Source organism: Cavia porcellus, unplaced genomic scaffold (assembly GCF_034190915.1).
Source record: "Cavia porcellus strain 051 isolate PalLab524CR breed Dunkin Hartley unplaced genomic scaffold, mCavPor4.1 scaffold_30, whole genome shotgun sequence".
Taxonomy (NCBI): Eukaryota; Metazoa; Chordata; class Mammalia; order Rodentia; family Caviidae; genus Cavia; species Cavia porcellus.
This window is the reverse complement of record NW_026947513.1, coordinates 16866974-16990326: the sequence shown is the minus strand read 5'-3', so window position 1 is coordinate 16990326 and position 123353 is coordinate 16866974. Positions and strand designations below refer to the sequence as shown.

Below are 123353 nucleotides of genomic sequence, written 5' to 3'. Positions count from 1 at the left end.
AAAGGAAATAAACTTAGGGCTAATAAACTTCATGCTAGTTTATAGAGAGCCGCTTCCTGAGTGATTTCCATGTGCTACACACACAACTGAGCTGGGATGGGAACCAAAATTTTAAAGTAGTAAGAAAGACTAATGTAAATGCAGAGATGCCACATTTTCCTGTACTAATTACTCACTGGGCATGTGCAAGCTGGGTCTCTAAGTCCTTCCTCTATCTCCAGGAGAAACAAGCTATTTTATGGCATTTTCTATTAATTGTGCGTAAGTGCTTTGCTCCTAGTTATCTATTCCTACTGTAGAAATTGGTTTCTCAGGCTGCATATCTCTGATCTTGTTTCTGCTTTCAGAATGTTTTCTCTAACCACTGGTAGGCAACCTTTACTTCTAAGGATTCCTGTGATTAGATTATGTCCCAAATAGACCGTGAAACCTACCCCATCTAAAAGTCTTTAATTAATTACATATGAAAAGGAGTTTCAAAAATGGCGGCTTGCTAGGGGATTGGGCGGAGAGTCTCTCTGGAAAAATCATATTAGATGCTAGAATATGACAACATGGAGAGGGCCAGATGAATGGATAACAATTCTTATTAAACAAGACAATGCAGCTAGAGGATTTAAGGTCGTGCTGAGACTGCAAAGGCTGATAACGGGAGTCTGCAAATCCCGCACCTTTAATGCGGCACACTGACCAGTGGATCCAAGAGGAAAAGCTGTATTGGCTTTTGGCGACTGCTGGAAATTGGGACCCGGGACCCCGCGAAGCAACCATGGCTGCCTGGTTGCACAAGAGGAGATTGTGAGAAGCTCTGGAGCTCCGAAGCCGAACACCATGCAGTTTTCTGACTGTTCCGTGCTGTGCTGGGAACCCAGGGAAGGCAAGTGGCATAGTGTGCAATAGACTCAAGAGGAAGACCTGCACTGAGTCCTGGTGAGTACTAGGGACTGGGTCCCATGGCTGCTGTGGCTGCTGAGGAGAACTTGGAATTGGGCAGAGCCCGCCAACACAGTGACATCAGTAACACGGAGAGTCTGGTGGAGGACATCTTGAAATTGGGCAGAGCCTGGTGCTGTGATGGCGTCAGCGACATAGAAAGAACTAGTAGAGAACATCTTGGAATGGGCAGACCCACTGCCGTGGTGACACTAGATAGTCGCTCCTGGCACAGAGAGGTCTGGAAGAGGACAGCTGGGATTTGGGCAGAGCCCTGTGCCATGGTGATATTAGTCAGCTGCTTCTGGCACAGAGAGAACTGGCAGGATCTGCTGGGGCTGAACCAAGCTTTTGGTTGGGACCCAATAAGCAGATACAAAATAGTTGCGACTCTGTGACATCCACAAAGTACAGCCTAATATGCGGATTGACTGGCACAGAGGCTGGAGGCTAGCCTGCACTGTCCCTGCATCCCTGCCTACCTGATAACAGCAAATTGGCAAGGACAGCAAAAACTCAAGTCAGCACACTTCTGAAAGGCCCTAAGCAATCAGAGAGAGCCAGAGACCCCCACGACACTCCAGTCTGAAAGAAACCAGAAACATAACAAGAGATAGAAATTTTTAAAAAAAATCTCCAGCTGCCCAACATGAGAAAATAAGCCCAGGAGAAGTAAACACTGAAGAGAACAAGCACAGTAACCATCCAATACTGGACACAGCATCAGCCAAAATAAAAAAATACCTCCATGACCTCATAGATGACTTTAAAGCTGTATTCCTGATCCAAGTGAGGCAAGATATAAAGAGATTAATTAAAGAAATGACAAGCCCGCCCAAGAAAACACAGATGGAAGACCTGAGGAAATCAGAAAAGAAAGAGAAACTTCTGAAGAAGAATTTAAACATAACTTAGAATACATGAAACAGATCCAAAGAGATTACCAGGAAACTAAAAACTCCATTGAACACTGGCAAAATGCCTTGACAGAAACTAAAGTTAGCCTTTTGAAACTTGAAGAGAGATTTATGATATATGATTGTGAAAGAAAAGACCTCTTAAAAATAACAAGGAACCAGAAAGAAACAATTCAAAGGCTAGAAGATGACAAAAAGATACATAACTTAAGAATAAAGAATGTGAGTGAGGAAGCAGGAGCAACCAAAAATGAAATACAAAGAATATTCACAGGTATATTAAAGCAAAATTTCACATGTATAGCAAAAAGAAATGATATCCAGATAAAAAAGACATACAGAACACCAGCTACCTACAATCAAAACAGTTCTACACCCAGACATATAATAATCAAGATTCCAGAAATCCACCAAAAGGACAGAATATTAAAAACAGCCGGAGAAAAGAAGCAGATTACCTACAATGGGAAAATTAACAAAATAACAACAGACTTATCAACACAAACCCTTAAATCAAGAAGGGAATAGGGATAAATATTCCAAGTCCTGAAAGAAAATAATATGCAACCAAGAATCATATACCCATCAAAACTCTCTCTCAAAATTAATGGAGAAATAGATGCTTCCAAGACAAGGAACTGTGGGAGTCCGTGGCCACCAACCCAACCCTACAGAGAGTGCTGACGGACATTCCAGAGAAAGAGAGGAAGGGATACCAAGATTCCAGCAACAGTGGCAGAGAGGCCTCAATGAACAGGGCAGACAGTGGAATGAGGGAGTAAGGTGGACAAATTATAGCAGTAAAATGGAGTAGCAGACATAAGGCAGAGACGGTAAGCTATAGTCTTTAGTATAGATAGCTTTGATATACTATAAAAAAAGGCAGAGGTCATTGCTAATAGTGTATCAGGATTTAAAAGACACAGTAGTCTTACCGCCTTGTTTAGTTTGAATTAAATCTGTTCTGGTCTGTCCACTCATATCAGATTTGAGGGCAAAAATATAGCAGATTATACCCAAATATAGCAGGTTATACCCTGACCCAAAAATAGCAGGTTATACCATGGTAACTATCCTTAATTTCCTATTAACTTAAACTGAAATCCTGTATTACTTACATTGTCTTACTAAGACTGATGTTATTTGAATCTGATTCATAATACCGCGGGTTTGCCTTGGCTGATTTTATTTGAATTTGGTATGCTTGATAGTATCAACCCTAAAAGTAGAGGCAACTACTCTGAAGATGACAAGATGTAAAAGACATCCATACTGGTATTAATTATTAACAGCTCTTAAGTCCTACAATGTTTTCAAAGTGGTGTTTTTATAAAAATAGCTAGATAATACTATGTTTAACTATATTACGCCCGATGATATGGACAAATCTATTGAAAATAACAAGAGAAAGCATAGTAACTATGGTAGATCACCTAAAATTGTGGTCTTATGTGTCTTATTCATTGCATGTTTTTCTAGGAATTTGTTTTGCTGTCTTGTTATGATTTGTTTTTCCCTATAATACAGAGGGGATAGATATACATATAGAAATTCACACATGAGAAGATTTTTTTTAAAAAACTATTTACAGGAACAGATTATATAATGCAAGATGTAATGAACAGATACTCTGAAGAAGAGACACTAAGAAACCCAATGCTAATTTTGTAGCATTATGATATAAAATCTAGCAATACTATTATTCACTGATCAGAGTGATATTAGTCTAGTCTCCTAAGTTCAATTTCAGCATATGTAAAGATAAGGACAGCTACTATGAAGAGAATGAGAGATGCAATGTGATGGTAGTTATTATTGTCTTCCCCAATGTCAGATCTTGAAGACCTAAAAAGCCTATCACCCTGTAATAATTTGATTAGTTCTATAATATGCAGTATGTATTTAATGTGCATGAAGATGGGGATAACTATTTGAAAGAAACTAGAGACAATTAGATAAACAGTGAAGACCTCCAGTGGACTTGCTTTGAAATCTGTATTTCTTTAAATTGTTTTTTTAACTGTTTTGTTCTGTTTTGATATGTTTAATCTTACCCTCTTTAAGACATAGAACAAGTATGTAGGACTGATAACCATATTACTAAGTTTTTGTTAGATCATTGAGCAGAACTGTTGGCAGTGTCACTATTTGAATGTCATTTTACACACTTTAATTTTGTAACCTGAACAGCTATTTCTAAGATGACAATATGTAACTTATCAACTGGCGATTTCTCACCATTTATTTTTCTGTAATTCTGTATTATTTCTACCCTTTTTTATCTCCACGTATTTTTTTTTGTTTCTTTCTCTTTAAATAAAAAAAAGAAAAAAATTACATATGAAAAGTCATTTTTACTGAAAAAAGTGACATATTCAAAAATTTGGGGCTGTCCAGCATGGAAAGCATTGTTCTGCAGACTGTTATTCTGGCTCCCCACACATACCATGAGCAATTTCAAGCCCCTTACAGGGCGTCAACTAGCTTGCAAGTTTCTGAAAATTTTACAGTTCCTATGAGAAAGAACAAGCTGCCCAAACACAGAACTGTTCCAGAATCAAAACCTGAACTTGGTTTTGGCTTTGCATTATGCTACATAACTTTATTTAACTTCCAGGGAGCTCAGTTCTTCCCTAAATAATGGCAATAAAAATAGTATTTTCTAAGTTGCTATAAGGATTGGCAACAGAGAAATACATGTATAGCTACTAGAAAATACAAGTACTCAATATGTGTTAACTAATATTTTTATGTTTGTATCATCTTTTTAAGCATTTCTATATTTAATCTTAGGAGAATAAATATTCCCTACATAGTATAATAAATAATAAATCCTCATACAAATATGGTTCAAGCAACTAGAAAGCTCAAAGCACTTATTTTCTTCCCCAAGCATATGTAATTTATGTTCATAATGATTACTATAAAATGTATCAAGAGCATTATGAACTCTCAGAAACTTCAAAGAAAGATGCAATCAATTTTGCTCTGTTTTTGTTAATAGCCAAATTGTTAGAATCTTCTAGGAACTCTCCTTATCAAGGAGTAAGAAGGAAAGAGCACTGTAAATTGGACAGAGAAGCTGGGTTAGTGTTCATGCAATGCAGCCTTGTAAGCAAGACAAAAATGCTACTGTGAGGAAGTGCACAGCTCCTCTTAGTAAGATCCTGGGTAAGCTGTAAGGACTGCTGAAGCCCAAAGGAGAATACTGTTTCAGTTCAAGACACTTCGGACAACAGAATGTTCTGAACAAAGCCCAAGTTATAACATCTTGTTTTAACACAGGGAGTTGGAGAGATTAGTCTATATATTTCAGAAGTCTTCTGACCAAACAAAACTTCTAAAGTATCTTTCTAAAGCATCTAAATAGTCCTCATCTTTGTAGCTACAACACTAATGCCAGACAATACACAATGTAGTTGTTCATTTATTTAATGGTTAAAAAAATAACTATTATGAGGATCCAAAACTTACTCATAAAAGAACTCAGAATTGGACAAAGGATCTTGAAGACCAGGTAGGATCTACAAGTGGGCAGGTGGCTCCTAGATCTACTTGCTGCAATGTAGAGAATAATTTCTGAGTTACCTAGTGTGGTGAAGTGCTTCAGGGTGATTATCTGTTTAGGTCATGTAAAGGACACAGAAATATGTGCAAGAGGCATCACTGATCCCTGTTCATTACTGAAGTGCAAGGAAGGAGACATGTATCTGGTAATAAACAGATACAGTGATCTCCAGGTGCTAGGAATCTAACAAAGTACCACTTGCATGCCTGGAAAAGGCTCTGTGCCTCTGTAGTAGGAGACTGAGGCCCAGCAATGTGGCTGGTGCAGCTGGGCAAGCCTGACAGCTGAGGAGACTTAGGAACTGCAGGCACAGACTGGCAGCACGGGAGCCTGACACGGACGAGCTAGCCCCACACCCACAGCCAGTCTCCCCACCTAAGGATGCTTGAGCCTGCACACAATGCCAGTCTGCCACAAGGCTCAGGTTGCACTGCCTCAGTCAAGCATCAGAGAAAACACAAGTGTGGCAGAGACGATCTGCTGCCCTCTGGGTCTCTCTGGGTCCCTTCTGCTCACAGGACAAAGCTTCCCCTTTTTCTCCAAAACACTCTTTTCTCCCTGAGCATTTCTCTTTTCCTTTTCCTTTCCTTTGACTTACTTCTGCTGTCGAATAACTGATAACATTTCACATCCACCAATTGTCCTGACCAGTTCATTGACCCAGAAAAATATGAACGTGGAAAGCAGAGCTTCCTCCTGTTCCCTCCATTAACACTGCCCCTATGTGAGTATTTTTTTAAAGAAAGAAGCATAAACAGAAAAGGTTGATACAGGCAAAAAGTGCATGGACTCCAGAGATTACTAGGAGTTATAAAATCCATAAAGGAGGGAAGACTTCGAAATATATCAGCTGTCTGGAATCCTGAAGGGAATGGGGTCCTGTGTCTCAGGTGCAGCCAGATAGTACGTACAACATGCCAGGGCTGTGTGCAATGTTTCGGTGATGGGGAGTCACCACTCTGACCTTTCCTCTTTTTAGAATTTTCATCTTTCAACCCCAAATACCACATTTTATTCCAAATATTCTACACCAAACTTCCCAGCTTTCTACTGAAAAGTCAAAAATCCATGAAGACCACAATTACTTTTGTCATTTTCACCTTGCCATTTTCTAGCTGTGGCATCTAATTGAAACCTTTTTACTTAAGAAAAAATTAACATCTGCCCACAGGTGCAAAGTTTAAAACACGAAAAGGAAAACTTAAATTTTAACCTTCTGCCAAATACTTAACAGAGGCTCAATGTCAGAGGACAAGTCTCTTGGAGAAAGAGCTCCACAGACACCACAGGTATGCTATCATTTCAGTTTCTTGTGCTATTCAATGTGAAAACCAAGGTGTCCTGAAAACTTAGTACTGGTAGGATACTGAATAAAATCATAGTTTATTACAGTGTATATCTATCGATTCTCTAGACTTTTCATCCATCTTATATCCATCATTGCATTTCTTTTTTGCATGGACCTGAGTATATATTTTGTCATAATATACTGACATGGTAAATATATATCAGATCAGGCAGCTTAGTTAAACCTAGCTTGATACAAAGATTAGCCTGTATCTCCCTCACCTGGTTGAAGAGGGTTCCTTCTATATTTTCAACTTGATTTTATAGTTAGAAAAAAACAAGGTGCCCCACTGGAGGTGGGTATCCTACTCCACCAACCACGAACCACAGAGAATCCAATAGAATTTACTAGGAAAATGAAAAGTTCAAAGGAAAAAGAGACGAGACCTGCCAATGTCTGGCTTTACCACTGTATCCTCAGAACCTAGTGTGGAATCTACCATACAAAATGCAATCAAATAATGAATGCTGAGTGGATGGATGCATGGATGGATACTTTCAAGCAAAGGAGCTTTTTCAAATTATTGAAGTTACATATCTGGAACTGATAATATTTAATAATTGGCTTAATGCAAAAATCACTGTGAAAAACTGAAATAATGAAGGATCTCCACTAAAAAAAAAATGCTCAAAAGTAAAGGACAGTGTAGTTCTTATTCCTTATCCAGTTTCACTCTCCATGAACTCAGTTACTCAAGTTAAACTGCAGACTGACTGCAACTATTAAATGAAAAACAACCAAAATTAACAATATGTTTTAAATGACTTATTATTGTATATATTATAAGTAATCTGTTTTGTTGCATTATTGTTGTTAATCTCATGCTTGGTTTCATTTATAATTTAAATTACCATGGGTATGTATGTATAGGAAAAATATTTTTAGTGTTTGGCACTACTCACAGAGTTGGAACTCCTAGAAACAGAACTCCCACAGATAGGAGAGGAATACTAAACCCTATATATTTTATACTTGCTTTGTCTAATTGATGGTCAAAATTTCAACCTACTTAATCACCCTAATATATCCAAATGAATGAATTCTCTTCTAGACTGGTAAAGAGAACACTATGAAACCCAAGTTTTAAATTAATAAATGGGGTGGTGCTTTTCCATGGATGTTTGTAATGGGGACAGAGCGGGCATGAATCTTCATTTGAAGAATCTTCATTCTTCTAGCCTGGTAAAGAGAACACTATGAAGCCCAGGTTTTAAATTAATAAATGGGTTGTGCTTTTCCATGGATGTTTGTAATAGGGACACAGTGGGCATGAATCTTCATTTGTCACTGTTGTTCAGCATGCAAATGTCATCACAGGTGCACCCCTGACTTTGCAGAATCTGTAGAGAAGCAGATATATTTTCAGCCAAGTTTCTGATGTTCATTTGTCAGACTAATAAAACACATATTTCAACTACAGACGAAATGATAGGTCGGGTGCCCTTCTTCCATGCAGGAGCACAATCCACCAGTCTCACGCTTCTGCCTGTCTTCAGGAGATCACTCCTGTTCTTACCTTCGTAGCCTAAGCATCGATTCAGGAGCTTCTCACTGAAAGCATTTCTTACAGAAACCATTACTCAGCTGCAGTGCCCTTTCTAGTTGCTTGTCAGTTCCTCATACTTTAACTCCCAATTTACAGGAAAGCCTGCCTAGAAACAGCACTTCCCATGAAAGCATTGACATTTAGGGTTTTTTGAAATGCCTCCAGAAATTTTTTTCTTTGAAATTTGGGTGGACCTTAATTGTGCTTTTGATCTGTCCACAGTAACCTAAGGTAGAAGAGGTTTGCTCTTCTTATACACTTGAGCACTTCAGATGTTACAACACCCTCGTATAATGCCTTGTTTTCCCGTAACTCCACACCGTGACATAGGATAATCAGTCGAGCAGGGAAGCTCTTCCTTTCTTTGTCTGCATCATAGACTACATATGTTTGACTCATTTCACTCTATGTGAAATCTTCTTGATCTGAAAAGTATTAGTTCCTTCATTTTGACACACAGTGTGTTATACCTGTATCTATATTGGCACTTAAGCTTAAATGTTATTTACAACTTTCTCTTACTAGAACATGACATTCTTGAGACAAAAATATTCATTTATCTCTTGGAACCTGATGATTTTAGGGCTCAATAACATGTTTATTGACTAGTGGGCTGGATGGCAGATAGATAGATAGATAGATAGATAGATAGATAGATAGATATGATGAACAGATGGGAAGGACCTGTTTATACTGGAGATAATTATTCTTCAACATGGAACAGTAACGAGAAGAGGAACAATCCTCCTCTCTTAAGCCAAAAGGTGGAGAGATAGATAACACTTCTCTCTAATCCATACAAGATTACAACTAGCTAATAAGTGATACCGTGAAAAGCTTGCCACTCAGCTTTCTAGAGATGCTTCCTACACATAAAAATACTGAAAACCTTTCCTTATATCTGGTTGAAAAACACAGCAAGTTTTTTAGCAATATGAAAGAGGGGAGGGGAAAGTGAGTTGGAGAAGCAGTTGGCTACCTTTTCTCCTATCTGTCTCATTTGGGATGACTTAAATCTGCAGCTATCTTAAGTCAAAGTGAATTTGGGACTTTCCCAGAAATCAGGCCTGGGTCTTTGCCTGACAGACTGGGGAGTAATGTTTAAACGTGCAGAATGGCCATTTGTTCACATTTTCCAACTCAAAAACAGATTCCTAAACTATAAAATGAAACTTTATGTGATTTTTAGATTGTGCTGTACTTCTAAAAATTAGAAGAAAAGTGACTTGTTGCTTTTCTCTAGCTTTTTAAAATCCTGTCCTTCTGTTGGACTATTGAAAGTTCTCACTATGCTGTGTCAAGGAGAGGTTATTGTCTAACTATGGCTATTTGGGTTCTACATGTCTCATGTATCTGTGCGTTAAATTCTTTCCCCATATGTGGAAAGTTTCCTGATATTATTTCTTGCTACAACCCACTGTGCCTCCTGAGGTTCTTGGGATTAAGGACCCCAAGAGGATGAGAAAAAAAAAGAAAAGATAAATCTGGGGTCAGGTGGAGCCCTTCTCTTCCTGATGGGAGGAAAGGAACTGCTCAACCACTGTAGCCCTTTATTTATACACTGGGAAAGGCGATGTCAATTTCAGCCCCTCTGCCTAGCAACCCATTGCTTGGCAGCCCTGGGCCCTTGCCTTCTTGGTGCTGGAACAACTTGTTTGTATACCTTGTTTTGGTCTTTGTGTTTTTTCTGTTTGCTTTAGCCCCACACATGTGATCATCTCCAGCTTCTAGGGCTCCCAACAATTCCTGTGTACAAGTATTTATGGTTTTTATTCTGTTTTCTGATTCTTCACTAATTCCATTTAATCTTGGATTAGTGTGTTTGTATCATCTACGAGTGGTTGGATCATTTTCATGTTTTCTTGTTGTTTTTAAGATATCTCTGACCATAGGTCCCCTGCATTGACTCTGTTCTATATTTTTGACACTCTGTTGTTGAATTTATCGTTGTGTTGCTCTTACCTTCCCTTTTCTGTCTTTCCTTCTTTCTTTTAATTGGAAATCAAACTGTGATGCTGAGCTATATTCTAGGCCCCTTGTTGCCATTAATTTCAATCGAATTTTTAATTGCTTGGATTTCTGTTGAGTATCTTTCCATAGAGTCTAATTTTTGGCTCAACTGTTCATTCACGTTTTGTATTATTTTGTTCAGTGTTTTGTTTTGCTTTTTATTAATGTCTTCTTCATGCTCACTGATCATCTTGTTTTTTTAAGTCCATTGTCTGTCTAGTTACATGTTCTCTGACCTATTTTTCTGTTTCCTCTCTCACCATTTCAAACAATTCAGTCATGTGACTTTTGACTTCCCCCTTCATATCTCTAGATATCAGCTTTGAGGGAGATGGGAGTTTGGAGAGGCATTTTGTTGCTATATCAACACATTTCTCGTGTGTGTGTGTGTGTGTGTGTGTGTGTGTGTGTGTGTGTACACGGAAAACATGTTGTGTTTTGCTTACTTCTTTGTGTGTCTCATAATTTTGCTGAAAGTTTAACACTGTGAACAGGACATTAGAACTTATGACAAATAGTATGACTGCCTGGAAAAGAGTGCACCGTTCTTCAGCGGGACTTGCAGGGTGAAAGGGAGAGTTACATCAGCACTGTGACTCGTCGAGCCAGATCTGAGCTTTCTGGCTCTCAGACCTTATGCTCCTCAACAGAGCTCACCCTGTGTTTGGGAGAATGGCTGGTTTGCAGGAGAGCTTTGAGAGAAAGCCCTGCTCTGTCCTCCATAAGTCTTTTCCTGTGCCCCTGAGGTTCATAGACGCTTTCTTTGCAATCTTTAAGCAGGTGACGGCAGCACTATTTTTAGGTGCTAGTGATGGTCTGATGATGGAGGGCAAAGTCAGGGTTTTCTGTTGCCTTGGTACTGCTTCATGTGTCTTCACCTCGGGGTTTTCTCAGGGACCTTTTATCTCTGGGGTGATCATCTCCTGTCATCTGTCTCAGGAGGCTTCCTGTGCCTGCCATGATGCACAGTGTTTCCCTTTTCCCAGCCACGGTGGCTGTTAAGCTATGCACACTGTTTTCTCTCCCTGATTATCTAGGCTTTTTTTCCATGGGCACAGCATTCAGGAGGACTTTCTGAGTATTCCTGGAAAGTGACCTCTCTCCTCCTCCTGAACCTGGTCCCACTCCCCCTCATCTTGCTCAAAGCCTGCCCACTGAAGAGCTGCAGGGAGCAGTCTGCACGGGTGAATATCACCTTGTATTTTTAGTTGTCAGAAGTTCTACATTCTCCAAATTGCCTACATCCCACATTTAGAAATGTTTCTTTAGAAATTTTAGCTGAACTCTTCCTACACATGTCCATAAAGCCCAGCTCCCATCTGTGATCATTCAGGTGTGTGACTTAAATCTCCTTCCTTAAAATTACCCTGTTCTGTCATCAACTTCAGGTCAGCTGGTAGACCTCTGGCCACTGTTGGACTCAACACAAATATAATTTTTCAGATCATCTTGATTTTCTGACTATTAGACTTCAAGCAATGCTTTGTCTGTTTTTTAATTTTCTTTTTTCCCCCATTTTTTTAAATTTCCTAAGCAGAAACCAGAAATCCCCAGTCCATTTTTCAATGAATCTGTAGCAGCTGTTTAATGCTCATTCCTGACCACCTGGGATTACTGAGTTTACTATAAGCACACTGTGCATCAGACTGTCCAGGAATAGAGCTGGCAGCAATAAAATATGAAAACCTGAATTGTACCTCTGCTCTGCCACTAACTCTGTGTCTCCCACAGAAAGTGACTTAACCTGTTCTCTGCAAATTAAAAGACATCACCACACGCTGATCACTAAGCTCCTTTCTCTGGCTTTGGCTGTTTCATTTTTTGTGTGTCAAATCATGTTTTCATAGCATAGAAGGTGTGTGTCTGTCCTTTATTGAACGGACAGTTGAAATTAAAACCCAGAAAGAAAAAAATTTCCTTATAAGAGAACTACTTTCTGGTAGCAAGTTAGATTTCAATCAGTTGTTAAAATGATAAATATGTCTTTAGGAAATGTGTGTAGTGCCCCCAAAGAGAACCTGTGCTTTACTACATTAATTTCAACAATTTATCAAATTATGAGAAAGCATCATTCTAGAGGCTGAGACTGAACAAATTGGAAAGTGAATTTTTTCTTAAATAATAGCCACAGATTTGTTCTTCAGATTTTTAAGTGAAAGTAAAGTTTATATTTCATGTGAAAGATCAAATTGAAAGGATATTTCATTAAATATACACTATATGTGTTCACATTATTATTCATTTTATACCAAAAGGAGTATCCAAATACTACATTTAGACATGTTGTTTATTTTTAAAATATTTTATTTTAAGCCTTGATTTAAAGCATGAGAAATCAATTTCATAGTAGAAAAGCAATGCATTTTTTCATAGTGAAAGATTTATACTTCAGTTTTTCTTCCCACTGGTTGTCTCTAGAAGAAGTATTGATTTTTTAAAAATCTACTTATTCCTTCTAATTCTTTAAACTTAATTGATAAATGTTCACATAGAATCTGTATAAATGTCAACTGTTACCTGGTGGCAATATTTTCTTTATGTGGGTAAAATAAAGGTTTTATACTGACCGTACCACGGGCCTATCATATTGAAACTTTCCTGATTCTTATGAAAAGGCAGGACTTCTGATCACCCTGTATGGAGGTTCTGAGCAAAATGTGAGGGTGAATTCTGAAGCTTTGAAAGCAGCCTTGGATTCCAGCTGAACTTTCAATAGGTTACACCAAAATCCTGCTTCTCTCCTGCACAACAATAGATCAAACCCAAGGAGTCTCTGATATTATTTGGTCCTTTGGATTAATTCATGGCAATCAAATTTGTTGAGTACGCACTGCACAAGATACAATGTAGGGTGCTATCATGATGCAATTACAAAAACAAATAATGTAGTAGCTTTTTTGTTTTCATGTGCTTTCAACTTGAAAGAAAACAGAAGCAGGTGAATAGCCAACATACATAGATGAGAGTCAAGCCTTAAAATCCAAAAAAGTTCTATAGTTTTAAATACGTACCATACGTATTTACAGTGTTTCACAGCAATGATTCTGAAAACTTAGTTATTGTGAGAATGACCTGAGAATATTTTCTTTGACCTACTTTTCCTAATAAGATGACCATAATTACATGGAGAGAAATGTCTTAATACTTGCGAATAATAGGAAGGTGAATCGCTGAGTACTGAGAGCTAACACACTTATTTCATTTCCACTATTTTGGTATGTAGCAGAGTTCTCCAGATGTTGCATGTGTGAAAATTGAATGGCAAAGCAGATGTGAGACTCCAGCTGTTTTTTAATGAAAGCAGATACTAAAGAGATTAGAAAATTTTAAACAATTACCATTCTTCTCATCATTTTTGTCACTGTGTGGAAAATAATTATTTTAATGAAAATTGTCGTTTGTGTTTATATATGATAGATTTATAATTTTAAAATGACTCAATGAAAATTACAAATATTTCTGTTTTAGTTTATAACATGGTAGTAAAGGAAGCTAGAGCAAACATAAAAGCAATTTAAGGTACTTAATTTTTTTCAGCGTTAAAGTCTTTATATAACTACAGCAGTGATTGTCTAAGTATGGGCCCCAGAAGAGCTGCATCTCTATCTCCAGGAACTAGAATGCCAGATGTTTAGGTCACTGGGTCTCCAAACCATAGTGTAGCAACTGGAGATGAACCCTTTACTGTAGTCTGTGTTTCAAAAGATGCTGGTTCACACTGTGGGTCAACCACTGCCTGCCCACTTCTTTCTGCACAATTGCAGGCAAGCTGTACCCTGCATGAATAAAAAGACAGCAAGGAAGACACTGTGCAGAACGTGAGCCCAGTGGAGTAATTCCAGAGTGTGCACGGGATTCCTCCACAGGAGATGGATGTTCATAATGGAAGTCTAGAAAAATAAATGAGACCCTGGGAGGAGCATGTTCTTTTTGGTTGTTAAATTACCATTCAGTCAGGCTGGTAACTTTGTTGAAATATGCTGAGTGGAAGAATGAAGGTGTGGGTTGAATTGATAATATAATCTACATGGATTCAGATGGAAAGAGAGAAACTCTTGAGCAGTACATTTTCTATCCCAGATACACCATTTTTAAATGAAACAAAATTAGGCAGATGTTACAGAATTTTCCCAAAGTCAAACAAATTTCAGAGCCTGAACTAGAGAGTCACAAGCCCTGACCCAGAATCTCCTATGTCCTCACATAGGTCACAGGCCAGAAAATTCACAGCCTGTGCTACGATCTTCTATGCCGTGACCTCAGAGTCTTCTCCTAAAGGCAAGGTATGCTTCCTCAGTGTTGTATAAACAGGATAAATAATTCCTTTAGTGCTGATGTAGCCTTTTATTCAATGACTGCTGGGGTGGGAATTGCAATCCTTTATATTCTGTTCAAAACAGTGCAAGCGCTAAATGGAAAAGGCAAGTACTATTCTTATTCCAGAAAGACAGCAGGAGACAATGACTGAAACAAATATACAGTAACCGAAAGTAATTACATTCCCAAAAAGGATATAGAGGCAGGAAGATTATTGGGGGGAATGGACACGGATAAATCAATGGAAACAAAAGGCCCTTGAACCGAGGGCTTTCTGATGGTGAATACTAATGAAGAATGAAAGAATTTTTTTAAAAGAAAGAAAATAAAGGCACATACTTCAGAGAAGATGCCAGAGAACATTTGATGTTTAAGAACTTCTGAACAAATTCTCATTCAATTGTGTAGACATGCAGGTTGGATGACCTGTTTACAGATCATTTGCCTTATTTTTGTATTTATGCTCCTAATAAACATTCAAGTCTACATTATGTAAACTTACTTCTTGTGGCATATTGTCCAAATTTCTCTAACACTATAAACTGATTCTTACCATAAGATTGGAAAAAAGGAAAGGCATTCCCTAAGAATAATGATCATTTGTTCTAGTAAAGTGGATGTTATTATATACTTATGTAAAAAAATTAAACTGTTCATGAAGACTTTTTTTACTTTTTTTTTTATTTAAGGAGAAAAGAAAAAAAAGTGAAAGGGTACAAGTTATACAGATTTACAGAAGAAAAAAATGAACAGTAGGAAATCACTAGTTAGTGGATTACATATTGCCATCTTAGAAATAATTGTTCAAGTCACAAAATTAAAGCTTGTAGAGTGGACATTCCAACAATGATACTGCAAACAGTTCTGTTCAATGACCCAATAAAACTCCGTGATATCATTTTCTATCTTATACACTTACATATACATGCAGTTATATAGTTTAGAGCACTTTCTTTTCCTCTCTTTTGTACAATGACTATTACACATTTTGGGTTTCATTGCTCCCACGGTTCTTATTGCTTTTTTTAGAAGAGAGTAAAACCAAAAGAGACATAACAGAACAGAATCAGTCAAGTCAAAAGGGTGGACATAATAGATAATATAAAAACATAATACAAGGTGATCAACAATGGTTACCATAATGCCTCCCGCTATATCTAATAGAATTACCTATACCATTAGTTATAATACAATTGAACAAAACAGTAAAGAACAAAACCGACAAAACCAAAACATTGGAGACATTGTAGGTCTTCAAAAGTAGATAAAATAAGATTAAATTAAAAAGAATATTGTACAGAAGTAAAGAGATTTGCCAAAAACTAAAATTCTCAAATATTTAACCAATGTTTAACATGCAGTACAAAAATAAAAACAGAGAAAAACCATAAATGAAGAGAGGTGAAGAATAATATGCAGGAAATAAGTAGAGAGAAAAAAGACATGAATAATAAACGTGCCTTTTCATGTGGCCCTATTATTTTACTCATGGGAAAACTTTTTGAAGAGACTTCTGAGTTTTACATAAAGGAAAGAACTAAATAGCTTGGCCTGATTGCCAGAGAGAGTTGTGTAGTCATGACCAATTTTCAAAACTGGGAATGTCTAAATTAGTGACTCAGGTTCTGGAAAATATAGCCTGCTCAAAGTCATCAATTATGGGTGGATTAAAACTGCCACAAACCCTCATGAGTCAACAAATAAGTAATGTATATGGCAAAATTAAGATAATTCATGAATTATCTTGAAGAGAATAGAAAGTATAAATCATAAGCTCCAGAGTATAGAAGAAAGGTTAGATTAGCAATACAGTAGTATAATTATTCTTTTTTTCACTTTGTTCTTTAATGACAACATATCCCTAAACTCTATTATTATATTTTCCTTTATTTATAAAAGCAAATTATTCTTGAAATTAATGACTCAAAGTTACCAGCCCACAGTTTGTTAGTTTTCCATGGGATTTTTCTTTGTTCTGTTTTGTTTTGTTCTGTTCTGTTCTGTTCCAGTCTGTTTGTTTTGTTGAGATGGGCTCTCCCAATTGCTCAAGCTGCCCCAAGCTCCTGTGCTCAATTATCCTTTACTTACTTACCTGAAGTAGCACATATTATGGGGTGTACCTACTGGGCATATTTAATTAGTCCTCTGCTCAGGATTAGTATCAGAAGGTGACACCTTGCGCTGAAGGTGTCTACAGATGAGTCCTCAGCTGAATCTGTCACTAGGGTAAGGTATCGAGCTCCACCAGCGTGTTACCAAAATCCATCTTTTCATTAATTAGTTTTCTTGTTGTTTTGCTTTTTTTTTTTTAACCTAACATCGAACTCATGACCTCACACTTGCCTAGCAAGCACTTCAACCACTGAGCTAAATCCCCAGCCCATAGAAGATATTTTCATTTTTTTTTCTGGTAGTGAGCTTTTTGTTTGTTTTGTTTTGTTTTTTGTTTTTGATATCAGAAATCAAACTCAGGGCTTTGTGCCGTGCCGCTAAGCTACATCCCTGGTCATCTTTTCAAAGTTGTGGCACTGATGCCCCAGTTGCTTTGGGAGGTATCATCTTCTAGAAGTTATACTTAGAACCAGCAGGAGCCCCACGGAAACCCTGAGGGTCATTTTAGAATTCTGCCCACCACAGAGCCTTGTGGATTGTCTCTGAAGTCAGAAAAACAAGAGTCTGACCACAAAACTATACCGCCTGACTTATAATAGGCATTTAATTAATATTAGTTGACTTAGTTGTGAACAAGCAAGTGAACAAATAAGGGATGAACTTAACTTTTCAAAACCTGTTGTTTCCTGAAGAGGAAAGGAAAAATAACCTCAAATGTAGAATTCTATGAAATTTTACATTAAAAAGTCCTTGGCATGTAGGTGACCCTCAATAAATTAGGTTCCATTAGTAACATTTCATAGAGTGATAACATGTGGCTTTGTTACCCCAGTCGCAACTTTTAATGCTCTCATTTGCTGAAGTCATCCACACTGTATGCTGTGGATTTCTCCCACGTTCCCAAACCTAGACAAAGGCCAATATTTTAAAAATAATCCTAATTCAGAAACACATTTTCAATAAGTTAGACACTTTTATTTATTGACAAGCCAGAGCAACACTCCTATTCGAGACATTTCAGAAATTAGAAGGTAATTGTTTAAAAATAAAGCCAGTTGCTATTATTTATTGGGAAGTGAATCAAGTTAAAAGGTTATTTATTTCATATAGTTACCAGAAATTCATATTTGGACTTGTTATTCCAGACAATTTTTAAAATTACACAGAGTTCCAGTAATCAATAACGCATGCATTGCCATTTAAACTGTTTTGATGAAAGAGAAGATCCAACAACATAAAGACCTCTATAAATGGAACAGTCAGTATATACCTTGCTTTTTGTATTAAATGGGAATTAGCTTTTTCACACTATCAGGACATAAATTAGCCAGAAAACAATACAAGTTTACATCAACAGTATATTGATTCCCTCTACCCAATAGTAACTTTAATCTTTTTTTACAATATGGAGCAAATAAATCTTTTACTACATAAAGAAACTCCTTTGTAGCCTTAAATGTGTTCTTAATTTTAACCTAAGTCTCAGACTCCCTCTTGTGGTGGAATCTGAGCATTTGCAGCGACTGTTTGTAAAAACCTACTGGGACTCCTCAGCAGGCTCAGCCTGAGGCAGGGCTCGGGTCATTCCAGTTTTGATACTCTCAATATATGTAAAGTGCTCTCAAGTGAGTCTAAAAAAATAATACTGCAGTGCATTTAAATTTTTTACCGCATGCATACTATGGAGTATTTTATTCATTAAAATGAAATGATAAAAATATTATTGGTGGTATCTGGTCAGGTATACACTAAGATGGTTCCTGAGACGTCAGTCTATCTTTAATTATGGCAGGCTCTTCCCATTTCCTAAAACTAAATTCGAGTTGCTTTTTCAGTGAGAGGCTGGAGCGAGTTTCTCCTTCTCAACAGCTCCAACCCCTGCCCACTGTGTTCGCATTACGAACAGATAAATTCTCATAGGCTTTCCAAGGCAGAAACCTTTGTATCAAGCAGAGCACAGAACTTTCCCTGTTACATTTGCTTCTGTAACTCTCAGTCCAGTGCTGACCATAAAAAGTAAAAACAGAGTGCTCTGGACCGGAAGTAGAACATGGCAGGCCTTCTACAGGGAGAGATGCACATGTCTTCATTTCCACGTAAGCCCAACTTGAGGCCTTCACTGACCTTGCTGACCCCTCACATCCACAGCCAGAGAACTTAGAGCGCTCTGTTTTGGTCCTGATTCGTTGAACCATAGCACCCATTTCATACTTCTTTGGGTTCCTTTGACTAGAAAAAATTTAATCATAAACCTAGATTCATTTGAAGAGCTTTATAATTCTTCTTCCCACAACCTACTCTAGATTAATTCAATCAGAAATTCTCAGAAAGTATCCAGGAACCTCTTGGTGATTCTAACATGCAGCTAATTTGAGAAGTGTTGGATTAAATGCAGGAGGATCATCTAGGAATCTCAATCATGGAGAGAGCACCAGGCACCCCTTGGAAATTCAGCAGAGCTGAGTCTATTGATTCACTGCAAAGGGAGAAAATAAGCACTTGAGAAATAGTGGTTGTCTCACTGAGCAAAGAAGATAGTGATTTTAATACACGGACTAAGATAGAGCTGAATGTTTCAACAGGATCAAAGCAAATCCTGGGGCAAAGACCCACATCAAGTCTGCACTGCAAAGTAGATCTAGAGTAAGTTTTTCCCAGGAGACATTAATGCTGAAGTTGATGTGCAACAGTGTATCCTGAAACCCTGTATGGGAAGCCATGCACGTGGTGTGTACATTGCGAATACTTTCTAGAGTCAAAGTGATTTCTATCCTGCAGGCCAGAAAGGGATATTTCTTTCTTATGGATATGGTTTTAAACAGCAAAGTTTCCGATTGTCTGTGCTTTTGGTGAAGACAGTTTACCAAATTGTGGAAAAGCAACTGCCACTCGAAGAAGAGAGCACCCCAGCAGTATTCTTGGGGGAAGCATTCATACCTGTTAACTTTGCAGGGGGCTTTATCTGTGCTGTGATTGAGGCCTAATTAATAGCAAGGCAGATTTTTATAATCTGAACTCATTTTTTGCCTTTTCAAACATAGGCTAACGAAAAAGCAGAAGCAAGGCCCCAGCAGCTTCTAGAAGAAAGATGAAACCAGACATGAGGGTCCAGATATCCTGTTAATAGATATTTCTTAAATGTTAATTTAACAAAGAATTGCTGACAGTCTGCTATGCAGAACCCTATGCAACATACTTAAAATTCACTGATGAGCAAAATCAACGTGTTATCCTTTAAAAACTTACAAATTGACAGGAGAAAGCATTTAAGGAGGCGATTTAAACAGAGCATAGAAATGCTATTAGTGGGTTTTAAAAAACAATGCCAAAGACAATTAATTCAGTCCTGGGTATTAAGAAACCAGAAACAAATTCCCAATGTTTTGGAAGAGAAATAGCAAGTAAGGGTTGGGGAGGCAGCCGATGGGTAAAAAGATGGAAATAAGAGAAAAAAGGACTTTACAAGTAGAACCATTTGGGTTCTGATCCAGGCTCCACCAGTGGTTTGAGGTGTTCTCACTCGTACTATAAGGAACAGCAATGAGAGTTCTAAATTAACAAGAATACCTCAAAGAGCACATGAGTAGCATGCTGGTCTTTGTGCACACGCACTAAAGAGATTACTTATTTCTAGAAAATACATCATAACCGTAATAGATAGGCAAATCATTTTAGATGCTAGAAAGTAAGTGTGGGGGTGCCTGGCGGTAGAAAAGACAGAAGTTAGGGGTTAAAGGATGCAGCATCTGTCCAAATGTGCAGAGAACACAGGGGAATTCTGAAAAGTGCGACTGCAAAAGTGATGCTTGTCTAAGCTGCAGGGAAACTCCCAGTCTGCATCAGCACGATTTGACCCCACTCACTATTTCCCTCTGCATCTGCATGATTGCCCTACTAATTTCAAAATTCTGGCTTTGTACCTAAGACAAACTTTTCCCTCTCTACCTCAGCTCTGCACTCCTCTCTGAGAACCTTTCTGCTCAAGTGATCAGACATGTAGCTTTGTCTGCAAACAGGTATCAGCAGGACAATTTAACCTGGGTTCTCAGATTTGCAATGTTAATTTCCCTTAGCTTCTCCTGCCTGCTGTCTCTCATGCCCTACTTCAAGGCAACAGCTGATTAAAATAGTGGTTCTTGACACCCACACTTTACCCCGCCCTCTTCTCACAAGCAGGACTATGTGGAAGGAATTTTACTTGTCACATAGCTGAAGAGAATTTGATAAGCAAAGTTCAGGAACATAAAATAGCCTGAAATTCAGGAGGTGGTCAATAATGTCCCATTGAGAATTTTGGAATTATACTAAATTTTGCCCCCAAAATTTAGCTGTCTTGAAAACTGGACTATAAGTGGCGTGAGCTGAAGCCCTGCACAGTGAGCACTACCTAGGAGAGCAGCCTCAGCACCCCACTCACAACATTGTGGGACCCTACCCAGTGACTCCTTTTGGGATGTCATTTGGGCCCCACCCAGTGACTCCAAATACAGGGGAACTTCTGGCACTGTGTGGTGCCAGTTGAAGTCCTGCACAGTAAATTTTACCCAGCAGTAAAGTCTTGGCACCTTACTCAGAACCTGGTAGGAAGTGCTCAACATCCCCAAACAGCAGGGGACCTTTGGTGCACTACATGGCATCTGCTGAAGGCCAGCACACAGTGCTCCATCTTGCTGTAAACTTTGGTAAGCCACTCAGGACCTGGTAGGGTCTTGTTCAGCAACCTCCAGCAAACAGGGAGCTTTGGAGTGCCACATGGGATACGCTGAAGGTCTGTCCAGCATGCTCTCTCCATTTGGGGAGCCTTTGAGTACCATTAGGGACCCAGTAAGGTCTGCCTAGTGAACCCAATCAACTGGGGAAACTCCCTGCAGAGTGGACAGACATGTTTAACCCAGGAAACAACTGAGACTGTGCATTCAGCTGCCCCAGGGGAACACAGGGAAATGACAAAATGAAAGAACAAAATACAATCCCAAAACTTCAGTCCAGCCCAAACAAGCCTAGGCAACATGAACATAGAAGAAAATATAAACCTTTCACCTGAAACTTCTGAAATGATAGCAACTGAAGTAAAGAAAGAACTTCACAAAGCTATAAAGAAACTCAAATCATAAATAAACTCCCTGGTAAAACAAGAAATGATAAAAGTAAAGAAATGCTGAACCTATCTAAAGAAATTAAAGAAACAGAGGAACACTGCCAAAAGATGGAAACCTTGAGTGAACAATATAAGAAAGAAAGAGAATGCATGAGACAGATTCAGAGAGGTGTCCAGGAAATCAAATATTCCATCCAAAGCTGGCAAAACTACCTCGATGAATGTGAAGATAAGCTTCAGACCTTGAAGACAAGATTGCAGCTAGTGAACAGGAAAGGAAAGATCTTTTAAAAATAACAAGGAATCAGTAAATAACAATTCATCAATTTCAAGATGATACAAAGAAAAACAATGTGAGATTGATAAGTGTCAAAGAAAAAGGTGACAACACAAATTATATTCAAAGACTATTTACAGAAGTAATACCTGAAAACTTCCCAAACATGGCAAAGGAAACTGACATACAGATAAGTGAAGCGTATAGAACTCCAATTAGCCATAACCAAAGTAAATCTATACCTAAATATATAATAATCTACATCCCAGAAATTCAGTATATGAACAGAATATTAAAAGCTGTTAGAGAAAAAAAAACCAAATCATCAAGAAAGAAAATCCCATCAGAATTACAGCAGTTTTCTTCTACAAACAATGAAGTCTAGAAGAGCATGGAGTGAAGTATTTCAATTCCTAAAGGAAAATGACTTCCATCCTTGATTGATCTACACTACAAAATTATCCTTCAAAATTCATAGAGAAATAAGATACTTCCACAACAAAGAACAGCTGAAGAACTTCAGGACCACCATATCAACCCTGCAAAAAATACTTGAAAGATATTCTAGAGAGACATAAAAATAGCTATGACTTTAAGGACACCAGCACAAAAAAAACCACTGAGTAAGACAAACAATTAGAGAAAAAAAAGATGTTGGATAGATAACAACAGCTACAGTGGCTCTCTCAGATAGCCAACTTAGAGTCCAAAAATAATACAGTGTGGGGAGTCACAAACAGAAGGAGATAAGGAAGTTCCTGCTGACCCAGGAACGAACTAAGTTGAGAGAAACCAATTAAAAATACAGTCCTGGTGCTACGACTGGAACAGCTAAAGTCTCGGAGCCACTGCTTGAACTCACGGCTTGAATACCCTGCCACTGCTGTGCCTGAATTGACACAGCCAGGATAGCCCACTAGCTTCAACTCCAAAGAGATGCAAACACTCTGAGAGTGGGACTCAGCAAACCAAATTAAGAGGAGAGCTGGCGGGGAACCCTGCATCGACCTGCGGTGAGTGAGGGGAATAAAAACCCTTCCATAGACAAAGAGGCTCCAATAGATGTAGACAAAGAGGCTCCAATAGACAACATTCTGAGACCAGGCAGACTAGCCAGAACAAGATACTGCGGTGACTACAGTCAGATATTCCCTTCTCAAGTGGGATTGGTGGGGAGCACTTGAACTGGATGACATCATGAACTGAGGCCCAATAGACTAGCCCAAATCAAGTCCCTGTGACTGACAGTGCACCCTAAGGCAGAAGCCTTCAGTAGGTTGACCTGGAGGGACAGGCCCAACATAAGCTGCCCGGGTCTGTACCTCCTGGTACACTGCAGTGGGCGGGACCACCTAGTCAGCATGTTTCAGACAAACTGAAACCAACAAAGAAAGAAACTGGGCCTCCTCTATACACCTGTATGGAAGGAACAAAAGAATAAGAGAAGAGGAGGCAACAAGAAGGGGTCCTCAGTCCCCAATCCTGAGAACACTGATCCAGGAAAGGTAAATGCAAAAGAGAATGAGGACAAAAAACATGCAGTATCAGGCATGGCACCAATAGACATAAAACGCTATCTTCGGGACCTCATAGACAAGTTCAAAAGTGAAGTACTTAACCAAGAAAAGCAAGATATAAATAGAATAATTAAAGATATGCTAAGCACCTCCCAAGAAAAAACAGATGGTAGAATGGAATAATTAAAAAAGGGAAGAATTGTTTGATGGAGAAAATAGAGAAAACATAGAATACATGAAGCAGGTTCAAAGAGATTACCAGGAAATTAAAAACTGTATTGAAAGCTGGCATACAGCTTGAAAGAAATTAAGGATAGATTATCTGAACTGGAGGACAGGTTTGTAATGTGGGAACATGAAAGAAAAACTTGTTAAAAATAACAAGGAAACAAGCAGTAGCAATACAAAGGCTAGAAGATGACAAGAGGATCTATAACTTAAGAATAAAGAATGTGAATGAAGAAGCAGGGGTAGGAACTTTAAAGGCTATTCACAGAAATAATTAAGGAAAACTTCCCAAACATAGGAAAAGGAAATGATACTCAGATGTATGAGGCATACAGAACTCCAGCCACCTACAATCAAAACAGAACTACACCCAGGCATATAATAAATAATCAAGATTCTAGAAATCCAATATAAGAACAGAATATTAAAAGCTGTCAGAGACAAGAAACAGATCACTTACAAGGGAAAACCCATCAGAATTATAGCAGACTTCTCGGCACATACCATCAAATCAAGAAGAGAGTGGGGAGAAATAATTCAAGCTTTGAAAGACAATAACCTCCAACTCAGATTGATGCATCCTGCACAATTGTCCCTAGAAATTAATGGAGAAACAAGGTGCTTCCAAGATAAAGAGGAACTGGGGGAATTCACAACCACCAATCCAACTCTACAGTGAATACTACAGGACATTCTAAAGAGAGAGAAAAGCACAAGGATTTCAGGAACAGTGGCAGAGAGGCCCCAATGAATGGAACAAAAAGTGAAATGAAGAAGACAAACAGACAACTAATTACAGAAAAAGAGCACAACAGAAATGAGGCAGAGAAGGTTGGATACAATTTCTAATATAGATGGCCTAGATACCCTCACTTAAGGGAAAAAAGAGAGAATCACAGGCAGAGTGGATCAAGAGGTAGGGTCCACCAAGAGACTCTTTATAGGAAATATAATTAGCCTGAAGAAGGGTATTGGAACAAAATCAAATATGAGAAAATGGAACTTGATGTATAGGGAACTAGAGAGTAATAGGGGTAACTGGACCAGTATTTATGGATAGGTTGAACAGACAGGATTTAATAAGTGAAAAAAATATAACTAGAAATCCAGTCCAGGAGTGAGAAAGTTTGGAAACACTTAGGTAAATAGCTGGTTGCCCCCCCAATATAAAATCGTGAGTGTTGGAGAGACCCAAAAATACACAGTTCATCCTGAGGAAGTGAGAGGGGAGGAATAGTCTGAAAAAAGACAGCATAAGATATAGCTAATAGTGTATCAGGAATTAAAACCCTTATGGCTCATACTGCTTGGATGGAACTTGTTCCGTCCTAGTTTGTATACAAGCACTGGATCTGAGGAAACAGACAGCTGTCCCGAAGATACCAGGACATAGCACAGTGGTCATCTTTAATTTCCTATTAATTCAATCAGGATCCCTGGATGACATATACTGTTGTATCATGACTGATCTTAGTTAAATCTGACTTGTTTGATTGCTGCTTATTATTGACAGATTTTATTCAAAACTGCTAGGTTGCAGGTATCAAGTTGAGGAGTATAAACAACTATATTGAAAATGACAATAATTCACTATGATATCCATTCTGATTTGATTAGTACCTATTTTCGTAGCTCTACACTATCTATAAAGTTGTATTTCTATTAATTCTGTTATGTACTGATATATTCAATTACACTATATCTGATGATATAGCCAATTCTGTTGATGATAACAAGAAACAGCACAGTGACCATGGTAGAACTCCTTATATGCAGTTTTATATGTCTTTTTAGTTTTATGTGTCTATAGGAATACATTTAGTTCTGCTTTGTTCTGTTTCTCCAATATAGAAAGGATAGAAATACATGTTAAGACTCATGCTTGTGTAAAACCCATAAACAGTTTATGAGAACTGATCTTATGACACATGATGAAATGAACAAATACTTTGAAGGAAAGAAAGGGGCACTGCAGTACCCAGAGCTGATTCCGGAGTATTATGATGTGAAATCCAGCAATATTATTAATCTTTGTTCAGACTGATTTTAATCTAATAAATTTTGTTAGATCTCAACATAAATGAAGAAAATGTGTACATGTCTAAGTGTATAGGATTGATAGCCATATTACTTAGTTTTTGTTGGATAGTTAAACAGAACTGTTTGCAGTCTCCCTGGTTGAATTCCCATTTATATGTTCCACTTTTGTATCTTGAACAACTATTTGTGGGGGGACAATATGTATGCATCAACCAGTGATTTATTACTGTTATTTCTTTTCTTTGAAAGTATGTACTATTTCTGCCCATTTTATGTTTTGTTTTGGTTTGTCTTTATTTAAATAAAAAAAAGACAAACAGTTAAGCAGAAGGTAAAGGTAAAGAGCCAACAGCAGAAAGATAACATGACAAAAATAAGCCAATATATATCAGTTATAACCATTACTGTAAATGGCTCAATTCATCAATTACAAGAAATGGATTAGCAGAATGGATCAAGAAATAACATTCAACCATATATTGCATGCAAGAAACCCATCTAACCCAAAAGGAAACTCATAGACGCTAATTCAAAGGATGGAAAACAACACTTCATGCAACAGGAACTTCTCCCCTAAAAAAAGAGCAGAGGTAGCTATGCTGTTTGCAGACAATGTGAACTTCCAACCAACAATGATCAAGAGATAAAGAAAGTCTCTACATAGTTGTTAGGGGAAAACTTTAAGAGGAAGAACTAACACTGTTAAATATATATGCATCAAATATAGGAGCACTCAACTATATAAATAAAATTAATAGAAATGAGAAACCAAATAAACAATAACACAATTATAATGGAAAATCTTAACATCCCATAGTATAAGGAGACAGGTCAACTAGACAGAAAATCAGCAAAGAAATAACTGAATTGAATCAAATTTTTTTAAAAATTTTATTTAAGGAGAAAAAAAAGCATAGAAAGGGTACAAGTTATACAGATTTACAGAAAAAAAATAAACAGTAGGAAATCACTAGTTAATGGATTACATATTGTCATCTTAGAAATAATTGTTCAAGTCACAAAATTAAAGCTTGTAAAGTGGACATTCCAACAGTGAGACTGCAAACAGTTCTGTTCGATGATCCAATAAAACTCAGTGATATCATTATCTATCTTATACACTTGAATATACATGCAGTTATATCATTTAGAGCACTTTCTTTTCCTCTCTTTTGTACAATGACAACTACACATTTTGGGTTTTGTTGCTCCCACAGTTCTTATTACTTTTTTGGAAGGGAGTAGAACCAAATGTGACCTAACAGAACAGAGTCAATCAAATCAAAAGGGTGGACATGATAGATAATGTAAAAGCATAATACAAGGTGATCAATAATGGTTACCATAATGCCTCCCGCTATCTCTAATAGAATTGCCTATATCATTAGTTATAATGAAATTGAACAAAACAGTAAAGAACAAAACTGACAAAACCAAAACATTGGAGACATTATAGGTTTTCAAAAGTAGATAAAAGTCAACGAGAAAGGGCGTCATAATGAATCTCACTATCTTCACAGCTGTTGCCTAAACTTTCAAACCTGGTACTATCAAGCAAAACAGAATAGGGGGACATCAGTCAAAAACAAGATGGTGAGAGTAATACAGGGCTTTAAATCAAGATAATGGAAAGTCAAAGTGGGTTACTATAATATATCCTGCTATTTTTAAATTTATTTTTCCCTTAATTAAAAGGATAAAAATAAAAAAGTAAATAATGAAGTGGAGATTAAGATAAAAGAGGGCATAACAGCAAAACAGCGCAGATCAAAACATAACCATTTAAGCAGAATAGTGTTTCACCACAAGATAATCCTGACATAAAAGTAGTTACCATATTGTCTCTTTCCTTGAAATCTTTGAGTATAACTTCGTATACTGTAGCATCAAATATATCAAAACAATGTAAAACCATTTAAGAGAATGACAGCATTACAGGGTATTTAGAATCAACTAACAGAAAATGAACAATGGTTTCTGTATAATCTCCTTGTCTTTAAAAGTTTTTGCTTATACTATCGTACATAATAAAATCCAATAAGATACAACCTGTTTAGACCAGTGGAGACAGAAGAACAAAAGCTTGATGAGACTTCAAAACAAGATGATACTAAATCAGTATTACCTATTAAGACGTCATTTTCTCCAAAATAGCTGTTCCTATCATCCAATCTTCTCTGCCTCATTTCTGTTGAGCTCTTTTTCTGTCATTAGTTGTCAGTTTGTCTTCTTCATTTTGTTTTCTGCTCCATTCATTGTGGCCTCTCTGCCACTATTTCTGGATTCTTTGTATTTTTCTTTTTTAGAATATCTGCAGTATTCTCTGTAGAGTTGAATTGGTGGTTGCAAATTCCCCTAGTTCCTCTTTATCCTGGAAGCACCTTGTTTTTCCATCAATTTCCAGGGATAGTTTTGCAGGATATATCAATCTTGGCTGGAGATTATTATCTTTCAAAGCTTGAATTATTTCCCCCCACACTCTTCGTGATTTGATGGTTTGTGCAGAGAAATCTGCTGTAATTCTGATGGGTGTTCCCTTGTAAGTGGTCTGTTTCTTGTCTCTTACATCTTTTAATATTCTGTTCTTGTATTGAATTTCTGGAATTTTTATTATTATATGCCTGGGTGTTGCTCTGTTTGGGTTGTAGGTGGCTGGGGTCCTGTATGCCTCATATCTCTGAGTATCTTTACCTTTTGCTAAATTAGGAAAACACTCCTAGATTATTTCTGTGAGTAGCTTTTGTAGCTCATTTGTTTGTGTCCCTACTTCTTCTTTTATGTTCTTAATTCTTAAGTTATGGATCCTCTTATCATCTTCTAGTCTTTGTATTATTGCTGTTTGTTTCTTTGTTACTTTTAAGAAGTTTTTCATTTCATTCTCCCATATTACAAATCTGCCCTCCAGTTCAGATAGTCTGTCCTTAGTTTCTTTCAAGCTGTTATGCCAGTTTTCGATAGAGTTTTTAGTTTCCTGGTAGTCTCTTTGAACCTGCTTCACGTATTCTATGCTTTCTCTATTTTCTCCATCAAACAATTCTCCCTTCTTTTTCTGTTATTCCATTCCACCATCTGTTTTTTCTTGGGTGGTGCTTAGCATTTCTCTAACTATTCTGCTTATTTCTAGCTTCAGGTCATTAATAACTTCATTCCTGAACTGATCTATGAGGCTCTCTAGATGGCGCTTTATGTCTATTGGTGCGGTGTCCGCTATTGCCTGTTTCTCAGGATTGGGGGACCAAGGAGCCTTTCTTGTTGCGGCCTCTTCCCATATTCTTTGTTCCTTATATATGCAAGCTTATATAGGAGGCCCAGCTTCCCTCCCTGTCAGCCACAGTCTGATTGAATTGCGCCGGCTAGGTGTTCCCGCCCACCGTAGCACACCAGGAAATTGTAGACCAGGCAGCCTACGCGGGGGCTGCCCCTCCAGGCCACCCTCAGGCTCTGGGATCTGGGTTGTGCTAGCCCACTGGGTCTCAGCCAGCAGCGTCACATAGGCTAGGCACTTCTCACCAATCCCGCTTGAGAGGGGGATACGTGGCTGAAGTCACTGCAGCGCCCCACTCCCACAAGTCTGCCCGGTCCCAGAATGTCTTCCATTGGAGACTCACTAAACTGTGGGAGAGTGTCAGTTTCTCTCACTCACCTCACCACAAGTCAATGCACAGCTCCCCACCCGTCCTGTTTTCAACTCCATTTGCCGATTTCTGTCCTCAGAGCTTCCGCGCGTCTCTCTCCCTGCCGAGCCAATGTAGATGCAGCCGCCGCGCAGCGGAAAACCCAAATCACGGCTTCCAATGGCGCGGGCTCCAGCCTCCACACTGAGGCCCCTCTGTTCCTGTTCTAGCACCAGGACTGCATTCCAAGTTGGTTTCTCTCAGCCCAGTTTGTTCCTGGGTCAGCAGAGCATATCTCCACCTGCTTATGTCTCCTTACTCCACACCATTCCTGAATTCTAAGCCGAGTCTTTCAGAGAGCCTCCGTAGCTGCTGCTGTCTGTCCGCCATGTTCTCCCAGAATGCTCGAATCAAACTTTTGAACAAATAGACTAGTAGATGTGTACAAAGTATTCCACCCAACAACATCAGAATACATATTCTTCTCAGCTTCCCATGGCATGTTCTTTAAAATCGACCATAGACTAGCCCATAGTACATGATTAAGGAAATGCAAAAGAATCCAAATTATTCCATGCATATTATCTGATCATAGTGCCATGAAACTAGAGATTAGTGACAAAGAAATGCAAAAACTATATAAACAGGTGGAAATTAAGTAATTCACTCCTGAGCAATCAATGGATCACAGGAGAAATTACAGAAGAAATTAAACAATATCTATAAGCAAACAATAATACAAATACAACTTACCAGAATCTGAGGGATGCAATCAAAGTAGTACTCAGAGGGAAATTTATTGTGGGGAATTCCCACATCAGGAAAACAGCATGAACACAACAATCTGATACTACATCTCAAACATCTGGAAAACGAAGAGCAAGTCAAGCCCAAAGCCCAAAAAGGGAGAAATACATAAAGATTATAGCAGAAATTAATACAATAGACACTAAGGAAATGAAAAATTAGTGAGTCAAATAGTTGGTTCTTTAAAAGAATAAATAAAATTAATATGCCCCTAGCCAGCCTTATTACAAAATAAAAGAAAGAAAAATCTCAACTTCATACAATAAGGAATACAAAGGATGAAATCATACAGACCCTGTGGAAATACAGAAGATCATCAATACCTGCTTCAAAAACCTTCACTCTCTTAGGTCAATAACACATAAGAAATGGACAGATTCCTAGGAACATAGGAATTACCAAAGCTGGATCAAGAAGATGCAAAACTGCTGAAAATGTAATTAGAAACTTACCAACAAAGAAAAGCCCAGGTTCTGACGGACTCATGACTGAATTCTATAAGAAATTTAAAGAAGACTTATTGCCAACAGTCCTCAAACCCTTCAGTGAAATTAAAAGGGAAGCAACTGTCCCTAACTCATTCCTGGAACCAAGTACTACCCTAATACCAAAACCAGAGAAAGGGCCAACCAAAAAAAGAGAACTGTAGGTCAATCTCCCTAATGAATATGGATACAAAAATCCTCAATAAAATACTGGCAAACAGAGTGCAGCAAGACATCAAGAAGACTATACACCTCAACCAAGTGTGATTCATCCAAGGAATGCAGAGATGGTTCAACATACGTAAGTCAATAGACATAAAACACCATATTAATAGAGCAAAAGATAAGAATCACATGATCATTTCAATAGATGCAGAAAAAGCTTTTGGCAAAGTCCAACACTCATTCATGATAGAACCCTGTGGAAAATCAGATTAGATGGTTTCTACCTCAATTTGATAAAAGCCATCTATGATGAACCAAAAGCAAGCATCATATTAAATGGTCAAAAACTGAAAATTTTCACTATAAAATGAGGAACAAAACAAGGCTGTCCAATATCACCACTCCTATTCAACATAGTGCTGGAAATATTAGCTAGAGCAATTAGATAAGAGACAAAAATAAAAAGAAGGATAGGAAAGGAAGAAGCTAAATTGTCATTATTTGCAAATGACATGATACTTTACACAAAAGCCCTACAAAACTCCACTGAATGACTACTAGATGTAATAACAAAATTCAGTAATGTAGCCAGATACAATACCAACACTCAAAAATCAATGGCATTCCTCTACACCAACAAACTCACTGAGAAAGAAATAAGAAAAACACATCCTTCACTATAGCATCCAAAAAAATTAAATACTTAGGAATCAATCTGACAAAAGAAGTAAAAGATCTATTCAGTGAAAATTACAATACTTTGAAAAAAGAAATTGAAGAGGATCTCAGAAAATGGAATGACATTCCTTGTTCAAAGATAAGAAAAGCAAACATGGTGAAAATGGCCATTCCTCCAAAATTGTTATACATATTTAATGCTATCCCAAGCAAAACACCTTTAGCATACCTCATAGACTTAGTGAAACCATTCCTAAAATTCAACTGGAACCAGAAAAGACGTAGAATAGCAAACGCAATTCTGGGCAACAGAGACAAGACAGGAGGCATCACAATCCGTGACGTGCAGTTATACTAGAAATCTACTGTGATAAAATCAGCATGGCACTGGAATAAAAACAGACCTGAAGATCAATGGACTAGATTAGAAGATACAACCACAACTACAAACACACTCAGCCGCTTTATCTTTGACAAAGGGGTCAAACATGTTCACTGGAAGAACACCAATTTGTTTAATAAATAGTGTTGGAAAAATTGGCTCTCCATATGACAAAAACTAAAACTAGACCCATGCCTATCACCATGCACTAACTTAAAGTCAAAATGGTTCAAAGATCTAAATATTAAAATGGAAATTCTAAGTCTGCTGGAAGACAAAGAAGGTAGAAATCTCGAATACATAAGCGTAGGCACTCATGAAGAAAAATCAATCTGCACAGGAAATACTTTCCAAAATCAACAACCGGGATCTCGTCTTATTAAAAATTTTGCATGTCAAAAAAAAATCTCCAACAGAGTGAAAAGAAAACCCTCAAATTGGGAAAAATCTTAGTCAATGGTCCCTCAGACGGAGGACTTCTATCTAGAACACATAAAAATTTTTTAAATGGGCCTCTGAAATTCAAAAACCCAACCCAAAAAGAGGCATCTGAGATGAATATACACTTCTCAATTGAATAAATATAAATGATAAATAAACACATGAAAAAATGTTCAACATCACTGATCTTTAGAGAAATAAATGGAAACTAAAACAACACTGAGATTCCATCTCACTCCCAAAAAAGTAGCCAAGATTGAGAAAACCACCAATAACAAATTCTGGAGGGGCCGGAGGGGAAAAAGGAACTCTTCTGCACAGTTGGTGGGAGTGTAGACTAGTGTAACCTCTGTGAAAATCAATCAGGAGGTTCCTCAAAAATCTGGGATTGAAAATCTCATTTGACTCAGCTATTCCACTTGTGGGCGTATTTCCAGAATTGAAAACATCATGTCACAGTGATATATGTGCACCCATGTTTACAGCAGCACAATTAATTTTAGCTAAATTTTGGAGACAACCCAAATGTCCATCAACTGAGGAATAGATAAATTTGTGGTATGTTTATATAATGGAATACTACTCAGCTATAAAGAAGGAACACATTGAGGCTTTTATATGAAAATGGATGTAAATTGAGACTATATTCATAAGTGAAATAAATCACTCACATGTGTAAATTCCATATTGTCTCCCTAGAGTAAGAAACCAAAAAAATAAATAAGATACAAAATATTCAATAAACATTGTGAATGGGTAAGTAATTGTTCAAGGGGGAAAACATAATAGGGAAAAGGAAAAAGAAGGAGGGGAAAAGAGAAAAGATAAAGATATAGTGTATATATACAGATATACATTTAAAATAGCTAAAATGATTATACTACTGATTCTATTAGTTATTTGAATAAAACAGTTAACATTCATAGGATTAGATCAATTTTTCATGTCTATATCTGGTACTCTGAGGAACTCTTTTGAAGACAACTATGCAGAATACCAGCTTTAGTTATGTTGTTATTTTATTTGAAGAAAAAAAGAAAGACAAGATGAAACAGAAAAAAAGGGAGGAGTAATACAGAATTTCAAAGAAAAATATTAACATTAAGAAATTACTAATTGATAAGTTACATATTGTCCTCTTAGAAATAGCTGTTCAAGTTATGAAATCAAAGCATAAAAAGTGGACACTCAAATATTAACAGTGCAAACCATTCTGTTCAATGATCTAATGGAAACATGGTAATATGGTCATCTGTCTTGCACACTTAAATGTCCGCATAGTTATATCCTTCAGAGCACTTTCTTATCTTTGTTTTGAAAGCCTATATTATTATTGATTTGGGCTCTTTATTATTGTTATTTATTTTTCTCTTTTGTTTCTTGTTTTTCTTTTTGTTTTGTCTTGTTTTTCCCTCTAATACACAAAGGACTGATATACATGTATAGGTGTATATATGCCTAGAACTCCTCCTAAAGAATGTTTAAAAATTGATTTTATTAAGTGTGGTAGATGCCAACAGCTAACTTAAAGAAAACAAGACATTATGATAGCCATTGCTGACTTCCTGTCATCTTGTTTTGAAGTCTAATAATGCATTTATTCCTGTTTTGATTGGGTTTAGTCTGTTTTTTATTATTAGGTTTCAATATGTGTAAAACTATTCTGAAGAAAACAAGAGCCATTTTGGATTTTCCTCTTGTCTGGCTTTGAAGGCCTGTAATGCTTGCATTGTATTGTTCTCATTGGTTTTATACTATTGTGTTGTGTTGGACTTTACTGTGTGAAGCTATGGACAGCTATTTTGAAGAAAATGAGAGGCATTCTGGTAGCCATTGTTGATCTCCTATTGTCTTGTTTTGAAGTCCTGTGTTGCTTGCATTGTTTTGTTCTGATCTGCTTTGTTCCGTTTTGATTTATTTTGTTTTATTCTCTTTAAAATAAATAAATAATTAAAGAACAAAAGTAGATTATGATGTTCTATAAAGCTTACATTACTTCTTATATTGTTACTTGTCAAAAAATTTCTATTTTAAAGTATGTCAGAAAATTCAATGTGATACTATTCATGTGTTCATTTAAGCTACATTTTATAGGTTAACTGCTCTAATAAAGAATTTACACTCCAAATATAGTATAATTTTAATTAAGATGACTATGTTTTATCACTGTAGCTTTGTTATTTAAGGTAATGATTGTTGTGATCATTTTACTTATGAAACTGAATGCTTAATAGTTTTTTTTTTATTTAAGGAGAAAAAGAAAAAAATACAGAAAAAGGGTACAAGTTATACAGAATTTCAGAAAAAATAAACAGTAGGAAATCACTAGTTAATAGATTACATATTGTTACCTTTGAAATAGTTGTTCAAGTTACAAAATTAAAGCATATAAAGTGGACTTTCAAATAGTCAGACTGGAAACAGTTTTGTTCAATGATCCAACCAAACTCAGTAATATGGTTATCTATCTTATACACTTAAATATACATGCAGTTATATTGAATGCTTAATAGTTAACAAAGTGATAATGGCAATGAGTTTTACCAAAATTGTGATTTGCGATACAAAGATGGGCTCTTAATGCTGGATCTCTTTTACTTCTCACTGGCATACAAAAGGCACTCAGCAATCATGTCCAAGACTTGACTACTAAATGGTCCTGAATATGCTGTAAGGTGTAATTAATTATGGCAACCTACTATCCCACTTAGGGAAAGTACCTGGAAGAAATGAATATGTTACTCACTAAAAGACGTAGAAAGAATGTTCATTATGGTCCCTTATGATACTATTTATTATACCCTCAAAATGGAATCTACTCAAATCAAACGCTCACCTACAGGGCAATGCATACCTAATTTTCAATATATGCAGATAATGAAATATTATACAATAATGAGAATGAGCACCATGATCTCACATGACAATAGAGGCGAACTTCAACAGAACAAAGCTAAACAAAAAGTCAAACTAGCCAGGTGTGATGGTGCACACCTGTAATCCCAGCACCAAAAGAAGCTGTGGCAAAAACACCACAAGTGCAAGTCAAGTCAGGAAAACTTTGCAACTTTCCAAGCCCCTGTATCAAAATAAAACATAAAGAAAATAATGAAGACATAGCTCAGTGAAAAGGCCCTGCGTTCAATTATCAGTATGGCCAAGAAAAGAAAAAGTGCTCATGTCTTCAAGGATTTTGCCTATTCTGTCCTTCAAAAGATTTGATGTTTCTGCTTTAATGTTTAGATCTTTGATCCATTTCAATTTTGTTGACTACATGCTGATATATATGAAAATTAGTTTTAGTCTGTGGCATATGGAAAGCCAGTTTTTCCAGCACCATTTGTTAAGAAGGCTATCTTTCTTCCAGTGAATGTGTTTGGCTCGTTTTTCACAGATTATGTGGCTGAGTGAGTCTGAAGTTGTTTCTGCATGTTCTAATCTGTTTGATTGAACTAGGTCTGGTTTTTTTTTTTCTGGCACCATGCTGTGCTTATCAAAGTAGCTCTGTAGTATAATTGTAATGCCTACTGTCTGGCCTTTTTTGCAAGAATTATGTTTGCTATTCTAGGTTTTTTCTGGTTCCAAATGAATGTTATGCATGTTTTCTCTAGCTTTGTGAGGAATTCTAATGGTGTTTTGATTGGGATTTGTATAAAAATTTTGGGAGTATGGCAACTTTTTCTATGCTGATTCAGAAAGAATATAGAAAATATGTGAGCAAGGGATCTTTTTTCATTTTCTGTATTCTCTTCAATCTCCTTTTTCACAGTACTGTAATTTTCAATGTATAGACCTTTTTTCATTCCTAAATGTTTCATTTTGTTGGAAACTATTGTGAAGGGTGAAGTTTCCCTAATTTCTCTAATGAACAAAACCCTGATTGCACAGGAAATAATACAAAGATTCAATACTGGGATCTCATCCTGTTAAAAAGTTTTTGCACAACAACAACAACAAAAAATCACCGACAGAGTGAAAAGACAGCCCACAGAGTGGGAAAAAAAAGATCTTAGCGAGTTGTTCTTCAGAAAAAGACATATCTAGAACATATAAAGAATTGAAAAAAAGCCTCAAATTTAAAAATCCAGTCCAAAAATAGGCATCTGAGATGAATACACACTTCTTAGATGAAGAAATATAAACACACACCAAAAGAAAAAATGTTCAGCATCACTGGTTATTCGAGAGATACAAATTAAACAACATTGAGATTTCATTCCACACTACCAAAAAAATGGCTATAATCAACAAATCAATCAACAACAAATGCTAGAGGGGGTGTAGGGATAAAGAAACCTTCTCCACCTTTGGTGGGAGTGTAAACTAGCAACCCAATCTGGAAATCAAATAATCATTACTGCAACACAGAGTATGTAGATTTACTTATTAGTTTGTTCAGTGCTGCTGTTTTTCCATTTCTTAGTTCCATTACTCTACCATCAAATGTGCTGGCATAGATTTTATTTTTTGTGGAGTTTTTTGAAAGAAATTAAAAGTTAAATTTGGGTTATGTTAAGTTTGAGATGTTCACTAAACATCAAACTGAAGTTGTCAAAAAGATATTAGCAATTTGGTCTGACTCTCAAGATACAGTAGAAAAATAAAAGTCTGGGTGTTGTTATGATTTTTCTTCTATTATAATTTTTTCCTTCCAGAGTTCTCAAAGGGAAACTTTTGAACATTTATATTTTTAAAATTTATTATATTCTGTAAGTCTGTTTTTCTACAGTATTTAGATAGATCAACATATTGCATTATACCTTATAAATATATTGTCTTAAACTATTAATTTAATTTGTAATCAAAAATGATTTCCCCAATATAAAGTTCTTAGATCCATATTTTCTTATATCAAGAAATGTATTGTGAAACTGACTCTCTACATGCTGAAGACTAAAACTAGACCCATGGTTTATCACCATGTACTAAAGTCAAGACAGACCAAGTATCTAAATATTAAAACAGAAACATTAAATCTATCAGAAGAGAAAGTAGGTAGAAATATTGAAGACATAAATATAGGTAAAAAGTTCATGAACAAAACACAGATCGTATGAGAAACACTACAAAGAATCAACAACTGGGATCTCATCTTATTCAAAAGCTTTTGCACAGCAGAATAAATCACCAATGGAGTAAAAAAAAAATTCACAGAATAGGAAAAAACTTTAGCCAACTGTCTCTCAGGCAAAGGACTACTATCTAGAACATACAAAGAATGGAAAATATCAGGCCCCCAAATTAAAAGACCAAATCCAAAAATGACCATCTGAGATAAATACACACTTCTTAGACAAAGAAATACAACTGCCAAATAAGTACATGAAAAAAATGTTCAACATCACTAGTCATTTGAGAAATGCAGATAAAAACAACACTGAGATTTCATCTTACTCCAGAAAGAATGGCCACTATCAAGAAATTAATCAATAACAAATAATGGAGAGGTTGTAGGGAAAAGAAGTCCTTCTCCACTGTTGGTGGAAGTGTAAATTGATTTTCGACCACTGAGGAAATCATAGTGGAGATTCCTCAATTAATTAGGAGTAGAGGTTCCATTCCTCACAGCTATTTCCCTTCTAGGTAACTTCCCAGTAAAACTGAAACCATCATACAAAGAAATATTTATGCACTCATGTTTGTAATAGCACAATAGCTAAATCTTGGAAACAACTTAAATGCCAATCAACAGAGGAATGGATAAAGATGATTTTATTTTTATACTGGGTAGAATTGAGACCATACTGTTAAGTGAAATACAATTCACACATGTAAGCATCACTTTGTACCCCAGGGTGAGAAACTGAACGAGTGAATGAGAACCAAAATATATAATAGATGTTGAGAAATGGGAAGAAACTGTTCAAAAGAAAAGGGAAACTAGGGAAGGGAAAGGAGGAAAGAAAAAAAGGCAAAAAAGAGATAAAATGGAGACAAAGCTTTATAAATAGGGATTAGAAGATAGGATGAAGAGAAGACAAGGGATTGGAACAAAATGAAGACTCGAAATATGTATAGTTGCAGATGCCCGATGATGAATATGATCATTAAGTATATCTAAAATGTATCAATGAACCTAATTTTTAAAAAACTGTAGGATTCCTACTCTGGGAAATATGTAAGCTGATTAGAGCATAAAGAAAGAAGTGCAGAGATATAGCAGGCTGAGTTTCTATAAGGAACATATGATATATTCAAATTTTCAAAGTTAGAAAAGTTTTATCTTAAAAGGGAAAACAGAGATATAGAGGGTCCAGAAAGGCTAGCACAGTTACTCTGAGCAAAAAAATTAGTACTATCTTTTGACTTGACATCACAAAAGGAAAACCAGTTACAAAAACACAGATGTGGCCCTTTGGGGCCTCCTCCAGTGGAATAATAGTAACCTTGGGGTGAGGCCCACAGATTGGCTGTGGTGAGCTCCAGCAAAAGAGGGGGGAGTTATTTGACTTACTCTCTTCCCTCCCTCCAGTCGCCTGCTGAAGGTCCCCATTAGCCGAAAGCAGTGAGAAGCCACCAACCTCATCTTTGATGACATCCGTACAGGTAGAAATATTGAAGTCATCCAGAGTGCGTGATGGAAGGCCGGGGAGATTGTGGGGTGTTCAGCGTAGAAGAACAGCACGTGGTATACTGATTGTTTCAATCATCTAAAGAAGAGGAGTTACTGATGAGATGGTCAATTTTTTTTTCTTCACATAGCTTTGCCTTGTTATATGATTGCAATGACAATTAAATTTGGGTCAAATGGAGGCTGAGGATTTAGCTCAGTGTCATAAGTACCTGCCTTGCAAGTGCACAGTCATGAGTTTGATCCCTGGTACCAAGGAAAAAAACATTTGGGAAAAATGTGCCCATGTGTATGAAAACCTCTATGTGCATGTACGTGTATGTGCGTGTGTGTACTTGCTTCTAATAACATGCATGTACTATGGAAGGAAGTGGGAGTGGGGCATGTGAGGAGAACTGCTTGTGAAAATGTAGGTGTGCAGATGAAGGTGTACAAGGAAAGTCATAAGATGTGCCTGACGGGGGTCTGTCACATTGAGCCTCTGTGGGTAGGAGATCTGAGACACTGTTTGCAAGAACATGTGTGACAGGGCACAGGTAGAACTGAGACTGCATCTGTGTGCAAGATACGTGGGTGTGGATAAGTGTGTATGTGTGACAGGTGGAACTGGGGAGTGCAGGAGGGGTGTAATAGTGAGTGTGAGGTTCAGGTAAATGGTTTGCATGTGTGCTGGAGGGTGTGCTTGTGAGAGGTGGGGTTCTGTGTGTGGGTGTGTATGCATGAGTGAGAGTGTGTATACAGGAAAACGAAGGAGAGTGTGCAAGTGGGAAGACAAGCAAGTGAGACACTGTGCACTAGGAGATTAGTACACAGTAGTGTGTGTGCATCTGTGAGCACACAAGTGAGTGCTTCTGTACATCTATAAATGTATACATAAAATATTTCTCTCCAAAAGAAAGGAAAAATTGGAAGAAAATACAGCAAAATATTCATAATAGTAATCTTCAGTGGCACAATGAGTCAAATTTTTATTTTCTTTACTTGTTTTATTTTGCTTGTAATCAGAAAAACAATATTTCAGAAACTTTATTCCAAGAACACATAAAATACACACTATATCTTTTGAGTAACATGCAAAAAATAAAAAAAAAACTTGACTAATAAAATGTTTCTTTTTCAAAATGTGTTTGAAAATTGAGATATCCTTTTTCAACCCATAATCAAATATGTAGCCAAGTCCATAATTAATTTATAGAGGAAAACCTTGTCTTTAAATTTGAAAATCATCAAAATGCTTAATTTTTCAGGTAATTTTATTCATTTCTAGGGATTTGAAAATTGAAATGGATTGATTGCTACTGATGTTTGCAAGCCAAGGTCATGTTGATTTTGCATTAATGAATTGATTAAATTAATAAATGTCTCAATCCTACCAAATTACTGAAGGAAGTGCTTTAGGTTTTCCAGACTCAATGCTGATACTAGACAGGAATTATCAGCGGACAGAGGGTTTTATTATTATTTTTGTTTGTGTTTTTCTACAGGTTTATTTTTATGATGCCCATACAAAGCTTATGTAATAAGATTTCTGTTAACTGATTTCAAAGCATATTGCTAAAAAAAAAAAAAAAAAAAAAAAAAAAAAAAAAAAAAAAAAAACATTGGTTTTGAAATAGAAAGAGGGCTAGAGTTTTTATAATTTATTTTCTCTGCACTGCCTCATCTCACTAATAACAAAATATTACCCTATTCCAACTTAGATTTTTATAAAACAAGTTTGTGGCAGTGGGTGGCTGAAACTTGTTTCATTTTAACGTATTTTGAGCCTTTTTCTTTTAAGTGAGTTATCATCAGCACCAGCCCAATTTATTGTACATTGTTATCTGTAGGCCCCTTAGTGCCTATGTAACCTGAATTTTTGGAGTATAGGTACCTAGTTTAGTTTTGTTAATGACAACTAAGAAGTGATTCTGTAGAAATCCGGGAGAACATGGCGGACAGACAACAGCAACTACCGAAGACTCTCTGAAAGGCTCGGCTCAGAGGCCAGGAATGATGCGGACTAAGGAGACACGAACCAGTAGAGAGATATGCTCTGCTGACTCAGGAACGAACTGGGCTGAGAGAAATCAACTTAGAATACAGTTCTGGCGCTAAAATAGGAACAGAAAAGACTTGGTGTAGAGGCTCAACCCCGCGCCATTGGAAACCGCGATTTGGGTTTCCCGCCACCCGGCGGCTGGCTGCCTCCACAGCAGCTCGGCACGGAGAGACGCGCCGAGCTCTGGGAACAGGAGTCTGCGAACGGAGTCGAAAACAGGACGGACAAGGAGGCGTACATGAAAACTGACTGGTGGCGAGGTGAGTGAGAAACTGACCCCCTACCACAGTTTGACTCCAGCGGAGGACTTTCTGGGCTCCGGCAGTCCTGTAAGAGCAGGGCGTGGTGGCGACTCCAGCCACACATTCCCCTCTCAGACGGGATTGGTGAAAAGTGCCTGGCCTGAGTGACGCTGCGGGTGGACTCCCTAGGCTGGCCTAACCCAGATCCCAGAGCCTGACGGTGGCCCGGAGGAGCGACTGACTCCCGCGTAGGCTGCCTCCTCCGCGACTCCCTGGGGCGCAGCGGTGGGCGGGAACAACTAGCCAGCGCAATTTGATCAGGCTGTGGCTGACAGGCAGGGAAGCCGGGCCTCCTATGTAAGCTTGCATTTTATAAGGAACAGAAAATATGGGGAAGGGAAGCAACAAAAAAGGCTCCTCGGCCCCCAATCCTGAGAAACAGGCAATAGTGGACACCGCACCAATATACATTAAGCGCCATATAGAGAGCCTCATAGACCAATTCAGGAATGAAGTTATCAATGACCTGAAGCTAGAAGTATGCAGAATAGTTAGAGAAATGCTAAGCACCACCCAGGAAAAAACAGATGGTGGAATGGAAGAACAGAAAAAGAGGGGAGAATTGCTTGATGGAGAAAACAGAGAAAGCATTGAGTATGTGAAGCAGGTTCAAAGGGACTATCAAGAAATTAAGAAGTCTATCCAAGACTGGCATAACAGCTTGAAAGAAACTAAGGACAGACTATCTGAACTGGAGGGCAGACTTGAAATATGGGAGAATGAAATGAAAAACTTCTTAAAAATAACAAAGAAACAAACAGCAATAATACAAAGACAAGAAGATGATAAGAGGAGCCATAACTTAAGGATTAAGAACATAAAAGAAGAAGTAGGGACACAAACGAGTGAACTACAAAAGCTACTCACAGAAATAATCCAGGAGTGTTTTCCTAATTTAGCAAAAGGTAAAGATACTCAGATGTATGAGGCATACAGGACCCCAGCTACCTACAACCCTAACAGAGAAACACCTAGGCATATAATAATAAAAATTCCAGAAATTCAATACAAGAACAGAATATTAAAAGCTGTAAGAGACAAGAAACAGATCACTTACAAGGGAACACCCATCAGAATTACAGCAGATTTCTCTTCACAAACCATCAAATCACGAAGAGCATGGGGGGAAATAATTCAAGCTTTGAAAGATAATAATCTCCAGCCAAGATTGAGATATCCTGCACAACTGTCCCTGGAAATTGATGGAAAAACGAGATGCTTCCAGGATAAAGAGGAACTGGGGGAATTTGCAACCACCAATTCAACCCTACAGAAAGTATTGCAGGATATTCTAAAAAAAGAAAAATACAAAGAACCCAGAAATAGTGGCGGAGAGGCCACAACGAATGGAGCAGAGAACAAAATGAAGAAGACAAACTGACAGCTACTGACAGAAAAAGAGCTCAACAGAAATGAGACAGATAAGATTGGATGATAGGAACAGCTATTTTGGAGAAAATGACATCTTAATAGGTAATGCTGATTTAGTACCATCTTGTTTTGAAGTCTCATCTAGCTTTTGTTCTTCTGTCTCCAATGGTCTAAATAGGTTGTATCTTATTGGATTTTGTTATGTATGATAGTATAAGCAAAAACCTTTTAAAGACAAGGAGATTATACAGAGACCATTGTTCATTTTCTGTTAGTCGATTCTAAATACTCTATAATGCTGTCATTCTCTTAAATGGTTTTACATTGTTTTGATATACTTAATGCTACAGTATATGAAGTTGTACTCAAGGACTTCAGGGAGGGAGTCAATATGGTAACTATTTTTGGGTCGGAAATATCTGGTTGTGAAACACTATTCTGCTTAAATGGTTATGTTTTGATCTGCCCTGTTTCGCTGTTATGCCCTCTTTTTTCTCAATCTCCACTCCATTATTTACTTTTTTATTTTTATCCATTTAATTAAAGGGAAAAATATAGCAGGATATAATATAGTAACCCACTTTGACTTTCTATTATCTCGATTTGAAGCCCTGTATTACTCTCACCATCTTGTTTTTGACTGAGGTTCCTCTATTCTGTTAGGCTGGATAGTATCAGGTTCGAAAGTTTAGGCATCAGCTGAGAAGATAATGAGATTCATTATAACGCCCATTCTCATTGACTTTTATCTACTTTTGAAGACCTACAATATCTCCAATGTTTTGGTTTTGTCGGTTTTATTCTTTATGGTTTTGTTCAATTGTATTACAACTAATGATATAGGCAATTCTATTAGAAATAGCGGGAGGCATTATGGTAACCATTGTTGATCACCTTGTATTATTTTTTTATATTATCTATTATATCCACCCTTTTGACTTGACCGATTCTGTTCTGTTATGTCACATTTGGTTTTACTCTCTTCCAAAAAAGCAATAAGAACCGTGGGAGCAATGAAACCCAAAATGTGTAATAGTCACTGTACTAAAGAGAGGAAAAGAAAGTGCTCTAAACTATATAACTGCATGTATATTTAAATGTATAAGATAGAAAATGATATCACAGAGTTTTATTGGATCATTGAACAGAACAGTTTGCAGTATCATTGTTGGAATGTCCACTCTACAAGCTTTAATTTTGTGACTTGAACAATTATTTCTAAGATGGCAATATGTAATCCATTAACTAGTGATTTCCTACTGCGCATTTTTTCTTCTGTAAATCTGTATAACTTGTACCCCTTCACTGTTTTTTTTCTTTCTATTCTTTTCTCCTTAAATAAAAAAAAAAGAGAAAAAAAAAAAAAGAAGTGATTCTGTATACCATATCCTTACTTTGCACTTAGAAAGACTTGACTTCAAATGTAAATGGAGAAAACTGTATTGCAAATGCTATTGAGTCTGGCTGAACCCAAGGCAGTTACTGTTAACAGAACACATGTACTCAGCAGGGAAGAAGTGCTCTTCTACTTTTACTGTCTGATTACAGCTTCTTTTGTTTCAAATAACTATGAAATAGACTCACTTGAATCAGTATTACTTGGAAATGCTTGATACAAGTTGGCAGAAGCAATCTATGTAACCCATGAGCACTTCCTAGAGCAAAAGGAAGGGCAACCTAGCTTTCACTCCCCTGCCATATCTAACCACTGCCGGGGTTCAGTGAACACTTTATTTTCCCACTTGAACTTGAGCTGTTCTGCAAGGTCACTCCTTGCCATCTTGCGGAGATGACGAATGAGGAGACGAAGTTTGTCGGTGGAGGTTGGAAGTGATTTTTTCCAAAAGCAAAGAAGTTCATAGATCTGTTCTGTGAGATCATCAGGGTGCTTGAGTTTGATGAGCTGCGTGGTGCTGCGGCGCAGAGGGAGGGAGGAGGTAAGGGCCTCAGTGCCTTCTTCAGAAAGCTCCTCTGCCAGCCAGTGGAGCAAGTTATCCCAAAGGGCTTCTGCAGGGACATGGGGAACATCCAGGGTTAGAATCTCTGCTTGGGAGAAGCGTTGATCCACATCTCTGCATCAGAAATCTACCTGATCTCTCCTCTGCTCTGTTACAGAGACAGGGGACCACCAGGCAGACAATGAAAGCCTTTGGATTCAGCCACTGGTGGGGTCATCTTCTGAGGGCACCAACTATTGCAGAGGGTTAGAAATGCATCACCAATTTCAGGGAACCTAGAGAACTTGGTGAAATGTTTTTCAGACCCCCGCCCACTTAGTCTAATTGTGTAGGAGTAGAGAGAAACAAAAGCTGGCATTTTTAATGAGCTTCCAAAGGGTTAATGCTGGGGTCCCCAGCCACCCTTCAGCTAGCACTGTGTCAGAGGAAGTTTTGCAGGTTCAAAAAGATAGTTGCCTTTATTAGGACTGATGTAGCACACAAATTAGACCTGCTGCTAGGCAGTTCTCACATTCCTCACCCAGCCAGCCAAGGACACACAGGCATGTGCTTGCATGCACTCGCACATGCACACACACACACACACACGCACGCACACGCACACGCACACACACACACACACACACACACACACACACACGCAAAGAATCAGTACCCAAAGAACAATTCTGTGAAGGTGCTTTACATCAGCAATTCCTCTAGGCTCTGGACTGCTTCCGTTTGCAGGCATCCCTTCTGAATAAGTCCTCTCTGCTCATCATAGCCTTTCCCTTAGCCTGGGATTCTGTCTACCTCCTCTTTTCATCCTAACACCAGATTCAAGACATGACTAATAACCTATTGTTTTCTAAACTATGCTGCTTGCTGACAAAAGTTAAAGCCTGGTTGCTGATACCCACATGCTACTGATACCCACATGCTTCTACACACCATTCATGGGGTTTATCTCGTACTCTCATCACCAACGGGGTGGCCCCAGCTGACTTGATCTGATCTGAGTGCTGCTGGACACTCCAGATGAGTTGGGGTTCATTGTAATCTCATTGTGGTAGTAAAAGTACACCCACTAGTTCTATGACAGATCTGATCATACCCAAAGTAGGGGATAAAATATGCAGCACCATGGTTCCTGGAAATTTCCTCCTTCTCCATTAAAAACTCTGATGACAGTAGGGACACCACACCCCCTCACAACTCTGTCTTCCTATAGACCCAAACTCCAGACCTCCTCGGGAGAAAGTACCTGTAAAGTATGCACTCACTTGCTCCATTCAAACAAAATTTCCTGCAGCTTGTAAAGCTCTTTGGTTATTTGTGAGTAGTACTGAGTAGGAAAAGGGCCTGCAAATATGATAACTGCTTCCATGATGCTGTTGCTCATGGTGTACTGAGTCAATTCATCACTGTGATAAAAACCTCTAGCACTGTAGCCTGTCCCTCCTCATTTACCAACCCCGGAGGCATCACAGCCACTTTTTTTTACTACGTTTATCACTGCACCAGTTTCTCTGGTTTTGTGTGAACAAAACATTCCATGTCTCTCCACTGTTACTCAGTGACTCCTTCCCTCTATCAACTCACATAAATCCCGCGGTGATTTTATGTTGTAAAGCCACTTTACTGTGAAAAGTATTTAGGAAAAGAGGCTAATGCTACTTTATTTGCCTTCAGGTGAATACTGGATGATTGTTATTTAATGCATTTACTTTGAAATCCGTGCTGGATTGGCCGCCTTCTCTCTGCCATGTCATCTACTTCCTCCCATTGGCAGGCAGTTTTGTTAGCCACCGTATTGATAATCTTCCTCTTTAGCCCACGTGAATCCTTAATCTTGTCAACTCCAATGGCCTGTCTTGTGACTCCAAACTAAAAACTAAAAATTGACTCTGAGTCAATTCTTATGGCTTATCATCAGGCAGAATTATTACACCTCTATGACCTCAGCTTCTCAATATTATTGCTGAATTTTACTTGATAAATTTCCTTGGCTTCTGTTTCTTTGCTCCTTCTAATGTGCTCTTTGCTTGACCCTTAATAAAGTAATTCCTCAGCTACATTAAAATCATTCAATTATCTTGCAATATATCACCCATCTGTCCACCAGCACTGCTGCCAATGGTCAGTTATATACATCAAAAATGCTCTTAGGACCAATTTAAAGCACTTTATCCTCTATAGTTTTCACTGGTCCCAACTTGTCAACATCACCCTGTCGTTCTAATACTGTACTGAAGTGAAAATATGCTGGATGTGACCAATACACTCTACATAATATTATATCTTAGAGATCACTGGTAGTTTACACATCAATTGAAAAATCTTCTCTAAACTCAACTTAAACCTTCCATAGCAATGACTCAAAGCTTCAGTCCTACATTTAAGCCTCAGGCTCATTCTATTTCACTCAGCCAGGGTCTATTCTCTTATTTTACCAGGATCATTTCTCCTGAGTTCTCCCTGCCTCGTTGTCACTTCAAAAGTGATTTTCTCACAAAGTCTCCCCAGAGACTCCAGTGTTTTCTGGAATCTGTCCCCAAGGTTTTCCACTGAGTATTTTTTCCTCATTAATCTTTAATCTCTTCCTCATTGCAGAGTCCTTCCAAGCTTCTTAAGAGTACTCAAGTCTCTTCCTTCCCTGACTCTACTGCTATGCCAAGCTACTGTGCTGTCTCCCCTCATTTTAAATCTTAAACTCTTTTAATACCTAATATAAACATGAATCCTCAAGTTCTTCACTAGTAGCTCACAGCATGAGCCTTTGCTTTAAAGTTCTGTGCCCTCTTGTGAAAGTCATGCTGTTATTCCTGTCCTCCCAGAGACCTATCAGTTAGTACTTACACCAAATGAGTGGTAGCCTGTATGTTCTCCACCTTCCACGAAGCATTTCACTACCTTTTTAGATTCCACGTCCTCTCCTTGTTCCTCTCTTTCCTCACCTGTACTTCACTGACTCTCCGCCACTTGGTTGATGAATTACTGCCTCCTAACTCAGGCCTCATATTGCTGTTCTCTCCATTTGATGAACTCAATACCTCTTACTTCGTGAAACATCTCTTCCACGTCAAGTATCTCAGACCTACTATATCTTCATTTTTGTCTTTATTTCCCTAAATCTTAGTATAGTTTTTGCAGTTTTAATTTTCCCTTTATCTCTACCAAGGAATACTCTAGTTAATATAAACACCACATTACTGAAATTCAAATCACCACTTCTGGCCTTTCCTTCTCTTCATTTGATCTGCCTTCACTCTGCTCACTCTCTTCCTTAATGTCATCACTCATCTGAGTAAGCTGAAACAGTATTATTCACACTTCTGAAAACCCATCTTTTTTATATGGAAATCCTGTTTGCTATCCTCTATACTTAAGTTCTAATGGTCCCAATTCTAAACAATTCAAATATTTTTTCAACTTTCTAGTTTAACTTACTTAATCTTTCCTATGACATTTGGGAACTTAAATGTCCCTCAAAAGCCCTTATTTTGGAAATTTAGTCCCTAGACCGTGGAGCTACTTGGAGGTGGTGGATGGACCGTTTAGGGGTTGGTTCCCCTGGTAGTAAGTCAGATGGTTGAGGGAACGTCTTTGAAATGGACATGCAGACTCTGGCCACTTACTGTTTCTTTCTTCGTTTCTATGATACTATGAAAAGAGTGACGTCTGAAGTGAACTCCAGGAAACATGAGAATCTCCAAGGGAGACTCAATAAGAAACCAATTTTGATGTGAAAAAAAGGCAGGGAGAACTCAGGGAGCCATCTACTCCTACTATGATGTATCATGCTGCCAAAAACCCAAATGAACAGAAACAATCAACCATAAACTGAAAGCTCTAAAACTTTTAGACCAGAAAAGCCTTTCCTTTGTTTATGCTTGTTACCTTGGGTATTTTAGCACCATGATAGAAAGCCTTCTATGCTAAAGTCCTATGAATCTGTTTGCTGTAATATGCAGAATCTAGGTGCTACCTTGTATTCCTGCTGTTAGTTGTGACACAGTTTGGTCTCTTGCATACCTAGTGGAAGTTTGGGTCTAAACTGATCTTGTTAGTGTCTCATTAATAAATCTCATAAAAGGTATTTATGTTAAACTTCTTAATGTGACATTTATAGCTTTTAAAAGTTTCAGATAATTAAAATTTCTAACTGTATATACCATCATTTTTCTCTAACAGCTTTGACTTTCCTGTACATAAAGGAAAAATCGTTATACTTGTGTACTGTCTGATGATGATAATGGTAATGATTGTGCTTTTATTTGAATATTGAATTTTCTTTTTTTCTTTTTTATCAGTATCAGGGATCGAACTCATGACCACGCACTTGCAAGGCAGGTGCTTATGCCACTGAGCTAAATCCCCAGCCCCTGAATATTGAATTTTCAAAAGTTAATATTATTAACCTAAATTTACCAATCTCTCTCTTATATATTACCTTCTCTCTCTTTTAAAACAGTTTGCATTTTTCCTTAGAGTGTATATAATATTAAAATTTTTTTCCTGTGCTATTCATGATATAGTGCAGTACAACCCATGAATTTTCTGCATAAATCTCTAAGGGTAGCCACTGGTTAGGATAATATGACATTCATGGAAGTGCTAAATGGGAAGTCAGAACCTAATGAGATATTTCATTAGTAGCTATTGATATTACAAAATAATTTTTAAAGACCAAGAGAAAATAAAGCATCAAATTTTACCTTGAACTCTGTATCATTATTTTGTAACTGTATACCTATTTATGCACAACCTTACTAATTGTGCACAACCAAAATAAGGAGTAAATGTTTCCTTGTGGATTTATGCAAATGTGTACTTCTATTTCAAATCTATTGACCTGGAATGTTGGTTTGAACTGACCACATTTAAAGATTTACAACCTAACAGTGAACATTTCAGTATAAATTCAAGTTAGTTATTTTCCAATTCTAGAAAATTACTTGTTATCTGAGTAAAATAATACTTGATATTCCAAATTCAACACCAATTTAATTATATGCCTGTTTCAGATGCTATTTTGGTTTATATGTGTATGACTTTCAAGGAAACTTCATTTTAATGGACTGATAAACTTAACACTTAAGTGAAAAATCACTTTCTCCATTCCTTTCCACAAAAGGGTTCATACATACTTTTAGAATTTGGGTCTAAAATGTCCCCCAGGATTCTCATCTGTGTCAAGGGTGATTGGATCATGGAGGGACTACATTCATCAGTGGATTTATACACTGACAAATTTAGTAGCTAAATGCATTGTCTATAGGTAGGGCCTGATTGGATATAGGTCACAGGAACATGGCCTGAAAAGATGTATTCTTGCTCCCGGTTCTTCTCTCTCTACTTCCTGACTACTACAAGTGGAGCACTTTTTCTCCTCTGCAGTGTAGTCCTATACTGTTTTTGCCTAGGCGTCAGCTGACCAAGGATTAAAATTCTGAATCAAATAAGTTTAGCCTTTTAAATTGTGATGCTGGGTATTTTTTTCTAGCAACAAGAAAGTTACTAAGACAAATACATAGACTATAAAAGAGGAAAAAGGACCCAAGTCTTTCCTTGTAAATCAGCACCATTCATGGACTGCGGTGGTACAGAACAAGGCCTCACCAAGAAGCATGCCCTCCCTGTGAACCAGCACCATGCATGGGTCGCCACCAGTAGGGGAACAGCCAGACTCCAGGCCCTGCCAGAGCATGGGCTGGCAAACAATTCGGAATATCAAGTATTATTTTACTCAGATAACAAGTAATTTTCTAGAATTGGAAAATAACTAACTTGAATTTAGACTGAAATGTTCACTGCTTACCCCTCTGTAAGCAAGCAGCTGATCAGAGAAGCACAAGCTATGATGATAGCTGTTGAGGTAAAATGCAATTTAATGCTTGCGGTGTTTTGGTGTTTTACTGACCTTGCAGGTCTAGGGTCAGTGGTCTGATCATCTATTCAGAGGATAGGGGTACACAGTGTGGCATCTAGTGGGGATCTTCTTCTAAATGTGGTAGCTATTGGTAATTCCGTACTATTTTGTTTTGAAGTTCTGTATCATTTTCATTTGGGGGATTAGGTTTTGTTCTGCTGTTGTGCTTTGTTTTGTTTGATTTTGTTATATGCAATGGTATGTGCAGCTATTTCAAAAATAGCAAGATGCATTATGGTAGCCATCTTGGATTTATTATTGTCTTGTTTTGAAGTCCTTCATTGCATTCACTGTTTTGTTCTTATTGGTTCTATTTTGTTCTGCTCTGTTTGATTTCCACTATGTCTGAAGGTATATGTGGCTACATTGAAGACGAATCATTATGGTAAATATTGTTGATTTTGCATCGTTTGAAAGCCTTGTATCACTTACACTGGTTCATTTTGATTGGTTTTATTCTATTTTCCTTTTAAATAGATCCTCTTTAAAATAAAAAAAGAGGGGGAAATGGTACTAAAATGAAGACAGAGCTAGTACTCCTTACCGATGGGATCTGTAGAAATTCTTTTGGTACTCTGTGGACGGTTGATCAATTTTTCATGCTGTGGAAGGTAAGGGACACAAAATAAGAAGAAGAAATTATTCATTGGTGAGCATTCTGCAACACAATATTCAAAATGAGCCTAATGCCTCTTTGGAAGAATCACAGCATTGACTACCTTGCAAAATTAAATCTTGAGTTTATATCTGTTAGGAAGGCAAAGAATCATAATCAAATTTTTAAACACATTTTAGTTTAAAAAGATACACTTAAGTATTATGAAGTTCACATAAATGCTGAACAAACACCTTTTAATTAAAATGTAAAATTATTTAAGACAATTAATACAGAGTAAGCTATCTCTATACCACCAATGTGGTGCTTTGTAAAGTCCCCTGTGGATCACTTTTGGTGTTTTAACAGTTGACACAAGGGTTAGCACTCATAGGTACTGGAATAATAAATGAAAGCGTGATATGTACACAGCATGCTAGAAAAAGAAGTTGTTGAACATATATTATCCTGAAACCAATATTTTATCAAGAAGTAATCACATACATCATTACTTTTCTACATCATCTGCTGGACAGTGTTCTCAGTTAATGTAAGATAGTGCAAAGAGCATAGGAGATAAGATAAAAACATCTGGGTTTGGATACCAATTCGGTGGTTGAGTAGAAGTGTAACTGAGGAGACTTTATCTCCTTAATCTCTAAAATACATTCATCCAACATTACATCACAAAAATATGTACATGGATGTTGATAGAAAATTTATTTGCAATAGCCAAAACTAAAAACAAATAAAATGTTCTCCAAAAGGTGAATGGGAAACTACGGGATACTCCTCAGTATTAAGGACAAATTACTGATACATGTAATCACTCCTATCCTTAAGTTTCAGTGACTGCAGGGCATTATACTGAGTATGAATTCTAGTCTCAAAAGTTTACACATTCTGATTTCATTTATATCACATTCTTGAAATTATAGAATATTAAAGATGTAGAACAGATAGTGGTTAGAGACTTTTTATGACTATGAAAATATAGCACAAAGTAGAGCTTTGTGGCAGTAAATAAGTATGTGTCTCAAAATTAGTGGTGGAAACAATTATACACACATGAAAAATGTCACAGAACTACATTGTATCAATGTTAACTGTATAACTCATTAACTTTCATATTCTGCTACAATTACATAAGATGTAACTACTGAGGAAGCCTAATTAAAGAATACATAATTTTACTATCTTTTGCAACTTCCTGTAAATCTATAATTATCCTGGATATTGAACCAGGACTTTATGCAATCTAAACGTGCATTTTACCCTGAGAAATCTAAAATATTTTAGAAGCCTACTTCCCGACAAGGGTATAAGTATAATTAAAGTCCTATACTTTAATGCATAACACACTGGTTCCTACTAAGCACAGTATTCAAGTTAATTAAATCTGAATGACATGTTTTGTAGGCATTCTTTTCATAGACATTGAATAAACATGGAAACATAAACTGTCCACTACGAGGTTTGATGAGAAGGAATTGAGAAAGCGTAAACCTTGAGATTTAGGTGGAGATACTTAAACCTTGCAAAAGTAAATACATTTTTGAGCCATATGCTATGTATTAGATCCCCTTGAATACTGAGAGATAAGTACCAGTTTAAGTATTGTAGAAAGAACTATGATTTCCATCAAAGGGCATACAACACAAGCTGAACCTGTGACAAATACATACATCAGATTTTTCTCTTTTCTTTATGTCATTTTTTCTCCATGGTCATATTTCTTCACAGGTGTTTTGTAGTTTCTTGCTATACAGAGAGTGGTACCACTGCTTAAATATAGGGTTTTTTCTATACCCATGAAAATTCAGGTCAAGTACTTCGCCTAACAAAACCAGTGAAGCAGTGGTTGCATTACACAGGTTTGGTTGGACTTCTGGACTCTATGCTGATCTCCTCATGACGCTCTCTTCAGGAATTTTTCAATGCCATCTTCTCTCTTTCTTTCCTTATTTCCTTTCCTTGCATTATTTTTGTCTACGCACACTTTTTGTCTGTGTACTATCTTTGCCTTGCACATTACCTGTTGTAGCGCAGAGTCGGCCCCGAGGCAAACAGGAAGCATCTGATTGTCCTCACAGTTTCCTCTGCCACAAGCGTCTTGCAAGTCCTCATACAGCTCCCCGCATGACTTCCTTAGCAGAACCAGCTCTAATGTGTTCCTGCTTTCTCTCTCCCCTTCTATTAAGATGTTATTCCACTTTTATTTGCTAAAGGGAGTTTGCTATTCTCAAATAACCTATTTTTATGTTACTATTTTATGTTTAAAGTTGCTATATATAATTTTTACAATGCTACATTTAACTTTAGAATGACTGATGAAAAAACTGAAAAAATCCCTCTAAATCTGTCTGTAAACTGTCTCCTCAATTCAGAAGTTTTTCCTTACGTAGCAGTTTGTCCCTCACTGTAAGTTTCTCAAGGACATAGGTATAAAAGGATAAGGAATTGAGATATCTATAGGGGTTGCCAAGCACAGTACAGGCCTCATCTACTTGGAAGTTATTTTAAAAAATGAAACCAAACGCAGACCTTGGCTTAGTGCAATTGTTTTGCATGGTTTATGTGTTCTTATTAGTCTGGTTTTCAATGTGTGTAAACATTGGGGATGGACAAAGAGGCAAAAGAAAGGAATTGAAATGTGTTACGTATATGTTCCAGTCCCCTACAGTGAATGTAATCATCATGAACTGTGCACATGTACTAATAAAAGGAAAAAAGAATAATAAAATAAACCCTAAAAACAAAAGCAGACTCTTACACTTGAAAAGGGCGTAAATGTCGTAAGACTTACTTAGGATTTGCGTAATTACTAACTATTCTTTCCGTGCTACCTCAATGTGATCCTCTTGCTGAATTCTAATATGTGGCAGTTTGATCTGCCATTGTAGTACTGAGTGGTATTTCCTGTAAAATTTCTAAAATGTCCCATCTCGTCCTCTTGTTTTAGGTCTTTTCACCTCCTACGCTCAGACCAGATCTGCCTTGACCTTTACTGCTTACGTTAATCTCTCTGAGGACAAATGTGTTTTCTTTCCAATAGTGGAGGTTGCATAGTGCATGCAAAGCTGTAACAATGTTTAATTTACATGATAATATCTTTTCTTAATTTAAATGGCGTACCCTTTCCAATTCAGTCATATTTTCAAAGCATTGGTTAAATTCTACATTTTTTTACAACTACATAAATGACATTTTTAAGTTGGAGCCTAAGTATTATCAAACAACTTATCTAATAATTTAATTGTATTGTTATTAACGCCATTTATACATGCTTATTTTCCATCCCCGGTTAGGCTTTTAGCAATTTATGTGAGCTTTCCTATTGCTTAACATCAGGACTTACATTTGCTACGTGCCGACACACACCACACACTTAGGAATACATACGAGTCATGGAGATCCCACACAGACAATCACAAGGATTGCTGTCACCATATTTTTAAGGTCAGTAATCTCAGCTACATACCAGGGTTGCTAAGCAACATTATTATGTATTTATAAAAATTCTTCCACATTTCAAATTTGACCAGACTTTAACTTCTGCTAGACTTTTATTTCACTCCTATTTATCACTCTCTCGGCAAGGAATTTTATCTCCTTCTCACTGAGAAAGAAGAAGCAACCTTTCTCAATTCTCGATTCCTGACAATGAATCTTGAGGAAAATGTAAAAAAAAGAGAGAGAGAGAGAGAAAGTCACACTCTTAGTAGGTCTCAGATAAGGCGTAGTGTATGTCCTAACGGCTTCTGCCAGTCTCACATGTGTGCTCCTGAGGCACCACATGGCCCACGTGTTGACACGTATCCCTTGCACAGGTGGGTACGGTGGCTTTGCCATCACCACCTTCTGGGTCCTGCCAAAGGTGACTCTACTCCCATCACTCTCCATGCAGTATTCAGCTCCTTGTTTTAGTTACTTTTCTCTTATTGCCAAGACAAAACACTTGATGCCAAAATGAAGGAAAAGGTTTATCTTAGGTTTTGGAGGCTTCAGTCCATACTCAGCTGGCTCCCAGGCAGGGTGGTGTGGCTAAGGAGGACTCTTCATGGGGGCCACAACCGATAAGAGCAAATGGGCAAAAAAGGGAAAAGCATGCCTTCTTCTTTCCCTTGTATTTTTTGATGGCTACTAGTCCCTGGGTGGGTGCAGCACTCACACTGCCAACCCCGGGATACACAATGAACCAGTCACAAACACTGGACTGGATCACCTTTGAAAGGGCCACCACCCATGACCACAGGAGGCTTTGAGGGGACATTTAAACACAAACCATAACACTGCTTCTCTCTCAAGATGTGCAATTCTTGATCAGTGCCCTTCTATGTTCTCCTAATATGTCAGTTGCATGGCAAAGTGTGATAAAGTGCAAGAAATGGCACCTCACCCCTTACCTTACATGACATTAGTGTAGTACTGACTGTGCTATGATTTGCCAAGTTTACTCAATGAAATAGATTTTTTCATTTAAAAAAAAAAATCTAAAACCCTTTCCTTTAGGATCTAATCTGACAAACAGAGTAAACTGGGAAATGGATTTCACTAATAGTCCTACTGTAAACATTTGCTGACATCTGTGCTGATATCAATATGTAACATATAATGCATTCAGAATATTATTTAATAGAGAAGTCTTAATATATCATGTTATATTGATATTACATGCAATATTTATATATTTATATAATACATATTTAACTTAACATTCACTATATACTCATATTTAGTAAATCTATGTACTAAATATATTTTAAAACCATTTTTATCAAATAATACCACACATGTAACCCTTGTAAATAGAATTCTGTCAAATATATTTCACATACTCTTATATTTCTGAGGTGTAGTTTAATTTTCATCCCAGATTGCATGTTAGCTCCTATACAATGACCTTCTAGGCTGGTTATTTCTCTAAACATCTGTTAGGTAAATATAAAATTTTCAGAACTGAAACTACTTCAGTGTTACTTAAGAAACACTTTCTTCTTTGTTATTTTTTCTGCCCTTTTCACAAACATACATACACAGCACACAAATAATGTGAAAAATAAGAATATATTTCCTTTTTTTGTATTGCTGAGGAGAATATCAAGCTGAAGAAAACATGGAGCTAGATCTTTTGCCAACAGGAAGGGGTCCAGGAGACCAAGTGCACGGGGAGGATAGGAAGAAAAGGGTAAGTAAAAAGATTTAAGATGTGCCACGTTCACATAACTAATGCCCACAGTGAATGCAAACATTGTACGTTTCATTATGTCTTTACATGAGCTAAAAATAATGATGACGATAATGATGTCATTGGGGAAAGGGATCGAGAGACAGAAGAAGGGAGGCGGGTGGGGAGGAGAAGACTAATAAAAAAGGATCAAGGTGTGTCATATTCATGCATCTATTCCCAAAGATGAATGTAAACTTCATGTATTGCAAACATGTGTGGACAAAATAAAATTTTCTTCAGAAAGATTGGTTCAGTTTCTTTGCTGAGATCATAAATGAGGAGCAAGGTGGGGAAGCCAGGTGTGATTAAGCCCAAAGCTGCTGCTTTCCATGCCTCCATGCTACTTGACACATGAGCTCTCTGATCACATCGAGTTTAAACCATGCTCTGTGAACTGCTGGTTCCTCAGTTAATGTATGCCTTAGTTCCCTAACCTCAAAAGTCATTATCATTATTCACGTATTTCCTAGGCTTGCTGTGTGCTTTAAATGAAAGAAAATGGGTGGCCCATTACCCAATTCAGCACTGTGCACCACATGTTTATGGTGCTCCCGTGTTTATGGTGGAGCTGGGCTCTTCACACCTACTGTGGTTCCAGCAAGTAAAAGCACAGCACATTCAGCCACATTCAATACATAATACTTGACAATGGTAACAATTTTATTGCTTTATATACAGTACTATGTAGCACTTTTTATTTTAAAGAGCCCCATACTACCTGTGCATATTTACAGGACAACATAAGATTTGAGTGACATTTTTATATAATGTGAAATGATCAGATCAAGGTGAAAAGCATTTTCATCTGTAATACTTATCATTTCTATGGATTGGGAACCTTCTAGAACTTTTATCTGTTGTGGAATACTAATGAATTGTTGTGGGATACAGTTTGTTACCTTAAAAAGTAGGGTATATAAGATTAGAACTAATTCCTCCTGTTATACTCTAGCACCCACTAAAAAGATGAGAGTACAGAGGGAGGTTAATAACATACTCTCAGTGAAATAAGATGAAACAACACTTGGCCCAGATTGTGCTCTCAGTAAAAGTCACCTAATTATTTTATCACTCAAGGTTTGATAGATTTAAAGCATCATTTTTGCATGCAGGGAGGATTTCTGCAATCCTAAATTTTCAGTTTGTTTAAGATTGTCCAAATATCCACCTATGACTAAAGTTAATCTTGTAAGTGTAGCCTTGTGCAGAGGAAGACAGAATCTGAATGAACTGTGGCAGATCAGCATGATAGCTACTGTAGCACCTTCTCCTGAGGTCTCAAACTCTCCTGCAGTCCTGGACTCAGCCAATGCTGCCCATCTAGTCTCTAACAGTGCTTTGACCTGGGAAAAAGCTCAAATGTTTCAATTTCGCTAAGACTCATCCTCTTGTACCGGGCTTTCAGGGAGCTTAGGATGGCACTGGCATTCAACTAAGGTAATGTCACTCTAAAAACACGTGGGTGAAAAGAGTGAAAAGCAGTGCGGTAGAAATAAGTGCCATTGTGCATTGGCTTTAGGCTGCTTTGCTTGGTGACATCATGTCATCACCACTGCACCTCCCCAGCCTAAATGAATGAGCAGAGATTGCCGTGGAGAACCCACCCAGGACGAGGGAGTGAGATTCTTCCAGGGCTCAACGCCATAACCAGCAAAATCTAATACAACAGTTAGAACAAGAGAAAGTCAGGAAAATTATCTTCTCACTGTTTTATGCATTATTTGAGGTGCTAAGTGGAAACAATGAAATAAAATGATATTTTTGACTGCTAAAACAATATGCTATTATAAATTGTACCTTGGGTGGTCACAACTTCAAAAGCACCAAAGCAATAACATCATCATTTGGCAGACATAGAATTAACAAATGGTGAAAACTGTCTTTTTAATTTTCACTGCCATCCAGTTCTTGGGCTCTCCACTGCACAGCTAGTTAGTGTGTTGGATAATATTTATTTTGCAAAAAGTCCTCCTTAATTAATATTTGCCTTCTGCTTAATTTGACTGCATTTATTAAATCGTATTTGTAAACTGTATCCTCGGTTTTATAATATATGTTTCAAATAAATTATACTAGGTACTTTCTGATACTATATTTTTAGCACAAATGCTACACAGTATGATAACTAAACAGTATGATAACTAAACAATAGCTTTCTACAATTACCATCACTGGGGCTGGGTAGCTCAGCAGCATAAGCGCCTGCCTTGTAAGTGTGTGGTCGTGAGTTCGATCTCTGATATCGATAAAAAAAAAAAAAGAACCACCATCACTAACAAAAAAACTCAACATGCAGTTATATTTAATTTTAGCATTTACCTTAAAGTGCTGATACATGAAGAGATTTTCGTGTCATTTATGTCATCACAAGTTATAATACAGTCCTACCCTTCATACTTACCAGATTTTTTTTCTGGTAAATAGATAATATATTATGTAATAAAAAGACATACAAGTCAAAATGAGTATCCATAGACTGAGAAATATATATAATTAGTGTCTTCTGTATATTTTTAGCAAGAATTTTTGCTCGATGTTTGTAAGTTGTCATAAATAATTCCTGGTTTTCACTGATTTCTTTACTTATTTTGCATAAAGTCCTCCTTAACTAATAGTTGCCTTCTGCTTAACTTGACTGCATTTATTAAATCATATTTGTAAACTGTACCCTGTTTTATAATATATGGTTCAAATAAAATTCTTAATAGTTTTTGTTATAAGAAATTGATAGAGTATTGATCAGTGAAGGAATCTGGTCTAAAAAATTAATGCTAGCACAAGTTATCCAGTAGTTGTGGGTTCAACTGCCTGACTACACTATTTCATGCCAAAGTCAAGACAATCCGTAAATATAGTATTATCCTCATTTCACTGATCTAACATCTCCAAGATGACATAGCTAGGATACGAAAAAAAATTGTCATAAAATTCAGGTCTGTTTAAAGTCTCAATAAATAATATTGACTCTAGATAGTAATATCAGCTACTGTTGCTATTAATTACCATTTACCAAGACTTACTCTAAAAATTTAACTTATACAAGCATACTCATAACATGACATAGCCAGGGATAGAGATGAAGCTCTCTGTAGAGTGTTGATCTAGCAGGTATCTGACCGTAGGTCCAGTTTTCCTTTTCATATAAAAAGACTTGTATATATAATATACTTTGATTCAGCCACGTGGCTCAGTACAACATTTTTGTTATGCTTATTTCACAAATGAGAAAAGAGACTTACAGATAAAATCATTTGATCTAAAATGTGCACGTTAAATGACAGAACATTTCAGTTAGTGTCTATAAGAGTCCAGATCCTGTAATTATAACTAAGTTAAAATTTGAATGAAAAATTAAGGCTACCATGTATAATTTTCCATTCAGCCATGCCAGTACTTCCTGCACTATGCTCACATATTTGCATATTTCGATTTTACTTCTCTGAATTTGAATGGAGATAAAGAGTTCAGCTCCTGCTTATTAAACTTACAATCTTGAACAAAGCATTATCCTCATTCTTTAGTTTCTTCACTTAAGAAATGAATATAACATTAGGGTTATCAATATAAGGCACTGAGTTACATCAGGGGACTTGGAATAGGACATTATACTTAATAAGTTAAAAATGTTTCCAGTTAGGACTAATATTTTTCACAATATTCAAGTATTTTTTACTTACATTAATGCAGTTTTTAGAGAATTCTTTACACATGGAAATAATTTCACTTTTGTAAACACACACACAAAAAAAAAATACTTTAAAAATAAGTGTAATTAAAACAAACCAATGTTTTTAAATTCTGTTGCCAGCCAAGAATTCTAAACTTGGAACAGTTCTCTTTCATATAAGGAGTTTTGCAGTTGTTAAAAAGAGTGAAACTGATTCAGAAGATCACAGATAGGATTAAAAAGAGAACAAATGTCTCATTATGTGAGTCTATTTTTATGTGTACTATCCTAAAGAAATAAATAAAACAACTCAGTTTCAGAATTTAGGGACAAATCATTGTAATGAAGTACTAGCTTTTATTTGGTGGGAATTAAATCTTACAGTTTAATTATGTATGGAAAATATTTTCATCATTTGGAACTATAGAGCTAATCTTTTAAGGGGATATGGATAACCAGTCACCAACAAAAAAGCAAGAAACATGGATTCTAAAGAAGGTAATCTTGGAGCTGTCCTGTTAAAGGAATGGATATCTTTTGTGCTCTGAAAATTAACTGGGACTTGAAATCATTACATTACTAAAACAGAAGAAATTAGGCTGTTTAGAAGCTCAAATAAACATGATTGAGAAAGGCTGCTTCAGATTCTGGTGTTAAGAATGCCCAAATCAACAACGAAACCACCGCCCAAGAATCAATTCTAGTATCTAATTTCAACAAAAGCTAGAACCGGCCTTCCCAAGTAGCTCTTTGTAAGACTGAGATTTTCAAAACACTCTGAAATGTAAAACTATAAGGCAAAAATGTCACACTAGTAAAAATAGCAGGCATAACAATAAGCAAGGATCTGGTTTAGTCAAAAAAAGAGGAGATAGTAAAGCATAAAAGAAGAATGACTTTGCAGTCTGCCTCTGCCCTGTGATGCTGTACAAGTTGAGGCAAGCCATCTAACCTTTCATCCTGAACTTCTAACTGAGAAACAAAAATAATAGTCTCTACCCCTGCAGTATGCATGAAAGTGGATTGGAAAAACATCTATAAAGGACATGGCTTACATGGAGAACTCAACAGAGAGTGGCAAAGACCTGGAAACCATTACAATGATCTTATTTTATTAGGACCCCTGTTCTGAAAAAATCCTCTGAGGAAAACTATTGAAGCAGTAGGTGAATATAGAACATAGGCTGGCAGTAAATGCTAAAAAGTACTCCACTGATTTGCAGGGAGGTAGACCTATTATAGAACATTTTGAGGGGATGGTTGGTTTGCGTGTCCTCACCACTTATAAATATATTCTGAGTTATTGAGACAGTAACTATTATAAAAATAATATATAAAAATAATACAATTATCTATATTTTGATTTACAATACTCTGTATTACAATTATCTATATTTTGATTACAATACAAAAAGAAATAATACTATGAAATGAAATAAGCATGGCAGAAACGTGGTCCATATAGGTCCCTTTCATATTTTCCCTATTTTTGTGTATATATAAATATTTTTATACAAATACTTGCACAAAGACAGACCCATTTTCAAATAAGTCTATTAAAAGACACCAGCCTCAACCATTCTTGCTGCTGTTGTCACTATGAACACTTTCATAACTGTACTGTCAGTATGGAACTTCCTAAAGGCCTGCGCAGAAATGTTTGATCCTCACAATGAAAGGAAGTACTTCTCCATAGAGTATTATGGAAACCAGCATAAATCCACAGAGCCATAGAGCACAAAATAAAGACAGAATCCAGACCAAGAAGAGCTGACCTAGAGTGGTCTCCAATTGTAAATACATCTAGCAGTTGGGTTTGGGGATGAAGACAAGTGGCTACCAATCATGGAAGAAATGTAGATTCCTGTCTTAGTTTTGCTCATCTCTTCCCTTATTTTAAGCCCATTCACATGTCTATACAACAAACTTTTCATTTGGTTTTCAGTGTTTTTAATGTTTAAACTTCTGTTCTCTTTAGAAAAATAACTATTTTTAAGCCTTCAATCTGAGTATGGTTTTGCTAAGAGACAGAGATTTACACATTTCTGAGCCCTTGATGAGTTCATTCACAAAAGTAAACAGCTTTAGGATCTTGGAGCAAGATAAATCAATTCAGGAAAACCCAAAGAGTCTAAGAAATGGGGACAGGGGAAAAGGTGCACTTTGTCACTGCTGCAAACAAAAATTAAGCAAGATTCTGCATGTATCACAAAACGGGAAATATATGTGAAGGTAACCAAGAAAAGTTATCAGAATTATCCAGGAATAGAGAATCTCATTCCTACATGAATGTCTTTGTTTTCACTTTTTGTCTACCAAGTAGGCAAAGCAGTAGATTCAAATGAGTTATGAAAAGGACTAACTGCAGCATAGATAAAACATTTCAAATGTGCAAAGGACTCACAAATGTTAGCTATTTTCATACAATTGAATTTTCTGGCATTCCAAGTAATTCTGGCAGAAGCTCATGTCTCTGACCCATCAATGCAGCAATGTAGAAGGTGTTAATTAATTTTTGAAGTACTTTAACAAATCACAGAGAGGCACAATACTGTTAGGACTTATATTACCTTTGACTTCTCTTTAATGTTTCTAGGCTATACTTCCTACAAGTTTTGTCAATCCTGAAGATTTTTCAAGGTGTCTAGTGATCTCTAATCATATTCTTTCTAGATTGTTCTAAAATTCAGGCTGTCTGCCATATGGAAAGTGACCAAGAGCAGAATAAAGGATTAATGATGCCCTTCAAGGAAAAAAGTACAATTTATTAGGGCAATGTTAAAAGGACTAGTGACAAAATAAAAATATAAACGCTTCTAAAGAAGTCAAAAAATGACAACATTATATCATAAGATAAAAACTCAGACCAGTAACCCAGAAAGCCCATCTATAACTTCCTGTATCCTCCAATGCACTTCCTCCTCACAGCCCCACCCATGTCACTCTGTCAAGTCCTATTGATTCTAGATCCCTGCTGTCCCACTGTCATCTGCTCCTTAATACCAAGATCATACTATCACCATCATACTATCACCATCATTTCTGTGATCTATTTAACTTTTCAATTACTTTTAACTCTTTAATTTACCTAATTTGCCTCTCTTTCTAGTATATTTTAGAGGCTATCATAGTGACAGTGTCAACAAAATCTGATTTTATTGCTCTCCTGATTAAAATTTTCCCATTATTTATGAGTTAAAACATAAGCTTACTTATAAACTAGAAACTTTCTTCTCCTTCCTCAATTATTGTCATAACTATCCCAAGAATACCAGTAGATGAATGATTTATTTACTTCTGTGCTTAGAGACTCTGATTAAAATTTTTGATATATGATCATTATGTCACCAAATTAATCACATTTTTTATGAATTTTGATAGAATCCCCACTTAAAACTACTACAGCTATTTGATTGATCAAAACAAGACTTTCAAAGTCTTCTACAATCTTTCCCCAAATCATCCCAATATGACTTTTTCCAAATGTTCCACTCAAGCTAGGCAGACAGATTCATTACCCTTTCTTGAAGCATTCATAATGCTTTTCCACTATGAAGTTCACCATCCCTCTCTTATGCAAATCATTGTCTCTTCCTCTCCTGATCCCAAATACTACCTACATCTACCTTGCTCTGCAAAGCATCCCCAGGTCACAGAATCCCACAGGAATCACTCCCTTTTCTGAAAAACTCAGCTTCTACCATTTGACCATTCACTGGCAATTAGTCATTAGATCCTGTCTTTTGATAAAGCTGCACTGTTGTATGTGATTATTGTTTATCTCTTCCATTGTTTTATGAGTTTAAAATGTTTATGCTTTATTTCCTGAACTGGATGTAATTTCCTTAAAAGCTAAAACTTTGACCTATATTTTTAGGCACTCCAAAATTCATATTAAACATGCATACAGCCATACATATTAGACAATTAATGTTCACTACTTGACACATTGACTGTTAGATCTATAGAAAGAATAAGAATAGTTGGAGTTCATAAAATGGAAATTTTGGTTTTAAAGTATTATTATTTGTTAAATGTTACAATTTAAGGATATAGATGTGAACATATCTACTTTTTCAGACGTTAATTTTTTTTTAGACAGGCAAGAATATCTGTAATTCTTTTGCAGAAGAACCATTGAAAGCCATTTGACAACACAGTGCTGGCTTCCTGGTTTATTTGTTTCACTCTCTACACAGAGAAAACTTCCCTTAGATGGTCAGAAGTTAAAGGAGGAGAAGTTAGAGGAAAAAAGAAATGGAGGGAGAGAAAAAGGAAAACAGAGAGGGAGAGAGGAGGAAAATGAAAGGGAAGAGGAAAAATAAAGAGAAAAGGGAGAGAGATGGGAGAGACTTTCGTGGTTAAATTGGCCTGCAAACCTTTTCTGGGAGAAAAAACACGAGATCCTATTTTTGACTGCATCGATCTTTCTCCCATTTCTCTTTTACAAACACGGCCACAGCTGTGTTTTTCTGTGAAGATCCTTCTGATGACATAAAGGCAAGTCACATTGTAGGTATGAGCCATGTCGAGGGAGAGGCAGGAGCACTAGCATCGAGACAATGCGAAGAGTAGGAGGTTCTGAAAAACCTCCACAGGTTAGAGGTCACATGATCTCTCTAGAGATCATCCTAGGGTCTTTCTTCCACCATTGATAAAACAGCAGATATGTTGCTAGAATCACCTCTAACATAGAAAGCATACAGAAAATGTTTAATTAGCTGTAAATTTGCCAATTCCACAAAGGCAACAGCAACCACGAAATACTCATTTCTTTTTTTTAAGGAGAAAAAGAAAAAAACAGAAAAAGGGTGCAAGTAATACAAAATTTAAAAAATAAACAGTAAGAAATCACTAGTGAATAGATTACATATCCTCATCTTAGAAACAGTTGTTCAAGTTACAAAATTGAAGCATATAAAGGGACTTTCAAACAGTGAGAGTGCAAACAGTTTTGTTCAGTGATCCAAAAAAACTCAGTAATATGGCTATCTATCTTATAAACTTAAACATATATGCAGTTATAACCTTTAGAGCACTTTCTTTTCCTTTCTTTTGTACAATAACAATTACACATTTGGGGTTTTATTACTCCCTCCATTCTTATTACTTTTTTTGAAGAGAGTAAAATCAAATGCGACATATCAGAACACAGTCAGTCAAATCAAAAGGATGGACATAATAGATAATGTAAAAGCAAAATACAAGATGATCAACAATGGTTACCATACTGCCTCTTGCTATTTTAAGAAGAATTACCAGTTATAATAAAATTGAACAAAACAGTAAAGAATAAAACCAAAGCATTGGAGACATTACAGGACTTTAAAAGAAGGTAACAGTCAACCGGAATGGGCGTCATAATGAATCTTACTGTCTTCACAGTTTTGCCTATACTTTCGAACTTGGTACTATCAAGTAAAGCAGAATGGGGGGAAATCAGTCAAAACAAGATGGTGAGGGCAATACAGGATTTCAAATCAAGTTAATAGGAAATCAAAGTAGGTTACTATAATGTATCCTGCTATTTTTTATTTATTTTTCCCTTAATTAAAAATAAAAAAGTAAATAATTTTTAAAAAGGGGGGGATTGAGATAAAAGAGGGCATAAAAACAGAACAGCGCAGGTCAAAACATAACCATTTAAAGCAAAATAGTGGATAGGTCTGCAGAGGAGGAGCTGGGCAGATCTGGGGTGCCCTCACTGGCCTCTCTGCATGTCTGGAGAACTCTGGATATCTGCGCCCAGACTGCTGGAGTTCCCTCAGGCTTCCAGGTGCAGTGAAGGAGAGAGGTGGGTTTGAGGCTTTCACATCAGCCTCCCCATTCCCGGCTTCATTTGGAGACCTGCTGAGCTCCCCATAGGTGGGCTGGCCCATACTACCAGCCTAGCCCAGCCTGTTTAGCTGCCGCGCCTGGCCATAGGTCTGCAGAGGAGGAGCTGGGCAGATCTGGGGTGCCCTCACTGGCCTCTCTGTGTGTCTGGAGGACTCTGGATATCTGCACCCAGACTGCTGGAGTTCCCTCAGGCTTCCAGGTGCAGTGAAGGAGAGAGGTGGGTTTGAGGCTTCCACATCAGCCTCCCCATTCCCGGCTTCATTTGGAGACCTGCTGAGCTCCCCATAGGTGGGCTGGCCCACACTACCAGCCTAGCCCAGCCTGTTTAGCTGCCGCGCCTGGCCATAGGTCTGCAGAGGAGGAGCTGGGCAGATCTGGGGTGCCCTCACTGGCCTCTCTGCGTGTCTGGAGGACTCTGGATATCTGCGCCCAGACTGCTGGAGTTCCCTCAGGCTTCCAGGTGCAGTGAAGGAGAGAGGTGGGTTTGAGGCTTCCACATCAGCCTCCCCATTCCCGGCTTCACTTGGAGACCTGCTGAGCTCCCGATAGGTGGGCTGGCCCACACTACCAGCCTAGCCCAGCCTGTTTAGCTGCCGCGCCTGGCCATAGGCCTGCAGAGGAGGAGCTGGGCAGATCTGGGGTGCCCTCACCGGCCTCTCTGCGTGTCTGGAGGACTCTGGATATCTGCACCCAGACTGCTGGAGTTCCCTCAGGCTTCCAGGTGCAGTGAAGGGGAGAGGTGGGTTTGAGGCTTCCACATCAGCCTCCCCATTCCGGCTTCACTTGGAGACCTGCTGAGCTCCCGATAGGTGGGCTGGCCCACACTACCAGCCTAGCCCAGCCTGTTTAGCTGCCGTGCCTGGCCATTGGTCTGCAGAGGAGGAGCTGGGCAGATTTGGGGTGCCTGCATCGGCCTCTCCATGTGTCTGGAGGACTGTGGATATCTCTGCAACCAGGGAGGGTCCACAGGTTCCTGAAGCACTGCGGCCTGTAGTGAGTACCCTAACCCGGCTGCGATTGAAGAACTGTGGAGGTTCCAAGGGGCAGGTGGGCGCACAGTGTCCCTGAGGCCCAGCTTGTCTGGAACTGCGGAGTTCTGAGCAGGCAGAGGAGGGCCACTGGTTCTGTAGGCCTAATGGCTTGGGGTAGCGCAGCGCCAGAGTCTCAGTAGCTCCAAACATAGAAGGGGATTTTCAACAGATCCTGAGGAAGCTTTCAAATAACACTTGAAACACAGAAATATAGGAAAATGACAAAACGAAAGACCAAATTACAACCTCAAACCTCCAGCCCATCTCAAGAAACCCTAGGAGCGATGTATATAGAAGAAAATATATCCCATCCACCTCATATATCGGACACAATAGCCACTGAAATTGACAAGCAACTCCAGGAAGCTTTAAAGAAATTCAAACTCGAAATAATCTCCCAGATAAAAGAAGAAATGATAAAAGAAATGAAAGAGATTCTAAATATATCTAAAGAAAACACAGATAAAAAATTGGAGGAACTAAACAAAAAGATAGAATCCCTAGACGAGCAATATAAGAAACAAACAGAATACATAATGCAGATGCACAGAGATATACAGGAAATAAAAAACTCCACTGAAAGTTGTAAAACCACCTTAATGAAAGTGAAGATAGAATTTCAGACCTTGAAGACAGGATTGCAGCTAGTGAACAGGAAAGGAAAGATCTTTTGAAAATAACAAGGAACCAGGAAACAACAATTCAACAACTGCAAGACGATGCAAAGAAGAATAACATAAGAATGATAGGGATTAATGAAAGAGAGGGAGACAACATGAAGGATGTCAGGAGGATATTTAGAGAAGTAATAGCTGAAAATTTCCCAAGCATGAGATCAAAAACTGACATCAGGATCAGTGAAGCATATAGAACTCCAAACAGTCATAACCAAAATAAAACTACACCCAGACATATAATAATCACCATCCCAGAAATCCAACACAAGAATAGATTATTAAAAGCTGTCAGAGAGAAAAGACAAATCACTTATAAAGGAAAACCTATCAGAATCACAGCAGACTTCTCAGCACTAACGATAAAGTCAAGAAGAGCATGGAGTGAAGTATTCCAGATCCTAAAGCAAAATGATTTCCAACCAAGACTGATATATCCTGCAAAACTATCATTCAAAATAGATGGTGCAATACGATACTTCCATGACAAAGAACAGCTGAAGAACTTCATGAACACCAAACCAACCCTGCAAAAAATATTGAAAGACAGTTTAGATACACAAAGGAAAAAACCACTAAGCAAAGCAAATAATTAAACAGAACAGAAAGATAAAGATGCAACAGCAGAGAGATAACATTCCTACAATTAACCAGCATTTAACAGTAATAACCATTAATGTAAATGGTCTCAATGCACCAATCAAAAGAAACAGACTAGCAGAATGGATCAAGAAACAAAATCCAACCATATGCTGTTTACAGGAAACCCATCTAACCCAGAAAGATACTCACAGACTGAAAGTCAAAGGATGGAAAACAATTCTTCATGCAGCAGGAATCCAAAAAAAGGCAGGAGTAGCCATTCTGTTTGCAGACAACGTGAACTTTAAACCAACAATGACCATAAAGGACAAAGAAGGTCACTACATACTCGTAAGGGGAAAACTCCAAGAGGAAGAGATAACTATCTTAAATATATACGCACCAAACTCCAGAGCACCCAGTTATATAAAACAATTATTAACAGAAATGAAAACTCAAATTATCAGTAACACAATTGTAACAGGAGACCTTAATACACCACTGACACCAAGGGACAGATCAACCAGACAGAAAATGAGCAAAGAAATAACAGAACTGAATCACACCTGTGAACAAATGGGTTTGATAGACATATACAGAATGTTCCACCCAACAACATCAGAATACACATTCTTCTCAGCAGTACATGGATCATTTTCTAAAATAGACCATATATTAGCTCACAGAACATATTTAAGCAAATGCAAAAGAGTTGAAATCATCCCTTGCATATTATCGGATCATAGCGCTCTGAAATTAGAAATTAATGACAAAGGATACTGCAAAAATTCCGCAAACACATGGAAACTAAATAACACACTCTTGAGTAATCAGTGGGTCACAGAAGAAATTAAAGAAGAAATTAAACAATACCTAAAAGAAAATGAAAATGCAGATACAACTTACCAGAATCTGTGGGATGCAATGAAAGCCATTCTGAGAGGAAAATTTATTGCACTGAGATCCCACATCAGGAAAACAGAACGAATACAAATAAATAACTTGATGCTACACCTCAAACAGCTAGAAAAAGAAGAGCAAGTCAAGCCCAAAGCCAAAAGAAGAGAGGAAATTATAAAAATCAGAGCAGAAATCAATGCAATAGAGACTAAGAAAACAATCCAAAGAATCAACGAATCAAAGAGTTGGTTCTTTGAAAGAATAAATAAAATCGATAAGCCCCTAGCCAACCTTATTAAAAAAAGGAAAGAAAAAGCTCAAATTCATGCAATAAGAAATGAAAAAGGAGAAATCACTACAGACCCAATAGAAATACAGAGGATCATCAACACCTATTTCGAAAACCTCTACTCTCAAAAGTTTGATAACACAGAAGAAATAGACAGATTCTTAGAAGCATATGAAGTACCAAAGCTAGATCAAGAGGATATAAAACTGTTGAATAACCCAATCTCTGCTAATGAAATTGAGAATGTAATTGGGTCCTTGCCCACCAAGAAGAGCCCAGGCCCAGATGGATTCACTGCAGAATTCTACAAGAAATATAAAGAAGACCTAATGCCGACACTCCTCAAACTATTCAATGAAATTGAAAGGGAAGCAATCCTTCCTAAGTCATTCCTGGAAGCAAACATTACTCTAGTACCAAAACCTGAGAAAGACCCAACTATAAAAGAGAACTATAGACCGATCTCCCTAATGAACACAGATGCAAAAATCCTCAATAAAATATTGGCAAATAGGATCCAGCAAATCATCAAGAAGATTATACACCATGACCAAGTGGGATTCATCCCAGGAATGCAAGGATGGTTCAACATACGCAAATCAATAAATGTAATCCACCATATCAATAAAGCCAAAAATAAGAATCACATGATCATCTCTATAGATGCAGAAAAAGCCTTCGATAAGGTCCAACACTTATTCATGATAAGAACTTTACAGAAAATTGGAATAAATGGTCTTTACCTCAATATAATAAAGGCCATTTATGACAAACCAACAGCCAGCATCATACTAAATGGCCAAAAATTGAAAGCCTTTACTTTAAAATCGGGTACAAGACAAGGATGTCCTTTATCACCACTCCTATTTAATATATTACTGGAAGTACTAGCCAGAGCAATTAGGCAAGAAAGAGAAATAAAAGGGGTAAAGATAGGAAAAGAAGAAGTTAAATTATCATTGTTTGCAGATGACATGATACTCTACATAGAAGACCCCCTAAACTCCATTGAAATACTCTTAGATACAATAAATAAATTCAGTAATGTGGCTGGATACAAAATCAATACTCAGAAATCAATAGCATTCCTATACACGAACAACAAAATTACAGAGAGGGAAATAAGAGAAACTGGACTATTCACATTAGCAAGCAAAAAAATGAAATATTTAGGAATTACTCTTACGAAAGAAGTGAAAGACTTATACAGTGAAAATTATAATACACTGAGAAAGGAAATTGAAGATGATCTCAGAAAATGGAAAGACATCCCTTGCTCATGGATAGGAAGAACAAACATTGTGAAAATGGCCATTCTCCCAAAACTGTTATACAGATTCAATGCAATCCCAATAGAAATACCATCAACATACCTTATAGATCTAGAGAAATCACTCCTAAATTTCATCTGGAACCAGAAGAGACCTAGAATCGCAAAGGCAATTCTAAGCAGCAAAGACAAAGCAGGAGGCATCACAATCCCTGACTTGAAGTTATACTACAAAGCAACAGTAGTAAAATCAACATGGTATTGGAATCAAAACAGAGCTGAAGATCAGTGGAATAGATTAGAAGATACAACCACAACTACGAACACAATCAACCACCTTATTTTTGATAAAGGAGCCAAGCAGGTTCACTGGAAGAACGACAGTCTGTTTAATAAATGGTGCTGGAAAAACTGGCTCTCCATTTGCTGAAAACTAAAGCTAGACCCATGTCTATCACCATGTACTAAATTAAAATCTAAATGGGTCAAAGATCTGAATATTAAAACAGAAACACTAAATCTATTGGAAGACAAAATAGGTAGAAACCTTGGAGACACAGGAGTAGGTAAAGAATTCATGAACAGGACTCAAACCGCACGGGAAATACTTCCCAGAATCAATAACTGGGACCACTTCTTATTAAAAAGTTTCTGCATGTCAAAAGAAATCTCCAGCATAGTGAAAAGAAAACCCACAAACTGGGAAAAGATTTTAGTGAACTCTCTCTCAGACAAGGGCCTCTTGTCTAAAACATATAAAGAATTAAAGAAACTCAGACCTCCGAAATTCAAAGATCCAATCCAAAAATGGGCATCTGAGATGAATATGCAATTCTCAGATGAAGAAATGCAAATGGCAAATAAATACATGAAAAAATGCTCATCATCATTGGTCATTAGAGAAATGCAAATTAAAACCACACTGAGATACCATCTCACTCCTGAAAGAATGGCCAGGATCAAGAAAACCGACAACAAATGCTGGAGAGGCTGTGGGGAAAAAGGAACTCTCCTGCACTGCTGGTGGGAGTGTAGACTGGTACAGCCTTTGTGGAGATCTGTCTGGAGATTTCTCAAAAAGTTGGGACTGGAAATCCCATTTATTCCAGCTATTCCACTTCTAGGCATATTCCCAGAAGAACTGAAAGCATCATACCACAGTGATATATGTGCACCTATGTTTATAGCAGCACAATTTGTAATCGCCAGATCTTGGAAACAACCCAAGTGCCCATCAACTGAGGAATGGATAAAAAAGTTGTGGTATTTCTATACAATGGAGTATTATTCAGCTATAAAGAAGGATCACATTGAGATATTTATCAATAAATGGGCGCAGCTTGAGACCATACTCATTAGTGAAATAAATCAATCTCGCATGTGTGAATACCGAATAGTTTCCCTAATGTAAATAATGATTCAAATATATAAAAATATGTGGTAATCATGATTCCCCATTAGGTGGCCTTGAAGCCTTATAAAGTTTTCACTCATTAATTAGAAAGGCTTTATTCTGGGCTTCTTGTTATGAAAATATTTGAAGCTAGAGTATATGAAGTTTTACCCAAATATTTCAAGGAAAAAGACACTATGGTAACTACTATTAAGTCAGGTTATAAGGTGGTGAAGTACTAGGTTGTTGAAACAGTCATGCTGTGACCTCTATTGTTATATTGTTATGTCCTGTTTTATCTCAATCTCCCCCTTATTGTTTCAAAAAAATTATTTAGTCATTTCTTATGTTTGTCTTAATTAAAGAAAAAATTCAAAAAAATTAGGATATATAAATAGTAACTCTTTTCGATTTCCTATTAACTTGTTTTGAAGTCCTGTAGTACTCCCATGATCTTGTTTTGACTGATTAGACTCTGTTCCATTCTATATGATAGTATCAAGTTTGAAGACATAGGCAACTACATTGAAGACAATAAGATTCACTAAGATACCCATTCTGGTTTGACTATTGTCTTCTTTGGAAGTCCTGTAATGTTTACAATGCCTAAGTTTTATTGGTCTTGTTCTCTACTGTTTTGTCCAACTTTATAATATCTAATAAGATAGACAATTCTTTTTAAGGAAACAAGGGACAACGTTGATAACCATTGTTGATAAACTTGTACTCTGTTCTACACCATGTGCTATGTCTATCCTTGGTATTGACTGACAGCTTTGTTTTGCCATATTTGACTGTATTCTTCCCCCCCCCAAAGAAAGTAATAAGCACTAAGGAGTAATAAAATCCAAGATGTGTAAATTTTGTTGTAAAAAAGAGAGGGAAAAAAAAAAAAGAAAAAGAGCTCTAACAGATATAACAGCAAGTGTGTTTTGGGGTGTTAAATAGCTGACTTTATCAATGTTTTTGGAACATTGAACACAGCTGTTTACAGTCTCCCTGTTTGAATGTCCACCTTGTGTTCTTTGATACTGTGATTTGAGGAACTATTTTCAAGAAGATAGTGTGTAATCTACTAGCAGGTGATTTCTTACTGTTATGTTTTTTTGTTTTGTTTTGTTTTGTTTTGTTTTTGTAGTTCTGTATTGCGTGTACCCTTATGCCGCTTTGGTTTGTTTTGTGTTTTTCTCTTTTTCCTCTTAAATAAAAAAAAAAAAATAAAGCAAAATAGTGTTTCACCACAAGACATCCTGACATAAAAATAGTTACCATAGTGTCTCTTTCCTTGAAATCTTTGAGTATAACTTCAGATACTGTAGCACCAAACATATTAAGACACTATAAAACCATTCAAGAGAATGACATTATTACAGGGTATTTAGAATCAATTAACAGAAAATGAACAATGGTTTTTGTATAATCTCCTTGTCTATAAAAGTTTTTACTTATATTATCATGTATAATAAAATCCAATAAGATATAGCCTTTTAAGACCAATGGAGACAGAAGAATACAAGTTTGATGGGACTTCAAAACAAGATGATACTAAATCAGCACTAGCTATTATGATGTCTTGTTTTCTCCAAAATAGCTGTTCCTACCATCCGATCTTCTCTGCCTCATTTCTGTTGAGCTCTTTTTCTATCGTTTGTTGTCAGTTTGTCTTCTTCATTTTGCTTTCTGCTCTATTCATTGTGGCCTCTCTGCCACTATTTCTGGAATCTTGGTATTTTCCTTTTTTAGACTATCCTGCAGTATTCTTTGTAAAGTTGAATTGGTGGTTGCAAATTCTCCTAGTTCTTCTTTATCCTGGAAGCATCTTGTTTTTCCATCAATTTCTAGGGAGAGTTGTGCAGGATATATCAATCTTGGCTGGAGGTTATTATCTTTCAAAGCTTGAATTATTTCCCCCCATGCTCTTTGTGATTTGATGGTTTGTGCCGAGAAGTCTGCTGTAATTCTGATGGGTGTTCCCTTGTAAGTGATCTGTTTCTTGTCTCTGACGGTTTTTAATATTCTGTTCTTATATTGGATTTCTGGAGTTTTGATTATTATATGCCTGGCATAACTCTTATATTGGATTTCTGGAGTTTTGATTATTATATGCCTGGAATAACAATTCTCCCCTTTTTTCCTGTTCTTCCATTCCACCATCTGTTTTTTCTTGGGCAGTGTTTAGCATTTCTCTAACTATTCTACTTATATCTTGCTTCAGGTCGTTAATAACTTCATTCCTGAACTCGTCTATGAGGCTCTGGAGATAGCGCTTTATGTCTATTGGTGCCATGTCTGATATTCATGTTTCTCAGGATTGGGGGCCGAGGACCCTTTTTTGTTGCTCCCTCTTCCCATATACAAGCGAATACAGGAGGCCCAGTTTCTTTCTTTGTCAGTTACAGTTTGTTTGAATTGCACTGGCTAGGTGTTCCTGCCCACTGCAGTGTACTAGGGAGACAGAGACCTGGGCAGCCTATGCTGAGCCCGCCCCTCCAGGTCAACCTGCTAGGGTGCACCTCCAGGCTCTGGGACCTGGTTCGGGCTAGCCTACTGGGTCTTAGTCAGTGACATCATGCAGGCCAGACACTCACCACCAATCCCGATTGAGAGGGGAATATGTGACTGAAGTCACTGCAACGACCTGTTCCAGCTAGTCAGCCCGGTCCCAGTATGTCTTTTGCTGAAGCCTCCTATGGAAAGGTCCCCGATCCACTCACTCACCGCAGGTCGATGCAGGGCTCCCAGCCAGTCCCACTCTCAACTCCATTCACCGCTTCCCTCTCTCAGAGCCTTCTCGGCTCTCTCCCCGCCATGTGGACCTGGAAGCAGCAGTGGCTGCAGGAAATTCAAATTGCAGCTTCCAGTGGCGCAGGCTCCAACTTCCCCACTGAGACCTTATCTGTTCCTGTTATATCACCGGGATTGCGTTTCCAGTTGGTTTCTCTTAGTTTAGTTCATTCCTGGGTCGGCAAAGTATATCTCCCCTTGCTTAGGATTTCTCGCCCCGCACCATTTCTGGATTTTAAGTGCGGTTTCTCAGAGAGCCTCCGAAGCTGCTGCTATCTATCTGCCATGTTCTCCTGGAAGTCCTACTAATTTCTTTTATAGATTTTGAAACCCAAATATGTTTTTCTTTCCTATCTTCTTAATAGCTAGTAATAGGCCAATAAGTTCTATTAATTTGACTGTAATTTTGTAAAATTACAGTCAAGTAGAATCAAAGCAACTATAGCTGTAAATATTTTTCTACCCCTAAAATTCTCATCTATAGTTAAGATTACTTTAGTATTCCATAATTTTAGGAAAAAACATTTTAGTTATTTCTAGCAGGGCATGGAGATGGTAATGAAAGGGCAGAATCATGAGCAAGTGAATGTGATGAACTAAATCTTGCCCCAGCATCTGCACACTTCCTCTCTCTGACACGAAACGTTATCTAATGTGAAAAATATTAAAGCAGTATCATTATTCACTAGAAATGTCACATTATGAATTCAGTTGTTTAGAAAAAGGAAGTTCAGACAAACCAACGTTAGGTCAGCACCCAGCTTATGTAGACCTGCAGTTTAGGTCTGACTGGGAAACTCCAGCCTGCTGCGGCCTCCTGTAGTCAGCTCTGGGGTTCTTCCTCCCTTCAAAGAAAACCTCCTAGCAGGCGGAAAGAGTTAAAAGGAGGCCCCAGCCCAAGCTGACATGAATGGCCAAATGTCAAGAAGCCATCTATCTGGCACAACTTCAGAAGCACGTGTGTGAGTGCACACGTACACACACAGACACACACACACTCACAACCACCTTCCTACTTCCTTTCATCTAAAAAAATCTTTGAAAGATTTTGTTTTTCGAAAATTGTCTTATTTCTGCCAAAGTACAAATATACAGAATACTAAATTTTCTTGAACATTTATCAAACGAGATATTAAGTAGAACAATTTAGGAAGGACTTAGAGGGAAACTGTTATTTTGTGAGGCAGTGTATCCTCAAACGTACTGGTAATGTGACCATTTTCAAAAAGTAGTGCTGAATATGATGTAACTTGTCTTTTAGTCTTACAACCCAGAGGTAGTCATTAGCTATGGTGACCTTATTTTGTGTGTGTGTGTGTGGGGGGTGTGGTACTAAGGATTGAACCCAGGGAATTTACTCACAGCTATTTCTTAGATTTTTCTTTTAAAATTTTAAAGACAAGGCCTCACTAGGCAGCTAGATTTCCCAGGCTGGACATGAATATGGAATCCTGTCGCCTCAGCCTTCCAAAGTGCTATGACTACTGTATCTGCCACCACCCCCATCTTCCTTCATTTTTGATTTGAAGCTTCTGCTCATCACAGCAGCCTAAGCACTTGCTTCCCAGACACATAGGCAGAGAGAAAGTTTTCTGGTCACTTGTGCCTCAGATCAGAAGTTACTTCCACTGTTTGGTCTTCCCTGGCCGTCTTGAGACAAAGAACATATTACCAATTATGTCTACTCTCTAAAGAACGTATTGCCAATCATGTCTGTTCTCTGATGCTGATGAATTCCTTCCTTGTTCCCTCTCACTCTCCTTTCGGGATTTTGGTGTTTAAAATCCAAGCTTTATTTATGAACTCACTCATTTATTGAGCATCCACCATGTGTGGGGCTCCACTCTAAATACTGCACTTGTGATTTAGTAGGAAACAGAAGCAGGAAAAACTCAGCCTTCATGGAGTTCACACCCTGGCTGGAGGGGAGAGTATTCCTATGTCACACATATCACATGGCCATAGGTGGTATCAAGGACTCAAAGGACAATCAGGGCAGGTTAAACAGGATTCTGAGTATGGAGTGAGAGAGTAGAAGTGTACCAGTTATGAACACCCTGCAGTGGGTCTCAGAAACAAGATGGAGAACTGCAGAAGGCAAAGGTGTCAGGCACGCAGGCATCCAACGTTTGAGACCGGGGGAATCACTAACTACAGCAGAGGCACCCGAGCCCATTTCACCAGCACCAAGTGTTTGTTCTGCAATGAGGAGAGGAGGAAAAGGTCCTAGAGTCACTGGAGACCAAGACCATGTAGAGCTTCTTATAATCAACTCACTGATCTGTGATTTTGTTCACTGTGCTTCAGTTACACATGGTCCAAAAATGTAAAATGAAAAATTCCAGAAATAAATAAATCATAAAATCTAAGTGACACTGATTATAATATGTTGTTATAATTGTTTTATTTTATTGTTAGCTGTGGTCGTTACTATCTTACTTTATCATAGGTATGTGTAGGGAGTAAAATGTTACACGTAGGATGCAGTGCTATCCATGATTTCAGGTGTCCTCCAGTCTTAAGATGTAGCCCTGAGAATGAGGGAGGGTTTTGTTTTGAGGGAAACTGGGAGTAAGTCATTGTGGGATTTGGAGCAGAAGCATGAGAGGACCTGACTGATGGCTAAGGGAGGACAACTTTTCCCAGTGTGGAGGACAGACTGCCAGGAGGCCAGGGAAGGACACTAACCCTAAGACCACACCTACAGGAACACTACTGTATGTCAGGACCCTGGGACACAGTATATTGAATGAAATGTATACATTAGCGAATAAATGAAACATGGAGCTGAGAAGTAACACCCAGACACCCTCACAAACATAGAGCATAAAGTACAAATTGTCTTCTTGTCTTTTAGAAATAAGACAGTGCATTAACATTGCATTAAATAATTATGCATGAGACTATGTGTGTCTATGTATAGATATGCAAATGCTTTACTTCCTAGTAATCCACTATAAAATCTTGAGATGCTTTTCCCTCAAGTTTCCTTAAAGTTATGAACTTAAAGATATGAAATAAATTCAGCCTGTATTTATCCTATGAACAATCCGTAAGATCATTCCCCAGACCAAGTAATAAAGATTGTCTAGCTTGGGGGTGAAAGTTTGTACATAACCATTTTTTTCAAGCAGGATTCTTTAGAAAAACATGTGTCTGGATTGAATTTGTTCTAAGCAATGTTTAACATATTAATGTCCTTTTCTATTTATGAAAAATTAAAAATAGCATCTGTATTTTAAAAACGTATCTTCTGTGATGAAGAACTTAGAATTTTAACAAATACCTTCGCTTAATTTATGTTACATGTATAAATGTATGACTAGTGCCATTTTCTTTAATAGCAAGCTACTATAACAAGGCTACCTCTCCTTCCTGAAATACAGCACATTCAAATACAGCTAAGCTGAGGTAGAGTTTTTTTTTTTTTTTTTTTATTCTGAACTTTATGGAAGAAGTCTGTTCTCACAAAAATAAAGGTCATGGTTTCAATTCCCATTTATATATGCTAGTTACAAAAGAGCAAAGTTTCCACAGCCACAAATTCTCTCTAAACTCTGGCAAAATTACTTTTGAAGATTTTGGACACAAAAAGGGGTTATGAGAGTGAATCTGGAAAGCCCTGTGCGAACCCATCTGGGAGGAAAGTAAAGTACAGATGGCACATTGGCATTCATCTACGAAAAGGAGCAGACGTTTAAAATGTCCTATTTTTAAACATACCAGTGTAGTTTCAAGAGTATCAGTGTCAAGATTGGGCAATTTTTAGATGTGCAGAAATTACCTCACTCACACAGTCATTCACATATCAAGCACATCAAGCACATACTATGTGCCTGGCAGTGAGATGCAAAGTTGGCCAAACAGTGCTTGAACCTATTTATCCGGGCTTGTGTTACCTGGAAATGGGAGAAAATAAGAACTGAGGAGAGAAGGTTCAATCTGAGTAAGACCAAAAACAAAACAGCAAACAAAGAAAGAAGCTTACTTTTTAAAAATTTAAGTCATGGATATGTACTAAATACATAGAGATGCCCAGTATGTCTGCAACACTAAAACTTCATGGGAATTCTGATAGAATACCACATGTTTATAATCCCAACACTCTAGAACACTGAGGCAAGAGGGTTGCTATGTGAGCCCAGCAACTTAATGGCTTAACAAGACCTTTTCTCAATAAAAGCAAAATTAAGCTCTAACCCCAGCACCCTGGGAGGCTGAGACAAAAGAATTACAAATTCAAACCCAGCATGAACTCAAGAAAAGCTGTGTCAAGATGAAAAAAAGCTGGAAATGTAGCCCAATGTGAAGACCCTGGCTTCATTGGCCAGTGCAACAATAGAAACAAAAACAAAAACAATAAAACTTGTCTACTGGAAAGAAAATAAGCTAGTGAATCCAAGGAAATATGATAAGCAGTGGTACAGATTGTTGTGACTGTACACACTAAGAAAATCTAACCTTAGCGCAGAACAGGAAGTCAAGGAAGGCCTCCCAGCAGAGGACACACATGAGATGTCCAGAATGGTCAGTGGAAATTCCTAGGCAAGCAGAGAGGGCTGGATGAAAACAGAAAGGGCTTAGGAATTGTTCTTGGCCATCACTCCCACGCTATCACTGCAGAAAACTGCTATTAACTCTAATTTATCTAGTTTGACTTATTCAGGTAACTGATTCACAAAGTCAGATACAAAAACACAGATTAAAGAAAGTTTCTGTCACATGTTTGGATAGCAAATCAGTTCTGTTTTATACAAGAACCTTCCTTTTCATTGTCTGCCCTCATCATAGCAAGATCCTGACCATCTTCTGCCAGCAGCCCCTGACTTGTCTCCCTCTGATCCGTCTATAGCCAAGCCCTCCAGAGCCTTCTGGAGGAAATGTACTCAGTCAAGCTGCCTGCAAGGCAGGTGTTTCCTTTTTCCAGATCTTCATCCTAGTCCAATTAGCTACTCAGCCTGCCTGTTAGGGTTTGTTACCATATGGGAAATTTGAGCATTCCTTTCAGCCAACAGTTCTCAAACCTTTAATCTAATACAAGTTGGGGACCTCCTCTCACCCCTCCAGTCACCAGCACCGATAGCCTACTGCGTCCCTGCCTCTCTTCTCATCACTGATGATGGAGCCCGACAGGGCAGCCAGGTCCTTCACACATGGTGTTTGCTTTCCCTTAGAGCAAAGGTACAGAGAAAATGCTTGAACAAATAAACAGAGCCCATCATCTCAAAGAAGAATAAGTGGTAAGAAGTAAATATGGAGCAGTAACAGTTTAGAGTTACTTTGAATAAGGAAATAGGAGAATAAGGCTTATAAGGGACAAAGAGGCTGAGACCTCAAATAGCCAGCTGTGGGCAAACAGTCAAAATCCTCTCTTCTATCTGCTTTGAAATGCATGAGACAATGGCTATGCTAATTAGCCTGGTTTGATTATTGCACATTGCATACAGTATCAAAGCATGCTACTAAATCCTATAAACTCTTTCATTTTTTCTTTCTTTCTTTCTTTCATTTTGGGGATTGAACGCTGGGCCTTGCATGTGGTAAACATATACTCTACCACTGAGTTACATCCCAGCCCAATCTGTACAATTCTTATGTATCATTTAAAAATAAAATAAAACTAGCATAACTGAATACACAACAATTAAAACTAAAACAAAAAGCAACCATGTAACTGTCAGCGGGAAGAAAGCACAAAATTGAGAGGGGGTTACACTAACATGGCTATATTGTTATGAAAATGTCATAAGTCAGCATCAGTGGTTTAACACAGAGGTCCCCAGCTCCTGTCCCTGGCATGATAGGAGCCCAGGTACATCGCAGGAGGGGAGCAGCAGGACAGCATTCAGCCTCTCTGTATCCACAGCCACTCCCCAAGGCTCACATTACCGCCTGAGCTGTGCCTCTTGCAGAGTGAAAGAGGCAGGAAGGCAGTCCGAGGAGAAGGAGTCCTAGGTGAACTGAGAATGTGAGGGGTCTAGCCTGCAAGCTCCTTAGGAGACTCTAATGTGATAATAAAAATAAAATGCATAATGTAAAAGTAATAGAAATAAAGTACACAATAAATGTAATGTACTTGAACCATTTAAAACCTATGCCCCTGCCCCTTGGAAAAATTATTTTCCATGATATCCTGTGCCAAAAAGTTTGGAAACTACTGGTTTAGTAGATTCCACCACTGTACACAAGCCATCCAGGAACCTCAAAGTCTCCCTCAAAACAGCTAGCAAATAATTAATGTCTCCAGGGTCCTGCTTCTTTGCACTAAAGGTAGCCTCAGTTTGATATGCTGTTGTGGGATTTTTGTAAGGATTTAATGTACAATGCATATAAAACCCTTGAAACATTTCTAGCATATAAAAAGTTATTATAATGGTTTTTACATAAATTACGAATTTGTATGACTTTCTGGTAAGCTGATAAACATCCTAATCAAATGCGTTCCATTTTCTCACCCTAACTTGTATTTTTTTCCCCTCACATCCAACTGCCAAATTCCTACTAACTTTCAAAACAAACAAAATACCACAGTCACCACAAAACTTTGACTGTCTTTAGCTCCCAAAAAGCCATTTGCTTCCTCTGAGAAACTATTAATACACTGTTCATGTCATACTTTTTTTGTATTATACATACTCAGTATCACATGACATAATTTTGTGTACATGTTGGATTATAAATTCATTTAGAGAAGTGCTGTCCCAGAGATGTAACTTGAAACACTTACAGTGTTCTAGTGGACACATACAAAAGGTAATAGCAATCAAAATTAATTTAATAACACTTTATTGAACCATATATGATCAAAATATTATAAAATTTATCATATAATTGATATAAATCAGTGAAGTTATATATATTTTATACTGAGTCTTTAAAATTTTGGTGCATATCTTGTATTTATAAGTCTCATTTTAGCCATATTTCTAATGTGTGATGATAGCCACACATGGATGGTGGCTGTTATTATGGACCAATTCAGCCTAAGGACACCTGTGACTCCACAGCTCTTTAATCTTAATGCCTGGCATAGCACATTCCTTATCTCAGAAGTTCAATGAATATTTGTTAATTAATTATTTATTTTGCTGATTTATTTTAAATCAGTACAAGGTTTATCTATGGAAAACACACTTCTGCTATGTATAATGCAAAAAGTAAAAGCCAGAAAACAGTGATTTCAGCTTTCTTTATAGAATAAGAAGCTTGTTTTTCTTAGAGAGCAATAACAGGCAATTTCAATTATATTTCACATTAATAATATAGTTTCTATATACCAAGCCCTGGAAAGAAATTGCATATGTAGCAATAAAATGTGTTTACTGGTGTGTTTGATAAATAATGCTACTCTCTGACTCAAGTAAAAATATTAGGTACCAGTAATTAATTCATAAATCAAAGATGTGGGATTTAGAAAAGCTCAGTGAAAATATTTTGATGCCATTTACCATACACCATGATTTTTCCTTAAAGTATGTTTCTGAAATGTATTCACTGCTTTCATAAGTGATTTCCCAGATATTCAGTTGTAGTTCCAGAAAATGAATGGCATTATTTCCATAGTCATAAAAACACACTGTGAGGAACAGATCAATTTGAATTGCTTTTGTTAGAAAAACTATTACGACAAAGATAAATTCCAAATATGTACTCTAAAAGTAGGCCTACCTACGCCTTCCTTCTCAACTTTGTCATTATCTTTCCTTTTGACTTTATATTTGCATGCAGAACACATTAGGATCAGGATGGTGAAGTGTTAACAAAATATGGTAGTCAGAAGAAGTAAAAGAACTCACCTTAGGTAATCTCAATGGTAATTTGCAAATTGGCAATTGATAATGGTTTTCACTAAATACAAGCGACTGATCCAAATTAGAGATTAACTTTTCTTTGGGTACTTTATAAACCAAAATTGTCCCCTTGTAATGAGGGCAGCTATAGTTTCCAAAGTCATCCACTTCTTTGATCTGAAGTTCTAGCCTGGATTTTCTTCGTAAGTGGAAAATAAGCCTGTGATCTTTTCCATAATCCTTCCCATTGCCTAAATAGAAGTAAAATGGATTTGTTACCATTAAGACACATCACGTTGTTTTATTTTTTCAAACATAAGCCATCATTTTATTTTTAAAAAGAATTATTTTAAAAAATTGTTTCTTACCATAATATAACCTGACAAAAACGCGAGAATATAGGAAGATTTTTCATCTGTAATTTGGCCAGGTGCTTTTTGGCTGGTTTTAGATCTAATAATCTTTAAATTCCTTTTGTTTCCCCATTTTTCTCTCTCAGTGTTTAGAAAATCATCTTCATGCTTCAAGAATGGTCCTTTTCCTTTGACCTCTCTCTTCATATCAGAGTTTACATAATCACCTCCTCATAATAGAATTCTAGTACTGCACTTTCCTATACCATGGCTATTTAAGTATACATGAAAATTAATGAAAATTAAAATTTGAAATTCAACTCCTCAGTCACTCAGACATCTAAAATGTTGAATAGCCACGTGTCACATGGCTACCTTACTGACTAGCACAGAAATAAAATATTCCTGCAGTTACAGAAATAGATATGGGTGTCTCAGAACATCCAAATGGACCAGTTATTGGATGTGTGTTACTGAAACTTCAAGGAAGTGTTATGGATGCTTCTAAAACAATTACATAGAGAAAGGTTTTTCTCAATTCCTCACTGAAAATACTGAAGCTTTTGTGAACATAAACTTCCATTTTCATGGATTTCACAGGGCAAACTAGATATTTTGTTCTGGTAGAAGACCAGTAGAAGAGGTGCTGTAATATATGTCTTTATCATTTTTTGCAAAAGTTGTAGAAATATAAATATAGCAATTATAACAACATATTTTAGGAAGAAAAATCTAGATTCAAGTTCAGCCTCCATCGTTTTTTGAACACTACCATTTTTCAAGTTATTTTACAGTTTTTGAAGCTTTAAATTCCATATCTTCAAAACAGGAAGAAATAAATCTACCTCTTAGTATTGCTCTGGGGGTGAATTGGGATAATATAGATACAGTGATTGCCACAGGGCCTCACACATATTAAGCACTGAATAAATGATGGTAAATGACAAAGAAGATTTTTTTACTTTGTATCTGTGTACTAAAACATATCTAGCTAATATTTTAAGAAATCATGACTTTAAGATTTAATATCAAAGTTGAAACTATCTTCTCCTTCTGTACATCATAAAGTTGACTTTCCAGAAGTATCTTTTATGAAAAACCTTCCATTTTGCAGACTGAAAGATTTCACTTAGAGATGTAGAACTGTTCTCTTCTTTGTGGTGAAAAATAAAGTCATTTTAGTGAACTTTAAATCTACAAATAGACTTGCACACAGACTTAAGCAATAGCATAGCTCCAGAGTAGGGAAGACACAGGACCATGTGCCTTTGCCTAAATTCGTATTTCAGGGGCAACTTGGTACTTGAACAGAACTGATACTTAAGTGTGGGAAAAAAAACTATTAGAAATATTTCTTAAAGAGTTTCACCCTGTTTTTATTAAAGATAAATTATTTAGGGGGGATAACACGTGGCTTTAATTTTAAATAATGTAAATTCAACTTTCAGAATACTAGAATAACTAGAATTCTGTTTCCCATTACCAAATACTATCAAGAAAAATATTAACACTTCGAACTGAATAGAATAAAATTTAATAAATTTTGCTACCTTCCTTTGGAAGACCTTCTCACCTGATGCTGCACAATTATTCATAAGAGATGATTTATATAAAGAATATAAGAGTTGGAGATGAGTTCAGATTTAAAGCCTACCTACCACTTGTTGGCAGTTTTTAAAAACACAGATCTGTAATATAATTTCAAAATTCATATTTATATATGAAATAAGGATGAGCTTATATAGAAACTGTACTGTTTTCTTTGTTATCCTCCACTGGCATATTTAAAGAAGTAACAGTAAAAGTCACCTATTGCATACTCAATATATGACATCAATCACTAATTGTCCATTTGAGAATCTTATAGATCCTAGTAGGGACCTCAGATGGCTACTCAATAAAAATTGTCATATAAAGAAAACTAACATTTTATTATATTTTGTGAGTGATTAGACATTTTATAGCAATATATTTTCTTCTCAATATTGGGCTTTGAGTGTTTTTCGCTGACTTAATGTCATAGTACAAGCATACAATGTGTTCTTTCACTTGGAAAAGTCAGATGTGAAAGAAAGTTCTAGCAATTTGGGGAATTTAAAAAGAAGAAACTCTTATGAGAACCACTGGCTTGGGGTATTTCTAAATTCTAAACCATTCTTAATCAACTCCACTTCTAAGCCACTGTCATTTCTTATCCAGGGACTTTAAAACTGCAACTCTGTTACTCCTGAAATTGTCAGTTTACTTTTTTTGTTAGTATATGCTTGTGATACACAATAAATATACTCATCCTGGAGAGTGGGTACATATACAGATTACATGTGGATCCTTCCCCTCCCATTTATGGGCTCATTTACTTACTCTGTCTCTATAGCTTCTAGATTATAATATACAAGTAGCAGGAAATTGTAGCCCTCTGATCCCCTCTGTCCCCTCCCCACCTCACGTCTCCCACCACCTCTCATAGCCATCATCCTGCTTGCTTGCCTCAAAATTGTTACAGACTCATTCAATCTCAATACTTTTACTGAAAGTCTTCCATGTACTAGGTTCAGAAAACGTAAGACAAAAAAGACATGATCATTGCCTACAAAATTTCATTCCCGTGAACATTGTAATATGTGCGTGCAGGGGGGGGGGTATAAATTGTAAAAAAATCAATTTGCGATAATCTTTATAATAGGAACAAAAATAACACTAGATAAATATGAAGATGAAGCAGAGAGGATATGTCATCTGGATCTGAGGTTCTCAAATCTCCTCTGTGCTATGGCCAGTTATGGTTGGGTGGAAACAGTCAATTCTTTCTAAGAGCCACCTTTTAAAAGTATAAAATAAAAAACATTAAAATATGAATGAGGCAATTATAATGGAATATAGTTCCATCCAGCTGACCATGTATTAAATTCTTATAGGATATGTTAAAAACGTTGGAAGTCATTGTAGTTGCAATAGAGAGTAATGATAGGGCTGGGGTTTAGCTCAGCGGCATAAGCTCCTGCCTTACAAGCAGGCAGTCGTGAGTTAGATCCCCGGTCCCGATGAAAAGGAAAAAGACAAAAAAAAAAAAAAGTAAGCAAGAGTAATGATAAAATTCTAATTAGAGGAGCAATGTACACATGCTCCATCCTTATGTCAGTGTTACTGCAATAAAGCCTACCACAAGTTGAAAAGTATCGAGCATCAAAAATGAATTTAATACACTTAATCCACTGAACATCATAGCTTAACGACCCAGTCATTAGTTGTTTCCTCTCATTATTCCATGGCAGACTGGGAGGTGCGGCTGACTGATACTACTCAGCAAGACAAGAAAATATCAAGAAAAGATCAAAGTTCAAAAATTAAAAGTTCAGTTGTACTGAATACATATTGCTGTTGTACCATTGTAAAGTAGAAAATTTTTATGTCAGAGTTAGAGCCTGTTACATAATTTATGTTTTTAACAGATCACTCCATCATGGGATGAAATAGACTTCAGGTGATGAAGAGCAAAGCAGGGAACACTACTGGGGACACTGAAATATGACAGGAAAGAAATTTCCTTAGGTGGAACTTAGCAAGTAACCCTAGAGATGGCTGTTTCTTAAAGAAGGACAAAGTCTGCCTGTAAGACTGTGCCTATAAAGAAGCAAGCATCCTCAAGAATGCTTTCAAAGGAGGAAGTAAAGGGTTCTCTTTCTCAACTTTCTTCCTAAAAATTCCCCTCAATTCTCCAGAGTTGGATGAACTTGTTAAATTAGTAGAACAGCCAGGGAATTTAGCTCAGCAGCATAAGCACCTGCTTGGCAATCGCAAGATCATGAGTTCGAATCGCGACATCAAAAAAAATTAAAAGATTTCATTATACTTACTAGAACCAAATATGTTTCCAGTAAACCTTAAAAGCAATTGTTCTCCTTCTTTTACTTGGAAATGGCGAGATGATTCTGGAAGTCCTCTGAACCCTTCGAAGTGCAAGTCTTTAAGTGTCTGGTTTAAATTTTTAGAAGGCACTACCAAAATAATCACTCTGTGTGGATTGTCCTTCTGGTGTGACAGTACCATGCAGGCAGTGGTGCTAAGCAAGGCCTCCTCTAAAGATTTCACAAAAGAAACCAAGTGGCTGTTGCTCACCATGGAAGAGAGGTGAAGCACAATAAACCTGCACAGAAGAGAAGGAAACACACAGCCTCTAAAACATCCTTGACATCTGGAAATACCCAAGAAAGGAGTCACTATCTTTTGAAGCAAGAATTCTGCTGACCCACTGGTTAAATTCATGAATAGTTTTAGTAAGTCTGTTGGTAGTCAAGAAACCAGATGATCTCAAGCTAAATTTTAACATCTTTTTAAAGTAATCACATCATCTCATCTCAGTTCTAAAAAGGGTACCACATTGTAAGTTCTATAATCAAATGCCACAATACCAATATTTCAGTCAATGATGGGCAACATATGCTTTGGTGGTTTCCTAAGATAATAATGGAGCTGAAAAATTGTGTCTCTCAGTAATATTGCCAAATTAACATCACAGTGCAACACATTATTCCCATGTTTGTGGTGGTGCTGGTATAATAAACCTATTGCCCTAGAAATTATATAAGAACATAGCACATGCAATTATATATATAGTATTGGATGTTTAACAATGATAATAAATGACTATGTTACTAGTTGATATATTTGCTGTAACATACATTTTTATTATTACTTTAGACTGTGATCCTTCTATTTATATTAAAAATAAACAGTTAACTATAAAACTACCTCAGGCAGGTCCCTCTGGAAGAAAGCACTGAGCTCATAGGAAGTGAAAGAACCATGTGAGTCACAGCCTCTGCTGATCTTCCAGCAAGACAAGATGTGGAGGTGGAGACAGTGACTCTGATGAACCTGATCTTGTGTAAGCCTCGGCTAATGTGTGGTTCTGTGTCTTAGGTTTTAGCAAAAATAAAAATAAAAATTTAGACCACAAGGAAAAGCTTAGAGAATAATCACATGAAGAAAACTTTGTATACAGTTATACAATGTATTTGTATTTAAGATAAGTATGATTATAAAGGAGTCAAAAGTATTTAGTCATCATCAAGACCCTCCCATAGGTAGTCAGCTCAGTATGGGAGAAGAAACAGCCAACCTCGCCTCCATGAGCCCCATGGACACCATCAGGGACCCGTAGCCGGTGTGGGCTGGAAGAACAAGCCAGCCACACCTAGGAGAAACCACGCATGCCTGAAGAAGCCTAACCCACACCCCATCGTCTCTCCAGGAACCTAGATTAAGAGAAACACTGCTCCCTGATCCATTCCTCTACACCTCAAATGGGCAGCCAACATTGGAAGCATCTGGGACCTCACCACTGGCTTGTCCAGAGGAAACCAGGAAAATATCAATACAAAAGAACAAAAAACAGTCTCTAACCTCCAGCCCACACGGAACAAGCCCAGGAGACATAGACATGGAATAAACTGGAGTCACAGCTGAAATTTCTGGGATGATGGCAACTGAAGTAAAGAAACTACTTCATGAGGCTGTAAAAGAAATCAGATCAGAAATAGTAGAAAAAAAGAAATGAAACACATAATGAAAGGGTTGCTGACTGTGTCTAAAAAAGACAGATTAAAAACAAAAAGAGGAGAATAGGAAAATGAGGGAAACCTTGAATGAGCAATATAGGGAAGAATTGGAATGCTTAAAACAGATTCAGAGAGATATTTGGGACATTAAAAACTACATTGAAAGCTGGTAAAACTGCTTGAAAGAAATTAAAGATAAACCCTCAGACCCTGAAGACAGGATGGCAACTAGTGATCATGAAAGGAAGGATATCCTAAACATAACAAGGAACCAAAAAATAAAAATTCAAGTCTGCAAGACGACGCGTGGAAAAATAATTTAAGCCTGATAGGTATTAGTGAAGAAGCAAGAGTAAACACAGATGAAATTTTAAAAGGCTGTCTACAGAAGTAAAAGCAGAAAAGTGCCCAAGCTTGGGGAAAGGAACTGACATTCAGATAAAGGGGACATACAGGACTCCAACTAACTGCAGTCAAAATCCACACCCAGGCATATAATAAACAAGATCCCAGAAATTAAGCCCAAGAACAGAATATTGGAAGCTGTTAGAACAAAGAAATAGGTCACCTATAAAATAAAAGACATCAGAATCACAGCAGACTTCTCAGCAAAAGCCATCAAATCAGGAAGAGCTGGGAGTGAAGCATTACAAGTCCTTAATGAAAACAACTTCCAACCCAGATTGATGTCCCCTGAAAAACTATCTTTCAAAATTAATGGAAAAACAAAATATTTCCATGAAAAAGAACAACTGGAGGAATTCATGACCACCAAACCAAACTACAAAGAATACTGACGGACATTCTAGGAAGAGATAAAAATGACCACAGTTCCAGGAACAGTGGCAGAGGAAGATCACTGAGTGGGGCCGGCAGCTGAATGGAGAAGAAAAGTAGGCAGCTCGTGGCAGTAAAACAGCATGGCCACGATCACCCAGTGCAAGCTGCCACAGCCAGTAATGTAGATGGCCTCAATTCACCATGAAAAACAACACAAGCAGAGTGGATCCAGAAAAAAGATTCATCCATAGGCAGTATACACGAAACATTTAACTCAAAAGGAAATTCATAGACTAAAAGTCAAAGGAGAAAAAAGAATTCTCCATATGAGAAGGAATAAAAAAAAAAAAAAAGCAGGAGGAGCTTACCCATCAGTCACAGAATGGATAAGAAAGATACAGAATTTTTATATAATGAAAAGCTACTCAGCTATGATAATCATAAGGCTCTTGTAGATAAATAGATGCAATTTGAGATCATGCTAAGAGATGAAATGGTTCAGCTTACATGAATGAATATCATGTTGTTTTCCTAGTATAAAAAAATGAAGGAGTTAGTGGGGTACAAAATGCACAACAGATATTGTGAAAGTGAAAGGAGAGGAAACATCTGAAAAGGGAAGGTAGTAGCTATTGTAAATTGTCTTTTAGCTTGTTTTGAAGCCCTGAATCATTTTCATTGTTCTGTTTCATTTGGTGTTATTTTGTTTTGTTTTGTTTTGTTTTGCTTTGCTTTGTTTAGTTTGATTTTATTATACTTGAAGGTATGGGAAACTATTGCTGCAATATTAACCCCCAGGATCCGCAAGACCTTAGTATGTGACCTCATTTAGAGATACACTTCTTAAGATGACATGCAAATTATGGTTAAGGCCCTGATCCAACATGACCAGTGTCATAAAAAGCAGAGATATATTAAATTAGCCATTATTGATTTCCTATTATTTTGTTTTGAAGATCTGTATCATTTTCATTGCCTTGATTTGATTGTTTTTGTCCTGTTTTATTTTGTTTGATTTTATTATGTCTTATAGTTTAGGCACCCTCCACTCACTTTGAAGATAACAAGAGGCATTGTGGTAGACATTGTTGACTTCCCACTATCTTGTTTGGAAGTCCCGTATTGTGTTCAGTTATGTTTTGATTGGTTCCATTCTGTTTTATTTGGTTTGGTTCTATTATTTTTAAAATTGTAAAAAAAGCATTAAAAAATTTTAAAGCTGATAAAGTAAAAATGTTACAGTAAGCAAAGTTAATTGATTATTTTAAAAAGTTTTTATGTGTCTCTTAAATGTGCAACGTTTATAAAGTCTTCAGTAGGATGCACTCAAGTGCAGAGCCTTTACTGTCACTCATCATTACTTCCTGACTCACCCAGTGAAGGCCTAAGTTGCACACTCTATTCATGGTAAGTACCCATACACAGGTGCCAGTTTTAAATCTTTTATTCTGTATTTTATTGTATCTTTTAAATATTTAGACACACTAATGTCATGTGTTACAATTGCCTGCAGTACTCAGTATAGAGTAACAAGCAATCCAGGTTTGTTGTGTAGGAGCAACAGACTTACTATCCCCGTGGTGTACAGAGGGCTGCACCACTCAGGTTTGTGTAATCACACCCTATGTTGTTGACACAAAACAACTACCTCCTGATGCAATTCTTAAAACATACCCCATCATTAAGCAAAGCCTGACTATATTTTAAGTAGCATTGCTAAAGGATCATTTCAAAATTTAAAAGAAAACAATGTTTCAGATAATCTATTTACTACCATAGGATGCAGAGTATATACCATAATTAAGTGGAGATTGAAATGCTCATCTCTGTCTCTGTGTAGTAAGGATTTTAATGATGGATCTGCTATGGGTTGAACTGTCCTGTTCCCCAAGCCACTTGCTGCAATATTAACCCCCAGGACCTTAGTATGTGACTTCATTTAGAGATGGGCTTCTTACAATGACATGCAAATTATGGTGAATGCCCTGATCCAACATGACCAGTGTCTTAAAAAGAAGGGATTTCAACACATAGGAAAGCACTATGTGAACGTGAAGATGGCTGTCTGTAAGCCAAGGAGCATATCCTTCACTCAGCCTCCTATGAATAACACCTTGATCTTGAACTCCCAGCCTCCAGAAATCTGAGACAACACATTTCTCTTACCCTAACCACCAACTTGTGGTATTTTGTTACAACAGCCATCGCAAACTAATACAACTGTATCCTTGGGCTGTACAGTCATTCCTCAGTTCTGATCCAAATAGATGCCCTGCAGGAGACTTCATCCAGAGCAGTCCCTCTTGCGCACCAAGGATGAGCTGACCTGAGGGTGTGAAGCCAATGCCTCTGCTGCTCTCCAGATCCCCTCAGGGGTCAGGCAGGGAAAGACTCCATCTGAAACCCATGTCCCATCGTCCTCCGTGCCTCTCTTACTTTCATTTTCTTACAAGATCCCCAAGAGCCTGCTTCACTAGGTCACTTTAATTCTCACCTCAGACGATTTCTAGGGAACTTGATACAAGATAATCATAGACATAAGGTTTTCATTATGAAATAAAGGCTGTCTATAGACATGTGATTGCCCTCTCTTTATGTGTGTCTGCTGCTGATGAACCTCAAAACTGTCTAAACTCTCCTCATAATAGGCTGTCTAGAAAACATGGAAATAAGAAAGCAAAATGAGGGCACTGAAATAACAAATTCAGTTTATACTTACGTAGTTAAGAGATGAGGATAACATTAGCAGTTAATTACTATCCCCGTGGAATTTCAGAAATGAAGGTGCTATTTTAAAACTATACTGGAGTTAAAAGAATCCTATAAAAGTGTAAGTTTATGTGTGGCTGTGCTACCGAAACCACTTGTTAAACTATTATGAAAGCAATTATAAACAGCATATTAACATAAACTGTGATTTGCATTTCAAGTGTGCCCTAAAAACAGTTCATATTCTTATTTGAGGAGTAAGAATGAAAACCTATAATTCCATGTCTAAACACCACAATTATGGACCTGCAAGAGAGACTATCCTTAACCTCGATTGTTTTTGATGCCATTACCTCTCTAAATGTTCAAGCAATTCAAATGCTATCAAGCCACTCTGGATGGTTCTCACCACAACATTATCAAGTCCAAACCAACCACTGTCATGGCTTCTGAATCCCAGTAATTTCAAAGTTTCACTATTGCTGTTGCCAGGTTTTCTTATGGGAGCACTTTTGACCCTATACAAAGGTAACAGAAAAATAATTAGTAAAATTTATATAGCATAATAGCATAAATTAAATGATTTAATGCATCTATTCTTTCACTAACTGAATAATCCAGTGATAATTCATTAAGTAAATTTTATATACTATAGCAGACATTATCCCAGGTACTAGGAATACAAACATAAGAAGACATACTATTCACACTATTACATGATTTGTAGTATTATCATACTGTTATCTGATTCCTGTACAAGATGACCCATAAGTAATTAAAGAGTGGTGCAGGGTGGGTTTAGTAGCGGATGCTAAGTGCTCAGGGAAGCTTACAAAGTGAAGCTTATATTGAAGATGAGATGTGGAGAATAAAAACATTCTACTCATTTACATTTCAAAGGAAGCCTCAATGATCTGACATACACCCAGATGCAAGAACTGCCCAGTTTCAACTCCTGTGTGGCTCTACCTTATACTGGTATATGACTATGAGCAAGTTATTTGATTTCTCCGTATCTCAATTTCCTGATTTATACTGTGAGGCTAATAATCCTACCTATGTCACAGAATTAAATGAGTAATTGTAAAACACTTATAATTGTAGCAGGATAAATAATATTAATTTTTACTTTATTTCCTACAGCAAACATGACTATGCTTTCTTGTGTACTTTCTATCATAACCCGCCCAACCAAAGCCCTTAAAAACATAGTTATGTGTGCCATATGCCACTTCTCATCAACCAAATGCTGATTTGACTATCTGTCAAAGGAATTTGATTGAGAAGTCTGTCTTTGGAATTTGATTAAGAAATCCAGATATTATAAATTGTCCCTTCTTTTGGCTGTGGCGCTCTGGAATACAGAAATTACTAAATGGAGAGCTTATTAGAAAAATAAAAATGCAGATTAAAAGGAAGGAAACAAGAATCAAGAGGATTCTTGGAGTCTCAAAATGGAAAAAAATCAGAGATTATTCTAATTTTACAATAACACTTTTATTCGAGTTTATTTAAGCGGATGTGTTCTTCACAAGTGAAGGCAGAAAAAACCTTGATATTGAACATTTTGGGAGAAAATTACATTGATAATGACCATTATGGGGGAAAATATGCTATTGTACAAAAAGATAGAAGCATTCTAGCTAGGTACTAAGAAGGAAGGCACCAAGTGTGAATACAACATCTCTTTTCTGTGTATACATGAAAAAAATCTAGAGTCATAAACCTAAAAACCATCTTAGTTTCACAGAAAATGATCCAGAGACTAGGACGTGAACTAGATTTAGAAGTTTTAAAACAGAGAGAGAGAGAGAGAGAGAGAGAGAGAGAGAGAGAGAGAGAGAGAATCTTAGCTTGTATTGTTATTTCAAGGAATCAGTCATTTAAAATCAAGAGTAAAGGGAAATATTACTGTTGCTTGTTGGGTTTAATTACAGATAATGGTAAATTTTTAACCTCGTGAAGTTAATAATATATTCACATAGGAAGATATACCTATAACAAATTCAAAACCTTGGTCATTTACTAGAAATGAGTAAGTTAGGTGTAAAATTAACTTTTCTTTTTCACTCTTTCCACCAATAGTGTAAATTTCTGCAGGGTCCTATAGGCTTCCTAGAGTCCTGAGACTTCCCTGCTCCCGGAACCTTAAGCTAACTAATGTATTTAGAATTTATTAATATGAATCACCAAAATTCCCAATTTCCTTTGTGCAATTGATGGAATTGAATGCCAAAATCTGCCTTCTGCCACCAGTCGCAATCAGATCCCAATACTGTAAGTCAGTCTGTCTGCCTAAGTCCCTGGATGTTAATAACTGAGACACAACCAATTTTTGATGGCCACACTGCATGAATGAGATTTTAAAACTCGTGTTAGAAGCCATTGGGAGTTAAATCCTTTTTTGCTAAATACGTCAGTTTGCTTTCCTGTTGCTTAAATGATCTTTAAGATTAAAAAAATTTAGTATGACAAAATTCATATTCAGAATAACTATAATAGCTATTACTATGTCTCCAATATGTTAACAGAGCTCCAACTAAATTATTCTCCTCATATGTGCCATGCATTCATATTGACAACTATGTTTTCCCAAAAATAGACCTAGCTGGAAAATTAATCAGCCTTGAAAACTAGAAATCAAAAATGCCAACCCCGATCAGCCTATGCTTGCCTAACCTGCCTTACAGAGAGCCAGAGGCAAGAGAATGGTGAGCCAAACAGAGGCTGAGTGGGACTGGTGTTTCTGGCCTTTAGTTTTCAAGGATGATTATTTTCTGCTTAAGTCTTATTTTCAGAGAAAGGAGGAATTGGTTTCATCTAGCAGTGAATGGTACTTGATTAAGCTTCGCAAGATAATGTTTTGATGTCGTGACAGTTTCGTAAAATATATGAAGCTCTTATTTAAGCAATTTACTTATTTAAGAGTGAACAAATTTTACCCAGAGAATGCCAGGATTTCTGAGGGTACTGATTAAAATGCATAAGCTAATTTATCTGTGGAAAAATACGATACAATTTTTGGCAAGCAATCGTATCATCAAAATCATCTTGTGATATCTTACTTTCAGATTATTTCCTTTATGGTATGCATAATGTGTAGGTATTTAAAAGTGAATGCCATTAACGTTTCAGGCTTAACTTTTTCTCAGAAAACTATAATTTAGTCATTAAAGTACTGATTTTAAATGACATACTACTCTCAAAAATTAAAAACTTTCCCTTTATAAATTATACCAGTTAATTATAGACTGTGCTAAAACAGTGAATGAAATGCAAAAGGAAAGTAATTGTCATATTACCTAGATCCCAATAATGTAATGTACTGATAAATTTCTGGTAGTCTTTTTTTTCAGTATAGTTCTTTATTTGGTTTGTAAGGTGGTGATCATAGTCTATGTCAAATTAAGCCCCTAATTTTGATATTTACAATCAACAAAATCATTTTGAAAGTCCAATCAAATAGTGTTAGTCCTCATGGCACCACTGAGAGAAACGTCTTCGCAGAAATTTAAGAACAGAAGGAAGCACTTAGCTGTAAATGATAGCGTGACGAGCACGAAGCTTCCCACAGCCATATGAGAAAGGTAAACTTCAGAATTTCACCAGGACTTGCAAAGAGGCTGAAGTGTTCCAGGGAAGTAGCAGCTGAGTCAAAGCAGAGGCAGAAACAAGTTTGGAGGAAAGCAGGTCCGTGCTACACCTGCATAAATTCTATATGTATGTGTCCACAAACAAAAGTTCCCCTAAAGAAGGAGATAAATACCATCGACACAGCCAACAGGAGTAACAGGCAGTGAGACCCCAGAGAGTAAAGATTTTGGAATTAGTAGGTACAGGATGAAAGCAACTATATAGGACAAGTTTAAGAAAATAAAGAACAGCATCATAAAAATTAAGGAGGCAATGGAAGACTATTAAAAATAATTGAATAAAAGTCACATGTAAATAAAAGTCAAGTAGCATTTTAAGAAATAAAAAATTGTCATAAATAGCATATTCTAGTGATATATTAAAGGTAAATTTTAAAGTCTACAACATTTTTGGCTTTGGCATTTTGAACTGGAAAGTAAAGGAATCACAAAGGTGGAGAGAAAAAATTTAAGAAAAGTAAAGAAATACAGAACTTGTAAAAAGGCAGTCCTACGAGAACCCAGGACAGAATGGATAAATAAGTCTCAACAATTGATTAGAAAACATAAGATTTTTCAGAAATGCAAAATGACATAATTACATTCAACAGGAATCAATATATTTATTCAAATTTTTTTTAAATTTTCCTTTTAGCTACATCTTAGATAACTATAGAATACCAAGTATAAGGCAACCAGCAACTGCAAAATGTCACCAGTAAAGTTAGAAAAGTTTTAGTTACTTCAGTCTTCACATAAATAAACTCTATGAAGAAAGGCAAAGTATCCACAAAGAGAGAAAAAGTCAGTGTTTTTCTAGAATCTTCTGCTAAATGTGGTAGGCAATCTCTGAAGTAGAGCTTCCCTGAACGGCATTCTCTTTATCAAAGTCCTCACACATTCTCACATAGATCTGCAGCCAGCTGTGTGATTCAGCTTTAATCTGAAGTTCTCCACAAGAAATAAGAGACTGTATAAAGATGACTACAAATGTACGTGATCCAACCAAAAGTAAATGAATGGGGCTAAGTGTATAGCTCAGTGGTAGAACACTTACTAGCCTGTGCAAACCCCAGGTTTGGTCAATAGCACTGAAAAATTTGGGGGGAATAATAGTTAACATTGATAGGAATGAGGAGCAATTATAGTAGGGGACAAAGGAATGAATAGGAGAAGGATAAGTAATGCAATTTTATTGATAATATTTAATTTTTATATATTAGCTTTACCAGTGATCTATTCTATGATATAACTTGCATATATTTCATAAATATCCTTGGGATGTCATGTCCTACATTTGGCTATGGTATTAAAATATTTCTTGTATAATATAGAATATGTTTTGTTTTGTTTGTTTTGTTTGGTACCAGGGATTGAACTCATGACCTCGCGTTTGCCAAGCAGGCACTTAAGCTATTGAGTGTAACCCACGGCCCATAGAATGTTTTTATTTAATGAATTGTTGTTCTTATTTCATTGCTATTGAGAAATGCTTTTACTATTTTATTTTACTTTATTTTATTTTATGGCAGCATTAGCAATCGAACCAGCACTTCTTACATAATAGGCAATCACTAACAACTGAGCTGTTTCTTGACCACACCACACCCATCATAATTAAATGACTCTCATCTTTTATACAAAAATCATTGTGATAAAAGAATGCAACACAGTACAAATCATTCATTCTTACTATGCAGACTATGCTTTGGCCTCAAATGCTTATTATCTTTTAATTTTGCTTCATTGTGTTTCTGTTTCCATAGAAAATGTTGGCCTTTTTGTCAACTGGACTTATCTCTTTGAGAAAGAATGCCAAATAAACATCTGAGATGGATTTTATTTTCTTCCTTTGTACTCCACTGGGTGGAGAAAATATAATTACTGTTCCTGATACAACATGAGAGTGCATTAACATATAGCAGCTTAGCATAGTCAAAAACTATAGATAACGTAATATAATTTACATTTCCAAAATCTTACTCATTACACTAGTTTACCTAATATTTTAAGCATTATGTTGCCATTGTGCAAAATGATTTTTAAAAATGGAAAAATATATACATTGGTACCTCAGTTCATAAACCCCTTTGCAATTTGGTTTTCAAACACAAGCATTTGTCAAATTTTTGCATCTGGTGACAAACACAGCCATGGCCATCTTTTGCTCATAAAAACAAACATGCCATCTTTTCCCATATTGTAGAACAGATTAAGGTAATATAGAGTTACTCCTCTAAATTGTCATTACAGTATATATAAGATGTGAGCAAAGAATTGTGCTGGCATAAGAAAAGTAGACTCAGCCTGATGACTTTTAGACATCTTCTGACTCCTGAGAATTCTGAGCAAACTGTTACACACACACACACACACACACACACAAGTGAAGATGTACAAACTCCAAACCTGAAGAGAAAAATCTCTTAGGTCTGGAACGAAAGATTCCAGTGTAGGAATTGTTTTCCTTGCCTGAAGAACTTGAGAACTCTACAGACACTATTTATTCTGTAGGCCTCCTCTTGTGACCCATGCCAGGCAAGTACACTAGGAGCTGGACACCAGAGTTTAATCCTCAGTCCAGATACCAGACACACACGTACACAAAGAAAGAACTGGAACTAACTCGATTGTAAAGTTAAGATCTCAGAAAGGCAAGATTGGTTATGAAAGGGGGCAATAAGAACAATCATCAAAACCCTTGCCACTGGCTCAGGAAAGCCTCATAAAGATTCACGGAAATCACTTAGGGTTAGGGGAAAGAGAAGGAGGAACTCTGAAGTTTAGATCTGATAAAAATTATAACCAACACCTAGAAAAGAAAAGAATGTCTAAGTTTATGAATCATAGAAGAGAATTAATATTAAATATAGTATATTTGAGGCCAGCCTGAAATACATCATGAAACTCTGTTTCAAAAAGACAAAAAAAGAGTTAAAAAAGATAGTATACAAGCTTACGCTATGTCCATAAATAGATGACAAAATATTAAACTTCTTGCTAATAGAAAGAGGACAGAATAATCAATAGGACCCGGTAAAAAGAGTATGCTTAGAAAAATTAAAGAAATAAAGAAGTAAATGTGAAGCATAGAAAAATAAGTATAGAAGCTTGAAACAAAAGATTATATGAAGCAAAAACCTTTCAGAAATTAGAATTACAGTGATTGAAATGAGCACTTTAAGCAACTATAACTCAGGCAGTAATCAACATTAGAAAATTAAGTCCAATTATGCCTTTGATTATTGGTGCTTTTATGCTTGTTTGGTCTCTTCTTCAGTAGCACCTATAATTATTAGTTTCTATCACTTTGAAATTATTCCTTATCATGGTTTTTTTAATCTGATCATGCTATCTTATCATCCTGCTGTCCTTTTCATCTTTTCTAATTTAACTGGATCAATTTCTCCTCCCCTGTCATGGAAATCATGCTGACAAGACATTACCAAACTTACAAAATAGTTTTCTATAACAATATCCAGCTACTTTCTTATCTTTCTTCTTTTCTGAGAAAAAAATATGGATATGGATATTTATTTTAAGAAATAGTAAGTCCTAATCTATTTGATTGCTACACTTTAATTAGAAGCTCCAGAATATATCTGGCTATAAGTGATGTACAGAAACATGGATTGACTGAATTGCTACTTGAATTATACATAGATACAGATATAGATATAGAGACATAGATATGTTGATATAATATGTAGATATAGTTTTAGCAGCAAAAGCATATCTAACTCAATCATAATGTTAGTATTTCTGTTCTCTCTCACTTACATCTTTTTAGACAAGGCTTTATTTCTTCTCCTATCCACAACTCAACATTCTACTATTTTCAGTTTCCTAAACTACAAACATAATAATAAAAAGCAGAATCCTGTTCCCAAAGGCTAGCTGTGCAGCCTCAAACTCAGGAGATGTTGGCCACAAAGAACTCATGATTAAAAATGGAAGTAAATGAGTCTAGGTCAGGACTGCACCGTTTGTTAGCTAAGGTGCTCGTACAAGTTCTTAATATCATTGGGATTGTTTCTTTAACTGATAAATTGCAATTATGTGAAATAATTTACATACTTAACTTGACATTTGGTAGCCTTCAACTAATGTGGTATTTGCAGTTGTTTCTCCACTTTCTGACTTTTCAAAGAAAAATAAAATCCCCTAGCTAATGAATAGAGAATTCACCTTTTCTATTAGAAAACTGCTATACAGTAAATGAAAGGATGGGAATTATGATTATGGTTATTGTTATTCAATATATTCTTCTGTATTAGATTTCTTTTGTGGTTTCATTTTCTGGTTGATTTTATATATATGTATATATATATATATATATATGACTTATTAATGGATATTGTGTTTTGCTATAAAAGTTAGGAAATGTAATCTACCTATAGGGTAAATATGGTTTCTAACTTCTTTTTGAAAAGATCAGGTTAGTCCTTCACTGATAGTAACAGAATACGTTTAACTACAGAAGTTAAAGCCACTATGCCACATGTTTGTTTAGTGTATGCCTGAAATGCCTAAGATTTACATTTTACTGGAACATATCTATATTGCATCTTGATCATCTTTAATTCTCCTTCCTGCCCCTACCCTCCCCTTTCTCCTTTCCCCAGATCCTCTTCCCATTTCTACAAAGTCTGCCTCCTGTTTCCTAGCATTATTCTTTTATTTTGCTATTTAAATTATTTATGTTTGGATTTCTCATAGAGAGAAACAATACAATCTTCTTCCTTTTCCTCTGATTTACTTCACATAGCATTCTGGTCTCAAGCACGATGCTCTCTTGGCATTAAGGTGCATGCATTTTCTTACAAATAACTCAAATTTATCCTGCTGTGTGACTGAGATATAGCACATGTTTTTAATTTACCATAAATTCTTGAGGGGAGAATGAATTTTACCCCCTTTCACATTAATCTATTGTAGCGTACATTTGTGTTCATTGGGGCTAAAATTACTTCCTTTTGTGGATCAATCATCTAGGTGTATAATATTTTGTTATACTTTAAAACTAATATCCGAATGTAAGGCATTTTACTACGATGTGTAAGCACTTAAGTTTCTTTGTTGACAGTTAATTCACTTAGCAACAGTAGACACTCACCGATTGAAACATAAAGGTGTGTTCCTGTTTGTTGTGGCATTACCTGTTCTTTGGTGATCTATCTCAGACCCAAGATTTCTTTTATCGGGTTGTGCAGGACAAGGTAGGAATACTGTGACTGGCTTCTGAAAAGGATGAGTTGATGGGTGCTGAACGTGGATCAAAGGGCTTGTGGACAGTACTGCGTAGGAAGCATCTTGTTGTGTTTTTAAATATGTCACCAGGGATGGGTCAACTGGTTGGATCTAAAACATAGAAATCATATGTGTGTATGTGTATATATATATATACATATATATGCACATATATGTTATATATATCATGTATTTATGGTATATATTTGGTATATGATACATATATGTATATTTAATGGAAAATATATACATACCAGCATATCCCCAAGCCAACCTTTTGAAAACTCTTCTGAACTTAGTTATATGTTTCTCTGTACATTATTGGCTATAAACATGACTTTATATGAGATGTTATCAAAAAATGTAGTGAGTGTTTAAATTGAAAGAGTATATTACAGTAAAAGACACATTACTATTGATTCCTCTAAAAATATTCTCACTTCGAACACATTTACCCCATTGGATTTTACTTGTCATTTTGGAAGAAGTTCTGGAACTCTTGTGGCATGAGTGTCCTTATTTGTGCTGCCATGGCTGCCTAAGTTTCCTGAATCAATTTTTAAAATTTACCTTTCATAGTCATTTTGACTTTGGGAAAGAGCCAGAAGTCACGATCTAGCAGTTAGAGAGGATGAGGACACATCTTACTTTTCTGTTTGGAGCCTAACTTTCTGTTGGATGGTGCCTGGCAGCATCATTTACTATATTTTTTATTTGTGTTATTAAAAAAGAGAACTTTCAAAATTACTTCAAAAAGTAGCAAAAATGATTGGATATGTGGTTTCAGAGCAAAGGTAAATATTTTGAGGAGGACTAATAGCAATGTGTCTTTTACTGTAATAACAATGTTTTATTTAAAAACACACCATATTTTTTATTAACCCTTGTATGCATGAACACCATTCACATCCCTTTTTACAGAATCTTTCTGAAACCCATTTTCTATAATATAAATAACTGAAAAACACTCTAAATATTAAGCAACAAAGTAACCTAGGAAACAAAGGAGACATTTTATATAACTTCTAATTAGTATTATTTTTAGATCAAGTGATCTTTAACATTAGAGAAACAAGATTTCATAGAAGAATGATTAAGATTTAAAAATAGTTAACAAAATTTCAGACTTTACAGGAAATATGTATTAATAAAATATTCATAACTTGTCTTCTTTCTAACCTTTCTGCTTCATTCATACTGATGATACACATCAGAGAACCAGAAAAGCATAGAGAAGAATTGAAGCCAGAAAGATTGGTAATATTCTTTGAGGAAATAAAACACACACTGATGCAATATTAAACATTTCATATATATTTATGTATATAGTAAATATTTATTTCGAGCTAAAACATCATAAGTGTAAGCGAATATTCATTGTATTAAATATTTTGATTAATTAGCTTTTTGGTGCCATCCTTAACAGATGGAAATCATGAATGTCCTGATGTCTGTCACTAGTTGTTTCATAGGTACTCAACATATCATAAAACAACATTGTGACCAGCTAGGAGAATCTTTCAAATAAAGCAGGGATTTATTTTGCAATGAGATTCAAGGTTCTCAAAATCATGTCTCCATCATTGTTGTGGGTATGCATCAGTCCTGTACAAGCAAAAGAGAAGAATCTAGGAGTGATGACTTAAGTCTGGGAGAAGTCAGTCAGTGATTAATATTTACCTTTAATTGCACAAGCACTGGCGAGCTGAAAGCTCCTGGGGGGTAACATAAAGATATTCGAGAATCCATGCTGGACTTCAGGGTGAAGCCTTTCTTTGTTACTGTGAAAGACTCTTTCTTTAAGCAAGACACAACAGAAAAGATACCCAGTTTGTAAACTTTCACTGAAGCGCAGGTCCCCTGTGTGAATTAAAGGGCAGTAAAGCAAGTTACAGGTATATTTCATGAGGTACATGCTCCGTACAGTTTATAAACTATCAATTGTCATATATAATCACTCACAATTTGAATGAGCCCATTAACTGAAAATGCATGATTCTGTTATGAAATATAGTGTAGACTACTAAGAGGTTCTCAGACTTGGGGCACATGAGACAAAAAGGCAAATATGTATTTTTAAATTTAAATAAAATTTTCACGCATTACATGTATAGTGAGAAACTACATTTAGTATTTTCATGAATATTAATTACTTTGGACTTCTAGCCTGCTTTAGCTAAATGGATTTTAACATAGATCATTATCCAGAACATTCAACACTCTTAGAGAAAGCATTATTTGAGTAGTTTACTCAAATGCCATAGCACCTGTACTGTCAGAAATTTCTTCCTTCTAACAGCTCATAATCTTACAGGATGCCAAAATAAAGTCTATTTCTTTCTCTGCAGTGGGAGTAAATGACTGCAGTGAGACACATTTGTGTTTCATTTTTATACAGTGATATTCAAATGTAATCATATATGCAGGCACATAGTCAAGCTTTTTTTAATCACACAAAAGAGAACTGAGTACATAAATGAAAACAAAATGATCCACTCGTATAATCACCAAAGCTTAAAATGAGAAGGCAGACTTAGAGTAATTTGGTCTATTCCTGCTTCCCCAAACACCAGCCGGACTCCGCCCCAGCATGAGTGGATAATCATGCAGACACACACACAAACATTCAGGGACAATCACAATGGAAAATAATCTTTCACTTGAAAGCTGACTAAGGAAGAGATTTCACAATATCACTGCATGAATTCGTCTCTGGGAAAATGCAGAGCATGATGAATATTCTTAATTTGCCACCGGGCAAATGGTGAGAATTGAGAAAGTACAGCTTCCTGGGAATCAGTGTGATTGGGAAACCAAAAGTATTTTTAAGAATCAGAATTTTTAAATGTCACAGGACTCACATAAAGTTTTGGGAGGAACCCAGAACTTAAATTTTCTTGACCCTAAATTAGGGGCAACTAAACACAAGCTTATTATAAAGAGAAAAGTATGTGCTATTATTTTTTATAATAGCTGATAAATCTCTTAATTTTTATTGTGACTTCATTATCCATTTATGAAAATCTTTCAAATATATTTGTGAAGAGCATGCATGCTAAGAGTAGCATTTACTTGTATTGTGGTAGAAACACAGACTAGCCAAGATTAAAAAGTCTAATTTTGGACAATGTTGATCACATTTTTATATCTCCAGGCTTCCTGTACTAAATATAAAATGTATTATTTGCATGAATTAGATGGAATTATTAGAATGAGCTCAGCTTTCTTTTTCAAATACATAATCTAATTTCTAATATAAAAGGAGGAAAATAAGAAAAAGAATTCAATATAAAGAATTGTTCAACATCTTATTTCCTGCCCTCCTTATCAAATAAGAAAAATATACTTATAGCTGAAAATATTGGTTAATTGGTTAAAAACCATTTCAGTGACTTACAAAAGAACCTAAAATATTGGTCCATTGCAACTCTGTAGTACTAAATACAGCTCTGTATATTCTCCTTTCACACATCATGAATTTGTGACCATACAAAGCCTCAGAGTTATGACAATAAAGTCTAACAGAAAGAATAATTTATTAATAACAACTGTGCTCACAGGTTTCCTTATCTTCTTATGCATATTATCTATTTATTTCAAAACCTTAGCAAGTAGACACTATGACTGTGTTCAGTGTTTTGAGAATGAAAGTGAGCTGCAGGAAGGTTCGTTAATTTACCAGACTTCAACTGCAAAGCCTGTGGTAACAGGATTTTAAACCTACCAGTCTTCCTCCACCAACCACATCCTGATCCCTACATATAACCTCTTCTATGTGCAGACCAAAGTCTATTTATAGACCTATCATGTTATCAAAGAATGTACATAATTTTTATCTTTTTCATATTTTTCAACCTATGAAAAACAAAAATAAGCCTACCATCACCTGGAAATTCCACCTTTCTAAATTTAGGGATCACCCACAATAATACACTATTCCACAAGTAACCTAAAGCAGGAAGTTAATTAAGCTATCATGTTGACTTTGTTTCCCAGGTGAAAAAGATAAGATTTTCTCGATGCCAGACCTGAAGTATCCATTCCCAACTTAAGAAAATAAATTTTGCTCTTTGATCTCTATAAAGGCAAAAAGACCATAAAGGTACTGATACATATCTACCAAATCTTTCTTTTGTTTTCAATGGGGTAATTATATCTGCATTACTATCTATTAATATAATACTCAGAAAAAAGTCGAACAGCAAATGCAGATGCAGTGAAGGATTTACAGACCGAGTAACTTTTCATTCCTTCCAGGGCAGTCGGGGATAGGTAACTTGACTGAAGGTTTCTGTCAGATACTTTCACCATGATATCTCTGTAAGTCCCCCTAGAACAGGCAGTAAATGGAATCGCGATGCATATTGGAAATGGAATTCTCTTTTCTTTATCTGAGCATTCAACAGAGACAACATTGCTGACCAATTCTTCATTATCAGTCACAATTAAAGAACTCATGCTATTAACTATCCGGCATTCTAGTTGCTGCAGAATGTATGATGGTGCTGTAATGTAACAAGACACTTGGGGGTCTGTCCCATCACTCAGCACATCGAGATACCTGTAGGAGAAAGTGAACAACATTTCCCAGTTATTTATTTAGCTATCATATTTCTGGACTTTATAGCTAAATGCAGAAAGGCAAAAACTCTAGAGCACCCTGTCTTGGTGTATTCTTGCTTACTGATGTCGTGAGCTTGGACAAAATACTCAACTTCTCTATGCTTCAATTGCAACGTGGTGCTAAAATAACATCTACCTCAAAGCAAGATGAAACTTAAGTGAACCATTACCTGTGACGTAATTAGAAAGATCTGTTCCTGGAATATAGTAGGCATCATTCTAGATGTTAACTATTTTTTTGTTTAGTGTTGTTATCACTCTTTAAGTGATTGCCTTTTTCCTCAGTATTGTTCACTCCACAGTAAGAATTAAAAATTGCTGATGTTTTTAATAAACCAAGTATTAATACCTAAATAGTTTCTTAAATTATGAGGAGAGAAAGAAATCATTTATGAGGTACTGGAATTTTCTAAACATACTACATCAAACAATGATGTTTGTATTTTGTATAAAAAATGGAAAAAATACAAAAATCTTGTGAATTTAAAAGTTATGATAGTAATTAAGAATAAATTATTTACCACCCTTAACTAATTATATTAAATTTTATATTGATTATCTTTTTATACATTTTAAACATCATCATTCCCGAAAACTTTATAGTTTTAACAGATATCTGAAAATAGATATTTCTGATTTGTTTACTGATATAGTAATTATTTGAAAATAGCTAATATTTTAAATCATTGTCTGGACTTAATTTTGGGTTTATATTTCATTTAATCTTCACAACTAGGCTATCAGTCAGGTATTACTGTTATTACTATCTTACAGATAAGAAAATTGCAGCTTAGAAAATTTAAAGTTCAGGACTGAAGATATAACATTGTGGTAGAGCGTCCCTATCTGATGTATGTTAGGAACTGAATTCAGTACCCAAAAGTCCACAGGGGGAAGAAAAAAGAAAGAAAAAGAAAAAAATTTACGTGCTACAAATCCCACAGATGGTACATTTTAGAACAAACAACTGGCTCCATCCATTTTCTTTTTGTGTGTTTGTCTTTTTATTTGGTTGGTTGGTTTAAATGGTTTTATTGGTTGATTGTCTGTTTTTCAGGTCGGCTGGTTGGTTGATCGGTTGGTTTTATGGTGATGGGGTTGAAGCCTCTCATGTGCGAGGCAAGCACTCTACTACTGAGCTACTTCTTCAGCCTTTCTTTAGAACTTTATTGTAAGATGGAGCCTTACTAAATTGCCCAGGCTGGCCTTGAATATGTGATGCTCCTTCCACAGCCTCCCTAGCAGCTGACATTATAGGAATACACCACCTTGCTGAGCCTTCTATCAATCTATCTTTAATGTAAAGAGCCCAACCTGTAAAATACATTCCTTCAAATCACTCTGAGATACTGATTAACCCCATTACCAATGAAAATGAAAATCTAATCCATACTCATATGAAGATGGACTGAAGAAGATAGTTAAACTTCTTATGGTAATGTGTTAGTTTGGGTGGTAAATAAATGTCTCTACATTAAAATTACCAACTTGAGCTTCTCCTCTTCTTGTTACTTCTCATTTTATACCAGAAAGTAACTAAAATATGAGAAACGTTGAAGAGAAATGAGGGCGTCTATATTTTTCCACAGTATTATGGCTTTTAGTTATAAAATGATCCAGTTTTAGCTATTTACCAATCAGAATTTTAACATGCACTTTAACATAAAAATCTACAACAAAAATGTGGAAATAGTAGAGAGGTGCCATTTATATAGTAACAACGAAGATAGAAAGAATAGAAAATTATCCAGCACATTGGTCTGCTGGAGTTTTTCTAGTGAGAGAGATAGTGGGAACTAGATAATGAGAAACACAGTTCAGTAGAGGATACAGTGACCCAGCTTTGCTAACTTTAGGAATGGATCTCATGTGTGTCCTGGATGCCAGCTCAAAATCCTCTCCTTTGTGAAGCTCTGAAAAGTCGAATGAGGAGACCTGCTAATAGTTCTGTTTGGGCCAGGGAATATAGCTTAGTGGCACAGTGCCTGCTTGGCAAGCACAAGGTCCTGAGTTCAATTTCCAGTCCAAAAAGAAAAGAAAAGAAAAGAGCTCCATTCTCCCCATCCTTAATCAAATATATCCAGCCTAGTCAGTGACAATTTACGTTGGTTTATTCTAGTGTTTTTCCCTCTTATGTACAAACTAGGACATACACACTAAAGGAGATGAGGTTGTTTCAGAAATCCATCTGTGATGGAGCCCACACTGGATTCTGAGCAAGGTTTTATTTATGACATACATATTTTATACAGCATCATGGCTCTCTAGCCTGGGTGACTGCAATGAATAGTCATCTTCTTAAATATGCAAGCCAAGCACAATTGGCTTGGGTGTCACGAAGAGGAAATCGCTAGCCAGGGAACACCTAAAGGAGGTGTCAGAGGGAGTGGCTCAGGCAATGACTCACTAAGTGATGTTTTGAGTCACTTCTGAATATGAGGATATAAAAAAATCAATGTTTACCTCAAGTGAAATGGGTGACCACATTTTGACTACTTTAGCACTTGTTTTGCTAAATGAAGGTCTTTCATACATCGAAAAACTCATCCCTTGATTTCCTCATTATGCTCTGACCTATGAAGACATCACAATGAAGCTGGCCCAGATTATTCACCTTATAAATAGCCAAGGTAAATGTGAGAAAAATGATTCACTGAAGACCACAGATGGTGTTATACGTCTATGTAAAAGAGCGTCAGTACCTCCTGACAAAAAATAAGAGCTGAAGAGTGGTACTGGGTGGAAGGCTAGAAAGGTGATTATCATTGGAGGTGAATACACTATCGTACTAACATTCAGCTGAACATAGATGCCCTCACAGGGCGTGGTGCTATACATGTTCCCTAATTTTCTCATTTGACCTTACCAAATACGTTATTTCTACAAACAAGAAAAATGAAGTTACCAAATGAAGCAAATTTCCTAGGGTCATCAAATCAGTATATAATAAAACAAAAAACAAAAACTGTGTTTGTCTGACTCCCAAAACAAATGATTTCCCCTGCCCTATTCCTCACTGTCTTCTAAGGCTATTATTTTTATCCAGGAAAATGTGTTTTGTGAATATTAGAATAGAGAATTGTCACCCCTTCATAAAAGAGAAGGAATTCATGAAATATGTCAGCCTTTCTCCATTTTTTTAAGTGTTTACCTTTTAAAGAATCTGGTAAGAACTCTGGACAATTTCTAAAGAGATAAAATAAGTATGGAGATATATTCAGATTTAAGAATCTCTCAAAGCTTATCCATGAGTCCCTAAAATTCTAAATACAAAGGGTAAAAAATTCATGATGATTTGTTGAGAATATAACTAACATAAAAATTCTTTTAATTTTTTAAAATTCTGTAATCTCATTTTTATGTACATAATTCAGAAAGTAGTGGTTTAGAAGTGTCCATGATCTGAACAACTGTTTTTTAACTACTTTCTGATCTAATCCTTTTCTCTTTTAAAGAAAAATTTAATTTATTTGTTTCCTAAAACCATTAGTAATAGCAATCACAAATTTCAAAGGATAATTCAACCTGCATTAGTGATTTACAGTGTTCTTTCTAAAGATATGACATGGAAACATAAAATTTTATTCATGCATGAATACTATTTATTTTACTTCTGTATACTATGATGGTTGAATGCTTGGGATCTTCCAAAATTCGTATGTTGAAGTTCTTCTTCTAAGTGATGGTTTTAAAAGGCAGGGCCTTTTCAGAGATATGAGGGTGTAAACGCAGAGTCCTCTTTAATGGATTAGAAGTCTTATAAAGTAGTACCAAAGGAGCTTGTTCACTCCTACCACCAAGTAGTGAGGACACAGCAAGGTGTCATTTCTTTCTTTTTTTTTTTTGTCTTTTTCTTTTTTATCGGTACCGGGGATCAAACTCACGACTGCCTGTTTGCAAGGCAGGTGCTTAATGCCGCTGAGCTAAATCCCCAGCCCCATCAAGGTGTCATTTCTAAACTAGAAATGTCTCACTAGATATAGAATCTATCACTGCCTTGATCTTAATCTTTCTCTTCTTTGCCCAAAAAAACTGTGAGAAATTATAGTTTAAAAGCCACCCAGTGTTTGGTATTTTGTTGTAGCAGCCTAAACAACTGAGAAACCTATAAACTCCAGCAATACTCACATAACTAGGCACATGGAAGCACTTCACATGCTGCATTTACTTACTCCTTCTCCATGATGTTATTCTTTTGTTTTAGACTTTCTGCCTCATTGAGAACATTGTTCACGTATTCATCAGAGATATCACATGTTGGCGAGGATGTGGTAATCTCTTCGCTTTGGTTTCCTGGGGTTTCTTTAATGTCTCTTTCTGTTGTCTGGATTATGTCATGAATGTGTTCCTTGTTGCTATTTATGTTCTCAGCAGTCATGTGTTCTATTTGTTTATCATCTCCATTTTCTGCATTATCTGGGAACATTGTGTTCTGTGACTCTTTTTGCCCACCTACATCTCTGGTTGATGTTGTGTTGTTTTCATTTTCTACCAATACAGAATTTATGCATGTTTTATTTGTTTTTAACTGGACCTGGTTTGTGCAATGACTTTTCTCTCCATTTGGGCAGGAAACAGTAGCTGTTTCTATGACATTTAGTTCCCCTCTTGCAGAAATGCCTGTTGCTTTGGTGTCTTGAATGGTGCACATTGTCTGTGGTGGAGTATGTTCATCACGCGTGCTGCATAAATTACACATCTCCTTTTCTTCTTTCTTTAGAAGCATAGCAGTGTTCCCCAAATGTTCATTCATTTTCATGAGGCAGTCTGTGAAAGTAATAATTTCTGCACATACACACACATATATACACAGAAAGAATGAGAGCAAAACTGGAAAAAATGCAATAATTGTGCAATAACCGCATGATGAGGTATGACAAGACAATTTTAAAAACCTACAAAGAACTTTACTAAACATTTAAGCCAACCTCTTGAAACAAAAGACATTTGTACAACTGATACTTTTAAAATTTCTAGGAATTCCGAACAAATTACTTAACACAATAGCAAAGAGTAAATCTGATCCCTACTGCTCTTAAACATGCTTTGAATTGTAAAGATAAATATCAAAATCCTTTCTCTCCAATAAAAATTGAAGCCAGCATTTCTATCTATCATTCTTCATCTGATATAATTTTAAGAACTCGTCTTTACCCCTGGAGATACTACAGTTTATAAATAATCCATTTAAAAATCTGGGCCTGCTAGGGATATAGCTCAGGGGCATAGAGACTCCCTGGCAAGCCTCAGGTCCTGAGTTTGATTCCCAGTAATAAATAAATAAATAAACAAACAAACCTGGGCCTAAAATTAGCTAAATACTCCAGAAGAGGCCTACGTAGAAGTACTTTAGCTACTTTATTTTGACTAATGTAGATGCTATATTTGGAGGAGGGCTGGGGTGCTGCTTTGACGGTTAGTCAAGTTTGATAGGATACCTTCTACCAAGCTTGTGATTGTTAATAATTTTCAAATTGGTCTTTCAGAGAAAAGTTCTGTCCCTGTAGTCATTATCGAGGACCACAAGACCAAGCCATGCCTGTGCCCTCCATCAGGATCTGATCTGATGTCATCTCTCACTTCAGCCCTGCCAGCCTTGTTTCATACTGCTCCCCATATGTGCACCCCTCTTCTTGCAAATGACAAGGCTCATCTGATACCTTTTTGCAGTCTTAGCACTTCTGTAATCTTCAGAATTCAATTTGAAGCTAAGGAATCTGATTCAGGGCCCCATTGCTCAGTAATTTTCAGAATCATCAACAAATGGTACTTTGAATTGTCTGGGCTTGTCTTTGGACTTTATTTCTGACAATTTGCTATGCTGTTTTCTGTTCCTGAATCCTTATCTTGATCTGCAGCCTAGGGCCATAATTGATTCTCTTTAGAGACTGGAGGTCTGGTTATGAGCTCCAGCGGATGGCTCCAAATCTTACTTTTTGGGACAGTTTTCTCTGATGCCCCCTCTTTGTCCTCTAGACAGCAACATCTTAATATTATCTACTTTGAATCCAGATTGATGGGGCCTGCCCACCCACTTTGACACTGAATCAGAGTTGAAATTAATGATGTCACTATATTCTTATCCGGAGAAACTATTGTTTTGCAAGAGTATATTTATCTGATATCATGTTTTTTCTACCTTACTGTACTTTGTAACATAAGTTTACCTACACCCAAGAGCTTACCTTCTCTTTATTTTGTGGGGGATCCAATTATCTATCCCAGCCCATCTTCCTTATACTGTTGTAATTAATACGTTCATGTTCAAATTATATGTTAAAATATTATTTTCTAATATTTATTAAAAATTGCTTGCTCTGCTTCAGATTAGGCCTGCATTTCCCTACCTCTAAGCCTTGGGTCACACTAATAATATCTCAAGACTCCCAAATCTCCAGCTATATGATTCCAATTCATTCTATCATGAATATTATTTATTTTAAATTTAATTAATTTAAATATTAATTAATTAATTTAAATATTATTTAAATACAACATTTTTTTTCTAGCAAAATTCTAAATTTTTTACCTAACTATGAGGTTCTGCCTGCTTCCAGAGCCTAAAAGAACTTCCTGAGTTTGTCTCTAACAGGACTGGCCTCAAAGCTGCTTGCATTACTGTGCATGTGTCTTACCTGACTTCCCCTACTGTGCTGTTAGTCCCTTGTAAACAGAGACTGGTTCGAAAGCGCATAGCACCTTCCAGATGCCTCACTTTATATTTCTTACAGAAGGAATAAACAAAAACGACTTGCCTTGTCTCCAGATGCACTGATTCTCCTTGCTGAGTAGTATATTCAGCCGCTGGCAGGTGGAACTCAGGGTTCCTGCAGTGTGCTCTAGCAGCTGTTGAAGGGCACTGCTGAGCTCTTGACCCAGAAAGACCACTGTAGCTATCCAGCTGGCTCCACCAACCTCCTCGAAAAGGTCTTCACCCAGGAGTGCCTGCTTTAGCATTTGATTTTGTCTCCAAACCTGCTTCAATATTTGGCCTAGTTTACCTGAGCCCATGTCTTCTGTATCCATTTTGTGCTCCCAAAATAATAAGCTTCTTTCCTGCCAGCAAAGACTAAAGGTTTAGCAAATTCAGACTTGGCGAGCATTATTTCTCCTAAAATCTAGGAGATGATCCAAGTCAGCTAGCCAAGCACTTTCCTGCATTATAATAGTTTATTCAACTTTTTGTTGACCAGTGAAAAGTTACTAGGTGACCAAAGAAGGGGCGTTCCTGGGTGCTATTGTGTACAGAGGATTAGCCACAGGCATAGCACCAGCTCACAGAATTCACTTCTCCATGCAAGTTTTACAAACTCAGTATAATATTGACATCCCAGATACTTTTCATATTTTGAGGCAACAAAGTCTGGATTCCAGAAAGAATGAGAAATGTATTCAAAGCTAAACTGTATTTATAATAGTGCTAATAAAATTCCTGTATACATATTTAAAAATACCAATAAGATAATAAAAGACTTGGTTTGCTTCAAAATGATCCTGGAGGGCTGGGTGTGGTGGCACACAACTGAATTCCCAGCACCTGGGAAGCTGAGACAAGAGGATCACCATGCTCTCAAGGCCAGCCTGAGTTACACAGGGAGTTCAAGGCCAGCCTAAACTGCAGAACCAGACCCTGTCTCAAAAATACATAAACAAAACAGAAAATAATCCTGGGGGTAAGAGAGGGGACAGGGAAAATGAATTCTGCTATAAAATTTAATACTTGTTAGTCATGCCTGGTGATGCCTGTGTTCCAACGAATCTGAAAGACAACCATAGAGCAATGTGGGGATTCTTGGGTCCGAAATGGTATGAAATTCATTTTCTGGTAAAAATGATGCCCTTCAATGGGTCACTGCAAAGGAGACTTTTTTATTAATATGAATCCCTATCAAATCATAGATCACATTTTTAAAAGTACTTTTAGTCATTTTTTAATATTAAAGACTTTTCTATTTCAGTTTGTATTTTTTCTAATTCCTGAAATGTGTTATTCTCAAAGAAATGCATGGATGGTTTTAATTTGATATCAATTTTGAGAACTTTCTACAGCATTAACTGTGAGTCAGGTACTATCTAAATTCTGGGGTACAGCCTTTTAGGACTACAGATGCAGAGAGATGCATGCATGAACACACTATTGAAATACAGCTTGGACTGTTGAGAGCTAGAGCAGAAGTATGAACAAAGCATATGAGAGCTTTAGGAGTAAAAAATTAATTCTCGTTTGAGGTTTGGGAGATGCTAAATTAGGACCAAAAGGATGGGCAGGTTTGATGCCAGCCAGAGAATTCAGGGAAGGAAGCGCATTCCAGCATAAGAAATAATATGATCATAGAAATAGAGGCATGAAATTACACAGTAGGATCAAAAAGGGTAAGTATGGCTTTACAGAAAGGTTGCTTTTGTGAGTCAGGAGAAACAGCAAAAGAAGAATCCAGTAATTGTGTGGTCACAAGGGAGACTGAGAATTTTGTTTTGCTGATAAAAAGAAAAAGTAATATTTTTGAATTTAGTTACAATGTGACTGAATCTGTGTGCAGGAACACTCAGGATTTAAAGGTCAGAAACACAAAAATTGGAAGGTACAAGGACCTAATGTTGCAGCAGTGCAAGGCAGTCTAAGGGGCCAGCTTGAGAGAGGGACAGGAATAAGGTGGACAGAAATTTCTAATCTGTCAGATCCAAAGGGATGAATCGAAAGCATTGAAAACCCAAGCTCTGATTTATTTCTATGCTTATTGGCCAGTAGTAATCACGCTTGGTGGACCATATAACTAAATTTTACTCTGGGTAGCTGCAAACATGGTAAAGGGATTTAGGAGAAACATCAGGTTGAATGGGCAGCCAATATGATTAATTTTAGGTATGTTGAGTTCAATATAGCTCAAGACAATTGTTTAAAATGTTTTAGAAGTTCAGAAAAAAAAAACCTCAAAATAATACTGGTGTATTTGAACTTGAACAACAAAAAGATGATAAATAGATCCCTGGAAATAGGAGAGTTTATATGATTCATATATTAGATGTTTAATAAACTGATAATAAAATCCTGGGTCCTTCTAGATACGTAGGAAAAACTTTTGTCCTGGAGGAAAAAAAATTCCAACTTTTTTTCTTAGTTTCAATAACATTTGCTATTCTCAAGTCTAAACTTGTTCTCTGTCTAACTTAAGAACGTGCAATATTTGCAAAATAAGACCTACAGCAGACTATGCTGCATCTACATGTTAAAACAAGCATTTACATGTTCCTGCATCTTGTTTGCAATAAACTGACGTCACTAACCACAAGAAAAACTGACATTTGCAGTTAAGAGGCCCAAAGAGGTTAACTGAATCTTCATCATTGCTACTATTTATGGTAGCAACATTTTGGGCTCCCACTGACTAAAAGGAATTAGCACATAGTCTTAGATTCATAAAATATTATGTGGTTAAAAAGACAACAGCTCTTAACATTAAAAGCATCATTTGGATTAGGCATAAAATTCAGTTTAAGTAGCATAGTTACTTGTGTGTTACCTAGAGATGTAAAATTCAGCAATAAACTGGAAAATCTACTGATGCTAAACTAGAGGAGATGGAAATGAAGTTTTGAAGTATAATAGAATAGAACATTTGGTGGGTAGCATTAGATGGATTAGAGGGAAGCAAAAGTTATGTATGCATTGTGCTTGAGGCACTATGACTAAGAGCCAGAGTTACTCATTTTGTTATCTGATTTTGTTATCTTCTTCTGCAGTTTGCTATGGCAGACTGCAAAGATATTGGGACCGATAGCCCCAAAACAATTTTGTCTCCTGTGAAAACTTCTAATGAATGTCTTGTCTTTTGTCTTCCTAAGGCAAATTCATACAAGTGGAAGAGTGGAATGAAAAGAAAAAAATTTGTTAATTTTTTTATTTTCCTTATAACTTAGTGAGCAAGAAAGATAAAAATCAAATGTAAGAAATGTTAATATACTTAACAATTTTAAAATGTTTTGAAAGAGCAAATGATAAGAATCAAAGCCAGCACTTCCATTTAAAATATAGATGGGGAATATTTTCTTTATCTCTGGGAATATCTTCTTTATCCTCCTGAAATATCACTGAAAAAGATGCAACAAAACATAAACTCCAGAGGACAAAGGGAGTCGTAAGGACAGACAAGAGATGTGAACTAACTCTAGGAAGACTGAAAGCACATGGATGCCTGGTAAGCGATTTGATAAACAAGGAGAATTGAAACCTAAATTCAAACTTGTGTAAAACAGGCCAGGTCTTGTTTTGGATCTTGGAAGTCCTAGAACATCTAGCAATTCTGAGCATGAGAGGGAACTTGAGACTGTAAACTGAAATTTTCCTTGTGGGCTTGTTTTGGGAACAGATAAATTCTATGTTTCTCATGGTGTTTATCATGGCCACTGTTTGTCTCCCATCCCTCTAAGCTTGTAATATTCTCTGTGAAGAAATTGCAGCAGAACGGCAGGCAGCCCAGCAGAGCAGGAGCGAGGTGCCAGGCTGACCCTGGTTAAGTGAAAATCTGCAATTTTATATAAGGATCTATTGTGTTCTGTTCAATTCAGAAAACACAGGCTGACAAACATAACCTCCTAGGCATAAGATCAGCAATTTCCCCTCTGGAATAAACATACACACACACACACAAATCCTAACCGTTTATGAATCATTAGAGCCTCTTTCTTGCTCCCAATCCTTCCCTTGCAGATGATCCAGAAATGCACCTCCTTTTCTTAAGCCCAATCTATGAATTAAAGCTTCCAAACAGTGCTTCTCGTGCCTCACTTTTAAGTACAGAATAACAGCCAAAGAGATCCGCACTGGAAAAAGCGTTTAGTATAAAGATGGAGACAAAAGCAAACAAATCCAAATAAAGTACTTGAAAATAATACAGCCAACACAGGGAAAAGAAGAAAATATCAAATATCTATAATTACCATTCTTAGAATCTAGGGCAAGACAAGAAAATGTACCCAACAAACAAAAAAGATTTGCTTAAAAAAAGGCAACTTGCCCAGTGCTGAGAAAAAATTTTCAGAAATTAAATCCTTTAACAGAAAATTTTAAACTAGTGCACAGGTATAGAAAGAAGCACTTTACAAAATCTGTCAAAATATCCTAATAAAAAAGCAGAGATAGATTATAAGGAAAAGGGGGATTAAGAAAATTAAAAGTTGAATCAGGTTGCCCAAATAATATGAATTTTAGAAGATATAGGAAGAAAACTATCAAAGAAATAATATAAGAATGTCCCTCCAAATTTAAAAATATTTGTTGTTGTCATCGTCGTTTTGCTTTTTGTTGTTGCTGTTTTGGTTTGTTTGCTTTTTTATTTTTTCTGTTTTTTCTTTTTCTCTTTAAAATAAAACTAAATAAAGACATGATATTCTAAACCGAAAGGACCAAGAGAAAAACCACCAATTGTTCACATCATGAAAATTCAAAACACCCAAGAACAAACGTTGTAATAACCACCAAATGTTAAAAAAAAAAAAAAAAAAAAAAAAAAAAAAGTGGTCACATTACCATGCAAATTCAAAACACCAAGAACAAACATTGTAAGTGAGAGAACTGTGGGGGACCGGTGGTGGCTGTAAAGAAGTATGAAATATAAATGATCTTTATTTTGAGAATGCGGGGAGAGACACCCGACACCCTGGGGTGCGGCATCTCCTCCCAGGGTCAGCGATCTCTCCATGGAACACGTGCAGTGGAGGCATAATAAGTAGCCTAGGTTTGGGGTAGAACCTAAGGGGCATTAGTGATGCATAGGACTGGTATCCTTTTGGCACCAGAGGTAAATTCCTAGGGATGGGGGAGATGGAGCTCCTTGGTTCCGCCTGAGGCTTTACTGGCTACAGTGTGCTGGGCCAAAATCCTTTCAGTAAGAGCTTCCAAAGAGAAAAGACTGAAAGCATTTAAGTCAGAAGTCATACAAAAGCAGCACTAAGAAGCCGAAAAGACTAGTGATGATTTCAGCTATCTAAGGGAAATCACTTCCCAAGTCTACTTCCAGGTGTGTTTTCTCCAAGACACAGTACCAGTGTATGGGTGAGAAAAGGAATTTTCAAGTATGCAAGTATCAGAATCACAGTATTTGATTCAGGAATCCTTTCCCCGAAAAAATTTAAACATTATATTCTACTGAAAGCAACACACTTACCTGAGAAAAAAAGACTTCAGTGTCAGGTAAATCTGACAAAGGAGAGAACCAAATCAAATTCCTAAAATGAAGTCCCCAGCAAAAAACAGCAACGATGGCCTAAACAGCTCCCAGAACATCCTGCGGTAGTCTAGGAAGCTGTGCAAGTACAACAAAAAAGAACCAAAGAATTGTTGGGTGTTTTGTTTTGCTGTTGTTGTTGTTTGTTTGTTTGTTTTGAACCAGGGATTAAACTCACAACCTTGTGCCTGCCAAGCAGGTGCTTGTGGCACTGAGCTAAATCCTCAGCCCTATTCTGCTATTTTTACTGGTGAATTTTGGATAAAATTTTGACAACTTAGCAAATGAAATAAAAGACATTTTTAAGAACATGTTTGTGCATCATAATAAACACATTTATTGTAACTGGTACGTACATGGCACATGTGAAATTTTTTAATTCCCCTCATCTCTTGGCCCCCTTCCAACCTGCGAAAGAGCTATCTCCTTATTTCATATTACCTTTTATTTTGCTCTTTAACTTATTTTTAGTTTGGGTTTTGCATGTAAGATAATCCTTGTTGTATTTATGTTTGTCTGATTTATTTTGCTTTATATTATGAATTTAAGGTGCATCCATTTTTTCCTATAGATAACTCAAATTTATCTTTCTATATAGCAGAGTAGTCCTAAAACCAATATGAAAAAATTGGGTGTATATTTATTGTATACGGTGTATTTCCGAAGTGTATTCACATAACCATAATGATGAAAATGTCTGTGGTGACTTTAAATAAGCATTTTAAACGAGCATATTATCAGGATGGGTCCCTATGTAAAGCAAGTGTATAGTAGGATTGATATGAGAGACAAAAGGGTTATATCTGTAGTAGAGAGTCAAATACTGTAAATCAAATATTTAAAAACAAGAAATTAACATTTAGCAATGTGGAGGTTGATGACAGAAAAACTTGCTAAGAAATTGAATGTGATCACTTCTGAGGGAGAAGTAGAAAGAGGAAAATTTCCTAACTTCTAGAAGCTAGTGCAGCACACCAGCTCGGCTTTGGTGTTGCCATGAACTGATCTGCCATGAACTGAACTGGTTCTTTAGGTCAAACATAAAAATTTCACAGATCATTGCTGTGCAAGTTAGCTTATGAGAAAATACTTGAAAAAAATCAATTGAAGAGGAGAAATTGTTTATTTTGGCTCACAGTTTCAGAAGTTCAGTCTATAATGACTTGGTCTCATCAACTGTGGGAAGAACACAAAGATGGAGAGTGGGTGGTGGAGCAAAGCTTCTTATCTCATGGCACCTGAGAAGCAATGATAGAGAAAAAAGGACTGGCACTCAATATGCCCTTCAAGGCCACAGCTCTGATCACCTACACCCTCCAAATAGGCCTCACACCTAACATTACCACCACCTTCCAGTAAAGCCATCAGTTAGGGCCTAGGCCTTCAACATGTGAATTGAAGGCCTTCAACTTTAACAATCGTCATCATGATGGTCAAGACAAAATGAAGATAATTCTGTAGTCATAGCTATACATGAGCTATCAACATCATCCAAGCTCCAAATATCCCACATTCTTTTCCCTTAGCTGCTAAGGAACTTGCTACCAAATTCATATCAGCTGATTCTATGGTGCTGTCCCTACAGACAGGGTTCATTCAGGGTTGGGGAATAGCTTAGGGTTATCTAGTACTTGTGTAGCATGCACAGCACATGATAGGAAAAGAAAAGAAAAGAAAAGAAAAGAAAAGAAAAGAAAAGAAAAGAAAAGAAAAGAAAAGAAATGGAAAAAAAAGGTTTCTTGAGCTAACGAATCATAACAGTATCCTCACGTTTACACAACTTTCAATTCAGAGGAGATATCCCAATCAAAGCTCAAATCCCTTTACAAATGTGGCTCCCCATCATATGAGTTCTTATGAGTCTTATTTCTACAAATACAAGTAATTCCTGATGGCCTTTTATTTGTATGTATTTGCAAATATAGTAATTTTATTTTTCTTGATATTTATCTATCTATCTATCTATCTATCTATCTATCTATCTATCTCCTTGTGGCCTAGGGGCCTTTGACTCAAAAATTCTAACAGATGCTTGGATATTTGGGGTGGAAGGAGGGCAAACTGCAAAGATGATTGCTTTTCTTCAAAGTTAGTGTCTTACTTACATGACTTTTTAAAAACCATGCGGATGTACTCCTTTGGTATAAACTAAGCTTACATACTAAAAAAGAACTGACACCCAGTGTGCTTACTGCAATCCTTTGGCAGTCATATCAAAGCTGACATAACATCTCACATCCAGTGTGTTATATCAGAACAGCTAACACAGATTCCATTTACTTTACAAAGAATAAATTATCATTTGAAATGCTTGGAATTCAGTGGCAAGAGTTCAAGAGTGAGCTAAAATTTAAAACAGTCAAATGGGCTGGACAAGACCTTCAAATACAGGTGTTATAATTACCACTTGGTAATGGCCCAATGTCAAATATTTTATTGGAGTGCAGAGCTCTAGACACAGCTGAAGATCAACAATCATCTGATTAGGACAATGATGAAGTGTCACAAACAGCCCACATATTCTTTTGAAAAACAGTTGATTCTCCTACTTAAGAAAAAACATTATTGAAGTTCTTAATATCACCAAATATTTTATTAGAGTTCAAAGTTTCAACTGTTTCATAAAAATTGAACTCCAGGGCTGGGGATTTAGCTCAGTGGCATAAGTGCCTGCCTGGCAAGTGCTAGGTCATGAGTTCGATCCCTGGCACCAAAAAAAAAAAAAAAAAAAAAAAAAGAACTCCAAATAAGATCCACACAGGCATTTAATTCCATATCAATGATTTTTAACACAAATTAAAGCAGCTAAAATCTCACATGCCAAGATAAATGGTAACAGAGCTGTTTAATGATATGCTTAAAATTTAACTTTCATTTTTGCATGTTGATGAGACATTGAAGTAAAGCCACCAAATTTGACATATTGGCAGAGATATATTCATTCCTTTATGTTTAAGTAAATTCCTCAGTCTTTACTATTAAATTGCAGTTTTTATTTATTCTTAGATGTTTTGGTGTACATTGTAATATCAAATGTCTTTTGGCAAGATTTATGTAAAGAAATAGACTCATGTAAGGTGTCAGGAGCTGTACTACAAATGACAAGTAATTATGGGTATTCAATTATTTGGTTAGCAAAACTTTTTAATATCATTAATGGCCTCTGAAGTTAATTACAGTGTTTAGGTTTACAGCTCTGTAACACTTCTCAGTTGAGTCATTGTTGTGTTTGGAAAGATTATGACTCTTTTTGCAGTCATAGGCCTCTGACATGAAACAAATGAAATAAAGCTTCATGTGTAATAGAAACTAGACGGTTTTCTTCTCTGCCAATTTTTTCTGAGCTAGATTTTCAAAAGAGGATTGCCACATGCACTGCTATGGTGTATTTTATGAGTTTAGTACTCAGAATGCATTATGAAGCTTTCTCTAATATGTGACTTACACTGTGCATGATTAGACTGGAGAAGTAGGTCCTGTGCAGAGAAAGAAAATATACATATATAAAGAAAAGAAAATTTTAAAAAGGAGACTAAGAAATGACTTAATGTGTTCTGGCATTAATGTCTTCCTCCAAATTCACAACCAGGGTCTTTGCTTTTCCTTTGGATCTACTATTCTAGGTCTTAGCTCCACAAATGATTTCTTCTACCTACACTATATGACAGCTCTTAGAGACTTTACTACTGGGCATATCACTCAAAGATTCAACCCTTAGAAGAATAAATTTACAATAAAGAAGTTCTTTTCATAAATTATATCCTGAACATCATGGAAACTTTATTGAAGAAAAGGAAGTATGCAAAGACATGCCTAATCATCTATTTTTCAGAAACTGCTATTCCAGCTAGATATGAATGAGCTGAGACCACTGCAAGTCCCATAATCTTTACCATGACTAGGAAGTTGATTTTGTACACACTGAACCTCTAAGTGTATATGTTTCTTTGAAAGAAAATTCATTATAGCTGGAAAGTATTAAGTTTCATTGAGCTAGGACATTCTCTCATTTAAGAGTGTTACTATCTTGACACATTTGATCTTACATGACATGATATCTTACATTGTTTATGTCCTCTATAGATATTAACCATATACTACATCATAAAAGAACATGTCATCAGTCTTTCTGTTTGTTTCATTCTCCATCCACCCATTGTTTCCATCACCAGGATCAAGGCTGTTCTAGGACCTCAATGAGTGGTAATAATGGGAGGCACTGCTGTACATGGCCCTAGGCAACCATTTTTGCTGCAAAATAAATTAACGTTGGTGTCTCTTTGCTTGCTTCAACTTTTCAGCACATTTCCCATGTTGCTTTTATTTTCCCTTGCTGTCTTGTCTCACTTGGATCAACTCTTTTGCACTACAGTCTTGGCAGGAGCCTAAGTTTTCTCACTAGCATTATGTGAATGTTTTGAGAATTAGTTGGCAGTGATAAAATCTGATTCCCTTGTGCAATCATTGTCCAGGTACCTTTATGCGTATGTGTTAGGCCTGCGCACTGAAGTGATATCATCAAGAAAAAAATTTTCCCCGCTATTTTGAGCACAGTCACAAATATCATGGTTACTTAGTCTTTCGTTTTTCATTTCAAAATTAGCTATAAAACCACAAGGAAGCTGCATTTCATTTTAGTTTCTTTTTTAACTCCTCATGATGAAAATGATTGTAAGAATGAATTAATTGTATTCTTAGAATGAACTCCATCTTTGTCAGGACACAGAAGATTCAAGATTGTGCCACATATTACAGATGCTTTTGCTGTTCCCCAGATACCAATTCCAGTGCAATCCCAGGTTCCCATATTGAATTAAATCTGATTTGGGTTATTTGGGTCACAGACTGAGGAGATGCCCTTTCTGTCATTTCTCAGTAAATAGAAGGTTGCTGTAGTTTTCTCTGTAATACTCATTTATTTTTAGAGCTCATTAAACAGGCTAAGCAATTTAAATAGGTCTAGGCAGATAGGTGCTGAAGCTGAGGTGAGAAATACTGTGTGCTATTATCTAACACCATAACGTTGAGGTCCTTTGTAATTATTGGCTGCTACCCACTAAAGAACGGAGAGAGCAGTGTGAAATTCAGGTTTCAAAACCAGATCTACACTTTAGATGGGAAAACTTTTGATTAGTTTTTATGTTGTTATTTCTGAAGAATATTAATTTTGTTTTCAAAGCAAAGCTTCTAACAGATAGTGAATGTTATAAAAGTTATTTTGTTCAGATTGGGGTAGGAGTAAGGAAATTCAAATTTAAATAGTAAAGTCCTGTTTATCGTCCTTGCTTTTCCTCTCATGACCCCTTTGGCTGAATTTTGGCCAAATGATAACAGTGGTTATCATTTTTTCTCAGTCTTAAATTGATTTGCATTTTTTTCTAAAGTCTAAAATCAACCCTGTCAAATAAATCTAGGTTCTGTGGGATTAATGATTTAACTGCATTGCAAAAACAATGCCTCATAAATTCATTGGATTGTGCAGAACAGAACAGTAAGTCTATGTCTCACTACAGAAAGTGACTTCCTTGTATCTAGAAAGAGTTA

At 36.7% G+C, this 123353-nt stretch overlaps 1 protein-coding gene across 1 annotated transcript; it reads right to left on the bottom strand.

Annotated features, from left to right (window-relative positions):
* Window positions 1–43882: 43882 nt before the first annotated feature.
* On the bottom strand, window positions 43883–112927 carry Dthd1 (death domain containing 1). The gene is made up of 10 exons (XM_063240391.1): window positions 112341–112927; window positions 109758–110370; window positions 105196–105523; window positions 102643–102822; window positions 100829–101073; window positions 92434–92598; window positions 86888–87177; window positions 82687–82931; window positions 51182–51239; window positions 43883–44775 (listed from the first exon to the last, which is right to left on the bottom strand). Exons 1-10 carry the CDS (start codon window positions 112609–112611, stop codon window positions 44453–44455), a joined length of 2718 nt encoding a protein of 905 aa, XP_063096461.1. The 5' UTR covers window positions 112612–112927; the 3' UTR covers window positions 43883–44452.
* Window positions 112928–123353: the final 10426 nt, after the last annotated feature.

Coding starts and splice junctions, on each gene's coding strand:
- Dthd1 (XM_063240391.1), bottom strand. CDS start 112,611: ATGGATACAGAAGACATGGGCTCAGGTAAACTAGGCCAAATATTGAAG. Junction 87,178..92,433: donor TTGCTTGAACATTTAGAGAG/GTAATGGCATCA, acceptor TCTTCTGTGCAG/GTTTATTGTGCTTCACCTCT. Junction 44,776..51,181: donor AATTTCTACAGATCCCATCG/GTAAGGAGTACT, acceptor ATGTCCCTGCAG/AAGCCCTTTGGGATAACTTG.